This window comes from Sarcophilus harrisii, chromosome 6, assembly GCF_902635505.1.
Source record: "Sarcophilus harrisii chromosome 6, mSarHar1.11, whole genome shotgun sequence".
In the NCBI taxonomy this organism is placed as follows: Eukaryota; Metazoa; Chordata; class Mammalia; order Dasyuromorphia; family Dasyuridae; genus Sarcophilus; species Sarcophilus harrisii.
The window spans coordinates 243,767,174-243,897,759 of NC_045431.1; the positions used below are offsets into that span (position 1 = coordinate 243,767,174).

Sequence of the window (130,586 nt, forward strand, 5' to 3'; positions counted from 1 at the left end):
ACTCAGCGTTTGGGTGCGCACAGCAGGAGTGACGTCACAGCGCGAGCGGAATGACGTCACGTCGTGATCGGATACGGGAATTGGGGAGGAGGAAGCGGCCCCAGCCGAGTCGCGCAGCTTCTTCCTCGGCCGCGCGCGGGAGTGGCTCATCGAAAGGTCTCTCCCGGCTTTTCCGCCTCTAAGGGATTCACTCCCCGCGCTGGGGCAGAGGCGGAAAGCGTTGTCTAGGAAACCAGGGGAAATTCCGCTCCCTCCCAGCGGCGCGACCACGTGCCCTTAAAAAGCGAAGCGGCCTTCACGGCCTTGTCCCTCGGCGGCTCTCGTAGGCCGCCCCGCCCCGCCCCCAGCACCCACGTGACAAAAACACCGGCACTTCCGATTTCCTCAGCTTCCTCCCCGACCACCCTCGGCCCCCACCGGCGCCCCAGTTTGTCCGGAGCCACCGAGTCAGGGTGAGGGCGCGTGGCCCGCAGGCCAGGGCGGAGGCGGGAGAAGGCCCCAGGGGGCGCGCCCCGCTCGGAGCGGGCTCGCGCCCCGAGATGGGGGAGGGGAGGCGGCGCGCGTGCTCTGGCGGGCCCGTGGCCTGGGGCTTAGGGAGAGGGGGCGCGCGGGCCCCGCCTCCCCCACGGGCCCGGAGGCGCGTGCGGTTCAGCTGGGCGCTGGGCGGGGGGGGTGGGGCGCGCTCTGTCCCCGCCTCCTATCTTCCTGGATGCGCGCGCGGCCCCGAGGCCCTGGCGGCGAAGCGTAAAGGGGGAGGAGCCGGGGCGGCACGTGGGCGGCTCGCTCCTTGCTCCGCCCCCTTCCGGGAAAGGAGAGGAGGTGCGCGTGGCCGCCGCCCTGACCCCGCCCCCGCCCCCGCCTTCCTCCCCAGGTCCCGGTGGAGGCGGAGGCGGCGCCATGGCGGAGCGAACAGCTCTGGAGAGCCTCATCGAGATGGGCTTCCCGCGGGGGCGCGCGTAAGGAAACCCGTCCCCGCCCCCGGCTTTGCGGAACGTCCCCCGCTCTTTCCGCCCCTCCCCCAGCTTTGGGTCCCCAAGGAGAGTCCGCGCCCCTCCCCCTCCGTACAGACCCTGCCTTTGGGGTCCTGGGGGCGGACCGCCCGCCCCGGAGCCCGGACTCGCCCCCGAGCCCCTCCGCCCAGGCCTTCCGAGGCCCGTGTCCCAGGGGGAGGTGACCCCGGCGCCCTGTGCAAAACCGGGAGTCCCCCTGTGGCCCGTCATGCCCGTGTTATGTGCATTGACCCCGCCCCCGGTTTCTGTCCCCAGGGAGAAGGCTCTGGCTCTCACGGGGAACCAGGGCATCGAGGCTGCGATGGACTGGTGAGAGCGAGGGAGGCCGCGGCTGGGGGCTCGGGAGTCACGGGGTGACTGGGGGGCCTGGGGGCGGGAGGCGTCCTGGGAGAGAAGAGTTGTAGGGCAGGTGCAGGATTCCCGGCTCACTGGGTTGCCCCACTCATCTAGGTTGATGGAACATGAAGATGACCCGGATGTGGATGAGCCCCCAGCTTCCCCCCTGGGACACTCCTTGGGGCATGAACCCCCGTCCTATGGGGGAGGCAGCCCTGAAGGTCAGAGCCAAAGGAATAGGTGGAGGAGTGGCACCTTCCAATTAGGGAAGGGATGGGGACTGGGGAGGATTCCCCCGGGCCGCAGCCCTGGGGACATGACGGGGGTTACCTCTTCACAGGGTCTGGGTCAGCCCAGGTGGAGGAGAAGCCCCCTCTGAGTGAAGAGGAGAAGCGGGAGCAGACCAAGAGGTACCGGGCCCTGGGCCTTAACCTTCTCCCTGGGAGGGGGAGCCTTTCTCACTGACCCCCGACCGACCAGCTGCTTTGTGGCCCAAGCCCCTTCTGCTCCCTCTTGTCTGAAGCCCACCCGGGACGGCGTCCGAAATGTCTTCCGGTCTCTTCCAGAAGAAACAATGTGGTGCACACAGTAATTGCTTAATAAGCGTCAGAAATAGCCAAATACTTTTTTTCGTTTTTCTGAATTACCATCACGTTCTCTTTTCAAAGTGCTCCCCTTCAAGTGTCAGTTATTACCCTCTCCTTCCTCGTTGTTGAGGAATTCCCTGTCTCTGATCCAGGATGTTGGAGTTGGTAGCCCAGAAACAAAAGGAACGGGGAGAAAGAGAGCAGCGGGAGGCGGTGGAGCGCGAGAGGCAGCGTAGACGGCAGGGCCAGGAGCTGTCGGCCGCCCGGCAGCGGCTACAGGAAGATGAGATGCGCCGGGCAGCCGAGGAGCGGAGGAGGGAGAAGGCCGAAGAGACAGCAGCCAGGTCGGAGGCCCGAGGGAGCGGGCAGGGCAGGAGGAAAGGTTGGTGGCGGGGCTGTGTCACTCACCAGATTCTCCATCTCTTGCACTCCCTTCCAGACAGCGAGTCCGGGAGAAGATTGAGAGGGATAAAGTAGAGAGAGCCAAGAAGGTGGGTGTCAGTGGCAGGATCAAATTAGGAAATACAGGGTATGGTCAGTCACGAGACATCTCCATCGTAAAGGATGGTAAATGGTGTCTGGGGGGCATGAGAATAAGTGTGGGAGGGGGCCACGGGGTTTAGTGTGGCTCCCTAGCTAATTTCCCTTGACTCCTAGTTTGGTGGCACTGGATCACAGATGACCTCCCCTGCAACAGAGCCAGGCCCCGTTCCTTCTTCTCCCAGTCAGGAGCCTCCCACCAAGCGAGAGTATGACCAGTGCCGAATACAGGTATGGGGGTGTGATGGTCCCTTGGAGGCTGGGCTTTCCTCCAAATCAAGAGCCGTGTTGAGGTGCTGCTGCTCCCACTGTCTCACGTTCAGGGATCCCTCCCCTTGGCTATCTATATTCTTCCTTCCCATATGAAATTTTTATTTTCTCAGTGTGACTTTTAACAACTTATTGGTGAAATCAGCTGACTGATCCTTATCCTGTGTGAACACCAAACCCCTGTAATATAACTTCTGCTTGTGGTCCTGCGACTGCTTGTTTATGTTTTTAGCATCCTGGGCCCCCTGGGTTCAGTCTCTTACATCTTTCAAGATTTGTCTCTTGCTGTATTGTAAACTCCCAGGCAACAGGGAATGGGTCTTTTTAACACATGTACAGCAGCCGGCGCCACCAAAGAAAGGTGCTTCATAAAAATTTCTTGTCATGGTTATAATTAGTTCCCAGTAATAGCCTCATGTTCTCTTTTTTTCTATTTTTACTTAAGCAAGCGAAGGCAGCCCAGTGGCAGAGTGGAAAGGCATTCACTGGCTTTGCTGGGCAAGTCACTTCACTTCTGTTTGCCTCAGTTTTTTCACCTTAAAAGGGGGCTCATATAGAATCCCCTTCCTGGGTCCTGTGGATCAAATCAGACAGTTGTAAAGCACTTAATGATTGTTAGCAACATTATGAGGCAAGCCTTTACCCCACGTTTCCCCTGATACCGGACTCTCTCTGTCCTTCCAGGTTCGGCTGCCAGACGGCACCTCCCTGACACAGACATTCAAGGCCAGAGAGCAGCTGGCGGCAGTGAGACTCTACGTGGAGCTACATCGAGGGGAGGAACTAGGGGGTGGGCAGGACCCTGTACAGCTGCTCAGTGGCTTCCCCCGGCGGGCCTTTTCTGAAGCCGATATGGAGAGACCACTGCAGGAGCTGGGTATGGGGACTACAAGGTGGTGGGTGTGGAGACTGCCTGAAGTAGGGTTTGGGCTGTTAGGAAGCGGCTGAAACTGAGCTGAATCTCCTCTCTTCCTACAGGACTTGTGCCTTCTGCGGTCCTCATTGTAGCCAAGAAGTGTGCCAGCTGAAGGGCTCTCCAGCCTCCTTTCTTTTCCCCTCAAAACTCCCCCCACCTCTGACAGAGCACTGACATCCCTCCCTAATAAACACGTCCTGAGTCATGTGTGTCAGGCTCCTTCCTGAGGTTGGGGAGGGTGGAGGAGGGGGCTGAGGCCTCCCAAGAGTCTGGTGCTGTCCTTACTTGGCTGTTGAGAAGGGTCAAATGGCAGATCCCTGCAGGTTGGGCCTGGCCCTTGATCCCTGCCCTACAATGATGGTGGAAAAGCCACTGACGCCTTCATGTCCTTCCCCTGCAGCAGGAGAGGACCCTCCTCTACAACCCAAGGCGGGGCCCTCCATGGAGGTATCCTCCCCCCAGTACTGGGAGGGAAGTGCAGGTCCCATCACCTGAACATCCCCGGAGCCTTCTCTTTCCCCTCCAGCATGCAAATACAACGTGACCCCCAGGCTGAAGATGATGTTCTCCCGGCCCAAGCCACAAACACTAACGGGCCGGGACCAGAGCCTTGAGTGCCAGGCAGGGGCATCTTTGTCGCAGACTTGGAGGGTGCCCGAGGCGGGGATAAGGGGCTCGTTCGTTTTCAGACTGGTCAAAGTGGAGGGAAGCCGGAGGCTGTTGTGGGGAGGATAAAATGGCTATTACAATGAGCCCTGAGTCCCGTTTATTAAGCCAGAGTTTATAACGCACTGGGGAACGCGAGGAGGCAGCGGCCTCTTAGAGCCCCTCAGGTATCGGGGATGCGCGAGGCCCGCGACGTGGGGGTGGGGGGGATCCCGAGTTCCGAGGGGAGCCCGGGTAGGCGTCAGGCCGCCCGGCCGCCCTCCCGCCGGTTCCAGTCCTTCCTCCAGGCCACGTTCTCGTGCGTCTCGGTGGCCTCCCGCAGCGTGTCCAGCAACAGCATCTTGGTCTTGGTCGCCTCGTCCCACCGCTGCGGGTTCCCCTCCGGGATTTCCTGCGCAGGGCCCAGGAGGGAGCCAGGTCAGGGCCCGGGAGCCGGGTCGCCGCGGCCTCCCCCAACCCTCCCCGCCCCCCCTCCCGGCCAGCACCGAGGACGGATGGAAGCCCCCGGAGGGCAGGGCCGGCCGCTGGCTCGGGGCAGTCGGCGGGCACCTCTTCCATGCTCTCCGGGCGGCGGACCCACCTTAAGCAGCTCCCGCGTGCGCTGCTCCCCCGGCGTCACCAGCACGAAGAGGAAGACCCCTAAGCCCCCGCCCGCGCCCAGCACCGCCGCCACCTGCAGCGCCTTGAACAGCGACCCCATGTCCTCGACCGCCCACCGAAGAACGGAGCCCCGCCCCCTCCGCCGCCTAAAGAGGCCGCGCCATAGAGACGAGAAACGTAGTCCTCCGCGGGCGGGGACACCGGCCTAGAGAGGCCAACGCGGGGGAGCGAGGCCGGAAGTCGAGGACTTTAAAGGGGGCGGAGCGGGAGGAGGTGAAATGCACTAGAGAGTTTTTCTCTTCCTCCTCCGACTGCGCAGAGCGGGGCCAGGAGGGAGCAGGAAGAGCGCTCGTGGCTACGGCGCCCCCAGGCGGAGATCCCAGAGTCCTCCCCGATGGGGCTGGCCCGCGGAGCCGGCCGGGCACATGCGCTTGGCTTCGCTTGAAAAACCCGTCAGGTCGTGCAGGATCCGGCCTGTCATCCGCCCGTCCCCACGGGGACCGCTTGGGGCGCTGAGAAGCGGGATCACGTTTGTAAAGCGCCCGCAAACGCTCCGACTAGGCCCCGCCCGTGGCCCGCTCCCACTCCGGGAGGCGCTTCTCTCCCGCACGCCCCTCCCCTAGGCCGCCTCCTCTCTCAGAGCGCGGCGGCGGCGGTGCCGGGGCACGGGCCGGATGGGGGGCGGCGCCTTGCCCCCCAAAGCGCCGCATAAAGGCCGCCCCTCGCGGATGGGAAAGGGCCTAGGCGCTCAGGGTCACGCCCCGCGCTCTACGGCCAGCTTATTGGGCGCGACGTCGCCCAGCCTGTTCCAAGCGAGCGGTTTGGGCTCAAGGATCTTTTCCCCCGGAAAACATGATTCTAACCCCCCTGGGCGGGCACTGGGATCTGGGATCAGCCTGGGGACTGTCCTGTGACTCTCGGGTGCCCGCCTACAAAGTGCACGCACTGGATCGGTCCTGAAGGCCCTTCCTGCTCTATAAACTTGCCTGATACTTGGCCCCCAGCCGCCTGGGAAGTGGGATTGTAAGCATTAACACAGACACTGTATGTCAGGACACCGGTTCGCCAAGGCAGAGGGATTTGGCCAAATCCTCCCATCTAATCGCGTCTAGGACAGCTGTGTCTCATCCCTGCAAGGGTCTGGTGGATCCCGCCCCTCCACCCATGCCCAGCCCTGGGAGACAAGGGCCCGGGAGCCGGTCAGTCTTAGGGCAAAAGGCCTCGCGAGAAGGATCCTGAGCGACGTGTCCAAGGGGGAAGAGGGAAAAGGAGCTTTCAACTTTTTCTCTTCCCCTCCAAGGGCCAAACCTCGTCCACAATTTTCCCTCCCCCCTCTGGGACTCTTGTAATCCCCCTGCTGCTTGTCAGCCTCCTTTCCTCAGATGCGATTAAGGGGCCAGTTTCCAAAGGAGATTACAGGGGCAAAATCGGTCTCCCCTTCTGCGGGAGTCTGGCCATAAAGGGGCTGGGGACGGAGGGGGACACCGGCGCAGCGGGGAAGTCCGCGCTGCTCACCGCGTTACCATGGCCTTCCTGCCTAGAAGCAGTGAGGAGGAGGAGGAGGTTTCTTGGCCCAGCAACAGCCCAGGTTCTCCCTGGAAACCGGACTCTCCAAATCAGGTCAAGACCTTGTGGGACGACCAGGACGTTCAGGTACGTGCGCCAAGCCCGCTTCCCGCTTAAAGCAGAAACTCCTCCAAGTCCCTGCCTCGCCTTGTTGGTTCTAAGTCAGTTTGTGCGCTGCCTTAGGTTTCTTCTCAGAAGCCCCGTCCACCCTCCATCACCGTGGAAGCCACAGATCCAAATGAGGTGGAAAGTGGGGAGCTCAGGTGGCCTCCTGAGGATTTGCTGTTATCCGACAGTGAAGAGGAAGAGGAAGCCTTTTTCCAGGACCAAGATGAAGAGTCAGGTGAAGAAAGTCTTGGTCTGAGAGGCCTAGAGATGGAAAAGGGGGAAGAAAAGGAGATGGGCAGGAAGCCGTTGTTTAGGTGGGAGAGGGAAAGCAGAAGGATGATGAGGATGGATGGATTTCCTTTTAACTGATCCAGTGGCAGAGTAGAGCAAGACATGGATTCAAATCTTGCCCCAGAAACTTAAACCCCCATTCTTGGCTTAATGTGAGCCAGTTTCCCCAACTGTAAAATGAGATCAATTGAGTCAGAGTGTAAAGGGATTTTTGGGGAAATATCCTCGTGGTGGCAACATTATTCTCCCACCCTAGGCTGGGCTTGGTGCCCCCTAGATCCCAGATCCTCTCTAAGAACCCTCAATCCTGGGTCCGACTGGGAGCAGGAGGAAGAGGAAGAAACCTGGGAGGAGAGTGAAACTTCCTGGATTTCTGGTGAGTGAGATTAAGATTCTTCCCTTGTTTCCTGAATCCCCCCCCCCCCCCCCCCAGCCAGAAAAGAAAGGTTATCACTACACTTGACACACAAATAAAATGGGGAAGATTGCTTTTATTGAGCTGCCTGGACCAAGTAAGCAAAATAAGTGAGCCCCTTGAAGGGCCCCAGTTCCTGTATTTTCACCAATCTGCTGCCAGCTCCCCGCTCCAAGCAGGGCAAACGAACATCGGGGTCCTCATCGGAGAACTGTACCAGGGTGCCCTGGGGGGCGAGCACCCGCAGACACTCGGACAGCAGCTGCTCTGCCCCGGCTTGGCCACCCCTGGCCACAGCATCCCAGGTGCCCTTGTCCAGCACCAGCTGGAAGGACCCAGAAGGGCAGGCAGGTCCCAGGTCTCGGGCGTCAGCCTGCAGGAAATGCAGCCGGGAATCGGGGTGCCCGGGGCGCAGCCCGGGGCGGTCTCCGTGCCCTTCCAGCAGGCGCTTCATGCGCTGCACAGCCACTGCAGAAAAGTCCACCCCGAGCACGTTCAAGGGCAGGGGGCACTTGGTGTAGAGTCCGGGGCACAAATCCGAGGTTCCACAGCCCACGTCCAGCACCCTGAGGGGGGCCACTGCTGGCCCTCGGGGAGCCCCCTTCTGCAGCAGCGGCAAGAGAAGCCCCCGAACCTCTTCGTAGCCAAAAAACCAGTCGAAGTTAGGGGGCCTTCCGGGCAACGCCTGGGCGTGGAGCCGGTCCCAGAGCCCGGGATCCGACAGGCAGCTGCCGGCCAGGGAGCCTGCGCGGGGTTGGGACAGGGCAACGTTAGGGGCGTGCGCTGGGCACCCCCCCCGGCCGCCCACATTCCCGACCCCCAAAGCCCTACCGGCCCAGGAGCGCTTCGCCCTGGTCCCCTTGTGGAGGAGTCGGTGCAGGAGCGCCATGGGCCAGGTCTGCAGGGCCGAGTCTCGCGGGCGAGAGGCAGGCCCCGCTCCCCTTCCCCTCCCCCTGCGCCGAGAGAACGAGGAACAAAGGTCAGAGCCAGACTCTTCTCAGGGAATGGACTTTATTGAACCAGTTAAAAGGGGGGTGAGAGAAGGATCCAGTCGTTCCACGTCCAGGGGCGGCGGCGATCAAGGCCCTGAAACAGAAGCACAACAGATGAGCAATCAGAAAAGCGGGGGGAAACCGGCCCTTTCTCGGCCCTGCAAAGGACGCTGTCCCGGCGAGTGAGGATAGAACCGGCGGATGGGAGCCGCCGGCACCGAAGACATGACGCCGGGGGGACCGGGGTCCCCTTGCTCTGCCTCCGTACATAACGGGGGCCGGGACCGAGCACCCGGCCCCCGCCAAGAAATGGAGGCGGCAGCGCCTGCGAAAGCGAAAGCCCCAGGCCGACAGCCCCGGCAGCCCCGGCAGCCCCGGCAGCCCCGGCAGCCCCGGCAGCCCAGACAGCAGCCTCAGGGGAGGCTCTCCGGCCGCACTCACCGGCTCTCCGGCAGGAAAGGGACTGCGCCTGTGCCCGGCGCGCCTTTATAGGCAGGTGGCGCACCGCCCCTCGCCTCCGATTGGCCGCTCTCTGCCGGGGGCGGTGCCTCCCTTCCGAAGGGGCGGGGCGCGGCGCGCCGAGAGCGACACTAGGAACGTCGGAAGCCGCCGCGTCGCCGCCGCCGCTGCGACGCTGACCTCGGCGCCTGGACCATGGGGGCTCCCGGGGGGAAGATCAACCGGCCGCGGACGGTGACTGCTGGCGGCCCCGCCGAGGCCCCTTTCCCGGCCCCCTTCCCCGCCCTCTGCCCCTGCTGCCCACCCGGGGCCTCCACGCGGGTTCCTCCCGGGGGGGGGGGGGACGTAGCCGGGCGCGCGCCCCCCTAACTCTGCCGCCTGGTCCTGCCCCTGCCAGGAGCTGAAAAAGAAGCTGTTCAAGCGGCGCCGGCTGCTGAGACGGGAGCGGCGGCGGCGGCACCAGGTGGTCGGGGCGGTGCTGGACGAGGGGCTCATCACTCGCCATCACCTCAAGAAGCGCTCGTGAGTGCTCCCTGGGCTCCCCGGGCGGCCTCCCGTGACCCTCTCCCGGCAGAAGGGGGGCGGGGCCAAAGGCGCGGACAGGGCCGCGGGGGTGGGGGTGGGGGGTCGCCGCTGGGGTCTCCGGATGCTGCCGCCCCCCCCATTCCCCCCATTATCCCGCTTGGACTTGGCTGCACTTTCTACTAGAGAGCCCCATCCTTATCCTGCCCCCCATGCCCCCTCCCCCTTCCCGAAAGCTGGAAGTTCTGGGAGAATTCAAGCAGTAATCGGGAAGTAGCTCTTAGGCCTGCTGTGTGCCGGGTGCTGCGCCAAGGCCCGGAGCTCACTGCCCGGGAGGGGGCGCTTAATGTGTGTACTTCCGAGGGAATTCAAACCCGCGGCCCAGTGACTTCCCCTGGGGCACTCGGGAGCCGCCAGACTGGACCTCTGCCCCTCCCCTCTAGGTCGAGTGCCCGAGCCAACATCACCCTGTCTGGGAAGAAGCGGAGGAAGCTTTTGCAGCAGATCAGGCATGCCCAGAAGGAGAAGGCTGCCATGGAGGGTGAGGAGGATGGCGGGCTTGGGAAAGGGAAAAGGTCGGAGGGCAGAGGTTAAGTCAAGAGGGCATTCTGCTAATTAACTTTACTCCTCCCAGTGGAAGCTCCCCCGAAGCCAGGCAGGACCACTGAGGCGCAGCCTAGACGGCAGAAGAAAAGGAAAGCTGGAGCTATCCAGGATGTGGAGATGGAAGACCTGGAAGCTGGCAGCTGAGCCCCCACGATCTCAAAGAGGCCATTCCTTCCGTTAGGACAAGGAGGCAGAGCCCCCCACCCATAGGCAGCTGCTGCTCGTTCTTTTAAGTTTTGGAGGCAGTCAGGATTGTGTGATTTGCCCAGGGTCACACGGCTAGTAGGTATCTGAAGCTGGATTCAAACTCTGGGGCTAATACACGACCCATTTTGCCTCCCAGGTGCCCCCCTCCCCCCATAGGCTTCTAAAAGGACATGGCCCTGACCTTTCCCTCCCCTCCCCTCCTATGTCTCATTCAAGTCCCTTTGCTTTGAGAGGGGAGCTTCAGATACTGTTTGCTTTGCTTCCTGGGGAGGAAAGAAGGGAGGTCCGTGGCTCACTAGTGATAACAGTTTGTAATAAAGTTGTTTGAGTTCTGGTTGGAGCATTTGTGAGTCTCTGTGGAAGGATGAGGATAGAGTAAAAAGGCTGGGGAGCCAAGCCAGGGGCATGAGCTGAGTATTGATAATAAGCAGGGAGCCGGGAGATAATCCTGCCCCCAAGACTGAGGGTTCTATTTAATAATAACCTTTTATTTTCCAAATATATGCGAAGATAATTTTCAACATTCGCCTTTGCAAAATCTTGTGTTTCAAATTTTTCTCCCTCTCCTAGATAGCAAGTAACCCAATACATGTTAAATGTGCACTTCTTCTATAATTTCCACATTTATTGTGCTGCACAAGAAAAGTCGGATCAAAAGGAGAAAAAAAGAAAAAAATCAAGCAAACAACAAAAAAGGTGAAAATACTATGTTGTGATTCACATTCAGTCCCCATAGTCCTCTGTCTGGATGCCCACGACTTTCTCCATCACAAGTCTTATGGAATTGGTCTGAATCACCTCATTGTTGAATCCATCATAGCTGATCATCACATAGTTTTGTGTACAATGTTCTCTTGGTTCTCCTCACTTAGCATCAGTTCATATAAGTCTTTCCAGCAATCATCCTATTGATCATTTTTTTTAACCTTTAGGTAACAACATTTTTTGGTTCATATACACAGAATTTTTAGCATTTCTTACAAATGCACTTTGTGAAATGGTTAAAGGCCAAAGAGGCAAAATAGGTAGAATGGCTCATTTCACAGAATTAAAAGCCTGAAGCGATGCAATAGAGCCTTTACAGTAATGCAATTTTTTATTTTATTTTTAAAAGTTATTGATAATACTTGGTTTTTATCACTTTCATTTCCTTTTGTTTATTTTAACACACATCGCTTTGTTGGGAGAGAAAAATCGGAGCAAAGGAGAAAAGCCAAGGGATAGATTAAAAAACAAAAAAAGAATCATGTGTTGATTTACAATCTCCTTAGTTCTTTTGCTGGAGGCAGATGGCATTTTCTGTCCAAAGTCTATTGGCATTGCTTTGAACCACTGAGAAGAACCAAGTCTTTCTTAGTGGATCATCAAACATTCTTGCTGTTATTGTGTACAATATATTTTGGTTCTGTTTGTTTCACTCAGTATCTGTTCATGTAAATGATCATTTCTTGTAAAACAACAATATTCCATTACATTTATTATACTGTAACTTCAGCCATTCTCCAAGGGATGGGCATCTACTTACTTTGCAGTTCCTTGCCCCTACAAAAAGGGCTGCTGCAAACATTTTTGTCTAACATTGTGCTAACAGGGCCCTAAGTGCAAAAACGTGTCAGTCTGTCCTTTCCCTGTGTTTTTATCTGTAAACTCTCTCTGCTCCTCACTGCAGTAGCTCAATTCAAAGTAGTATGAGTAAAAAAAGTCAGGTAATCTGGAGTCAGGAAGACCCGAGTTAAAATTTTCCCTAATATTGGTAGTAACACGGGGCAAGTCATTTGCTCATCTTCCAATTAACCTGGATAATAACGGCATCGATCTCGTGAGGTTATTATAAGAATAAATTGAGATAATATTTATAGTGTGGTTCCTTAAACAGATGTATGAATGCTAAGCATTATTAAATGGAATGCTTTGGGAAGTAAAAAACAAAGTTCTATCACTCAGGACAAATCATTCTAACTCAGGATTACATAGTTATACCCAGCCTCACAGCCCCACTTCTAAACCTCATGAACCAAAAATATTTTTTTTTTGGGGGGGGGGGTGAGGCAGTTGGGGTTAAGTGACTTGTCCAGGGTCACATAGCTAGTAAATTGTCCAAGGTTGCATAGCTAGTTAAGTGTCTGAGGTCAAACAACTCTGGTCTTCCTGACTCCAGTGCCTGTGCTCTACCACTGCACCACCTCATGAACCATTGCTCTGCTTGCCTATCATTTGCCCCACATTTCACTAATGAAACTGATTGTATTTTATTTTTCCAATTATATGTAAAGATAATTTTTCAATGTTGATTTTTGCAAGATTTTGACTTCCAAAATTTTTCCTCCTCCCTCCCTTAACTTGCCACTCCCCAAAGCAGCAAGCAATCTGATGCCATTATACCATACAATGGGCCACAAGTAAAATCAAATGAGATGAATTTGCTGAGTAGTTAACACAAAGCAAGTGCTTAGTAGGTTCTTAATACGGACCCATTCTCTTATGTCACCCTCCCTATCCCATCCCATTCTGTTTTTACTTGTTCTGAGTGTGTAATCAGCCTCATCTCTTCAACTAAAAGGGGACTTTCTCAGCTTTATGTGGTCTTTGCTTCCAGATGCTTAATGAATGTTTTTGTTAAGTGATTGGATTTCTAAAAGCTCCAGGAGAGTAAAGAGCTAGGAGTTAATCCGGTATTTGTCACTCTGGACAATTGATCTAGAAGAAAGAAGCAGTGAAAAGGGGCAGTTTACCACTCAAGTCTTCAGCTCCTACCCTCAAGCCATTTAATATCTTCTGAGATAGGTGGTTTTTTCCACCCATTTTACAGATGAAGATGTTGAGGCCGAGAGATCAGGTGACTTTGTGTCTAAATGTCAAACTCGGTCTTGACCTTGTTCTCAGTCCTTTTCTTCCTTCCCTCCTTAAAAGTCGAATTGATTCATATTTTCCACTCTTTGTGGTACCTGCTCCTGAAGCTGCTGCTACATATTGAACAAGTTTTGTTTCATGTGAATTTGAAAAGCAATTGAGCCGATTTCTCTACTGGGTAAGTTGTCAAAAGCAAAACGTGTTAAAAGAACCGGAGGATCTTTGGGTGGATCTTGGAGGGCGGCGTGTGGATAGGAAGCGCATCAGTTTATGGAGGCGCGATGCTCGGGGAGATGATGGATTCGTTTTTGTGACCCCTCCCCTAAAACACACACGCACACATACATGCGCGTGCGCGCGCCCGCGCACTCTCTCTGTGTCTCTGTCTCTCACTCTGTCTCTGTCTCTCTGTGTGTGTCTCTCTTCTTGCCCCGCGCCCCACCCCCCACTTCAGAGCTGGGCGCTTGTCATCAGCCCATTTGACAAGACTTCCTATGCCAATGGAAGCCTCCTTTCCCGGGGTGCAGCGCTGTGGAACTAGGCCGGCTCTGTCAGGAAGCGGGGGTTGAGACGCCGGTAGAACTCGTCCACGATGGGAGCTCGGCGGCTCAGTCTCCCCGCGGGTGCAATGAAGGGGTTGGGCTTCCAGCTCGGACACTCACGGATCGGACCCGCCCCTCCTGGGCCCCGCCTCTTCCCCGCCCCTCGCTGGGACCCGGATGGGCGCGGAACGCTCTTTCAGCGGCTCCAGACGGCGCCGGACTTTGTTGCGTGCCACTCTCCCCGGCAGGTTCCGCCGCTCGCTGTCCTCCCAGCGCGCATGCGCCAGCCGCGCTCCGCCGCTCCCGCCCCCGCCGCCCCTCCAGCCGCTGCCGCTGCCGGCTCCGGGCCCGGGATGTCGGCTCTGTGTGATCCCTCCGGGCCTCCGGCCCCACCCGCACCCGCCGCCCACGGGCCCGCGTCCCCGCTCAGGTGCGTGGGCGCCGGCATCGCTCCACCCCGGGGTCAGCTCTCGGAAATCGTCCATCCCTCCCCATTGTACAGATGAGGAAACTGAGGCCAAGGGGCTGGGCGGAAGCCCGGGGGCGGCCCGTCCGGCCACCTCGTTTTATCGCCGGCGAAACCGAGGTCCCTGGAGGGAAGAGGAAGGGGAGGGCGGAGCCTAGGTCTGGGCCCCGGGGCACCTCCCCCGTACTCCTCCCCCAACTCCTCCTCCCACCCTTTCCCCAGCAGAGGCTCCCGCCTGGAAGGTGCCGCGGCCTCGGGATGGTCTGGGCGCAGGCTCCGAGGCCCGAGGGCCCAGCCGCGGGCGCTGTGCTGCCCCTTGGGTAAAGGGCGGTGGGGGAGGGCGGGCGGAGGCGGAGGGGGAGCGGCGCCTGGAGCCCCGCGGGGCGCCGAGTGGGGGGCGTGTCGGGGCCAGGCCGCCGGGAGAGGAGACGGTCCGGACTGGGGGGGGGCCGCGATCTGGAGGAAGGGGGGCGGTGGGGGGCCGCGAGAGGGGGTTCGTAGCCCGCCGGCCGGAGGCCCCGGCACAGGCGTGGTCAGCCAGGCTGAGGCCCCTGGGTGAGGCCTGCGCCCCCCCCTCCGGCCGGAGGAGAGGGGCTGCACCCTGAGAGCATGGGTGGGGGAGGAGCAGCAGCGCGGGGCCGCCCGGGGTCTGGAGGGGAGGGGTCCCTGAAAAAGAAGTTTCAGTGGCTGCGAGTCACAGAGACCGGGGCTGGGGAGGAGGCAGGGCCCCCATCTTGTGCCAGGCCTGGAGGACACCGAGGCAGGCTCCAGAGGGAGGGGCTGCGGAGGGAGCCTTCTTTCTACCTGCCGGCCTCCCCCCGGCGCTGCCAGAGGATTGGGGGCCTGCGCCAAGGCCTTCCTTCCCTTTCCTCATTTGTAAAGGGGACAAGGGGGTGTCCGGCGCTCAGCCTGACTGGTGTGTGGTGACGGGGCGGCCCCGTGGGCTTGGGCTCCTCACGTTTGTGGGCCTCGGCTCCCCCGCCCCACCAGGGCCCTGCTTAACGCCGTCTGCGGCCCCCGTTTGGTTCTGGGAGCCCCAGCTTAGGAGGACGAGCACATGATTGGGGGGAGGAGGCCACGTGTGGCTTGGTGCCAGGAGGGAGGATCGCCACCGCCCCCTCCAAGTAATCTTAAGAGCCAGGGGCGGGAGGGACGTCGGCTGGGTACAAGGAAGTGGCCAGGAGCCGGCCAGAAGCCGGGGGCCGCTGGGAGGGGGGGAGGGATCCTCAGGCCGGGGTGGGCTGGCCGTTTCTGGGAACGCTCTAGAGGGAGGCCTGGCTGCCGTTCAGCTGTGGGCGTCGTGCCCGCCGGGAGCCTCTCAGTTCTGCCTGATTGCCCTTTCTCTCCCTTCTTCCCAGTGCCCAGGAGCTGGCTCAGGAGATCAAGGCCTTCCTGACCGGCGTCGACCCCGTCCTGGGCCACCAGCTCTCGACGCGGGACCACGCGCGCTGCGGCCTCCTGCTGCTCCGCTCCCTGCCCCCTGCCCGGGCCGCCGTCCTAGACCACCTGAGAGGCGTCTTCGACGAGAGCGTGCGCACGCACCTGGCCACTCTGGACGACGTTGCCAGCACGGGCCCGCAGCACCTGCGCCCACCGCTCCCGTCCCACGTTCCTTCAGGGGGTCCCGGCCTGGAGGATGTCATCCAGGAGGTGCAGCAGGTGCTCTCGGAGTTCATCCGGGCCAATCCCAAGGCCTGGGCCCCGGTGGTCAGCGCCTGGTCCATTGACCTGATGGGACAGCTCAGCAGCAAGTACTCGGGGCGGCACCAGCGGGTGCCTCACGCCGCCGGCTCCCTGAACGAACTGCTGCAGCTGTGGATGGGCTGCCGCGCCACCCGCACCCTGATGGACATTTACGTGCAGTGCCTGTCGGCCCTCATCGGGAGCTGTCCCGACGCCTGCGTGGACGCCCTCTTGGACACGTCGGTCCAGCACTCGCCGCATTTTGACTGGGTCGTGGCCCACATCGGCTCCTCTTTCCCCGGCACCATCATCTCTCGGGTGCTGTCTTGTGGACTCAAGGATTTCTGTGTCCACGGTGGGGCTGGCGGGGGAGGCGGGGGAGCGGGCGGTCCCCCTCCGACCCCTTCGGCGGATGCCTTCCCCTCAACCCCAGCCATCCCTGGAGAAAAGCGCGTGCCCAAGATTGCTTCTGTCGTAGGGATCTTGGGGCATCTGGCCTCTCGCCACGGGGACAGCATCCGCCGCGAGCTCCTCCGGATGTTCCACGAGAGCTTGGCCGCAGGCTCTGGGGTGCGTGGAAGCGACCCCTCCCTTCAGGCTACGGTGCCCTTCTTGCTGCAGCTGGCGGTCATGTCGCCAGCCCTGCTGGGCACCGTCTCTGGGGAGCTGGTGGACTGCCTAAAGCCCCCGTCGGTCCTGAGCCAGCTTCAGCAGCACCTGCAGGTCTTTAGCCGAGAGGAGCTGGACAACATGCTGAGCCTCGCAGTCCACCTGGTCAGCCAGGCCTCCGGGGCTGGGGCCTACCGCCTCCTCCAGTTCTTGGTGGACACGGCCATGCCGGCTTCCGTCATCACGCCCCCCGGCCTGGCCGTGCCCGATGCTGTCCGTGAGGCCTGTGACCGGCTCATCCAGTTGCTGCTGCTGCACTTACAGAAGCTCGTGCACAATCGGGGAGGGTCCCCCGGGGACGGGCTGCTGGGTCCTCCTCCCCCACCCCGCCCAGTGCCCTTCCTCGATGCCCTGCGGAGCCACGTCGGAGAGCTGTGCGGGGAGACCTTGAGGCTGGAGCGGAAGCGCTTCCTTTGGCAGCACCAGCTCCTGGGCCTGCTGTCCGTCTATACCCGGCCCAGTTGCGGACCAGAAGCCTTGGGCCATCTCTTGAGCCGGGCCCGAACGCCGGAAGAGTTGAGCCTGGCCACGCAGCTTTTTGCCGGGCTGGTGGTCAGTCTCTCGGGCTTGCTGCCCTTGACCTTGTGCAGTTGTCTGGCGCGCGTCCACGCGGGGACGCTGCTCCCCCCCTTCACGGCCAGGCTTCTCCGCAACCTGACTCTGCTGGTGGGGTGGGAGCAGCAGGGTGGGGAGGGGCCCACCGCCCTGGGGGCCCGTGTCGGCGAGGCCGTCTCTGCCCAGCTTCCGGACCTGGCCCCCCTCCTGCTGCACCCGGAAGAGGAGGTCGCCGAAGCAGCTTCGTCCCTGCTGGCCATCTGCCCCTTCCCTCAGGGAGCCCTGCTCCCTGCCCAGCTCCTGAGCTTGGTGAGGGCCGGCGTGTCCCGATTCTTTGCCTCCCTGAGGCTCCACGGGCCCCCGGGCGTCTCCTCGGCTTCCCAGCTGCTCATACGGCTCTCCCAGGCCTCCTCGGCCGGCCTCAAAGCCGTCCTCCAGCTTCTGGTAGAGGGAGCTTTGCATCGCGGCAACGCCGAGCTGTTCGGGGGGGAAGGGGAAGGGGGAAACGAGAACGCGTCGGCCACGGCCTCCGGCTCGGCCTCCGCTTACCTGCTGGAGACCAACAGGCGGCACACGGCGGCCGTGCCGGGCCCCGGAGGCGTCTGGTCCGTGTTTCACGCCGGAGTGATCGGCCGCGGCCTGAAACCCCCGAGGTCGGCCCAGTCCCGGAGCGCCCAGGAAGTGATCTACAACACCCAGAGCCTGCTCCGCCTTCTGGTGCACTGCTGCGGCGTCTCGAGCGGGCCGGCGGCCGGCGACCGCTGGGCGGCCCCGGCGCTGAGCCCCGAGGCGGCCAAAGCCGTGGCCGTGACCTTGGTGGAGAGCGTGTGCCCGGACGCCGCCGGGGCGGAGCTGACCTGGCCCCCCGAGGACCACGCCAGAACCACGGTCGAGCGGGATCTGCGCATCGGCCGCCGGTTCCGGGAGCACCCGCTGCTCTTCGAGCTGCTGAAGCTGGTGGCGGCGGCGCCGCCGGCCCTGTGCTACTGCTCGGTGCTGCTGCGGGGGCTCCTGGCCGCCCTCCTGGGGCACTGGGAGGCCTCCCGCCACCTGGACACCTCGCAGTCCCCCTGGCAGCTGGAGGCCTCCTGTACTCTGGTGGCCGTCATGGCCGAGGGCAGCCTGCTGCCGCCCACGCTGGGCAACATGCACGAGGTCTTCGGGCAGCTGGCGCCCTTCGAGGTGCGGCTGCTGCTGCTCAGCGTCTGGGGCTTCCTCCGCGAGCACGGGCCGCTGCCCCAGAAGTTCGCTTTCCAGCCGGACAGGGGCCGCTTCGCCCGGGACTTCTCTCGGGAGGGCGGCGGCGCCGGGGGCCCCCACCTGGCCGTGCTGCACAGCGTCCTGCACAGGAACATTGACCGCCTCGGCCTCTTCTCGGGCCGCTTCCAGGCCTGGCCCCCCTCGGCCCCGGGCCCCCCGCAGAGGCCGGCCCCCTGAGCCGCCCCCGGCCTGGCCCTGGGGGGGAGGGCCCGCGGCCGGCGCGCCCCGCCCCCGCCTCCGAGCCTGCGCTCTCCCCTCCGCCGGTTCCCCCCCCCCCCCCCCCAAATAAAGGTTGCCCAGTTTGCAATGAGCCGGACTTGTGTGGCTGTCCTGCGGGGGTGGGGGGAGAGGGAGGGCGGGCGCTGGGCGGGCCGGGGCAGGAGAAACGGGCCAATGGTAGCGCGGCAGGCTGGGAACCCTCCTATCGAAGGTCGCTCGCTCCTCGTTCCCGCCTCCGGGCCCACGTCCATCAAGGTCTGTGCTTCTCTCATAGGCCGGCCTGGCTCCCTGCTCTCGGGTGGCCAATCGCCTTCCGGGATGGGAGGGCGCGCGGGGCCACGTGTTCCAGCGTGACTGGCGACGAGAGGAGGGGAGAGCCGGGGTCAAGGATCGAACCCGGCACAAGATGGCGGCGGCGGCGGCGCCTCGGAGGCGGTGAGGAGACGGGGGAAGAGCGCTGCCCGTCCCGGCGGCCTCTCCCCGGCACCTGGAGTGCCCCGCGGGCCCCCGGCCCCCCACTTAACTCTCCGGGGAATTGCTTCCCCCGCCGGGAAAGGCCGCGGGGGGGAGGGGACAGAGAGGAGAGAGGCGGGCCCGGGGCGGCCCGGGTGGGGGTGGGGCGGGGGCAGGGTTGGGGACCCCCCGAGCGGGGGAACCTCGGGGCCGGTCCCCGCGGGGCCCGTGCGGGCCTGGGACTGCCCCGCGCTTTCCCGGCCGGCCCGAGAGCAACGGCGGGAGCCGGCGGGCCCCTTCCCCTGGTTCTCCCCGCCTCCGAGGGCAGCTGCAGATGAGGAAACTGAGGCGCAGCTAGGTTCGGCGGCTTGCCAGGCCAGACCGAACCCAGGCTTTCTGCCCGCGGATTCCGCGGTTCTCCTCGGGGCCTCAGCTGCCCGATCTGTAGAATGGGCCGCAGGGAGCCGGAAAGTGAGGTGCGCGGAGCCAGGCTCTGGTGCTCGGGGGCCTGGGGATGCTGCCGGACCCCACTTGTGTGGCCCGGGAGCCTTTGTGCATCTGCTGCCGGTGTCCCAGGCCGTTGGGGGTCCGGGGTCCCCGCCTCGGGTCCGGGGTCCCCGCCTTGGGCCCGAGGCCCCTTTGTGCATCTGCTGCCGGTGTCCCAGGCCGTTGGGGGTCCGGGGTCCCCGCCTCGGGTCCGGGGTCCCTTTGTGCATCTGCTGCTGGTGTCCCAGGCCGTTGGGGGTCCGGGGTCCCCGCCTTGGGCCCGAGGCCCCTTTGTGCACCTGCTGCCGATGTCCCAGGCCGTTGGGGGTCCGGGGTCCCCGCCTTGGGCCCGAGGCCCCTTTGTGCACCTGCTGCCGGTGTCCCAGGCCGTTGGGGGTCCGGGGTCCCCGCCTAGGCCCGGGGCCCCTTTGTGCACCTGCTGCCGGTGCCAGCCCCTGGGGAGCTGGAGGGCGACCCGTGAGGCTGGATCTTTTCGCGCAGTTTCAGGGCAGAGGCGGTTGGCGTTTTGGGAGGTGGAACAGCCGGCTCTGAATCCAGCAGCCACAAGTGGGGGGACCAGGGACCGGGGCCCCCCAGGCTGCAGAGCCGCGGGTCTCCTGGGGCTCCTTCCCCCAGAGACTGGTGCGCGCTGAGCTGACACCGGAGCCCCTTGGGCTGCCCCTGCCGGGGGTGCTCGGGGAGCCCGTCCCCCAGGGCCGCACAACTCGCAGGGAGCTGAGGAAGGAGCGAGCGATGGGCGGCTGCCGTGGCCCCCTACGGAGCAGCCGGCTCCCGCCTGGGACCTGAGCGCCCTCCTTCCTTTCCCAGGGCCCGGGCAGACTTCGTCCTGGCTTGGCTGGGCCTCTGCCTCTCCACAGCCTGGGCCGTGGACAGAAGCAACTTCAAGACCTGCGACCAGAGTTCCTTCTGCAAGTATGAGTCTGGGGGCCGGGCGGAGAAATGCGGGCAAGGGCCTGGGGGCGGTTGGGTGGGTTCCGTCCCCTGGGGACCGGGGAGCTGGCGACGGGCGGATTCTCCCGGCACTGAGCCTGCCATTTCCACACAGGCGACAGCGCAGCGTTCAGCCCGGCTCCTCCCCCTACCGGGCCCTCCTGGACACTCTGGAACTGGGCCCCGACGCCCTCACCGTCCACCTTGTCAACGAAGTCACCAAGGTCCGCGGTGGTGGGGAGGGCTAGGGCAGGGGGAGGGGGGCCCCCATGCGCTGGGCCCTTGTCGGGGGATGGGTAGCCAGCAGAGACCCCGGAGGGAACGCAGGGCTGGGCTCACTTCTGTCCCGTGCAGGCGGTGTTGCTGTTGGAACTGCAAGGACTCCAGGGGAACATGACGCGGATTCGGATCGATGAACTGAAGCCCCTCCGGGCACGCTACCGGGTGCCCGATGTCTTGGTGGCCGATCCCCCCACGGCGCGGTAATTCTGCCCCCTGCCCTCCCCTGGGGCCTCCGGGGCCGCCCCTTCCCATTGGTCCTCTTTAATTCCTCTCTCCTTGGGCTGTTGTTAGGTTGTCCATCTCTGGCCGGGATGAGAACAGCGTGGAGCTGACTGTGGCTGAGGGGCCTTACAAGATCATCCTGACGGGAAGGCCCTTCCGGCTGGACCTGCTGGAGAACCGCAGCCTTGTGCTCAGTGTGAATGCTCGGGGACTCATGGTCTTTGAGCACCAGAGACTCCCCAGGAATTCGTGAGTAAAGGGATGGGAAGCTGCCAGGAAGGGCTTCGAGGAGGCCTCTCAGAGTCTGGGTCCCTAGACTTTCTGGGGAGGGGTGGAGGAGACAGGGAGGACCGGGAGGGGGTGGTCAGTGTGTGCTGGCCAGGAGACCGTGCCCCTGCCCTGGGGCGGGGGGCCCTTCCTGGGCCTCCCTCCTCGGCCGCCACTTCACCTTCTCTTGGAGCCGTCTTGTTTCCCAGATTTATTATCCCCCCCCCCTTTTTTTTAAATAAATTTTTGTTTGTTTGGTTTTTCCGTCTCTGGATGTTCGTCGACTGAAACTCACTTTTGTGTTTCTGTTTTTGTGTTGGTTTTGTGCCTCCTTCCCCTGCCCCTTTGCCCTCCCCTTCCTTTCCCCTCTCCTCCTGCCCCAGTTTCTCGGATAAAGTTAGTCTCACGTTCGGTAGCATTTGGGATAAGATCAAGAACCTTTTCTCTAGGTAAATCCACGGCCACTGGTACTGTATCTGTTCCTCACCCCCTGCTCCTCCGCCCCTGCCTTCTCTGCCCTGCAGCCCACATAGACACACTGGCACACACACTCACACTCACACTCACACTCCCCATCTCTGCCCCCTCAGCTAAAAGGCTGCTGTCCCAGGAGGACTGGGCAGCACGGGGAGCCTGCTCGCTCCGCCGTGGGGCTAGGAAGGTGGATGCCAGGAATCTCGTTCTCTCTGCTCCAGGCCAGGTGGAGCAGGAATTGGTCAGTCCTAGAGCGAGGCCTGGGGAGGGGGCTTGACTGGGCGGGGCATCCATGACAGCCAGACTCGCGCCAGATCCCCTGAGTTGCTCTGACTCCCTCCTTCCCGATGCTCTTCGGTGGCGTGTGTGGACATGTCAAAAGCATATGACTTGGTTCCCTTGATCATTGCCTTCCTCCCTCCCTCCCTCCTTCCTCCCTCCCTCCTTCCCTCATTTTCACCTCTCGGCACACTCCCAGCCCGGCCTTGGGAGGAGGATCTCTTCCCTGGGGATGCACTCCACGATTGGCTGGAGCTCAGGCTTTATCCTCGTCCCCATGCTCTCCCCACCCCCCAAGCAAAAAACATCCAAAGCAGAACCCTTCATCCCTTCTCCTTGGACTGGATCAGACCGCTCTCCTACCTTCCAGGGAGGGAACAAAGGAGCCGGCTGAGGGGGATGGAACCCCAGAAGAGGAGGCTGCGGGGAAAGCAGACAAGGTGAGGGAGAGAATGGAGGGAAAGAGAGGCCAGGGAGGAGGGCCAGCCTAGACTGAGGGGCCTGGCCAGTGTTGGGGCTGCTAGATTGGGGGCGCAATCCCCTTTCTTCCTCCTGCAGCCAGAGGAGAACAGTGAAAAGGATGACGATGAGCCAGGGGCCTGGGAGGAGATGTTCAAAACCCACTCAGACAGCAAACCTTTTGGTGAGGACACAGGGGGTTTTTTTGGGGGGGGGAGGGAGGCATTAAATGGGTGGGCTCCCCTCGACTCCTGACCCCCCTGCCTCCCACAGGCCCCACTTCAGTGGGTCTGGATTTTTCTTTGCCTGGGATGGAGCACGTGTATGGAATTCCAGAGCACGCGGATAGCCTGAGACTGAAGGTCACTGAGTAAGTCACGTCCAAGAAAGGGGAGCAGAGCAGGGCAGGCTGGGAGCAGGGTTACATGGCCAGAAGGTCTTCCCCAAGGGGCTTTGTCTCGGCTGGCTTCTCCCTGGGGAGATCAGCAGAGTGGCCCCCGGGGCCTTGCCTGCCAGCTTGCTCTGAGGCAGCCCTGACACCGAGGCCTTTGCAGGGGTGGGGAGCCGTACCGCCTGTACAACCTCGACGTGTTCCAGTACGAGCTGTATAACCCTATGGCCTTGTACGGCTCGGTGCCTGTGCTCTTGGCGCACAACGTCCACCGAGACCTGGGCATCTTCTGGCTCAATGCGGCCGAGACTTGGGTCGACATCTCTTCGAATACAGCAGGAAAGGTGAGGGGGAGACAAGGCCAGGGGGGGCCGTATGATCTGAAAGAGCTCTTGGAGTGAATACGGTCTGGGCCCATAAAATGGGGGACGACCCGTTTGGCTCCAAGGGGAGCAACCGAGTCCTGTGATTCCTGATGGGAAGAAGATGTCCATTGTTTGGTCCAGAGACCCTGAGGGGGGGCCATTCCCTTTGTGAGAATTGTTAGGAAGTCTCTAATTTCTGGTCCTCCTGAAACAGACCCTGTTTGGGAAGATGCTGGATTACCTGCAAGGTGGCGGGGAGACCCCTCAGACCGATGTGCGCTGGATGTCCGAGAGCGGGATCATCGATGTTTTCTTGCTCCTTGGGCCCACAGCCTCGGACGTCTTCCGCCAGTATACCAGTCTCACAGGTGGGCTCCTGCTGGGCTTTGGCACCCGTACCCAGCCCCTCAGCTTGTTCTTTGATGTCAGTTGTGTTTTGGTTTGGCATCTTTTGCTTTTTTGACACTTGCCACCCATGGGATCCCTGTCTTTCCTGACTATGAGCCGTCCCTTATGACAAGGAACAGTGACCGGACAGTTCAGCACTGGCCATTAGTCCCACTGGCTGGTCCTGTGTCCGGGGCAGCTCCAGAGCCTCGTTTCACATCTGTTCTTGGTCTGGTCCTGCCAAGAGGGAAGGAGGAAGGCGGGCCCCTCCCTGGCCAAGTGTCCGTGTCTTGAATCACTGAGCTGGGCCAATCTTGGGTTCTTGGCCCCAGCCACTCTATGGGTTTGGCCTGATTTGTGGCTCCCTGACCCGTCCCTGCTCCCACAGGGACCCAGGCTCTTCCTCCACTCTTCTCCCTCGGCTACCACCAGAGCCGCTGGAATTATCGAGATGAGGCTGACGTGATTGACGTCGACCAGGGTTTTGATAACCACGACCTTCCCTGTGATGTCATCTGGCTGGACATTGAACATGCTGATGGCAAACGCTACTTCACCTGGGACTCGAGCCGTTTTCCCCAGCCCCTTGCCATGCTAGGACACCTGGCTGGCAAAAGACGGAAGGTAAGAGAGCCGGCCAGCCACGAGGAGGGGTTCAGAGTGCCTGGACAGATGCTGACCGTTTAGTGTTCCCTTTTCCCAGCTGGTGGCCATTGTGGACCCCCACATCAAGGTGGATTCAGGATACCGGGTACATGAGGAATTACGGTCGCTGGGATTGTACGTCAAGACCCGAGATGGTTCTGACTACGAGGGATGGTGTTGGCCAGGTCAGGGGGGGAAGGCCCGGCCGGGACTGAGAGCTGACCGGAGGCAGAAGGATGTGGGTGTGGCACCGGCCATTGGCCCTTATGGATGACCTTTGATTTTGACTTCCCCCAGGCTCCGTTGGCTATCCCGACTTCACAAACGTCAAGATGAGAGACTGGTGGGCAAACATGTTCAACTTTGACAAATATGAGGTAGGACAAGGATGGGGAGCCCCTTCCCCCTGATCCTCCAGGCCCAAGCAGCGATTCCCTCCCTTTGCCTTAACCTGTATGGGTCGGGTTGAGCCCCTGGGCAAAGTTCCAAGCTCAGGCCTTCTCACGGCTGATTGAACATGCCGGCTTGGCGAGTCCGGCTCCCGAGCCAGTGGAGGGGGTGGGGGAGGGTGCTGTCGCTTTGCATCAGTAACATACGGGACTTGGCTTGCGGTCCTCTTGGGGTGTCTGCTGGCCGTTTGTATTGCTTTTTCTTCCCTTATTTCCTTCCATCAGACCTCGCTTGACCATGTTGGAAAGCGAAAGTGTCCTTCAGTGTTCCTGGTCCCCATCTCTACCGAGTGATGGCCAGGGCACGATCGTCAGCCGCCACGGGGCGCTCCGGAGTCTGTGCTCAGGGTGTACTTTCCTTTTTTAGAATGTTCTCTCTGCATCGGTCCGTAGCCGTGCAGCTTGCTTTCTCTGGGTCTCCGAGGGCTCTTGTTTCTTAGATGCGTCGTCCCTTCCTTCCCCGGCTTCCTCGAACTTTGGTTTTCCACCTTTTCTTTCTAGGGTTCAGCCTCAAACCTCTACGTCTGGAACGACATGAACGAGCCATCAGTATTCAACGGTCCGGAGGTCACCATGCTCAAGGATGCCCGACACCATGGGGGCTGGGAGCACCGGGATGTCCACAACATTTACGGCCTCTATGTGGTGAGGGCCCTGATGGTCTTGAGCCGTGGGGAGGGTTGGGCCAGGCCTGTGGGATCCCCACCCCTGACCCTAGCTTTCTCTGTGCCCCCCAGCACATGGCCACAGCCCAGGGACTCATCCAGCGCTCTGGAGGGGTGGAACGTCCCTTTGTGCTCTCTAGGGCCTTCTTTGCTGGCTCACAGCGTTTTGGTGAGATCTATGGGAGGTTGGGGGGTGGGCACTGGCAGGGGAAGGGGGGGTTGCTAAGACACACTGCAGAGGGAGCTGGGGGGCTTCCCTGCCAACAACCCTTCATGGTGTCCTCTCCCCTCTCCCAGGAGCTGTCTGGACAGGGGACAACACAGCAGAGTGGGATCATCTGAAAATCACCATCCCCATGTGCCTCAGCCTGGGGCTGGTGGGAATCTCTTTCTGTGGGGGTGAGCAGTGTGGACCTTGATGGAGGAGGAGCTCCAGGGAGGGTTACTGGCAGGGCATCACCCGGGGCTGGAGGGAGGGAGCACCTTTTGGCATCTTTCCCTCCATCTCCTCCTCTGCCTCCTAGCCGACGTGGGCGGCTTCTTCAAGAATCCTGATCCAGAACTGCTTCTGCGTTGGTACCAGATGGGCGCGTACCAGCCGTTCTACAGGGCCCACTCGCACATGGACACAGGCCGGCGAGAGCCTTGGCTGCTGCCCCCTGAGTATTTGGGGCCTGTCCGAGACGCCTTGCGCCAGCGCTATGCCCTGCTCCCCTTCTGGTACACCCTTTTCTATCGTGCTCACCGGGATGGGCATCCTGTCATGAGGTGAGAAGGGCAGTACCATGGGGGAAGGGGGATAGAATTGGGGCTGGCAGAATGACAGGGATGTAGGGGCAGCTCAATCCTTACTCATGGGGGGTGTTGGGGCAAGGGAGGCTGAGGAAAATGACAACAAAAGCAACAGACCCCACTCAAGACCTGAATCCCTCTCTCTCCTCTTCTTCCTTAGGCCCTTGTGGGTGCAGTATCCCAAGGATGTGACCACCTTTAGCCAAGATGATCAGTTCATGCTAGGTGAGAATGCCGGGAAGGGATTAACATCTGTGGGTCTGGAAGAACCAGCAGAAACGGAGATCCCGGCATGCAGGTAGGAAGCCGGGCCCTCCTGCTCTGGGGGTGACCGCACCCTGTTTCTGTTTCAGGAGACTCTCTGTTGGTTCATCCTGTGGCAGAGCCTGGGGCCCGGGGAGTCCAGGTGTACCTGCCTGGTCAAGGGGAGGTGAGCTCATGGAGGGCAGGGGGGTCTGGGACGGGACCAAAGAGAGAGAGAGAGGGAGAGAGAGAGTGTGAATGTGACTGTTTAGAGCTGGGGGGGTGTTGTGTAGACAGAATAAGGAAACTGCTCCCATCCCTGCTCTCCTCCTCAGGTGTGGTACGATGTGCAAAGCTACCAGAAGCATCACGGCCCCCAGACTTTATACCTCCCGGTCACTCTTAGCAGCGTGAGTGCTCCTTGGGAGGACAGAAGGTTGTGACCTCGTGGGGTGGGCCGGGGTGCGGAGTGAGCAGGGAGGCCTTGAGCCAGGTTGTTCTGTCCCCAGATCCCGGTGTTCCAGCGTGGGGGGACCATCATCCCTCGGTGGGAGCGGGTGCGGCGCTCCTCAGACTGCATGAAGGACGACCCAATCACTCTCTATGTGGCAATCAGCCCCCAGGTGAGACCCCCCCCATCCCAGTTCCCTCCCCAGACCCTGCAAGTCCAGCTGCCAGCGCTGGACTCTGACCTCTTCCACACAGGGCACGGCCGAAGGGGAGCTTTATTTGGATGACGGTCACACCTTCAACTATCAGACCCAGAACGAGTACCTGCTGAGGAAATTCACCTTCTCGGGAAACACTCTGACCTCCAGGTGAGCGCGCGGGGCTGCGCGGCCCCCCTCCCTCCCACGGCTTTCTTGCCATTCCTCTTACTGGGAGCCCCTCTTTGTGCCCCTTCAGCTCAGCTGACCCTCGAGGCCACCTGGAGACGCCCATCTGGATTGAGCGGGTGGTGATCCTGGGGGCCGGGAAGCCTGCCTCGGTGCTGCTGCGGTCCGAGGGTGAGTGGGCTGGAACCGGAGGGGGGGGGGGTGGGATTCGGAGGGAGGGCGGGGCCGGGAGGGGGGGTGTCCTGCCCACTCACGACCCGGTGTCGATGCCCGTAGGCCTGCCGGAAAGCGTGCTGACCTTCCAGCATAGTGCGGAGACCTCGGTGCTCACCCTGCGCAAGCCCGGCGTGCGTGTGTCTGCGGACTGGAGCATTCATTTGCGATAGCCCGAGGGTCGGCCCCGCCCGCGTGACCCAGAGTGACCCCTCCCTCCGCCCGGAGGTCACACCCCCTTTCGGAGCTCTGTTGGCGGCCCCCAGGATTTGCTGGCCATCGGCCGGGCAGGGGCTGGGACCCCCCCCCCCCCCCCCCTTCCCAGATCCCTTCCCCCCTCGGGGTGCGGGAAGCCCCGCACACACCCACCACGGCACCTCAGCCCCCCTCCTTCCCGAGACTTCCCATTTAAGCCTTGCTTTCAGGCTCTGGATCCCGTGAGCCACGGTCACTAGTCCCCACCGGGACCCCTCCCCTCCCCCTCCTTTCCTCAAGTGGAGGGAAGGAGTCTCTCGGAGACTCCCCCCAGCCTTTCCTATCCCACGGATACACTGGGACCACCCCCCACCTGGTGGGGGGGCCGCGTGGAGAAAGAAGGCTGTGGGGACCATTCATCTCTCCCGCCCGTGGGGGAGGCAGCCCCCCTCCCTTAGCAGAAAGCAGCCCGCGCGGGCCCCTCCCCCCGGGTTGCGCGCCCACGCAGGAGCCCGGGGCTCGTCCCATCCCATCACGCCCCGCGTATTTATTGTTGGCCGAGGGGGCAATGGATCATGTGTGCCCAGGGTTGGGGGCTCTGAGGCCTGAGGAACGGGGAAGGGGCATCTTGGACGTTTTTTACTTCCCCACGGCCCGAGCAGGGATAGGTTTTGATAAACGGAAAAACAATAAAAGAACCGAAACTCTTGGAAGACGCGTCGGTGAATAGGGGGCGGGAGGAGGGCCGGAAACGGCGCCCTGCGCACGCGCCCTGCGCTCCCCGTGGCTGGCCAGCAAGCTCTGCTCCCGGAGAACCGGGTGAGCCTCCCCCAGCGCTTAAATGTTTTGGGAAGCCTCCACGGTGTGGCGCTGGCCGGCTCCTCCGGCCTCTGGCCTGGCCTTCAGCCGGCTCTCGGCCTCGGGCGCTGCGCGGAAAATCATGTCGGGACTGGGCCCGTGTGACCGTCCCAGGCGCCTTCGAACCGCGTGGCTCCGCGCCGCGTCAGGTGCGTGGCCCGGGCGTGACGTCACTGATCCCGGAAGTGAGCGGCGCGGGAAATCTGAGGGGTGGGACCAAGAAGAGATTTGCCCCGGAAGTTGGGGATGGGACCAGGATAAGTGACCGGAAGCGAACCTTTGCCAACCTGCCCGGAAGGAAAGGGAGAAGGGGGAGGAGGCGGGAGCTTCTCAACCCGGACCCGTAGAGGGTTAGGCTGGGGTGGCCTCTGATTCCCCCTTTACCGCTCCGCCCCATCCCGGACCCTCCTGAACTCGCTGCACAACCTCGGCTCCGCCCTTCCTCTTGCTCCGCCCCCAAGCCTCCATCCCCCGCCTGGCATCCCTTGGCCCTGGGGTCTCCCCGACGCTGACCCCGCCCGGGTGACCCCCCAACGCCCGCTCCAGGAGCTGCCAGCCCGGCCCCGCCCCCGCTGGCCCATGGCCTCCCTCTCCGTTCGGGGGCGCGGGCAGCTCCGGCCTCTGGGCCCGCCTTAGCCCCGGCTCGGCGTCCGCAGGCCCCCGCGTCCAGCCATGAAGCTGAAGCTGAAGAACGTCTTCCTGGTCTATTTCCTGGTGTCCCTCTCCGGCCTCCTCTATGCGCTCCTGCAGCTGGGTGAGGCCCGGGGCGGGCGGGGGTCCTGGCGGGCGGCCCCGGGGCGGGCTGAGGGCCTCTGGGCGCCCCCCCCTGCTCTCAGGGGTCAGGGCGCTGCTCTTACCCCGCAGCCCCGGAGGGGGGAGCTGGCGCCCACCGAGGCACAGGGCGCCGCAGGGGGGGAGGGAAGGGCCGCCCCTTGGGACCCCCGCCCCACCTCCTCCTAGGGGGGCTTAGAGGGGGCTTTGGTCTGGAAGATGGAGGTCATTCCCTGCTGTGTCAAGCAGCAACGTTGCCAGCTTCTCTCCATCATCTTCTGCGCTCACTTCTGTGCCCGCTCCTCTCCTGTGCCCGCTCCTCTCCTGTGCCCGCTCCTCTCCTGTGCCCGCTCCTCTCCTGTGCCCGTTCCTCTCCTGTGCCCGCTCCTCTCCTGTGCCCTCTCCTGTGCCCGCTCCTCTCCTGTGCCCGCTCCTCTCCTGTGCCCGCTCCTCTCCTGTGCCCTCTCTCCTGTGCCCGTTCCTCTCCTGTGCCCGTTCCTCTCCTGTGCCCGCTCCTCTCCTGTGCCTGCTCTCCTCTGCCCGCTCCTCTCCTGTGCCTCCTCTCCTGTGCCCGCTCCTCTCCTGTGCCCTCTCTCCTGTGCCCGCTCCTCTCCTGTGCCCGCTCTTCTCCTGTGCCCGCTCCTCTCCTGTGCCCTCTCTCCTGTGCCCGCTCCTCTCCCTCCCGTTTCTCTCCGTGCCCACTCCTCTCCCCGTTTTCCGCTCTCCAGGCCAGCCCTGTGACTGCTCCCCCCACCTCCGGGCGGCAGCCGATCACCTTCGCAGGAAGGACCTGAAGATCTCCCAGTTGCAGGCCGAGCTTGGCCGGCCGCCACCTGCTCCTGCCCAGCCCCCCGAGCCCGAGGCTCTGCCCGTCATCTACGTGGTGACCCCGACCTATGCCAGGTGCGCAGCCTCTGGGCAGCCGGGTATCATACAACGCCAGCGGGGGATTGAGGATGAAGGATGGGTTGAGGCGGGGCCGGGGTCCTTGCTGGCTGCGGAGGCCCCCGAGGGGAGCCGAGGCTGGGCGGGGGCCATGAGGTCGCCGTAGAGCAGGCGGTTCCTGGGCCCCCACCAGCCCCTTGGTTTGGGGGGACACAGAGGGAACCGGGCCTCCTCCCTTATTCTGTCCGCTTGGTTCCTGCCGTGACCGGGAGGGAAAGGTCGGGGACTTGCCCGGGTCCCGGCAGGAGGGAGCGGCCGATCCTGGGTGTTCCAGAGCTGCCTGTTGGGGCCCGGGCCCGGGGCCTTTCTGCCTGTGACCCGGTCTCCCCCCCCAGGCTGGTGCAGAAGGCGGAGCTGGTCCGCCTGTCCCAGACGCTGTCCTTGGTGCCCCGGCTGCACTGGGTGCTGGTGGAGGATGCCGAGGGCCCCACGCCGCTGGTCTCGGGGCTCCTGGCCGCCTGCGGCCTCAGCTTCACTCACCTGGTGGCCCTGACCCCCAAGGGGCAGAGGCTGCGGGAAGGGGAGCCCGGCTGGGTCCGGCCCCGGGGCGTGGAGCAGAGGAACCGGGCCCTGGCTTGGCTGCGGGGGAAAGAGGCCGCGGTCGGCGGGGACAGGGAGCCGCCGCCTCCGGGGGCACGTGGCGTCGTCTACTTTGCTGATGACGACAACACCTACAGCCGGGAGCTCTTTGAGGAGGTGAGAGGGGAGTGGGGGGTCTAGGGGGTTGCAGGGGGGTCACCCGTGTCTGTCTTGGGAACTCTGACTCCTCCTTCTCCGTCTGTCCTGTCCCCAAGATGAGGGGAACCCGTGGCGTCTCCGTGTGGCCGGTCGGGCTGGTCGGTGGCCTGCGCTTCGAGGGCCCCCGGGTGCAGGGGGGGCAGGTGGTTGGCTTTCACACAGCCTGGGAGCCCGAGCGGCCCTTCCCTCTGGACATGGCCGGCTTTGCCATCTCGCTGCCCCTCCTCCTGTCCCGGCCTGGTGCCCAGTTTGACCCCACGGCCCCCCGCGGCCACCTGGAAAGCAGTCTTCTCAGCCATCTCATTGACCCCAAGGATCTGGAGCCCCGGGCTGCCAACTGCACGCGGGTAAAGGCTGCAACCCTGGGGTGGGAGGCAGGGAGGGCAGAGTCGGGGGCACTTTGTGAGGCACGAGCCTGCGCCCGCCCTGGGAGAACGCCCCATTCTGGCGAGGTCGTCCTTTAGGCGTCGTAGAGAACTGCCCATTAAAAGGAGGGCTTTAGGAGTATGGGGCGCCGATGTTGGGGGTCGGGGACCCCAGAGGGATCCGCCGTTTGGGACGGGAGCCACAGGCGGCGCAGGGTTTGCCCCCTCGTCCCCCCAGGGCCCTTCTCTGATTGGGGGCTGGTGCCGCCTGCAGGTGCTGGTCTGGCACACGAGGACGGAGAAGCCCAAAATGAAGCAGGAGGAGCAGCTGCAGCGGCAGGGCCGCGGCTCGGACCCCAGCGTTGAGGTGTGAGCCTGCGCCACCCCGTCTGTGGGACATAGCCGTGCTAGAGGACCTCGTTCCCTCACCTTCCAAGGACCGCGCAGGCTCCCAAGGTCATGACCCTCCAGATGCTGGGTCTGCCCCCTGGGCCTAGTGGATGCTGGGACCATTTCCAGGGCTGCTCCTCCCCCCGATTGCCATGTGGAGCTCGCCAGAGAGATCAAGTGGACAGTGGTGTCAAGCCAGGTCAGCCCTGGGCCGGGGGCCCCGGCTAGAAGCGCAGCCATGACTGCTGGATGAGGGGTGCTGTCCCTCGTGGGCATGGGCATGCATCGCAGGGGCCCGATCGCGGGGCTGCGGGATCCCTCCCCACAGTAAGCATGTTCCCCCAGTCCTACCTCCAGAATAAAGTACGTCAAGCCTCTGGCTCCTGCTCTTTACTCGGCGCCGTGCTGCCCACAGGGGAGCCCCTTTACCGCCCAGACCCCAGAACCCCTCCTGAGCCAGGAATAGACCCAAGCCGAGAAGCGGCCCCCTCCCCTTCCCCACACAAAGGAAGGAGTGTGGCCGGAGGCTGGCTTTATTGATTTTGTGCATGTGGAGAATTTTGCCATCTGCTGGGCAACGGGCACCTCCTTGTGGCCGCCCATGTGGGGCTGGCAGGATCCTGGATCTATCCTAGCTAACGTCTTCTGGCTGTGGCCCCTAATCTAGTTCCCTTCCTTCCCTCCTGGGGCACTGCTGATGCCCCTTCTTCGCAGCCTTCTGCGGTGCTGCCCTCCTTGGGGCTGGGGGTGGGATCAGGCTTCTGCAGCAGCCTCCTGGGCCGGGGCCTCCTCGTCCGGGGCCGCCTCGGCCGGGGCCTCCTCGGGCCCGGGCCTCTGGGCGCACAGACCCTGCTGGGAAATGCTCTTTAGCATCTCTTTGAGCCCCCCGGGGAACAGGTAGCCCTGTGCCTCTCCTTCCCCGTCGATGGCCCCCCCCAGGCCCTCCAAAGCCGTCTGCAGGTACCGGAGTCCCAGGAGCAGCAGCATCTGCGAGGGCAAAGGAAGAAAGTTTGGGAAGAGGCTCTCTGAGGGTTGGGGCTTCTGACCTCCGCCCCTCAGTGGCGGAGCCTCCCAGGGACAGGTTACCTGCAGGCAGAAGGTCACGCCCAGCAGGGTGCCCAGGGTGCCGGCCAGCGCCCGCAGGTGCCCCAGCAGCACCCCGTGGCAGCCCCGTTCCCAGAGGTTGAGGCCGAGCTGTCGAGGGTCAGCCAGGGGTCGGGCCTGCGCCTTGGAGAGCTGCCTCTGCAGGCAGGGCCAAGGGGAAGGGGTTCAGCGGAAAGGCCCCCGCGAAAGAGGCCCCAGCCCTGGGGCCCAAAAGGAAAGGGGGTTTTCCGGGGGGCCCCCTTGGGGGGCTCCTTAGCGGGGCCCGGGGAGGGGGGGGCCGGGGGGACCCGGGGGGTTTGGGGGGGCCCCTTCCCGGAGGGGGGGAAGGGGGGGGGGCCCCCCGGGAAGCCTGGCTCCAATCACCCGGGGGGGTTTTAAACGGGGGATCCACTGCGGGAACCCCTGGGGGGGGCCCAGGGCCCCTGGTGAGGGCCGCCAGCGGCCGAGAAAGGGCACCTTTTCCTGGGGCCAAGGCCCTTTAAACCCCCTGAGCGACCAGGCCCCGGCGCCGGGGCCCCCCGCCGCCAAGGCCAGGGGCCCCCCCCCGGCCCCCCCGGGTGTCCCAGCCCCCGCCCCTTTCCGCGGGCCAAGGCGCCCGGGGCCCCCCGGCCCCGGCCGGGGCCCCCCCCCCCGGGCCGGGGGGGGGAGCCAAAGGGGGCCGGGGGCCAAAGCCGGGGGCCCGGGGGGCCCAGGAGGGGGGCCCGCCCCGGGCCAGGGGAAGGGGGCCCCCCGGGGGGCGGGGCCGAGGCCGGGAAGGGGCAACGGGCCCCCATTGGCCCCAGGAGTGCCCAGGGCCCGCCAGGGGACCCCAGGTGGGGCCGGGGGCCTGCCCGGCCGGGGAAGCAACCTACCCCACCCTCCCACCAAGCCCAAGATTTCCCCCGGCCCCCCCCCGCCCCAGGCGACCAGCCTGGCTCGCCCCCTGCCCCTCCCTCCCGGGAAACGAAGCCTGGGCCCCCCCCCCCCCCCCCGCCCCCCACCCCCCTTTCCCGGCCCCCGGACCCCCCCCCCTTGGAAGCCATCCGGGGGGGGCCCCCCGGCCCCCCCCCCCCCCTGGGACACCCGGGGTACCCCCCAAGGGTCACGGGCCCGTGCCCCCTTTCCCCCCCCCGGTGGGATGGCCGGGGGCAGGAGGGGGGGCCCGGCCCCCGGCCGCCCCTCCCCCCCCCCCCCCCCCCCTGAGTGGGCCCCGGCGGGGGGGTTTGGCGGCCGGCCCCGGGCCCCGCCCCCCCCCCCCCCCCCCCCGCCCTGGGGGCTCCCCGCGCCCTCCCGGGCGGGGCCTGGCCCCGGGCCCCCCGCCCCCGGGGGGGCCCCCCGCCCCCGGGGCAGGTGGGGCCCCCCCGAGGGGGGGCAGGCGGGGCCGGGGCGGGCGGCGGGCGCCCCGCCCCCCCGCCGAGGGAGGGGCGGCCCGGGCCGGGGCCCGGCGCCCGGGGCCGCAGGCCCGGGCCAGGGGGGAAGGGCCCCCTGGCCGCCCGGCCGGGGCCGGGGGCCGGGCGGGGCCCCCCCCGGGCACCGGCCGCCGGGCCCCCCTTTTCCCCCCCCGGCCGGGGCCCCCCCCCTTCCGCAGGGGCCCCTGCCGCCCCTCCGGGCCCGCCGGGACCCCCCCCCCGGAGGGCCCCCCCCCCCCCCGGCCCCGGCCCCCCCCGGGGGGGGGGGCCCGGCCCCCCCCGGGGCCCCGGCCCCGCCCCCCCGGGGGCCCCGGCCCCCGGGCGGGGGGGAGGGGGGGGCCCGTCCCCCGGGCCCCCCTGCCCCCCCGCAGGGGAACCCCCCGGCCCCGGGGAGGGGGGGGCTCCCCGGCCCCCCCCCCAACCTGGCTCCCCCCCCCGGGAGGGGGCGCCTCCGCCTCCCCCCGGGGCCTCCCCGGGCCCGCCCTAGCCCCCCCCCCGGGTCGGCCCCCCGCCCCCCCCCCCTTTCCCCAACCCCGGGGCCCCCCCCCCCCCCGGCCCCCCCGGCCCCCCCGCCCCCCCGGGCCCCCGGGGCGCCCCAAACCCCCCCCCTGCCAGGGGGGCCCCGCCAAGCCCGGCCTCCCTGGGGCCACGGTCTGGGGGCCCGCCCCTGGGTCCCCAGGGGGGGCTTTTCCCCACCAGCCTGGGGCCCGGGCATGGGGCAAAGGGGGGGGGCCCCGGGGCTCCCCACCCCGGGCCCCCCCCCGGGCCAGCCCGGGCCCGGGGTCCAAAGGGGGGAAAGCGGGAAACCGGGATGGGGGGCCCCTGGCCCGGTCCCTTCTGTTCCCTCATTTCCTCTTGGAATGGGGGTTATCCAGACTAAACGGTCCTGTTGGTGTGCTTCAAAACCCCGCCACCGCCCAGGGATCCCACCCAGCTCTCCCCTTCCTTCCGGGCTCCCCGGGACATTACCCTGGTTTTCCCCCTCTCCCGCCGAGGGTGAAGGATCCCGCCCCCAGCCCGGGGCCCCCCCCGAGGGCAATTATAACCGGGAGGGCTGGGGCAGCAGGGGCAGGGCAGGTGAAGGGCTGCCCGCCCGGGGCCTGGGTGCCCGGGCGACGCTCGTTAGCTTGGGACAACCCGGGGTCGGGTGGTTTGGGCGAGGGGCCCCAGCAACGTTCCTTCCCCGTTTGTCCTTCTCCCCACTGAGTCCCTCCGGGGCAGGCCCAGGGACGCCTCCCACTCCCCGCAGAGGGCCTGGAAGATGTTCTTAGGCCGCCCCTCACCAAACCCATCCCTCGGCCCTCCCGGGGAGCGCCCAGCCCCCCCGAACCCTTCAGCCTCGACTGGGTGTATCCTCCTGGGGCCCCTTTACCCCCCGGCTCCCCCAGGAGTTCTCCTCAGGACGTCCCAGGATCCCCATCCCCCTCCTCAGTGCCCCCTCGCTCTGTTCACCCTTGACTTCTGACCCCTGTCCCTCCCAGAGAAGCTTCACAGTTCCATTCTGGAGGGCTTTATTAAGCCTTTGCCCCTTCACCTGTCCTCCAGGAGCCTTCAGTTGGGGGGAGGGAGGGCCAGGGGTGTGAAGTTCTATAAGAATATTCAGGGAAGGAGAAGTTCAAAGAAAACGGTCCAAGGCTGGAAAAGGGGGCTGTTCCAGGCAGAGATGGGGAAGGCCCTCAAACAGCCAGAGGTCAAAGGTGACAGGGCAAGCACATGGTGTCAAAGGTGCCCAGAGAGGCCAAAGTGCTGGAGAGACCCACTGAAGGCTCCTGCCCGGAGCCGGGCAAAGGGGCGCCTTAAGCTGCCTTTGGCAGCAGCCTCCACAAGAGATCTGAGAGGGGAAAGGGGAAGCCATGAGAAAGTGGGGGCTCTGGGGGTCCCCCCGGCACCGAGGAGGCCCAGAAGCAGGCCGATGGTGCGGAGGGGGAGTGGAGGGAGTGGGCAGGCTGGTTGGTGCAGGACCGGGGGCTGCCAGGGTTCCAGATTTCTGAGGGTCTCTTTTCCTTGACCTTCCTCCTCACCCCCAGTTACGGGTACAGGGGCCGAGACTCGCGCTCCAACCTGTTTGTGCTTCGATCAGGGGAAGTCGTTTACTTCATCGCCTGCGTGGTGGTGCTGTATCGCCCGGGAGGGGGCCCGGGGGGCTCCGGGGGTGGCGGCCAGAGGCACTACTTGGGCCACACAGACTGCGTCCGCTGGTGAGGACCGCGTGGGGGAGCTGGGCAAGAGGCTGGGGAGGAGGAGGAGCAGTTCGAGAGCTGGCTCCATCAGCAAGGGATGGCCGAAGCCGTGTCCAGGAAGGTGGTGGGCCTCCTGGGTTTGGAGGCAGAGGGCTCATCGCCCATCACTCTGGGCTGACCGGGGGCTCGTCTCCCGTCACTCTGGGCTGATCAGGGGCTCGTCGCCCGTCACTCTGGGCTGACCGGGGGCTTGTCGCCCGTCACTCTGGGCTGACCGAGCCGATCCTCTCGGGGTTCTTGTTGGACCGCATGCTGGGCCGGCTGCTCCAAATGCTGGGGTGGGGTGCTCCAAATGCTGCCATGTCCCCTTCTCCACCTTTCAGTCTTGCCGTCCATCCCGACGGGGTCCGTGTAGCTTCTGGGCAGACGGCCGGGGTCGACAAGGATGGGAAGGTACCGTCATCATCATGGGGGGGGGAGGGCTGCCCACCAACCCCCGTTTTGTGACTCTCCTTGGCTTGGGCCTTCTCTTTCCCCTCAGCCACTTCAGCCAGTAGTTCACATCTGGGATTCAGAGAAGCTCCATAAGCTCCAGGAGATCGGACTCGGGGTATTTGAGAGAGGAGTGGGGGCCCTCGCCTTCTCGGTCTCGGTGAGCCGGCCCCTCCCTGCCTTTGAAACAGTCACGGTCCTCGTGGGGACTTTGTGGCCTCCGCTCCTAGAGAAAGCTAGGCAGTCCCTAGCCCTTTGTGCCTTAGCCCAGTGCCTGCCCCCTTCTTCCCAGCCCCTGTGATGGGGCATGTCTTACCCCTTCCTGGGCTGTCCATGACCCTGACCCCTCTGAGACCCAGGCCCCCTCTGAGTCCCGGCGTGCCCTCCTCCCCAGGATCAGGGCAGCTTCCTGTGTGTGGTGGACGACTCCAATGAACACATGTTGTCCGTGTGGGACTGGAACCGAGGTGCCAAGCTGGTGGAGATCAAGGTGAGGGTCCTGGGGGAGGGGACAGGAAGGAAGCTCCCAGGGCTTCGGGTTGGTCAAGGTCACGGCAAAGTCCTCCAGTGGTCTGGGCACAGAAGCCGGGGCCGGAAGGGTTCGGGGCTGATGGAATTTCGGGGCGCCCTCCCCCTTTCGGGGAGAATTGGCAGTGGGAAATGCAGCCGGGCTCCCACCCCGCCACTGCCTCTTCCTCCTACTGCTCTGACTGAGCAAGGCCCTTCTTTCTGGACCTCAGTTTCTCCTGAAAAACATGGTCCCTTTCCTTTAGGGCTTTCCAAAGGCCTTTAAGGCTTCCTTAAATGGTCTCCAAGGTCCCTTTCAGCTCTGTGTCCCTGTGGCTCCAGGACTCCTGAATATAGGTTCCTTCAGAAGGGGCAGGGCTGGGGAGGGGCTGCTCTGGCTCAGAGCATTGGGGGCTAGCCCGTCGTCTAGCCGCCGGGTCTCCTTCCCTCCAGAGCACCAACGACTCCGTCCTGGCCGTCGGCTTCAATCCCCGAGACAGCAGTTGTATCGTCACCAGCGGGAAGTCCCACGTCCACTTCTGGAACTGGTCTCCTGGAGGAGGAGCTCAGGGCAATGGGGGTCTCACACGGAAACAGGGTGTCTTTGGGGTGAGGTCTGAAGGGGCTCGATGGGGGGAATGTCGGGGTACGGATGAAAAGTGGGGATTGGCCCCCCAGCCTTCCCCTCATACAGATCCTAGATTTGGTCCCTGACCTCTGACGCCCAGCTTTTTTGCGACCTCCTCGCTTCTGACTTGCAAAAGTGCCAACTTATCCCTTGACTGCTCTGATGATCTCATGGCTCGCCTTTAACCTTTGCCCTCTGCCCCCTCCCAGAAATACAAGAAGCCCAAATTTGTCCCCTGCTTTGTCTTCCTTCCGGATGGAGACATCCTCACTGGGGACTCAGAAGGGACCATCCTCACCTGGGGGCGGAGCCCGCCTGACTCCAGGACCCCAGGCAGGGGTGGGGCTAAAGGTACATGATTTCCCCCAACCCCCCAAGGCTGATCAGGATCGACTACCCCGTGAAATTAGAGCCCAGGCAGAGGGTAGGGCAGGGAACTGAGAGGAAGAAGCACCTTCTTAGAAGGAAGTGCCCACAGCCCTGGAGGTGGCCGGAACCGGTCTTAGTAAAGTGGCTTTCCCGTCTGGACCTCAAGTTCCTCATCCGTGGAATGAGGGGCTGGACTAGATCAGGGATTCTTACCCTGCGTGGTTCTAGCAGGTCCATAAACCAGGCGGGGAAAGTGTCATCTTGCAACGTCCACTAAATGCTAAGAGAAATTTAGCGTTTCCTTCGAGTATTAATGCAGGCAACAACCCACTGTGATACCAGGTCTCACTGGGTGCAAACAAGGTGAAGATCCTTGGATCTGACGGTTTGCTAAGGCCCTTCCAGTCTGACATTCTGGGTTCTAAGGCCCTTCCAGCTCCGACATCCTGGGTTCTAAGGCCCCTTCCAGCTCCGACATCCTGGGTTCTAAGGCCCTTCCAGCTCCGACATCCTGGGTTCTAAGGCCCTTCCATCTGACTTAGGTTCTAAGGCCCTTCCAGTCTGACATTTGGGTTCTAAGGCCCTTCCAGCTCCAACATTCTAAGTTCTAAGGCCCCTTTCAGCTCCAACATCCTGGGTTCTAAGGCCTCTCCAAGCACTGAGCTGCCATATTGTAAGATCCTTGCCAGTGCTGATGTTCTAGGCTTTAGAGGATTCCTCATCCCTGACTCGGCCATCAGCCCCTTTCCCCCTGGCCCCCTTGCAGGGTCCCACCCTCGGTCCCACCCACACTGACCCTGCTTCCCCCACACAGAGACCTTCGGGATCATAGCCCAGACCCGAGCCCACGAGGGCTCCATCTTCGCTTTGTGTCTGCTGAGGGACGGGACGGTGCTGAGTGGGGGTGGGCGGGATCGCCGGCTGGTTCAGTGGGGGCCAGGGCTCACGGCCCTCCAGGAGGCCGAGGTGAGTGAGGCTGGGGATGGGAGGGGCCGAAGGGAAGGAGGGAACCTGGAGAGGTGGGGCCGGGGGCCTGTATCCGGCTGACACGTGGCTGGCCCCCTCCAGATCCCAGAACAGTTTGGAGCCGTCCGCGCCATCGCCGAAGGGCTCGGCTCGGAGCTGCTGGTGGGCACCACGAAGAACGCGCTGCTCAGGGGAGACCTGACTCAGGGCTTTTCCCCCGTGATCCAGGTTAGGTTTGGGCCGGAGGGGGGGCAGGGCGGCCGGGAGAGCCGGCAGCAGCATCCAGCCCCGTGTCCCATAGGGTCACACCGACGAGCTCTGGGGTCTCTGCACTCACCCCTCCCTGAACCGCTTCCTCACCTGTGGCCATGACCGGCAGCTCTGTCTGTGGGATGGGGAATCCCACGCCTTGGCCTGGAGCCTTGATCTCAAGGTACTCTCGCCACGAACCTCAGCTCGGTCTCCGAGACCCCTCCTCTCCCCTCCCCCATCTCTGGGGGCCCAGCCCGGCGGACCCCTCCTTCCCTTCCAGAGGCCCCCAGGGGAGCGGGTCGGGAGCCCGTCCCAGGTGGGATGAGCTGTGGGTTCCCCGCGTGAGAAAAGTATCTCCTTGAATCCCAACCCCAGCCTTCCATGTCTGACCCCCCAGGAGACGGGTCTCTGTGCTGATTTCCACCCCAGTGGGAAGGTCGTGGCTGTGGGACTAAACACTGGGAGGTGAGAGCGGGGGGGCCCAGGATCCAGGCCCGGGAGGGGGAGGAGAGAGGGAAGGCCCAACTGGGGTTGGTGACCGGCCTCGCCCCCTCCCCTGACCCCAGGTGGCTGGTCCTGGACACAGAGACTCGAGAGATCGTATCCGATGTCACGGACGGTAATGAGCAGCTCTCAGTTGTCAGGTATAGTCCAGGTGAGAGCCTCTCCCCCCCTGCCCCACCCAGAGGCCTCTCTCTCTCTCTGACCTACCTCCCCATCCCCCCTCCCTCTGACGTTACCTTTCAGCTATTCGGCCCCTGGTCTCCTGTCCCCAAAGGTGAGCCCGGGAGCGGGGGCGCTTTTGCTCTGGCTGCTCCCTCTCCCCCGCTCTCAGCCCGGCCCGGCCCACAGTAAGCTCGTAGGAAACAAGTGTCCCTTGACTGACTGCCTGCTTCCTTCAGATGGGATGTACCTGGCCATCGGCTCCCACGACAACATGATCTATATCTACAGCGTCTCCAGCGACGGGGCCAAGTGCAACCGCTTTGGCCGATGTGTGGTGAGGGGGCCGAGCTGGGGAGGAGGCTCAGCCGGGGAGGGGGCCGAGCCTGGAGGGGGCCCAGTGGGGGAGGGCGTGGGGGCTTACGGATTTTGGGGGAATGGCCCAGGGCTGGCTGGGGAGCTGAGGACTCCCGTTTTGACCCGCCCCCCGCTCTTTCCCCCAGGGGCACTCCAGCTTCATCACCCATCTCGACTGGTCCAAGGACGGGAGCTTCATCATGTCCAATTCTGGGGACTACGAGATCCTCTACTGTGAGGAGGGGTTCACAGGGGTGGGTCACAGAAAAGAAAGAGCTGCCGGGACGCCCTGTGCTCCCGGACCATGGCTCAGAGCTAGGGTGGGGGAGGGGACTTAGGGGCAGGGGAGCCAGCTCTGGGGGACCCTCAGCAAGTCACCTCCGCTCCACCCTCTGCCCCGGCTCTGACGTCCCAAGGGCGAAGCTCCTCCGGGCGCCGGCATCCTGGCTTTTAGGGTCCCTCCCACTGCTGAGATTCTAGGCCCCAAGGCCCCTTCCTGCTGTGCCATTTGGCATTTTTATTTTCTAAAGCTCTTTCTGGCTTCAAATCCTACAATCTCACAACCTCAATCCATGGAAAACGTGCTAGACAAACACCCTGATGGAAAAAGGGGCACCGGGCAAGGGGCGACTCAAAAAATACAGACCGGCCAGGGACTGGGGGGGCCCAAGTCCTCCGGCTTCTTTTCTTTCTGCCGAACCCCCATGGAAAGGGATCGACCTAAGTTGGACTTGCTTCCTTCCCTTCCTCCCAGGGGACGTGGCAGGGGGCTGCAAGCTGCTGAGAAATCGCTATGAGAGCCGGGACAGGGAGTGGGCCACCTATACCTGTGTCCTGGGGTTCCACGTGTATGGTGAGCCCCAGGCCCGGGAAGAGAGCTGGGGGGAGGGCTGCCCGTGGGGGAGGGGGAGGGGAGGGCTGCCCCGGGGGGGGGGGGGGGGGGGGGCACGGCCAGAGGCAGGGGCCCAGAGTGCCCGAGGTGTGGGTCTGGGAATGCCCGGGACGATGGGAATGCTGGGCCCGTGGGTGGCCCGGAATGTGGAGGAAACGGGAATGAGGAGGGCTCGCCTGGGTAGGCGTGTGGCCGGACGGCTCGGACGGGACGGACATCAACTCCCTGTGCCGCTCCCACAACGAGCGGGTGGTGGCCGTGGCCGATGACTTCTGCAAGGTGCACCTGTTTCTGTACCCCTGCGCCCGGGCCAAGGTGAGGGGCCCGCGGGCGGGGGGAGGGGAGGGGGCGGGCCCGCGGGCGGGGGGAGGGGAGGGGGCGGGCCCGAGGCAGTCGGAGCAAAGAACGTTTGTTCCTCCCAGCGAGCGGTTTAGAGGCGGGCAGAGGGAGGTTGGGCCCCGCCCCTCCCTGACTCAGTTGCCTTGCGGGTTAAATGCCGGTTTCCACGCTCCCGGCCTGGGTCTCCGGGCAGTTGCCCCCCAGGGGTTCCCATTCTGAGGGGGCTTCCCTGCCCCTCCCGCAGGCTCCCAGCCGAAAGTACGGAGGCCACGGCAGCCACGTCACCAGTGTCCGCTTCACGCACGACGACTCTCACCTCATCTCGCTGGGAGGGAAGGACGCGAGCATTTTCCAGTGGCGCATGCTGGGGGGCGGGGGCACGCCCTCCCGCACCCCTTCGCTGTCCCCCGCCTCCTCGCTGGATGTCTGACCCCCCCACCCCCACCCCCGGCCCGGGACTGGATGGGGGAGGGGGTGTAGGGGACGCTTCTGGCCCCACCTCCGTCGCCCCCTCCCCCTCCCAGGACCAGGAGCCTTCTCCTCCAACTTCGTTACATTCCGTGCCTTCTCCGGGCCGGGCAGGGGCGTTGGGACCCCCCCAACACTGTACAGAACCGCAGGCTGAGCCGAGCAGCCCCGCCCCCCTCCCGGACCCCGCCGCAGAGCGGGGGCAATAAAACCCATGCAAAGTCTCTCGGAGCCGGCTCCGTCCTTCCGCCAGTGGGGGAGGGGCAGGGCACGGCGCGGCCCCGGGGGGGGGAACCTTCTCCCGGGGATTTCGGGCCCTCCCGAGGCCGGGGGGGGAGCGGGTGGAAGGTGCCGGGCCCAGGCTGGACCTGGGGGAAGAGGAGAGCCGGCCCATGCAAATGAAAAGCAAAGGGCATGCAAATAGCGGCCCGAGGTGCTTCCCGGGGCCACGTGCGCTGCCGAGAGCACCGGCGAGGAAGGGGTTAAGGCCCGGGCCCCGCCTCTCCCCTGCCTCCTGGCCCCGCCCCCTCGGCCGGGGAGGCGGAAATGCCCGAGCGCCAGAGGCCCCAGGCCGGAAAAAGCCGAAGCGCCTCCGGAAGTGGCCGAAGCGCGGGCGCCCGTCCTTCGGGCGCAGCCGGAAGGGTTCCGGAAGGGCTCGGCGCTGAGGCAGGGCTGTCGGGAGAACTGAACTGGCGGGACCTGGACGGGCCAGGTGGGGAAGAGCCGGGCTGGCGTGGCCTCGGCGCGTCCTGGTGGGAGGCGGCGGCGGCGGCGGCGGCGGAGGCGGCGGCGCGGGATGAGCCGGGGCTGAGGAGGCGGCGGGGCCGGGGCCGGGGCCGGGGCGCCGAACAGGGCCGAGCAGCGCCGGGGCCTCCCTGCGGCCGAGCCGGGTGCCCACGGGCCCCGTCGAGCGGCCATGGCGGCCAACATGTACCGGGTGGGGGTACCGGCGCCGCGGTCCCGCCGGAACGGAACGGGCTCGACCGGGCCAGGGGAATGGGAGATGGGGGGACTCGGGACCGGGGGTTTGGACGAGGGACGTGCGCGTATGGGGAGCCTTGTCGGGGGTCCCGGTAGGAGAGGGCGCATGCGCGCCCCCCACCCCCCGTTGGGTCTCAGGGGTCCCAAGCGGGAACGGGGCAGGGCGGTGAGACCTCGAGGGATGAACTTGACCGCTAGAGCCGCCGCCGGGGGCCCGGGGTGAAGGCCCCCTTCCCTCCACGCGCTCGGGACTCGGGATGTCGGGCAGCGACTGAGTAACTCTCGGCGCTCGCACGCTTTGCCCGGACGGGTGTAGCCCCTTCAGGGCTGGACAAGGTCCCAACGGCTCCCCCTCCGCGGTGCCGGGGATGCCCCCGGGCCCCGCTCGCCCCAGATCCCCTTTGGAGGTAGCGCCCCAGGCGGAGCTCGTGCTGATCTTCCGGGGCGATAGTGCTGCCCGCGGGGAGCGGGGCCCGGCGGAGTTTCTTTGGGGTGGGGGTGGGGAGCAGAGCCGAGAGTTTACCCGCGAAGGGAACTCGGGGCCCCTTTCCTGCGGCGCAGCCCAAGAACTTTCTCCTGGCCCAGGTCTCTTTCTGTTTGCGTCGGGCTCGCTTTGAAGTCCGTATTTCCGGCTCCAATTCGTGCCCCCTCCCTATCCACCTCCTTTCCCGCCGGGGCTCGGGCCGCCCAGCCCCTGCCCCCAAAGCGCCAACCCAGGCGCGGCCTCCGTGGGAAGGGAAAGCAGGGATGGGGGGTTGTCCTCCGGGAAGATGGAGAGTGGGGCTGGCCTGGGCTCCTCCGCGCTTGAGAGGCAGCTTCAGGTGCCCCTGGACCCCCACCGGTGCCCCCTCATTTCTGGTTAGTGCTCCCTTGTTTTTGCAAAGATCCTTCTGGCCTTTGGGCCGAGAGTAGGCATTAGCTGCTTTTCTCTTTGTATCTTCAGTCCTCGGGACACAGGGAGTGCTGATTGGTTGATTGAATCACAGGGAGGGATGCAAGGGCACACTCTTGGCTGCTGCTTTTTCTTGGGGCTAGAGTTCAGTTCCAAGTTTTTCCTTCATCATTCCGGCTTCTTCCCCTCCTTTTCAAGGGATTTTTAACCCCCCCTCCCCCCTTTCCTTTTTTCATCTTGCATCCCCTCTCCCTCCTTCAATTCCCTTGAGCTTAAGGAGCTTCCTCCGACTCAGGGCTTTGGCTCTTCCCACTGCAGATTACGTCTATTTTGAGAACTCTTCGAGCAATCCTTACCTGGTGAGAAGGATTGAGGAGCTCAATAAGGTAAGAGAGAATAAGTGGGATAAGTGGGGGGGGGGGGGGTTAAGGATGTCAGTGGGCCTAGGAGACCTCGAGCTGAACATTAGTCTAGGAACACGCGGGCTTCTTTGTGTGCTTGGCATGGCCTCGAAGGACAGAAATCAGGGAAAGGTGGATTTCAGCCCAATGTGAGAACCAGCTTTCTAATAAGCAGCTCGGGTTCCTAGAGCTGTCCAGGAGTAACAAGGGCCGACTCAGGAAATAACCACTTCTCCCTACTGGAGCCTCCAGCTGATCCCTTTTAGACACTATTGGCTTCTGGTGGCTGGAAGGGAGGACCTTGGGCTTCTTCCCCTCATGTTGCTCTCTCAGGCATCCTGTAGTGTCCTTGCTGGGTTTATTTTGACCCTGGCCTAGTGTTGAAGTCCTTGGGTGAGAGGGGACTTGGGAGACCCCTCCTCGTGCTCTTGGATTCCTAATTTCTTGAGGTTATTCTAATGAGCACCTAGAAAATATGTTCCCTGTTGCTGGCCCTTCTTCCTTAGACGGTTCTGCTTCCCTCTAATACATTTCCACCACTTTGCCTTTTCTTTCTAGACTGCAAATGGGAATGTGGAGGCGAAGGTCGTCTGCCTTTTCCGAAGACGGGATATCTCTAGCAGCCTCAATAGCTTGGCTGACAGCAATGCCAGTAAGTCTCTTCTCCCCCTCCCTTCATGTTCTTGGGCCTTGGCCAGTCTCTGGGTGTTTCCTTTGGTTTTGTGACCAAGGTGGGGAGGGGGAGATGTATTTTGGGAGGGGTTGGGTTTTTGTCTTCCTGTGTCAGAAAAGTAGCTCAGAGGAGGAATGTGATAAGAGCCAAGATGAGGTGGGGAAGACAATAGATGGGAGCTATGAGAGGTTGTGGGTGGAGTGCAAACAATGAACCTAGTCATGAAGAAATAGGGACTTGAGGATGAATTTTGGATGGAGTAGGAGTTATGGACAGAATGTTTTGGGGAAGTGAAGAGGAAAGGAAGGATTAAAACCCACAATGTGTCCTGCTTGGGAAGAAGGGGAGGTGGTTTGTTTAAATACTGAAGCATTTGGCTGTTCAAGTCTTAAGAGTAGTTTTGGCAAGAGGAAGAACGTTGGAATTTCCTTTCTCTTTCCCTTTTTCATCTTCTGTTTGTTCTCCCTCTGTCGTTTTCTCCATCCCTTGCATCCCTTTTTTCCTCCCTCCGCTTTCCAGTAACTATTCATCTCTAGCATTCTTTCCCCTTTTCCTTTTTGATCTCTTTGCCCTCCCTCCATTGATGTTTCTATTTTCAACCTCTTAGACTAAGGTTCCAGCACTAAAGGGTTAATGGGGAACAAGGCTCTCCAAGTTTCATAGCCCCTTGGGGTTTGCTGCCCCATCTGGCAGGGGCTGACCTTGGCTTTGTCCAATCAGAAGGGGTTTGGGGGGTGTGGTCCCCCTGCCTTAGCCATGGTTTCCGGAGCAGGGAGGCAAGGGGAGGAGTCGGCTGCGAGCTCCTCCCGCACCCCCCTTTTCCCTGGTAGTTGGAACAATGGCCAATGGGCCTGGGCTTGTTGCTATCCTACCCCTTTCTCCTTTGCTTGGCGCCCATCCTTGTTAACCCTTTACAACTGGGCTTCTTGGCCAGCCTAAGGCCTTGGGTGGGGGAGGGATAGTGAGATGTTGGGGTGGAAGCTTTTCCCTGAAAGGCAATGGCTGCGAGCCAGACAAAGAGCAAGCGAGTCTTGTGGCCATGCTGGTGTGGGCATCGAGAGTCTGCCTGGAATCTGGACCAGGGCAGCTCGGTATCACTTCTCTGGCTTTTTATTCCTGTTGGCAACTGAGGTGGAACAGAGCTTGCTTCTGTCTTAGCATCAGTTCTAGGCTTTGGGAGGAGCTTCTGAAGTTACCTTAGGGAGGAGATCCGGGAGACTTACAAAAGGGTTGTGGAAGCTCTTCCCGAACAGCTTGGAACCCGAGCATTGGGGCTGAAGCCGCCTTGGGGCAAGCGTGTAACAGAGGGAAAGTAGGAGGGAGGCAGGCAGGAACGGGAGACAGACATAAGGGAAGGGCCCCCCCTTGCCTTCCCCCTCCCCAGCTGCCCTTGATTCTCTTTCCTTTCCCAGGGGAATTTGAGGAGGAATCCAAGCAGCCCGGAGTCTCGGAGCAGCAGAGGCACCAGCTGAAGCACCGAGAGCTTTTCCTTTCTAGACAGTTTGAATCGTTGCCAGCCACCCACATACGGTAGGGGACAGGGCATGGGGATTTCTTGAGGTTTCTTTCCCGTTCCTACTCCTTCACTTTAGGTGGGAAAAGGCGAGGGCAGGGAGCCTCATGGAGGATAAAATGCAGGGATTGTGGACCTCTTTCCCTTCTTGCAGTGGGAAATGCAGTGTGACGCTACTGAACGAAACGGACATCCTGAGCCAGTACCTGGAGAAGGAGGTGACCAAGAGGGCTGTGTGGGCAGAAGGGAGGGGTCTGGGGAGAACTAGTGCGGGATGGCCAGGTGTGGAGGGGACGACAGGTGGCCACTGGGATGGGGCTTCCTGGGTGACATCAAAGCCCCTGCCGCCCTGTACAAGTTTTAATAGGGAAGAGAGCACACACGTGGATGATTAGGTTCAGAGCCAATTTATATTTGCAGTGATTGGAGGCTCTGGAGATACTTGATTTAGGAACTGTTACTTGGGCTGAGTCTTAAGGAAATCTGGGATTCTGAGAAATGAGAGAGTGCCCGGCTGGGGCAGTGCCAGTGCCGAGGGTGCAGAGATCCTGAGATACATGTGAAGGAACAGAGAGGCAGCAGATTGGGCCAGGCTAGGCAATGCAGGATGGGGAAGGGAGAGAGTAAGGTTGGAAAGGCAGGTTTAGGGGCTCAAGCGCCAGACAGTTCCCTAAAGTTGTTGGGAAACCAGTTAAATTTGGGCAACATGGAAGAGTTGGGGATGTTTTTCCTTAAGGAAATAAGCTTGATGGCTCTGTGGAGGCTGGGTTGGAGAGGCAGAGAGGTTAACGAGGAGGCTAGTGCAGTGGTTGAGGGAAGGGTGCTGACGGCCTGAGCCAGCCTGTGGCTGGGAGAAGAGGGGGGGGCGAGGAGATGCTGAGATGTGGCAATGGCTATGAGGAGTGAGGGGGCGGCAGTTGGGGAGCTCGAAGACTCCAGGAGTGGCTGATTGGGAATGAGACCACAGTCAGCGGTGGGGGGATCAGCTGGGCAGGGGAGGGGAAGGCTCACTTTAGCCACTTCCTACCATCCTCTGCTCCAGGACTGCTTCTTCTATTCCTTGGTGTTTGACCCCGTGCAAAAAACGCTTCTGGCCGACCAGGGCGAGATCCGGGTGGGCTGCAAGTACCAAGCGGAGATCCCTGAGCGGCTGGCCGAAGGTGAGACCTGGCGGTTGAGGCCGGAGAGAGCAGAGAGGGCCAGTCCGTGGGGAGGGGGAGGAAAAGCCAGAGAGCTTGGAATGGCTGAATGTGGGCAAGGGGGCACTGCCCAACAAGGATGGGGAGGCCAGCGTGCCCCCTCCCTCTTTCTCTTGTGTTGACAGCTTTCTTCTTGTTTCCAGGCGAGTCTGATAATCGAAATCAGCAGAAGATGGAAATGAAAGTCTGGGATCCGGACAACCCCTTGACCGACCGGCAGATTGACCAGTTCCTCGTCGTGGCCCGGTGAGGGCTGGGTGGGTGACTGGGCGAGGTGGGGGGAGGCGGGCCCCGGAGGCCCAGCCCTTTCTCAGTCCCGGTTGGCGTCCTGGAGGCTGGGCTGTTTCCCTCCTTCTCTTCCCCTTTCCTTGGAGCCTCCTCCTGTCCCAGTGACCCGCTGTTCCACCCCTAGTGCCGTGGGCACCTTCGCCAGGGCCCTGGACTGCAGCAGCTCCATCCGGCAGCCAAGTCTGCACATGAGTGCAGCAGCTGCCTCCCGAGACATCACCCTGGTGAGTGGCTGCTGGCTGGGCTGGCGTGGGCAGGGAGAGGCCGGGGCCCGGGCTGCGCCCCAGAGGCCTGACGCGATGTTGCCCCCATTGCAGTTCCACGCCATGGACACTCTCCAGCGCAATGGCTACGACCTGGCCAAAGCTATGTCCACGCTGGTGCCCCAGGGCGGCCCCGTGCTGTGTCGGGACGAGATGGAGGAGTGGTCAGCCTCAGAGGCCATGCTCTTCGAGGAGGCGCTGGAGAAATACGGCAAGGATTTCAATGATATCCGTCAGGACTTTGTGAGTAGTGAGGCTGAGACGGGCTAGGTTAGGCCACAGCCGCCGCCGCCGCAGCAGCGAGGGGCTCGGGGTTCTCGGGCGAGGGCGCCAGCTCACTCTGCATCACCTCCCCAGCTCCCCTGGAAGTCTCTCGCCAGTATCGTCCAGTTCTATTACATGTGGAAAACCACCGACCGCTACATCCAGCAGGTGAAGAACTGGGCTGGGGAGCCTGGGAGGGGAGCCCTGAGCCACTGGCGGGGGCAGGGGACCTCAAGCCCAGGACCATCCCCACATTGGTGTCTCCCTTCTCACGCCCACAGAAAAGGTTAAAAGCAGCCGAAGCTGACAGTAAACTGAAACAGGTCTACATCCCTACCTAGTAAGTGGCAGCGAGTGGGCACCAGGGGAACGGGCACCTTTCTTTCCTTGTCTGTGATCTGGAGCGGACCGGAACCGCCTTGGGCTGGGAGGGGTGAAAAGCTGCCCACTCCCAGTGGCGGGAAGCCGTCTATGCCTCCATTCTCCCATTCTCTATGCCCCCAGCACTAAGCCGAACCCAAACCAGATCATCTCCGTGGGGTCCAAGCCTGGCATGAACGGTGCCGGATTCCAGAAGGGGCTGACCTGCGAGAGCTGCCACAGTGAGTGTGGGGGCCGGCGGGGGCTGGGCTGCCTCTGAGCCATGGGGAGCTGGGCTCGTCCCTTCCGAGCACCCCCTCCCCCCCAGCTGACCCATTTGTGTTCTCCAGCCACCCAGTCGGCCCAGTGGTATGCATGGGGCCCCCCCAACATGCAGTGCCGCCTCTGTGCCTCTTGCTGGATCTACTGGAAGAAGTATGGGGGGCTGAAGACGCCGACGCAGCTGGAGGGGGCGGCACGGGGTACTACCGTAAGGAGCCCGGGTTTGGGGCTTTGTGGAGTGGGCCAAGAAGACAAGAGCTCGAGCAAGCTGCCGGCCCGTGCTGACGCCCGGCAGCTTTGGGCCTATTCCCCTGGGTCGGCGGACGTGGCAGGTGGGGGTGGGCCTGGCCCAGAAGGCCGGGGCGGCAGAGCTCACCGTTGACGCTGTTTCCTCCTTCTGCCAGGAGCCGCACTCTCGGGGCCACTTGTCTCGCCCCGAGGCCCAGAGCCTTTCACCTTACACAACCAGCGCCAACCGGGCCAAGCTGCTGGCCAAGAACAGGCAGACGTTTCTGCTGCAGACGACCAAGCTGACCCGTCTCGCCCGGCGCATGTGCAGGGATCTGCTGCAGCCGAGGAGGGCTGCCCGCCGACCCTACGCCCCCATCAACGCCAACGCCATCAAGGCCGAATGTGAGCCTGGGGGCGGTGCCCTAAGGTGGCCGGGCCCTGCCGGGCTGAGGCGGGCGGTCACCCACACCGGGAAACTTTGTGTCGTAGGCTCCATCCGGCTCCCCAAGGCAGCCAAGACGCCTCTCAAGATTCACCCCCTGGTGCGACTGCCCCTGGCCACCATTGTCAAAGACCTCGGTATGTATGGGGCGGTGGGACAGTAAGGCAAGGCAGGGCAGGGACCGGTGAGGGCCCCGGGGCTTCAGGAAGGCCTCCCTCTCTCTCTCTCCTGCAGCGGCCCAGGCTCCTCTGAAACCAAAAACGCCACGAGGCACAAAGACACCGATCAATAGGAACCAAATGACCCAGAACCGGAGCTTGGGGGGCATCGTGGTGAAACGTGCCTATGAGAGTGTGAGTGGGGGGGACCCAGGCTCAGGCTGCCCTCAGATGGGGCAGGCGGGGGGGGGGGGGGGGTGGCTTTCTGGAATCTCTTCTTTCTCCTTAATCCACTGGGCCTCTGAGGACTTGGAAGCAGTAGCTGTCACACTCATGCAGGGGTCGGCATCTAGAGAGCAAAAGTTGGCAAAACACTCGACCAATACGAAATCATTTGATCCTTACAATAGCTCTGGAAGTTGCCCCCGCCCAGGGCCAAAAGGGAAACTGAGGCAGACAGTTCAAGAACTTGCCCAGGGTCACACAGCACGTGTCAAAAGGCTGGATTTGAGAACTAATGTCTCCTTGACTTCAGGCCCCATGTTCTTAGCCCTGTACCTCCTGGCTTCCAGCCCTTGTAAGGCAGTGCTCCCTGACCGACCCTTGGCTCGCTCAGGAGTTGGGAGGCCGAGGACTCAAGTGCCGGGTGTCGAGTCTGGCTGAGGCGCCCGGCTGAGCTCTGGAAAACTCCCCTTCCCCTTTTCTAGGTGGTTCCATTTTCAGCCAATGGGAGGCCCCTCACCTCAGGGATTCGATCAAGCACACAGCCAGCAGCCAAGCGGCAGAAGCTGAACCCCGCAGATGCCCCCAACCCGGTGGTGTTTGTGGCCACAAAAGATACCAGGTAGCGGGCAGTTGGGCGGCGTGGGGTGGCCCATGGGGAGGGGACGGCACCTGCAGTCTCTGAGCCCTCTGCCCTCCTCTTCCCCACCAGGGCATTACGGAAGGCCTTGACTCACCTGGAAATGCGGCGGGCCGCACGCAGGCCCAACTTGCCCTTGAAGGTGAAGCCGCCACTGCCTCCGGTCCGGGCCCCGATTCCTCCCCCTTTACCCCCACACCCTGCCAGCACCAATGAGCCTATTGTCCTGGAGGATTAAGCGTCCTTGGGGGAAGGGAGCAGATGGGAGGGTGGCCCCCGGCCCCCCTGACGTGCCAGGGCCGGGGGCATCCGCCTCCCCCGGGAGGGGATCGCAGTGCTCGCCCCAGCTTCAGACACCAAGTCTGCCTCTTCCTTGACCTTCTCCGGGTCCTGGGGAAATCCACGGTATAGCCAGTTTGGGGGGATGCAGAGGACTCGGTCCTGGGGCAGGTTTTTTGGGGGGAGGGTTTTTTAAAACTTTTTTAATTTTTCCTCTCCTTGTTGGGGAGTGTGGGAGGGGAGAGGAGGGTGCCAGCTGGTCCCTGCAGGGGCGGGGCGGGCACTGCCATGTCTCCAGTCTTGTTTCTCTTCCAATTCCGGGTTTGCGGCCCGCGGGTGGGCTTGGAGGTGGGCTCGGGCCCTCCCACGCCCCTGCCCTTCCCCCACGCCCCGCCTTTTGTACACCAACTCAGAAATAAAAGACCCTTTGTCCGTTTTTTAACCTTGGAATCTGTAATCCGTTCTTAGAGCGACAGAAATAAAAAGCTGTTTTTCTTCAGCCCCTCCCGCCTCTGCTGCTCTCTGAGGGGGGGCTGGAGGGGTAGTGGGGAATGAGGGGGGGGTGCACGGGGCTTCTCCCCACGACAGGTGTCCTGCTCACGGCCCTGGCACATCACGCGGCCCCGGACTGCCGATGGAGATCGCCGTCGCAGATGGACCAGTGGGGTGGGGAGGGGGCGGCCGAGAAGGCCCAGTCTGAGGCCCCACGCCCCCACGCCCCCACGCCCCGGGCCAGGTCTGGCCCAGGAGCAAGAGGGATGGAAGGCTCTGCTCTCCCTGCAGCTGCCTTGGGCCCAGGCAGCCCACGTGGGCCCATTTTTCTGATGAACAATTGAGGGCAGCTGCAGCCGGGCCTTCTGGACGCCCTCACGTGATGCCCTGAGCGCGCCGGAGCGGCCCGGGTTACGGGCAGGCGCCCACCTCGGGGTCGGGGTCCCGCGTGGGCGCGCTGCCTCCCCAGCAGGGTTAGGATCCCGCCCGCTGAGGAGAAATAAGGGAGGCCCGAGAGCCGGTCACGGACCCGGGGGAACCCGCTCCACCGCCAAGTGCCCGAGACGAGGGGCAGGGGGCACTCTGGGACCCCTCTGCCTCCCCTCGGGCTCGGGGCGGGACTGGGGCCCGGAGGCGGGGCATCCGCCGGAAGCTGCCCGACAGGCGCGGCGCCCCACGGGGGACTCGGAGGCAGGGGGTGGCCCTCCCCTCACGTGGGGTCCGCCCGACGACCGCCCGGGTCGCCTATGAGGGGGTGGGGGGGATGGGGGGAGCGGAGCTGGGAGCCCCGGGCAGTTCGAGACCCCGACCGCTCAGCCGTTGCTCTTGAATATTCATATTCGGCGTGGGCCAATCAACGACAGGCGCCACTCAGAACTAGCCAATCCCGTGGCTGCATGCAGATGACCCGGGAGGGTGGGGCTGGAGACCCCGCGTGCACTGCTTCTGTCGGGGATGCCGCCGAACGAGCCTCCCGCTCCCCGAGAGTGGCGGAAGTGCCTTCTTATTTCGCGGTGCCCGGCGACCCATTTCCGGTGGTGGCGGAAGTCGCGTCCAGTCCCGTTTTGAAGCGGGAGCCATGGCGGCGACTGAGCCGGATGTGGAGGCTTTACCGCGCGGGGGCTTCAGATGCTGCCTCTGCCACGTGAACACGGCTAATCGTAAGGGGGCGGAGTGGCGGGCCTGGGACGGAGCCCGGGCTGGGCGGAATGGGCCCCCCGCCCGCGGCCTCCCGGGCCCTCTGATTGCCCCCGCCCGAGGCCGGGAGACCCAGGGCTCGGGAGTCGGCTCTGAGACGGGCTCCGGGCCCCGCCCCCTCGCGAGGTCGGGCCGAGGCGGAGCCCGGCGGGGGTTCGGGGGCTGGGCGGGCCCCGAGCCTGCCTTTGCAGGGGGAAGGGCTCCTTCCGAGCCAGCGGCCCCCAAGTGCGGGGTGGGAGCCCGCTCAGCTCGGAGGCGCACCGAGGCTGGGGAGGGAAGCCGTGGGGCCCCAGGGGGTCACTCAGTTGGCATCGAGGTCAGCCAGCCCTTCCCCCAAGGGACCACATCCAAGCCAGCTCCGGTTCTGGCCCCTGGCTCTGTCCCGGGGACTTCACCGACCCCCTGCCGGCTGAGGCGGGCCCGGCCAAGCCCCCAAACGCCGACCTGGGCCAGCTCTGTGCCCGGCCCCTTGAAGAAGGGAGCCTGAGCCCGGGAGGGCCCACATCCGCCTCCGCCATCCCGATGCGGCGGGATGCGGCTTCTCAGTGGGGGAGGGCAGCCGGAGAAAACGGCGGGGGTCTTAAAACTTGAGCACGGGACCTCTTGTCCTGTCCCTCCCCTGCCCATGGCCGCCCCCCCCTCCCCCCAGGCAGCTCCGCTCCTGTTTTATGCCCCTGGAGTTTGCCCAAAGAAGCCACAGCCCCCGCAGGCTCCCCCAGCCCCCGCAGCCCCCCCAGCCCCCGCAGCCCCCGCAGGCGCAGGCCCCGCAGGCCCCGCAGCCCCCCCAGCCCCCGCAGGCCCAGCAGGCCCCCGCAGCCCCCCCAGCCCCCGCAGGCCCCGCAGCCCCCGCAGGCCCAGCAGGCCCCCGCAGCCCCCCCAGCCCCCGCAGGCCCCGCAGCCCCCCCAGCCCCCGCAGGCCCCCCAGCCCCCGCAGCCCCCGCAGGCCCCCCAGCCCCCGCAGCCCCCGCAGGCGCAGGCCCCAGCTTCGCGTAATCGCGAATGGGTCCCAGACCCCGGGACGGGGCTGGCGGATTCCTGCCCGCCCGAGCTCTCCCACTGAGCTGGCCCGTCCTGAGCTCTCGTCGCCAAACCTCTGGGCAGCCTCGTCTTTTCTCCGGCCATGGCCGGGCCTCCTTGTCAGAGCCTCTCTGCGGCTCTGCTCGTGCCCCCTCCTGTTCCCCCCTCCACCGCCCCCAGCCTGCGGATGGCGTCACTGTCCCGAGCTGACATTGCTCCTCGCTTTCACTCACATCTCACCCTCATTCCCGCTCTATGTAGCTTGGCTTTTGTTTCCCCCCAATTATAGGTGAAACCTTTTTCTGTTCTACATGTTCATTCAATTTTCTGTGTACGTTGGGAGAGAAAAATCAGGGCAAAGGGGAAAAACCACCAGAGAGAAAAAGGGAAGAAAAGCGACCACAGCCTGTGTTGATTTACGTTCCATCGCCGTGGTTCTCTGGAGGTAGATGGTAGTTTCCCTCCAAAGTCTCTTGGGATTGCCCGGGATCACTGAACCGAGGGAAGAACCGAGCCGTTCATAGTTGATCGTTCCACGTTCTTGCTGTCGCTGTGTACGGTGGATTCCCGGGCCTGCTTCTTTCAGCACCAGTTTGTGTAAATCTCTCCGGGCCTTTCTAAAATGGGCCTGCTCTTCATTTTTATAGAACAGTGATATTCCGTCACCTTCCTGTACCTCAGCTTATTCAGCCACTCCCCACTTGGTGGCCATCGACTCTCTGCCACCACAAAAAGGGCCGCCACAAACACTCTTGCGCATGTGGGTCTTTTCCCTTTTCCATGATCTCTTTGGGATACAGACGAAGGGTGGGCGCTGTTTAATAATCCTTTGGCCATAGTTCCAAATCGCTCTCCAGAATGGCTGGATGTGTTCACAGTTCCACCGACAATTATCAGTGTCCCAGTTTTCCCACATCCCCTCCAACATTAAGTATTATCTTTTCCTGTCATTTTTTTTTTTTAATAACTTTTTATTGACAGAACCCATGCCTGGGTAATTTTTTTTACAACATTATCCCTTGCACTCACTTCTGTTCCAACTTTTCCCTTCCCTCCCTCTGCCCCCTACCCTAGATGGCAGGCGGTCTTATATGTGTTAAACATGTTAATGTGTATTCTAGATACAATGTATGTGCACAGAACCGAACAGTTCTCTTGTTGCAAAGGGAGAATTGGATTCAGAAGGTAAAAATAACCTGTTTTTCTGTCATCTTCACTAATCTGATGTGTGAAGTGGTGCTTCAGAATTAATTAAGATTTATTTATTGAGATAATTTGCATTTCTCTAATCAGTGATTTGGAACATTTTTTCACATGACTAGAAATGGCTTTAGTTTCTTCATCTAAAAATTGTCTGTTCATATTCTTTCTGAGGCCACCAGTCTACAAACTTGCTCTCCCAGGGGTCCCTGATGGCCTCTGCTCTCCCTTGAAAACCTGTCTGAGTGCAGTTTAACACAGATACCTTCGGTCTGTCTAGAACCTGGTCTTGAACATTTTGGTGGCGATTGCTTTTCTGGGCCCCACTCGCAGTCACTGCTGAGCTGGGGCTGGGTGTGAATCTTGCAGCTCCTCCCCTTCCCCTGAGGGGGGACATCTTGAGGCTATGTCCCTTTCTCTCTAAATGCTCTCTTTGGGACGTTCTGTTTCCATCATTTCATCTCTGCAGATTGTTCCAGATTCTGGCCCTTGAGCACTAGTCCTTCCTTCCTCATCTGACTTCCTGCAGGACCCTTACCCTGGATCTCTCCTATTTAGTCTCAGCACATTCAGGGCAGAGCCCATGATTCTCTTGGCCCAACCGGCCTCATCTCCCAGTCTCCCTCTTTCTGTTGGTGGAAAGCCGCCGTTTTCCTTCCTCCAGGCTCTCGCCGCCCAGTCCAGTCATGAATATTCTGGGCCCCTTCTCTTCCTCCTCACCCATCCTGGTCTCCCTGCCCCCATCTCTCCTCTTCCTCCTTCCTCCATCATGCCCCCAGGACTGCCAGAATTGTGCCTACTCTGTTTGGCGGGAGACAACCTGCTTTCAAATGTGTCCCTCTCACTTCCTCCCTATGTGAGCCTCTGCAAGTCACTTAGGTTCTCTGGACCTCAGTTTCCTCAACTGTAAAAGGACTGGGGGGCAGAGGTGGGGGAGTTCCAGGTCCCTTTGAGATTTCCCCAGCTAAAATGTTCCTTGAAGCACTTTGGCTCTCTTCCCTATGCAGATTGAAACTCATCTGCATGATGGGAACAACCTGTGTTTAATGAGTGTACCTTGCAGGGCCCAGCCTGGATGCCCACCTGGTGGGCAAGAAGCATCGCCGCCTTGAAGAGCTTCGAGCTACCCGCCGGGCCCAGGGCCTCCGGAGTGTGTTTGTTAGCGGCTTTCCCCGCGGCCTGGATCCGGCCCAGCTCTCTGAATACTTCCAGGCCTTTGGGCCCGTGGCCAGCATCGTCATGGACAAGGACAAGGTAGGGAAGTGACCCGGCAAAAGCCTCAGGACTTCCAAGTTTAGGGACGGTGGCTGATGGGGAAGGGAGTAAGATCCAGGGAAAGAGAGACTCCGGGGGCAGGATGGGTGAGCCTGAGGCAGCTGAGCCTGGACTAGAAAAGGTGCTGAGGACCGTTCTCTGCTGTGGCCCAACAGGGTGTGTTTGCTATTGTTGAAATGGGGGACACTGGGGCCCGGGACGCCGTCTTGTCCCAGCCCCAGCACACTCTCGGTGGCCATCGGCTACGTGTCCGGCCTCGGCAGCAGAAGGAATTCCAGACTCCAGCCCCCAAACCCCCCAGGGGGGCACCCCCGGATGACCAGCAGCTGATGCAGGGGCTGGCAGAGGCTCCGGACGTGGAGGCCCAGATGGTGACGCTGGTGGGCCTCCGGGAGCTTTCCGAGGCCGAGCGGCAGCTGCGCAGCCTTGTGGTGACGCTGATGCAGGAAGTCTTCACGGAGTTCTTCCCCGGTAAGGCTTGCCCAGCCCTCGGACCACCCCGTCTCTGGAGCTGCTCCCCAGTGCCTCCATTGTGAGCGCCTGTCCTGCCCCTTCAGTTGTACAGTCGGCGTCTCTCTGAGCGTCCCCTGATCTCGCTGCTCTGCTCACCACCCAGGCTGTGTCGTCCGTCCCTTTGGCTCCTCCACAAACGGCTTTGACGTTCATGGCTGTGACCTTGACCTCTTCCTGGATCTGGGGGATTTGGAGGGGCCCCAGGTGAGGCTTCCGAGAGCCAGGTACCGTGGGTGGGGAGGAGGCTGAGCGGCCCAAGGGTTGTGTCGGCCGTGGGGTGGGAGCCCGGCTCTCACTTTACAGAAAGGATAAGTAGGTTCTAAGGCGGGCAGCTTGTCTTTTGGAGGTGAGGGAGGCGATGTTCCTGCTTGCTGGGGCCGAGCAGCTCGGTCTGTAGCACGCAGGCTTGGGGGGGATGGGGGGAGGTGGTCGGCCCAACCTGACTCTCCCCCACAGCGGGACCCCAAGGCCCCGGCCTCTCCGGCGTTGGACTCGGCCCTTGCTTCTCCACTGGATCCTCAAGCCTTGGCTTCCACCCCAGCTTCCCCTGTAGATTCTCCAGGCCCAGCTTCTCCCCAGGACTCTGAAACTCCCGCCTCCTCCTTAGCCCCGCCGACCCCTGACTCGGCTCTGGCCTCGGAGGCCCTGGCCTCTCCCCAGTCCTTGCCCCCCATGTCCCCTGTCCAGGAGGAGGCGGGAGAAAGGGACTTGGGGAAGACCTGGGAACCTGGTGGATCCCTGAAGGGGGAGGAGAGGGAGGGAGAGGCCATGCTGGAACTCGTGGGCTCCGTCCTCCGAGGCTGCGTCCCCGGCGTGCACAGCGTCTGGACCGTGCCCTCGGCTCGACGCCCCGTGGTCAAATTCTGCCACCGGCCCTCTGGTCTTCACGGTGACATCTCCCTCAGTAACAGGTGCGTCGGGGGCCTCGCTGAGAGCGTGTCCCTCGGGGAGCAGGAGCTTGTGGACCCTCGTCGGGCCCTCATTTTCCCGGCCCCTTCTGCCCTTCCTGTCACTGCTCTGGGCCTTCTGGACCTGTCCCGTGCCATCTTGCTGCCCAGGGCCTCACTTGTAGCCTTCGCGCTCCTTTGTGGGGTCAGTTTGGCATCGACTGAGTTGCAGGCAGGGTCCTGGATCCTGGATCCCAGGGGCACAGCTGCAAACCAAGCTGCCTTGGTCCCAGGGAGGAAAACGGGGATGGGGCAGTTATCCGGGGGCTGGGAAGCCTGTAAGCCAGCAGAGGCCCAGAAGCGTATGGATCGGAGGCCCAGGCTCCCCCGCTGAATCTCCATGTTCTCTCTATCTCAGGCTGGCATTGTCCAACTCGCGGTTCCTGAATCTCTGCTGTGCCCTGGACAGGCGGGTGCGGCCCCTGGTCTATACCCTGCGATGCTGGGCTCAGGGCCGAGGGCTGACGGGTAAGGAAGGTTGTGGAAGCGAGCGGTTCCTTGCTCTGTGGCGGGCTAGAAGCAGGGACTGGCAAAGCCATAGGCTGCGGGCTTCAGGCTGGGCCATGACTGGGAGGGCCCTCGGAGGCTCTCCGTGGCTCCTGCTAAGTCTTGGTTTTCTGCCCAGGGAGCGGCCCCCTTCTGAACAATTATGCGTTGACTCTCTTGGTGATCTACTTCCTTCAAACCCGGGACCCTCCTGTGCTTCCTTCCCTCACAAGGCTCACCCAGATGGCAGGTATGACCTCCCTGGCCAGAGCTTCGGGTGCCCGCGCCCTGCCCATATCACCATCTGCCCAGCGGACAGACCTTCGTCCTGTCTAGTGATTGTGACTTCTCTGGGGAGATCTGTCTCCTAGTCCCTTTCCCATCTTTCCTACCTTTGCTAGAGCTGCCCTTTCTCTCCCGTGTCCCCAGGTGAGGAGGAACGGGTTGAGGTGGATGGCTGGGACTGCACCTTCCCCCGGGAGGCCTCCCACCTGGAGCCCAGCGCCAACACCGAGTCCCTGCGTAAGTGCCCAGAGACAGCCCGAGCGATTGGTTGGGGCTGGGCCGGGTGGGAGCCCAGGGGCCGGGAGGGCCGGGCAGTCCATCTCTCCAACTTGTCCTCTGGGAAGGCCTTGGTGGACAGCCCACCTTCATGTGACTTCCATCTGGCCTCCTCACAGCCTCCCTTCTGGCCCAGTTCTTCTCCTGTGTCTCCAGCTGGGAGCTCCGAGGCTCACTACTGTCTCTGAGGGAAGGCCTGCCGCTGCCCGTAGCTGACGGCCTGCCCCCCGGTCTCTGGGGGGGCCTGCGCCTCGGCCCTCTGAACCTACAGGACCCTTTTGACCTGAGTCACAACGTGGCAGCCAACGTGACGGGCCGGGTAGCCGGCCGCCTCCAGAACTGTTGTCGGGAATCAGCTAATTACTGCCGAAGCCTCCAGTTCCAGCGCCGCTCTCCCCGGGGCCGGGACTGGGGTCTTCTTCCTCTCCTGCAGCCCCGCTCTGCCAGCTCCCTGCTGTCCATTACTCCCATCCCCCTGCCCCCAGCCCCCTTCTCCCAGCTCTGTGCTGCCATCAGCCAGGTGTTAGAGGAAACCCTGGGCTGCCAGATCGAGCCGAACGGCAAGAGGCAGAGCCCAGGAGACGGCGATGGGGACGCGCGTCTCCGGGGGACGCTGAGGAAAAGGCCACGATTGGAGAGGGAGAAAGGACAGACATCTGAGGGGCGCCAAGGAGAGGCCGGGACGGAAGAGCCGGCCCTGGAGGCTGGGGGGGAGGAGGAGCTGGCACTGGCAGCTGGGGGAGAGAAGGAGCTGGCACTTGAGGCTGGAGGGGAGGAGGGCCAGCCTGGGTCATCGGGGGAGCAGCTGCACAGACTTGGGCAGCCTTTGGTGGAAAGGGAAGTAAAGCCCCTGGAAAACCCGGGGACTGAAGAGGTAGTAGGAGCAGTCCAGGGGGAGGAGACGGGGTCAGAGGCGGCACAGACCTGGCTCTGTACGCTCTGCCACCGGGTATGGCTCGGGCGGCGCAGGGTCCGGAGGCAGTTGCAGCAGCAAGCCAAAGGGGAAATGAGCTGGCTGCAGGCAGAGGCTCGGGTGACCCAGGAGCTGATAGCACAGGAAAGCAGGAAGCAGCGCCCAGAGCCAGAGCCGCCGCGGCCCCTCCTCACCTTCGCCGCGGCCACCAGCCCCTCCGGCCCCTTTCTCACGCTCACCCAGCTCCAGGATCCTCAGGGTCTGTTCCCTGACCTCCATCATTTCTTACATGGCTTTCTACCTCGAACTGTCAGGGCCGTCCTCGGGTGTGAGAAGGGCGACTGAAGAGACGAGGGGGCAATAAAGCGCTTTTGTATGAGCTTCGTGTCCGGTCATTCTTTGGGGCTCTGCCCTGGGGGGAGGCCGAGAAATGCCAAACCTGAGCAAGCCACCAGCTTTGGGGCTGAGCCAGGAATTTGTAGTTGGGGGGTTTCATGGGGGGGATGTGACCTTGGGGGGAAAATGGCATCTTTACTTTCACTTACTTGCAAGGTTTCCTCCATAATCCTACCCTCTATATCCACTTTAAAAGGTTCTACAGATAAAGCTAACAGCCACTCTCAGTTGTCAGTGCAAATAATTAAAAATACTTAAAATTTAAAATATTGGGCTGGGACTAGGTGGGATTCAGAAGGTGGGAATATCAGGAAAACAACCAGTATTATTAGAACTATTTTATAGAGCTCAAAAAATTTAGAACAAAAGGTCAAGAATATCAAGAAGAAACACGGGGAGACGATGTGAAGGCGGCCTCGCCGCACCAGATTTCCAGTTGTATTACAAGCCGGTGACGAAGGAATCTGCTACTGGCTAAGAGAAATAGAGTGGGGGAGGATTGGGGGAATAGGACACCGGAGTGACTAGTAATCTGGTCTTGGATAAATCTAAAGGTTTGGCCTTTTGAGACGAGCTCAATATTTGACAAAAACTGCTGGGAAAACTGGAAAAGAGTTGGCAAAAACTAGGCATAGGCCAACATCTCATGATGTAAACCAAGACAAGGTCAGAATCGATAAATGATGTAGACATAAAGGGTAATAAAAATAAATTACGGCAATATGGAAAAATGTATTTGTCAGATGTATGGAGGAAGGACTTTGACTAAACCAGAAAAAGGATCTTGGGACTTAAGATGGATCATTTTGATTACATGAAACTAAAGAGATTTTGCACAGACAAAATTAAGAGATTAGCCAAAAGTCAAAAGAAAAAAACCACTGGGTGGTGGGGGGTAAAGAATTTACAGCAAGTTTCTCTGATAAAAGCCTCAGTTTCTCAAATAGAGAAGGGGGTTTTGCCAAGTGTATACATAAAAGAGGCATTCCCTACTTGATAAATGGTCAAAAGATAAGAACAGGTAATTTTTAAAAGAAAGAAAAGCTTTCAATAGTCAAGTTACTAATTAGAAAAATGCAAATTAAAACAATTCTGAGATACTACTACCTCTCGCTTATCCGATTGACAGATGTGATTAAAAAAAGAAAATAAGCTGGAGGTGATATGGAAGAGTAGGGACATTAATACTATGTTGCTAGAGTTGTGGTCCAGAGTTTCTGGAGAACGACTTCTATAAAACTGCATATCCTTGGACTTAACTATGGTACCTGGAGGTCCATATCCCAGAGATCATAGAAAAGGGAATGGAACTTATTTGTATAAAAATGTTTATAGTGGCTCTTTTCTGTGATATTCTTCTCTAAAATGTAATATTCTCGTGTTGGGGTTTCCTTGGGGTCTCTGGAGGCAGCCTTCGTTTCAGTTCAGTGATCACCCCAAATGCAGCCACGTATTAAAGACTTTCTTGTCTCTTTCCAAGTCTTGTCTCCTTTCCTGGGCCCGGTTAGCTTTCTTAGGGGCCTCTCTCTCTCCTCAGGTCCCAGAGTTTGAGCTCCTGCCGCCAGTCCTTTGTGTTCTCTGCCTCTGCCGACTTCTCGGGGTCCTCCTGAATGTGTCTTGCTTTCTGTGGGAGAGGCGGGAGGACCGCTATGGTCTCTGTCTTCCAGCTCTCATTCTGGCCGAGTCTGTTTGCACTTACATGGTCTCTTATCAAAGGTGTGAATCTAGTACTTAGTTAAGTATTAAGTACATGTATTGAACTAGAGAACTGTTAAGCGGATACCTATTGTCTATCAATCCCACTGACTTAGCCCCTTGTTTCAAGTTCTGGCCCATGATAGTGGGAGAGATCTGGAAACTGAGAGGATGCTCATCCATCAGTTGTGCCATATAAGTGTCACATCGACACTGAGGGGGATGGATCCAGAAAAGCCTGGTAAGACTTTGCATCAACTGATGCAAAGTGAAACTAACAGAACCTGCAGTAAGAACAACCCGGAGCATTGATCACCATTGACTTAACTCTTCCCAGCAACACCATGTTCCAAGACACGTCAGAAGGATCCTGACGAGACTCCGTCTCTAGAGAAAGGACTGATAAATGCTGATCACAGGCGCGCTGACTTTTATAAATTTCAGGTTTTTTTCTTAAACATTCATTTTATTTTGGACACTTTTTTTATGAATCACGTTGGGAGAGAAAAATCAGAACCAAACGGAAAAACCATGAGGAAAAAAAAAAAGTGAATATAGCATCTATTGGTTTACATTCAGTCTCTGGATGCAGACGGTGTTTTCTCTCCAAAGTTTATCGGGATTGCTTTGGCTCACTGAACCGCTCAGAAGGACCAAGTCTGCTATAGTTCTTGCTGTTACCGGGTCTCTCTCAGCCTCAGTTCGGGTAAATCTTTCCAGGCCTTTCTAAAATCAGCTCGTTCATTTCTTAAATAGAATAGTAACATTCCAGTACCTCCACATACCCCATTTTCTCCAGCCGTTCCCTAATTGAGGGGCAGCTCCTCATTTTCCAATTCTCTCCCCAAAGGGCCGCTGCAAACATTTTTGTCCATACGGGCCCTTCCCCCCCTTTACGATTTCCTTGGGACACAGAGCCGGAAATGGCTCCAGCCGCTGGCCAAAGGGGATGCTGTTTGACAGCCCTTGGGCACAGTCGCAGACGGCTCTGCAGAGTGATTGGCCCTTTCTCAGCTCCACCAACGATGCACCAGCCTCCCAGTTTTCCCGCCCCCCCCCCCCCCCCAGCACCTTTGCTGGGCACGTTAGCCAGTCTGAGAGGTGTGAAGCCGTGTCTCGGAGGGGTTTCACTTGCCTTCCTCTGAGCAAGAGAGAATCAGAGCACGAATCACGCACGGCTTTAATGCTTCCCCTGGGACTCTGGCTGGTCGTCTCCCTCAGGAGCTCCATCAGTTCTTCGCCCATTGGAGAGATCACGCCTTTTATCAGACAGAGACCCTGGCTGCCATCCCCTCCCCCCCCACGTGCTTTCACGTGTCTTTTTGACCGGGCCCGGGTATGTGCGCCCTCTGGCGCCCCCTAGCGAGCACCTAGTGCCAAGTCCCCGCGCTGCGCCTCAGTTTCCCCTTCTGTAAAATGTGTGAGTAGCGGCGAGCGGGAGGCCAGGAGCCTCCTCTTGCCACGTGGCCGGTTCCTGCTCTAGTCCGGCCTCAGCCTCCCCGGCTGCGACCTGAGGTGACGGCTTCACCCTCTCTAAGAGGGAGCGCTCTCGCGGGGACGCGCTGCGAGACGGACGGGAGCGCGCCTGGGCCGCTCCTAGGCCCAAGCTCCCTTTCCGCGGGGCGGGGCGGGGCCGGAGGAGGAGACTCCGAGGCGACCCGAAGCCAACCGACCGTCCTCGCGGCGGCCCTCGGCGACGCCCTGTGCGCAGGCGCGCGCTGCTTCACGACTTCGGCGGGTGGGGGGAGGGCTCGCCCTCCTGTCGCGCGACTTCGTTCTACTTCTTCCTCGCTTTCCGGCCACTCTCCCCGCCCACCCGTCCCTCCCCTTCCCCTCCCCTCCCCTCCCCTTCCCTTCCCCTTCCCTTCCCCTCCCCTTCCCCTCCCCTCCCCTTCCTATTCCCCTCCCCTCCCCGCCCCCCGGCCGGTCTCGCTTTGCGGCAGCGCCGACGTCCCCACCCCCTTTCTCTGCGGAATCACCATGGCGGCCGGGGTGAGTTCGGCGGCCTCGGGCCCGGGGGGTGGGCGCATCCGCCGCCATCCTCTCTTCCCCCCGCCGCCGCCCGCTTCTTGGGGGGGCCCGCAGCGTGGGGGGGCCCGGCCCGCGTCGGAGCGGCTTTTGGGGGCCCCCCCCGCGGCTTCGGGGGGGAACTGAGGCCGTGCCGGGGCCGCCGCCGCCCGGAGCCGGGGACCAGGGCCTCCCCTGAGGGCTTGGAGGCCCCCGCTCCTGCCGCCCCCCGCCCCTGCCGCCCCCCCGGCCTTCTTGCGGCCCCGGCCCCGGGGACGGCGTGACCCGGGCGGCCCGGGCCGGAGAGGGCAGAAGCCGGAGGGGGGAGGGGGCCGCCACGGGGCGCCGGGCCGGGGCCTCAGGGGCCTTGCGGGCCTCCGGGACAAGCGGGGGCGCTCAGGTGCCGGCCCCGCCCCCGGGCCCCGGGGAGAGGAGGCATCGCCGGCGGGGGGGGGGGGGGGGGGGGGGGGGGGGGGGGGGGGGGGGGGGCGGGGGTCGGAGCTGGGTCCGGGCGGGATGCGGGGACGCCCAGTTCTCTCCCTCGTGGGCCCGGGGAGGCTCAGGGCTGCCTCTGGGCAGCCGGGGGGCGGGGGCCGGTTGGGAAGCCGGGCCTGGGGACCGCGACCACGAGGGCGGCCGGCCCTGGCTCCCCTTGTGCTGCTCCGCGGGGGGCGGGGCCGAAGGCCTGGGCCAGACGTTTCCCAGCAGAGGAAACGGCTCCGGGGCTGACCGGGCTCCCCCCTCACAACGTCCGGCCTCTCCGCAGACCCTGTACACGTACCCCGAAAACTGGCGGGCCTTCAAGGCCCTCATTGCTGCGCAGTACAGCGGGGCCCAGATCCGCGTGCTGTCCGCACCTCCCCACTTCCACTTCGGTCAGACCAACCGCACCCCCGAATTCCTCCGGAAATTCCCCGCTGGCAAGGTGAGTGGGGGCCGTCCTGCAGCGCCTTCTCCTTGGAGTTGGGGGCGGGGCGGGGTCTCGGTGTGCCGGACCCCAGCGCTGGCGGGGCCGCCTGGCCCCCGGGCCCTCGTGCCGCTCCCCTCCAAGGCAGGGCCCCCTCTCTGTTTCGCCCCCAGGTTCCGGCGTTTGAGGGTGATGATGGGTTCTGTGTGTTTGAAAGCAACGCCATCGCGCACTATGGTAACTAAGGGGCCCGGGCCGGGGCCGGGGGCTGGGACCTGGGGGCCGGGGGCGGGGGGCTGGGACCTGGGGGCCGGGGAGGCTCCGTGGCCTTGCCTCTAGGAGTGACCGCCCTGTCCTCCCTCGCGCAGTGAGCAATGAAGACCTTCGAGGTTCTACCCCAGAGGCAGCTGCCCAGGTGATCCAGTGGGTGAGCTTTGCCGACAGTGACATTGTTCCTCCGGCCAGTACCTGGGTGTTCCCCACCCTTGGCATCATGCACTACAACAAGCAGGTGAGCCCGGGAGCGGGAGCCGGTCCACAGCCGGCCACGGGCGGCTCGAGGGCTGACCGCGGCCTGGGATCCGGTGCGCCGCCTGCCTCTCGCCCCCGGGCGGGTCTCGGGGGCCTCTAGCAGGAGCACGCTGCCCCCCGCTTGGTCTCGCTCTCGGGCAGCCGCTGGCCGTTACTCTGGTCCACTCGTGCCGGCTGCCTGGGACCCCTTGTCATGTGTGCTGTGTTGCCCACGGGACCATGTGTTGGTGGCCTCCGCCGGGGAGCAGGAGCTCCTTGGGGGCGGTGGGCGCTGCAGCTCGTTCCCTTTCCACAGAGGACCCCGAGGGCCAAGCAGGGGCCTCTGAGGCTTTTCTTGGGCCACTTTTAGCCAGAGATCCCCTAGCCCTGGCCTGGGGGAGGGGAGTTTTGACCTCTGACCTTGGTCAGGCTATCACTCTTCTCTGGCCTCAGTTTTTTGTTCTGCAAAAGGAGGGTTGGGCCAGATGACCTTGGAGGCTGCTTCCAGCTGCAGTTTCTAAATCGGTAGAGTCGGCCTTGGAAAGAGGCTCCAGCGGGCGCCGAGCGGGGCCAAGATGGGCGCCGGGTAATGGGAGAACCTGGCTGTCAGCTGACCCCTTTGGGCCGGGTGCTAGGGCTGCAGCTGGCCTCTCCCTCCCCGGGACCTCCTGCCTGGCCCCAGAGGCAGCCCGACCCCCGGGCAGAAACGCCCCCTCGCAGTGCGCTGTGGCAGAGACAGCCCAGAGGGAGCCAACGGCTCCGAGGCTGGACTGGAAAGGTTGGGGACGCTGAGGTCTCCGTGCTCCTTTTGTCCATCAGGCCACGGAGAACGCGAAAGATGAGGTGAGGCGAGTGCTGGGGCTCCTGGACGCCCACCTGAAGACTAGGACTTTCCTGGTGGGGGAGCGAGTGACTCTGGCTGACATCACGGTTGTGTGCACCCTATTGTGGCTGTATAAGCAGGTGAGCGCGCCCGGCCCTGACCTCGGGGGCTCACGGGGATGCTTCCCTGGCGAGGGAGAGGGAGCCGGTGCCTGCTGGCATCCCGCCCCCAGGTAGCCCCTGACTCTTGGGGTGACGTGGGTTAGCGCAGCAAAGCCCGGGGCACTGCTGTCGGGGGAGGGGGAATTCCTTGCCTGGGGAGGGCCCTTCCAACGCTGACCCCCCTCCCGCATGTGTCCCACCAGGTCCTGGAGCCGTCGTTCCGGCAGGCCTTTCCCAACACCAACCGCTGGTTCCTCACCTGCATTCACCAGCCCCAGTTCCGGGCGATCTTGGGAGAGGTGAAGCTCTGTGAGAAAATGGCCCAGTTCGATGGTGAGTGGCGGGGCTGAGATGGAGGACCAGTGTGTGTGGGGGGGAGGGGGGTATCAGAGTTAGCGATGCTTCTCAGCTTTTCACCCCCTTCCTCCTCAGAGCAGGTTGCCTCATGTTAAAGAAATCGGGAGGAAAAAAATTAGCGGGATGGGGAAGGGGCCGCTGTAGGCAGCGTTCTGGGTCCGTGGCCCCCCCACCTGGGCAAGAGGCAGACACGGGCATCTTCCGTGTCCTCGGGGCCCGGCACCTCGCTCAGTGTGGATTTGATTTCTTGCCATCTTCCCTCCTGCCTCTCTCCGTGGTCACTTCCTGATGGTCGCTTCCTCTTGCTTTTATGGGCCATAGCCGTTCCCCAGCCAGACAGCGGGCCTCAACTTTCCTGGCACTGGTGTATTTGGGGGGGGGCTCTTTCTAGAGCGTTGTCCCTCAGCCCTGGACGTGGCTGGTAGCGGGCTCTGGGTCACGTGTGACCTCGCGGCATCCCTCGGCTCACAGCTCAGCCCAGGGTGCAGCTTGGTGGGGGCCTTCCTAGCCGATCGATGAACCTTGGGGGTGTCGGCGAGTGCTCATCAGTCTGCTTGTGTGTCCTTGTCACTCTTGACCACTCCGGGTCAGGCTCCACCGGCAGGATTTCCGTGACTCGGCTTGAATTGGAGCCTCTCCCCACTTGCTGCTTGTTCTTCCTACAAAACCTCCTCACTTGCATGTGTCCACGAACCTCTTCGGCTGCTTCTCTCCTCGGGTTTGGGGGTCTGCACTTTGATTTCAGGCTTCCCGATGGACCTCCCTACGGCGCGCGCTTTGCGCCAGACTGTGGCATTGAGCATCTTCCTTGTCTGTTCTGTCCCGCCGACCTGCTTGGTGGCTGGAGCCATTCCTCAAAGGCCAAGAAGGCGCCGGGCCAGGCTGCCTGGGTGGGGGTCGGGCGCAGCCAATCCTGCCACACGTGGGGCTTTAGGGGTCCTATTTCTCCCTTTCTCTAGCTAAAAAGTTTGCTGAGAGTCAGCCTAAGAAGGAGGCCCCCCGTAAAGAGAAGGGACAACGAGAGGAGAAGCAGAAGGCCCAGGCGGAGCGGAAGGAAGAGAAGAAGCCGCCCGCCACCCCCGGCCCTGAGGAGGAGATGGATGAGTGTGAGCAGGCGCTGGCTGCGGAGCCCAAGGCCAAGGATCCCTTCGCCCACCTGCCCAAGAGGTAAGACATTCCCCGGGGAGGCCATGGGTAGGGGACTCTCCTCTTGCCAGTCAGCCAACTAAGCATTTAAGTGCTTGCTGTGGGTCAGTCGGGCCTTTTCCTCAAGGAGCTCAGTTTTGGTGGGGGAGTGACATGGTCAGTCATGGGGCACACAGGGGAGACTGACCCAGCAGATGGACGGGGCTCTCCTGGGGGACCGCCTCAGTGGCCGCAGAGGGACAGAGAAAGGCTGAGCCTTGACGGAAGAAGGCAGTCGGAGAGACAGAGCCGTCCAGGGGGAGGGCGAGACTGCCAGCAGGGCTGGAGGAGAGATTAAGGATACTGGGAAGGTAGAAAGGGCCCCAGTTTAAGTTGATCCTGCCAGTGCTAGGGAACCATGGGAGCTTATTGAGAGAGCACTGACCTATCTTGGCATCCTGTGGGGGATGGATTGGCAAAGGGAGAGGCAAGTAGACATTTGATTTCAGTGATCCGATTGGGAGGGGGAGGGCCTGAGGATAAGCCTAGGCCTGGAGCAGGAAGCGGGGGGACCCGTGGGGGAACGTGGTGGTCTTGCATCTCTGCTGTCCAGCCGCGAAGGCAGTTGGGAGGTGGGAGTGAGGGAGGTTGGGGCTGAAGTAGAGCAGAAAGTCATGGCCAGAGAGGTAAATTGGTCAAGTCCCTCAGAGGAAGAACAGTCTCGAGGACAGGATTGAGTTCCCCGTGAGTGCTTCTGGTCCAGAGGCTCAGAAAGTTCGGGCCATCCTTTGGCGCGCTGCGTCGGCTGCCGTTGTCGCACGTGAAAACCCGTTATCGCTTCTGTCCCATGTGGCTGGGAGCCTCTCACCTGGAGGTCAGGTGCAGTGAGGGGGAAGAGCCTTGGGAGCGATTCGGCCATCTAGCAGCGGATGGATCCCGGTGCTCCCCAGAGCCCGTGGCCCTCGCCGGGTACGCGAACTTTGCTCTTCACTCCCAAGATGCTTCTCTAGAGCTGGTTGTGCCCCCAAACCCCGGGGCCATTCTTTGGAGAAAGTGGGGGCCCAAGTTGGGGCCCGGTGGACAGTCCCCTGATCGCCTCCTGTTCAGTAAGCTTCAGTGTCTCCCGCTTGGCACGCTGGTCCTGCTCTGAGCTTGTGCATATGGTGAACGTGCCTTTGGCCTTCGTTCCCAGCCTCGGGACCCAGCTTCGGCTTTGGGAGGCAGGTCTCGTGTGTTCCGGGTCTGCCAGGGGTGGGCCAGGGCAACTTAACCCGGTGTCCTGGGCTCCTCAGGATGGGATCCTTAAGTAGTTGCAGGAAATAGCCACAATTAAGGCATGATCCGTCCACATGTGCACGTGACCTTGTGGCCAGCCAAGGACTTCGTGGGCAAGGTGGTCTCAGGTTTTCCACTTTAAATCGGGATCTTTCAGGCCCCCCAACTAACCTCGCTCTGACAGTGGGATTAATTCGCTTTTGCTCTGAAGTGTCCTTGCCCTCTATCCCTGCAGGAGCGAGTGGTGGGCCCCAAAGCCATCCATCTCCCTCCCTGGAGCCTCCCCTTGCAGTCAGACACTAGGGCTAGTTCCTTTTCTTTTTTAAAATAAGTTTTGATTCTCTTTTACGTCTCCATTTCCCCCAGTAGCTTTTTCTTCTCCCTCTCAGTCTCCTGACTTTTTCCAAAAAAGAAAGGAAAAATCTAGAGCAAAGGATGAGTGCCTTGAATGTCAGAAAGTGTGTGTGGCGGGAACGTGGGGGATTGTGGATCCCCGGTCACTTGTGCTCTCGGGGTGGGGGCTGGTTGTGGTTAGCTTGTGTGAGTGGGGGTACTTTCCTGGCTCTGCTCCAGGGTGTGCGAGGAGCCTCCCCTTGCGCCCCGTGTTTGGCCACCCCGCAGGTGAGGGACCCCGGCTCTGCAGTTCTTGGCTATCCCAAGAAGGGCCAGCAGCACCATTTCACTCCTAAACTGACCTGTCGTGGGAGGAGAGCTTGTTGGCCAGCTACCATCAGATGCCCCTGCCGGGCTGCAGTTCTGGGCTCTGAAGTGTATGTGGTGGCCGGCCTGGGTGCTGAGCTTGCTGGGAGGTTGGCTGGGCCCTTCTGGGGCCTCACCTCCAAGTTTCCCCATTTGTCAAAAGGGATAACGGTGGGGTTCTGTCTCCTTTTGTGAGCTTTGGTGTGGTTTTGGTGAAAATGCCCAGGGTCTTTCTGGTGGCTTCCTCAGGTGATCACACCCCGGGAGCCGTCAAGGGCCAGTGGCTTTTGAGAGTTCTCTAGAGAGGACCTCCTTTAGCCTGGAGACAGTAGGGAGCCTCAGGAGGTTCTAGAGGAGAGACCACCAGCCTCAGACACCGAGCAGAGGCAGCAGTGGGGAGGAAGAACTGGATGGGCCCCCAGCCCAGCATCCTCCCTGCGCTCCCTGGCACCCAGAAAAAAAGGACCCCGGGAAGGTTCATTTTGTGGCTGTTCTCACTAGTGGAGAGCGCCCTGGGGCTGCGGAGGGAGCTCTCTTGGAGACGGGTACCTGTGTAGGTAGCTCCTTGGGAAGGTAGGAGATGGGGCTTGGGGGTCTGCTGGAGCTCAGGGCTCCCCGGAAGGCCAAGGGAAGCCACCTTGAGCCTGGTTCCTTCTGTGACCTCAGGTCCAACACCAGGGGGCAGCAGGGACACTTTGTCGGGTCTGGAGCAGACACCAGGGGGCAGCAGGGACTCCTTTTGGGGGCCTCTGGGCCTGCTGGGGCCAATCCCAGCTGGGAGGGTGAGGGTCCCCCTAGGGTGTCCCACCCCACGTGGTGCCCAGGCCCACAAGCGCGTGCTCTTGGAGCCAGAAATACTCTGGCCCCGCGGGGCCCTTTGCCCCCCGGCTGGGCGCCATGCTGACCCTGCCGCCGCTCCGCTCCTGCAGCACCTTCATATTGGATGAGTTTAAGCGGAAGTACTCCAACGAGGACACCGCCACGGTGGCCCTGCCCTACTTCTGGGAGCACTTTGACCGCGACGGCTGGTCCCTGTGGTACGCCGAGTACCGCTTCCCCCAGGAGCTCAGCCAGACCTTCATGAGCTGCAACCTCATCACCGGTACGGAGCGGGGCCGAGGGCCGGGCGGGAGGGAGGGGCTCAGACCGCCTGCAGACTGACCCTTCTCTGCCACTCTCTCCCCAGGGATGTTCCAGCGCCTGGACAAGCTGAGGAAGAACGCCTTTGCTAGCGTCATCCTTTTTGGCACCAACAATAGCAGCTCCATTTCTGGAGTCTGGGTCTTCCGGGGCCAGGAGCTGGCCTTCCCGGTGAGCTCGGCATGATGGAAGGGAAGGGAAGCCCTTGGCGGGGGGCCCCAGGCCTCCCCTGACCTCCTCACTCACCGCTTGGCTTTTCTTTACAGCTCAGTCCAGACTGGCAGGTGGATTATGAGTCCTACACGTGGCGTAAACTGGACCCTGGCAGTGAGGAGGCCCAGACGATGGTCCGAGAGTACTTCTCCTGGGAGGGGGCCTTCCAGCACGTGGGCAAACCCTTCAATCAGGGCAAGATCTTCAAGTGAACCTCCTCCCCTGCTACCACCTAGCTGCCTGCTTCCTCCTCTGCAGGAGGTGCCCATCATCATTAAACAAAAGTGAACACAAAGCCCCCAGTGTCCTGCCTCATTTAGGGAACCAGTGCTCCCCCCAGTGTTAGACTGCTGTGCGCGTCTTGCCTTCCCTTCCTCCCTTTCTATCCTTCTCTCTGGCCATTTCACTCTCTGTCCCTTTCTCTCTTATCTCTGTCTCTTGTCTCTGTGCCTTTTGTCCATCTGTCCCTCTGTGTTTCTGTCTCTTGTCTCTTTCCCTTTTGGTCCCTGTGTCTGTTGCCATACCTTTCTGTCCATCTGTCCCTCGGTATCTGTTTTGTCTCTATCTTTCCCTTTTGGTCCCTCTGTCTCTTTTCTCTGGGCCTTTCTGTCCATCTGTCTCTCATTTCTTTCCCTTTTAGTCCCTCTGTCTCGTCTCTGTGTCTTTCTGTCCCTCTGTGTCTCATCTCTTTCCCTTTTGGTCATCTGTCTTGTCTCTGTGCGTTTCTGTCCATCTGTCCCTCTCTGTTTTGTCGGTCTCTCGTCTCTCCCTTCTGGTCTCTCTGTCCCTCTTGTCTCTGTATTTTTGGTCCATCTGTCTCAGTGTCTGTCCTGTCTCTTGTTTCTTGTTTCTCCCTTTTGGTCTTTCTCTCTCGTCTCCATCCATGCCTTTCTGTCTCTCTGTCTCTCATTTCTTTCCCTTTTGGTCCCTCTGTCTCTCGTCTGTGCCTTTCTGTCCGTCTGTCCTCGTCTCTGTGTCTCTCCCTCCATCCCTTCCTAGGATGGTGTTTTCACAAGCTGTGTGCTGGCTGTGGGGGGTGTGCGGACCCGGGGCTTCTCTTGGGTTTGCTAGAGCACCATGGGGTCACGTCTGCACACAGAGGGGTTCTCTGCAGCTGGTGTGTTGGGGTGAAAGGAGTCGGCCCGGTTCCGGTTCCACGGCTGACCTCGGTTTGCTTCTCTGTACCCTGGGAGCTTGCTGGGATGCTTCAAGAGCCCCTTCCAGCTCTCGATAGATGGGGCACGCCTGCTCCTGTTCCCTGGCACGGATGTGTTTTCTGGAGGCTGCATCCTGGGCCGTGAGAGTCTGTGGCTCTGTCTCTTCCTGACCTCACACTGAGCCCCCCCCAGTGCTTCTCTTTGGCCGCGTACCCCAACCCCCAGTTCTGTCTGAGCCAATCGGAGGGCCTCCAAGCCCGGGCCTGGGGCATCCTGCCCTGGCCTGACGCCATTCTGGCACGGGGGATTGGTGAGCAAAGGCCTGGGTGGTTCCTTGGAGATGGGCGCCCGCTTCTGACCTTACTGGTTGGGGCTGTGCCATTTGTGCCAGCCCAGATGTGTGTGTGGCCTCCCGGCTTCCTGCTGAGGTGCTGTGCCCCCAGCGGCTGAGGGGCCGGATCACCAGCCTGCCAGGGTGTGCCCCAGCCCCAGAGATGGATGGAGCGGGCACCTCCCTGAACCTGTCTGGCTCCCCCTGCAGCCTGCATGTTTCCCACCCCTCCTCCTCACTTTGCCTGGGCTTGCCCCTTTGATAAAGGAGAATTCGAGTTCCATTTTCTTCCCCCAAAAGGGCCTAAGGGTTCAGCTGCAGGGTCTCCCCTAAATGAGATCGCAGTCCTTGGCAGGCTTTGGGCCTGGGCCTGGGCCTGTCCCAGGTGCTGACGGGCAGGTCCCGTGCTCACCTCCAACCCCAGATTCCTTGATTTAATGGAGGGGGGGGACCTCTCAGGAAAGTTCCCTGACTTCTCCCTGAGTTGGCTGACACGGGGTATCCTCCCCTCAGCTCCCCCAGCAGTGGCCGGCCCAGGCCTGACTTTGTACCCCCAAGGGATGGGACACCTAGTCTGAGGGGGCTGGGTTTGTGGCAGAACCGGAACTCGGCTCCCCGCAGAGAGGTCTGAAACTTGGGCTGTGATCTGGGCTGTGGGGTGGGCTTGGGATAAAACCTGTCACCTTGGCAATGTTTTAGGATCCTTAGTGCCCGATAGTGTCAAGGATTCCCGTTTCCATGGCAATTCAATCAAGCTTTTATTAAGCCCCAGCTGTGTTCTGAGTGCTGGGGGGAAGGGGAGGAACCGGCCCCAAATGGATCCTGTCCTGTAAGAGATTGTAATGAGCCAGCTGATGGTGGAGGACACAGGTGCCACATAAATGCTGCCTCCGTGGGAGGCATGTAGGTGCCACATAAATGCTGCTTGTTAAAAGGAGCCGGTGCTGTGCTACTGGGGAGCTTTAGCTTTCCTGCAAACCGCGGCAGGCCCAGGCCCCGGTGCGGGAGCGGGAAGGAGCGGTGGAAGCTCCGGCGGGGCAGGGCCTTTCAGCTAAAGCCTTTATTAAGCTCTCACTGCATGCCCGGGGCATCGCGCCTGCGGGCTGCCACCCTCGGCCGCGGTCGGAGGCGGGGGGCTGCGGGTGGGGGTGGGGGCCGAGCCGGGCCTCCCAGGGAGGGCACAGGAAGCGTGACTCACCCCGACATCCTGCAGCCCCGGCGGTTTAGGGGAGGGGGGGGACGCGGCCCGGAGTGGGAGGCTGGGTGGTTCCCCGGCCAGATGTGGGGGGAGGGGCGCACATCTGGAGTTGGTTCCCTCGTCCCCGCCCTGCCTCCGGGCGGCCTGAGTCACCGCGCCCCGGCCCCTCCCCCACCTTCCCCGGCCCCAGCGAGGGGCGCTTCCCGGAGCCTCCGGCAGGGGCGGCCTGGAGCCGCAGCAGTGCTGGGCCGAGGGGGGAGGGGATGGCTAAGGGAGGGGGCGCGGGGGGCGCGGGAGGCGCGGGGGACGTGGGGGTCTCGGGGGGCGTGGGGGGCGCGGGAGGCGCGGGGTGCGCGCGGGTCTCGGGGGACGCGGGGGTCTCGGGGGGCGCGGGAGGCGCAGGAGCCGCGGGGGGACCGCGGGAGGCGCGGGGGCCGCGCGGGTCTCGGGGGGCGCGGGGGTCTCGGGAGGCGCGGGGGCCGTGGGGGCCGCTGCTACATCGTTGGTGGAGCTGAGGTGGCCCGTCCCTTCTGGAAAGCACGTTGGGATTGTGCGAGGAGCCCGAGGGACCCCGCCCTGTGCCCGTGACGCCCCTGCCCGGGCTCGAAGCCGCCGGAGCCCCCTGGGAAAGAAGGCAGAGGCTCGGGGGCGGGGCGGCTCGGGCCTGGCCGGGGAAGGACGGAGGGCGCGGGGGCTCCACAGTGACGCCGGAGCCGGGAGCGGCCGAGGCCTGGCAGACGGGTCCGTGTTCGGTGGGTTCGTACCGTGGGATGGTCCTTGGGTGTCGCCCGGCCATCCACTAAGATGCCTCAGTTTCCTCCTCTGTGAAATGGGAAGAACAGTCAGTTGTCTGGTCTGTAAAACGGGGGCAGGAAAGCGCTCGGGCCGCGGTTTGTAAGGCTGGCTGGCCACAGATCGGACCCGGAGCTTTGCCCAGCGCGCTAGGGAAGGGCCCGCGCCCTCGGACCCAGCGGGGCCGCTGCTGGGTCCGGGTCCCAGCCCGGGTCCCCATCCCCGCGTGCGGCGGCTCTTGGGGGGCAAAGAACTGGAAAATGGGTAGGTGCCCCACACTGGGGGCGCCGGAGCCGGGGCACAGAGGTCGGGGAACCCTGCTGTTCTGTCACCAACGACGGGCAGGCTGGCTTAGACAGGCCCGGAGAGATTTAGATGGACTGACACCGAGAGAAAACGCCGCCTGCGTCCGGGAGAAGAGCCGGGGAGACTGGATATAAATACGCACATGGTGAATTCACTCCTTTTCCCCGCTTTTCCCTCTCCTGTGGCTTCCCCTTCTGTTCTGTGTTTTGCCTCTCACCGTGATTCGGAAAGAAATGTGCGCTGAAAATAAAAAAGGGACCAATGGAGATAATGTGCAGATAGAAATCGAGATAATGTGTAGAAAGTACAACCTTGGAAGCCCCGAAGAGAGAGGGACGACTGTTCTTTGAAAATTTGAGGGACATTTGTGGGGAAAATCTATCCCAGCTCAAAGGCTTGGGCCTGGAAAGGCCCTTCGAAGTGACCCTCTCCCCTGTCTGCCCGTTACAGGTTAGGAAACCGAGTCAGTAACTTTGCTAAGACGTCCAGTCAGTCAGCAAGCCCTACTGTGCGCCAGGAGAGCTCAGACAGGTGACAAGACTTGGATGCGAACCCAGACCTGTTACAGACAGACCAGCTGGGGACAGGGGCTTGGCTCCAGGCAGGAGACTCGCAGGCCCGGCATCATTTCCGGATCCCTTGGAGAGTCCTCTGAGAGGGAGATGGAAAAAAGGCCGATCGATGGTGGGGAGGGGACAAACAAAACCAGGGCCTCTTTCTCAGCTCCGTGTTCCAGAGAGAAACAAGAGACGCCTCCCAGTCCTCTTGGATGCCTTATTCTCCCCTCCAAGGGGAGCGCGAGACCAGAGCCGAGCCCTGAGAGGGGCCGGGCAAGCTTTTACATGGGGCCGTGTGGGTATCTCCCGGCTTCTTCTCCTAGAGAAGGTCTTCCTTCTAAAACAATAGTAGGCGCTTAATAAATGCTGATCCATCAGGAGCAGCCGCCAGTCCCTTCCATCCCTTTCTGTCCTCACCTGTGACCTCCACAACCTTCCAGGATCTTTCCCTTTGCTTTTCTCAGGCTCCCGCAGGAGTGTGAGCAGTGACGTGTGTGTGTGGGGGGGGGAGATGGCCTCCGGGTTCCTCCTTGTCCCCGGCAGCCCAGGGCACTGAATTATTTTGCTCCCAGCCAAAGGGAGGAAACTCCTACAGCGAAACCCGCAAACCCGGCCGGGAACCGTTCGTGTAGCCACACGTAGGATCTCGCCCGGCCTCCGAGTCTGTTTAACCTGCTCTGGTCTCCAAGTCTGGCAGGAGGTGAAAGTGAGAGGAAGCTCATGCCCAGGGTTTTGCAGGTGCTCACACACACACACACACACACACACACACACACAGTGTCACAGTCACACACACACTCTGACATATACATTTACACACACACATACACAGTGTCACAAACACACACACAGTCACACACACTCACACGGTCACACACAGTCACACACACTCACACGGTCACACACACAGTCACACACACACAGTCACACACATACACAGTCACACACACACACTCTGACATATACATTTACACACACAGACACATACACAGTGTCACAAACACACACACACAGTCACACACACTCACATGGTCACACACACAGTCACACACACTCACACGGTCACACACACAGTCACACACACACAGTCACATACACACACAGTCACACACATACACAGTCACACACACACACTCTGACATATACATTTACACACACAGACATACACACACAGTCACACACACACAGTCACACACATACTCACACAGTCACACACACACAGTCACACACCTACTCACACAGTCACACACACACTGACATATACATTTACACACACAGACATACACATATACAGTCACACATACACAATCACACACACATACACACACATTCACACACTCACACACACACATGCACAGATCGCACGCACTGTGTGCACTTCTTGAGCTCTCCCCCCCTCACTCTCCATAGCCCCCTCGCACCAAGGCTTGTTGCCCTTGCCAGCATCAGTAGTCCCCCACCTCCCTTCCCGAGAAGGGGGCCGCCTTCGCCCCTTGGTTCTCTGAGGGCCACACAGGTTATTGGCTCAGTCCGGTTTTTGGTTTTTAATAATCTGGTCGCTATGGCCACCGCTATGGCCACCGTGTAGATTTTCTTGCTTCTGCTTTTGTCTGCATCATTTCCTACGTCTTCCCAAGATTGCCCCACACTCCTCATTTCTTACGCTGCAATAATGTTCCATTGCCTGCATGATCCTTCGACAGCTCTCCAATCAGTGGACTCCCTTGGGTGCGCCTCAGTAGCTTCACCTGTGAAATGGGCATATGGACAGAACCTGGCCCTCAGGGGAGTTGTAAGAGTCCCAGGAGAGGGTCTTGCACCCCATGTAAGTGCTAGTGTTTGTTATTGTTCTTATGCTGCTTTAAGAAGCTGTGAGCACACGGCAGAGCGGGCAGGGCTTTTCCAGGACATGCCAAGCCCCCTCCCCATGCTGGACAGAAAAAGGCTGGACTTAAAAGATGGTGTGAGTAGATACCCAGGTGATTTGATCAGACAAATTCCTCCCCTCCTTGAGCCTCAGTTTCCCTATTGATAGGTAAAGTGAGGAGGTTGGATCAGGACCTCTGGGATCCATTTCCTTTCTCTCTCAGTGACTGACCTCAGTCCCTTCCAGTTCTAGAGTTTGTGAGAAACTGGCCTCCAACCCAGCCTCAATTTTCTCTTCTGTAAAATGGGAGTGTGGGTAGCTTCTGAAGTCCCCTTTAGCCTGAGGTTGATCCTCTGAAAATTTCCAGATCTGCCCCTAGAGAATGAAACAGGTGCAGGGGACAAACCTGCAGGGACCCCCAACTCAAGTTAGAAATCCTTCCACCTCATACCCTGCCTGTGAAAAAGGGGCCTTGAGCCAGCCGGGTCACAGGGTCTTGAAAGCCCTCTTTGTTCTCCTGCACGGGACGATGGCTTCCAGGAGGGGTTATTTCGGGAGGCCAGGGCCGGGGTTCTCAGTTTGGGGGCCTTCATTTTGAGCAAATGCAACAATCCTCCTCCCTTGTTCCCCTCGGTTGGAGCCAGACAGCTGCTGTTCCTGAACTGAGGCAAGGCCCACCGTGCCAGCTGCCCACATGCCCCAGATGGGCCACTTCCTGTGGGGGGGGGGGTGAGTGGAGAAAGGCCCAGGGTGTCCAAAGGAGGGTTTTCTGGTCCCACTGTGTGGGGAAAAGAGCAGGGTGTGTATGAGTGTATATGTGTGTATGTATGTGTATGTATGTGTGTATGTGAGTGTGTATGTATATGTACATATATATGCGTATGTATGTGTGTGTGTGTATGTATATGTGCGTGTGGGGGGCATATGAGACTTCCCTGGCTTCAAGAGTGCGTTGGGCACAGAGTGGGCAAATCCTCCTCCCTTTTTGGGGGAGCACTTTCCCTTCCCCCATCTTTGGGGGCATAGATGCCAAGAGCAGCTTAGCAGAAGCCACCAATCAGGAGCATTTGCAGGGACTTTTTTAGGGCCAGCAACAAACACAAAATGTCCCCCCTTCCAGCCTGTGTACTAGAAGGCCGTTCAGACTAAACACCGAGGATCCCGGGATCAGGGCGCCGTCGTGTCCCGATACTGCAACAGACATTTTGCTTCTTGTACTTGCAGACACAACCTTGAAATCTTCCACCTAGTGGGGTTTCTGAATGGGAGTCCATCTGGATGGGGATGCTCTGTAATTTTGCAAATCTGCCATCTTCCAATAAACACACTGAATTTAAAACTATATTCCTGAATTCAAAAGCTAGCTCAGACACTAGCCGTGGTTCCATGGGCAAGTCACTTGCCTCAGTTTCCTCACCTGGAAATTGAATGGAGAAGGAAATGGCAAACCCCTCCAGTATCTCTGCCAAGAAAGCCCCAAATGGGTTCACAAAGAGCCAGACATGACTAAAATATAACAACTCTATGTATCTGTAGAGGGCACGATAATACCGGGAGACATGGGCACTCTGATCCATGCAGTGACCAATGGTGATGTCAGGAGACTGACGTGACACCGGTTTCCTTTCTTTTAGTAGAGAAGGTGGTCAACCACAGGGGCAGGAAGGTGTGTACGTTGTTAGAAATCACTCGAACAGGTAATAAATGCAAGGGACTGTGTGAGCACTGAACCAATATCCTGGCTCGTCACAAGGGAGGGTTGTGAGAGGGTAAGGGTCAATGAGAAAGACAATCAGGTAAGAAAAACCCCAGTAAAACCTTTATTTAAGATAAAGCCCAAGGTTTGGTAGAGGAGGAGGACTTGGTTTTTATTGCAGTCTCTACTGTGCACTAATTAGCTCGGGCCAGTCGTTTCAAGTCTCTGGGCCCTTTTCTAGTCCGTAAAACAGATATTGAAGATTTCTTCTGGATATAAATCAACGCACTCACGCCTACTGCTTTCTAGTCCCTTCCCTGCTCTCTTTCCTCTGAAGCTGAAATCTTGGAACTTGGGAGAAGTGGGGGGAGGAGGGGAAACTGTGCCACCTGTTTTAGCCCATCTGCCCCGCTCAGCTGGCAGGACTCTTAGAGTGCAGTCGGTAACTACGGGGTGTCCCAGGGACATGGTGCCCACGGGACCTCGTAGAGGCAAGCTGAGAACCAAGGCAGAAGTCTGGCACTCCCTCTGTTCCTGGGTTACCCATGTGGAGTCGGGGATGGGGGAGGCAGGGACGGGACGCAATGCCTTTATTGCCCCCTGCCCGCCCCCGGTCTCCTGGGCTTTTCCAGGGCCCTGGCCATTCCCACAACCTCCTTGTCCTTCCAGTTGCGATTTTCCTAGGCATCTCCTAGGTTTCCAAATGGGGCCGCCCCGGCAGGCTCGCTTGGAGCCGGGGATGGGTTGCCAGTCTGGGAGGGGGGGCTATTTCTGGTCTTGTTCCCCCTTTGTTGGAATGTGCCTCCAGCCCCCCCCCTCCACTTTGGGAGCAAGACCAGCTGTCATGTGAGGCGCTCTCCTGCTGCCTCAGCCCTTTTGCAATCATGGGTCTGGTGTGCCAGCCGGGGGTGGGGTGGGGTGTACAGAACTGGCCAGGGCCACCAAGGGGTTGACCAGGGAACCTGCTTGGGGCTTTTGGAAGAGGCAGGTTAGGCCCGGGGAGGACCAGGGGCTGTGACCGTGGCTGGGGTCCGGGGGATGGTGGTCAAGGCTCGGGATGGGGAAAGGAAGCAACGATGCCCCAGCCAGAGCCAGGAAAGTGGGAGACTGAGCCCGTCGGGGGAAGGGGGGGAGGGGAAGGAGAAGAGCCGGGTCTAGCGGGCCGGCGATTGGGCAGGGACCCGGAGAGAGGCTGTGCCTCCCCTGACTCACAAGCTGCAGGGGGTACTTTCCTGCCAGGGCTCCTGCCTTAAGCCATGTGGGTCCTGAGTCACTGACACAGACGCCTGTGGCCACTGCAGAGCCCGGCCCCACCCTGCCCTCGTGGTGATTTCCTCTTCTGCTCAGGCATCAGGACCAGCAGAGGGAACCTTCCATCCCTCCCGTCCCCTGGCAGTCGCTCCATCCTTCTGATAGAGGTTCACGAGCCAGAGCTGGAGGGTCCCCGGACCACCAAGCGGTCTCGGCAGAGTGCCCTGGCGTTGGGTTGGAAGCCCATCTCTGCAGTGTTCTCCCCGAGTCTGGGCAAGCCACTTTTCATTTTTCTGGGCCTCAGTTTCCCTGTCTGTAAAATGAGAAAACTGGGCTAGTCCTCTGAAGCTAGGAAATGAGGCATTTTACACATGAGGAAACTGAGGCACCATGGGATGAAAGGCTAGGCCCTCTCCTTATCCTGATCCTACTTCTGCCGTGGGTCACTGCTCTACCCAGCCCCGGAGAGAGGGAACTCTTAGCAGGAAGGAGCTGGGAGGGGGAGGCCGGCCCCCAAGCCCCTGCAGTGAGGGCGAGCACTGCAGGGAGCGGGGCAGGGGTGCAATCCGAGTCCTGGGGCGGGCATAGGGCATGGGTGGGGCAAGGGAGGGCCTTGGATGACATGAACCTCAGCTATGTGGTGACTCAGACCCTGGGCAGCCTAGCCCTGCCCTCCTCAACCGGATCTCCCCAGCCTGGGTTGGAGGAGAGAGAAGGGCCGGGGAGGGAATCCCGGGGCCCCTCCCCCCACTCCCCTTCTCCCCCTTTCTCTCTGCTCCGACATCCCGGTTCTCCTTCCTTTAGGAAACAGAAAGGGGAGGCCAGGGAAGGCAGCGAGAGCAGAGAGGCCGGGGAGAGGAATCTGCTTCCCCTTTGGTGCCCCTCCCAGCCAGGGAGCAGGAGGGGGGGGAAAGGGGGAGAGAGGGAGGGAGCTGGCTCAGGGTGTTGGCTCCTCAATTCATTCCTGTCCCTCCTCCCCTCCTCTCACTGTTTACAACCCAGCCCGCCCAGCTCCAGCCGTCTGCAGCGCCTCTCTCCTTCCCTCCCTGTTTTCCTTCTTTCCTCCTCTCTCCTTCCTTCTGGTCAGTCTTTCCTTCTTTTGGAATGATCCTCTCCATCTGGATACCCCAGCCCCCCCTCCCCCCCACCTAAACCACTATGGTATCTCCCTCTCCCACCTCAAGAAAGGACTCGTCCTCCCAAGAACAGACTGATTGTTCCCAATCCCCCCCTTCCCCCCAGCTTCTCTGCTCCCATGGAGCTTAGCATCAGAACCATAGACTGAGAACTTAGTTTATGGAGGAGGAAACTGAGGCATCTTCTATCTCCCAATGGGGTTACTTTGCATTCTGGTTGGATTTCAGGGCTCTTCGGGGGCTGAGTAATTTAGGGTTACACAATTTCCTTGACATTAAATGTGGGGTTTTGGGGTTTCCTTGGGGCTTGAGGTTAGGGGATGGGGTTTGGCTCAGCTGGTAGGAAGTGGGGTAGTTGGGCTTCAGAAACTGGGCTGAGGGGTCTGGGGTTGGGGTTTGAGCTAGAGTTTTATGGGCTCCTAACACTTGCCGTGGGAATACCGTGGGGGACAGTCGCGCCAAGGAGGGAACCTCAAAAAATGAGGCTCACCTGTTTGCAGGTGAAGGCAATGAGGAGGCCAAGGCTTGCGGCGGCCTCCCCGAGGCAGGCAAGCACGGGACAGGATCTGCAGCAGCTCTGCTACTTATTACCCATAGAGTCTTGCTTTTCTGCGCCCCATCTTCTTTCCTACGGGCTGAGGGGACCTGCAGCTGCCCCTTGAAGGCTCTGGTCCCGGGTGCCATCCGTTCCCCATGCGGTAAGGGGGGACGGAGGCTCGGGTACCTCCAGAGCGAGCTAGGCCCAAGCACACCTGGGACAGGGGCAGAGATGGGCCGGTAGGAATTGGCTTTGATCCACCCACTGGCCGAGTAGGCCCCGCCCCCCGAGAAGCCGGGAGTTAGAGTGGGGGCGGGGTGGGAGGCGGCCTGGCGGCCTCTCCTTCAGCTGACCATTGCTTTTCCGAGTACTTACAGCTCCTGGGAGCTGAGGGAAAAGGGGAGTGCGGGGCTGAGGTGGAGAGTGGGGAAGGGGAATCCCCTGGCAAGGAGCCTGCCCGCAATTTTCCCCTCCCGTGGTTGCCATAGAGACTGTAAAACATAACATGAGGCAAACAGTGGAGGTTGCCTGGCAACCAGGGGGAATAGGGTTCAGCAAACATACACTTACGCACCCAGTGAGGGAACCCCCAGAAGGAGGAGCCTGCCTGAGGAAGTGGGGGTATCCCAGGAATGACGTGGCCCAAAATTGAGTTTTCCAAGCAACCCAGAGGAGCCGTGTATGGGGGTGGGGGAAAATCCCTCAGGGAAGAACCCCTAAAGAACCTCAAACAGCAGATCCCCTGTATTTGTAGCATCACAAAATTTAGGGCTGGAAGGGAATGGCCAAACTTGTTCCCGGGTACCCTCAGTTTAGAGAGGAGGAAACTGGGGGCCACACAGCGGAGGGGATTTGTCCAAGGTCACATGAGCAATAATTAGTAAAGCTGGACTCGATTTAGATTGTGGGACCTGGGTTCTAAGGCTAACCTGTACTTGACTGATTTGGGTAGATCCCCCCAGTCCTTCTCCTGCTCCTTTTCTTGGTTTGTAAATAAAGGAGATTGGAGTAGTGGCTTCTAAGGCCATGCTTCCCGCTCTACATCTATGATTCTATCATCCTAAATCAATCCAGGGGCTTTGGAAGCCTCACACTCCCCTAGTTCTCTTGGACTTTCTCAGGATGCCAGGCACTGAGTTAGCTAGGTGGCCCATCTTTGAGGGGCTGGTCCAGCTGGGCCTGGAACCTCTGACTTTGAGAACTGGAAGGAAAAACATCACTCATTCAATTTAATTCACGCTTAAGAATCCCACTACATAATATAAACTGGATGCCAAGTGGTCCTGCAGACTCCACTTGAGCTCAGACGAGGAGGAGCCCACTACTGCCCAGGCAGCCCCTTCCACTTCCTTTTTTTCCCTAGTAAATGTATTTATTTTTAATATACATTATTTTATAGGAGGGAAAAATCGGAGTAAAAGGGAAAAATCATGGGAGAGATTAAAAAAAATAAAAGAAAAAAAGAAGTGAACCTAGCACGTGTTGATTTCCATTCAGTCTCCTTGGTTCTTTCTCTGGGGGCAGATGGCGTTTTCTGTCTAAAGTCTGTCCAATTGCCTTGGATCAGTGGACACTGAGACAAGAGCCAAGCCTTTCATAGTTGATCATCGCACGTTCTTGCTATTATTGTGTAGTCTGTATTCCCGGTTCTGCTTGTTTCGCTCAGTATCAGTTCATGTAAATCTTTCCAGGCCTTTCTATCCATTCCATTTCCAGAAGGTTCTCATGGTTAGAAACCTTCAAACATAGCTCTCACATCCCACCATCTTTTCTTCCTTGGGCTAGACATCCCCAGTTCCTTTAATTCTCTTCACATGATCTTGACTCAAGGCTATTCCCCATCTTGGTCTTGGCCAATCTCCAGCGGAATCTCTGTGATACCCCAGACCTGACAGGGGATACCCTTCAGGTGTGGTCCAGCCAGATTGGAGGACATGACAAAGGACTGGAACCTCCCTATTCCTGAACCCTCTTTATTATATCACACTCATTCCTTTTGTTTGAAATATACTTTTATTTGTCTTCTCAATATATCATTTCAATTCATCTCCATATTCTTCCCCCCTCCCAGGGTCCTCGTCCCTTATAACGATGATTAAAAAAAAAAAGAGGGGGAAAAATCAGCAAAACTGATGAATATATTGAAAAAAAAAAAAGCTGACAATAGATTTACAGCTCTCCACCCATGGCACCCTCCCCTAGCTCTGCCAACGTGTGGTGGAAGCCTTTTTGGGGCTGCCAAGCTTGTCCTTGGTCATTTTGAAACATTCCTCTTTGATTTTTTTGTGGTTGCTGTACTTTCCATCCACCTCATCGTAGTCATCCCACTCTGGTGCTCTTCAGAGTCTTGACATCACATGAGCTTTTGGCGGTTGGCACAGCACCTACAGCTGGGCTCATCTTGAGATGGTGGAGACAACCCCCACCTCTTTTTCAGACCAGCTTCCAAAGTCAAGTTCCTGTTGACAAAAATGATTTTTCTGTTCTTCTGGAGCCGTGGGTCTCAGAGGGACTTTGAGGAGGCTGGGAAGGTTGGAAGGTCTAGAAGAGAGGAAGGACCTGGAGGGTGGGGCAGCCTTCCAGAAGCTGCACCTGTTAGCCACAGACTGGAAGTAGGCGGGGATGGGAGCAGGGTTAATCATGATTATAACTTTAGATTTCGTGGAACAGACCCCTACTCTCTCTATAACTCTGTGATCTTTGTGAGGCCGTTCTTGAATGACCGACATCCGTAGCTGGGCCTGCCGGAGCTTGGCTTCCATCGTCATGGCTTTTGGGAGCTCAGGATCCCCTCCACTTCCCCAAGATGCATCAGAGAACATTGGTGGAGGAATGCTTATAATTATAATAATTGAGGTGAGCTTTCATCATGCCTTCAGACATAAAAAAATTTCCTTCAACTCTGCAAATTAAGTAGTGCAAGTATTATCAGCCCCATTTTTTTGGATGGGGAAACTGAGTCCCGGGGATGTTAAGTGTTTTGGCCTAAAGTCACGCAGTTAGCCAAGACACATTCAGATTCTGAATCTCCTTAAAAGTGAACATCCACACCTGCCCATCTGAAAGCTCTTAAAAATAAAGTCAGTTAAGTCAGTCAGCAACATTTATTAAGTTCCTACTATGTGCCAGCCACTGTGCTAGGCAGTGGAGCTACAAAGAGTGACCAAAGGCAGTCCCTGATCCCAAGGACTTCAACGTCTGGTGGGAGTCGGACCCTCTGAAAGACAACAGATAGGCTGCTGAACGGGATGTCCCACCAGCTTCGCCCTTAGAGAACCTGCTTTATCTGCCTCTGAAGCTTAAGCCCGGGATACTTGGGACATCACCCCGCCTCTGGTCTCGGTCTCTAGGAAATGAGACAGTTGGGTTAGATCCCTGAGGTCCTGTCCATTTCTATGTGCTCAGGTATGTGTGTGTGTGTTTTTGTGCACACGTGTACATGCACACACGTGTATCTTTACAGACATGTACAATGTGTGTACATGTACACATACACAACAAGTACATGTACACAGACGTTTGTGTAAATGTAGATTGTGTTCTATGTGCATGCACACATGTACATATATGTATGCTCACACACGTGTATTTCATTCACACACAAACATATGTGTATATCTCTATGTACACATGTGTTTTGTGACACACACACACGTGTGTGTGTGTGTGTGTGTGTGTGTTTAGGGACTAGGACTGGGGTAGATTTCCAACCCTCTGGAACATCACTCAGTAGGTTCCTTCTCTCTAGCCGAGTCCTCCTCCATTCATTCTTAGCTGCTGGAGGAGGGGGGAAGCAGCCCTGATTTGCAGCCAAGCAACGGAGATGGAGAAGTTCTGAGCTGAACGTTTGGGGGCCATTTCTCACCACCTCTTCCTTGGGGAGCCCTCCCATAATGACAAGACCAGAAGGTCCTTCTCTTCCTCCCCCCCCCGAACTCTGCCCACCTCAAGAAAAAGCAAGATCCTTAAAAAGCCCCCAATTCTTAGGCTGGGGTGCGCCAGCTGCTTCGGGAAGGCTGTTCTCCTGCAGGCCGAAGGATCCCCAGCTTAATCCTGAGTCCCACTGGAGGTGACGCTAGAGACCGGCTATCCAGTCTTGCCCCATCCTGGCACAGGGGAGGAAAAGGAGGTGAGCCAGATGCAGGAAGTCACTTGCCCAAGGCCACACAGAGCTGGGGTCTCTCTGCAGGCCTCTGCTCCTGTCTCTCTATGGTTCCATCCATCCCCCATGGGCCGCAGTTTTCTCATTTGGGAGAGAAGGGGTTGGATGAGAGGGAAACTCTGAAGACCTTGCCTGCCCCATCTTTACTCCCCCCCAGCCCACCATCCCACCATCCTGGCTCGTTATACCCTTTAGTCTTGGTTTTTTCACCTCCCACCCTGGGGAGAAATCAGAAAGCAGAATAGGAACCCCAAGACGTTGTCTGACTCCTAACGTTGGTGCTCACTTCCCTTCTCTCCCCACCACTGTAAAAGGACTCTGGGGAATCCCAGTCAAGTTGAAAAGAAGCCCCGAATTTCCTGACTTCTACGGTCCCTTCCAGCTCTCAAGCCTCAGACCCCATGAGCTTGCCTGCTTCGGTTACATAGGGAATGACCCCTGCTCCGTTCTAAAAGCTGGCCTCTCTTGGCCAGGCCCCAGGGTGGCCAGAATAAACAGAGGCAGAGATAAGCAGGGTCTGGACTGGCCTCTCCCCACAGAGGGCTGCGGGGAGCGTGACACTGGTCGCTCTCCGCCTTCTCCTTCCCTTGTGCTCAGCCCGCTCCCCCCCGGTGGCCCCCGCTACCCCCAGTTTCCCTGTTTACCCAGGGCCAGCTCTCTTTACTCAGCAGAGGCCTTCCTGACGTTTGGTGCATCAATCAGCCCAGCTGAGGTGTCCTGGGAAAGCTGTGGGATTCAGGGCATTCCTAGCCTACTTGCTTTCTCCAAATTCCCTGGTGGATTTGGGACCCGATTTATCCTTCTCCTCTATCTTCCTTCCTGTCACCCCACTTATTCCCTTCCAAAAGGTTATTTGCTCTACCGAGAAGCCTTGCTTCGAATAGGATTTGAAGGTGGGAGGAACTTTGGAGGCTGGAACAGAGGAGGAAACTGAGGCAGCGACTGGACAGTGGGAGCGCCTCGGCCTAGACGGCGACAGAGCTTGGATTGGGTGCGGCTCCCCTGGCCCCCACTGTCACGGGCCGTCAACGGGGCCTGTTTGCTGTTCCTCTCCACCCGGATCTCCCGGCCTTCGTGCTTGGAATGCTTGCTTCCTTATCTCGACCTTGTGGAATCCCTGGTTTCCCTCAAGATTCAGTTTAAGTGTTAACTTCTTCTCCAAGCCTTTTATCTCTCCCTTGGCTGCGGGGGTCTCCGCCCTCCCCCCGGCATCCCACATATGTATTTTGTGTGGAATTGGCCGGCCATGGTGTATGTATACCTGTTATCTTCTGTGGTGGAATCCCAGCCTCTTCCCAATAGAGACCGGCTGCTTTTCTGTTTTCTTTGGTCTGTGTTCTCGGTACCTGGCACACAGTAGATGCTTAATAAATGCGTGTGGATCCATTAGCGATGAATATTTTCCGACCCTTACCTGATCCAGAACTCCCTCTACCACTCCCCTGACAAATGGTCTCCCAGCCTTTGTTGCAAGATCATCAGCGACGGAGCCCATCACCCCCTGGGGCCAAAGGTTCACTGGCAGAGCTCTACATGTTAGGGAGTTTTCCTTCCATCCAGTCCAAACCAGCCTCTGCCCCACACAACCTCTATACACTCTAGCAAGGTTCAAGGAATAAAGAAATGAATAAGGCAAAATATGGGCTTGAATCCCACTTCAGACGCCTAATGGTCTGCTCAACCCTGAGTAAATCATCGAATTTCTTTGGGTCACAGTTTCCTCCTCTGTAAAATGGGGATCATCTTAGTGCCCCCTCCTAGGATTTTTTTTAATTTTCTAGTTATCTTTTTTTTTTAATTATAACTTTTTATTGACAGAACCCATGTCTGGGTAATTTTTTTTACAACATTATCCCTTGCACTCACTTCTGTTCCGACTTTCCCCCTCCCTCTCTTCCCTAGGATTTTTTAATGGATGGAATGAGGATGTTCCTTCCATTTGAAAATCCCATTTGTAGGATTTGTTCCACCTTTAAATCCTTTATTATTTTGTAAAGGAAAAAAAAGTCCTTTTGTGAAGTTAGTAACCAGCATTGGGTTCCAACTGGTCTCCCAGGAGGCCTCCCTGGAAACGGATAGAGAAGGCATCAAGTGCTTTGCAAACCGGATAGAAATAAAGAAATGTGACTTATCATTTTTGGTTCCTAATTCTGCTTCCGAGATAGAGCAGAGCTTAGCTCCTGGATGAAAACCTATGAAAGACTGGCAGACAATGAGTTGGATCTCCCCAAGTCAGCTGCTCTCAGGCCTCCCCGTCCCAGTCCTCGTGGGGGCCTCTGCCATCTGGGTCGCCCTGCTCTGGACTCGGTCCAACTGATCAATGTTCTTCCTAAAATGTGCCGCTGGGAACTGAACATGGTGCTCCTCCGATGGGGGCTCCGCAGGGTACATTCCTTTCCATTGGGCTCAGCAGGGACTTACTGAGGCTCTCCCATGGGCCATGTTCTGCAGGAAATAGAAAAAAAAAAAAGGGCTGGGCCCTGCTCTCTAGGAGTGGAGCTTATCTTTTGGGTAAATCTAAATTTTCAGGCAACTTCCTTAAAGTACGATACACCTGCAAAGCAGAAACTCAGGGGGAGGAGAGCAGTTTTACAAGAATAGCTAACGTGGACACAGAGCTTTCTTTGTTGCAGCCTCAGCTAAGAGCTTTACAATCAGTGTCTCCTTGGGATCTCACAACAACCCTTCAAGATGAGTGCTGTTATTACTCCCATTTTACAGATGAGTGAACTGAGGCAGAGATTCAAGTGACTTTTCCAAGATCACTCTGCTAGTAAGACTCTGAAGTCACATTTGACCCTGGCCCTAGATCCTTCCATATTCAGGTGGAGTCCCGGATCTGTCCATTTGTTGTCCACTGTGGCCACGCTGGTTATCCTGCCTGCAGCCTGGGCATAGAGACACACATGTAGGTGTGTGTGTGTGACAGTGTGTTCCCTTTCCTGTCTGTCCTTCCCCTCACCCGCCTCCCCCCTCCCCCCTCCCCTGTCCTAAATGTGTGCCGGTAACTGGACCTGGGACACAACCGCTGCGGCTAGCGGCATGGTTGGCTGCTGGGTATTTTTAGCTTGTAAACATGTTTGTCATTTCAGGGGCTTGAGCCTGCCCTGAGCCCTAACCCGCTCCTGGCCATTTGGGAGGCCCGGGACGGCGCCTCTGGGGACCTCCCAACATTCGGGAGGTTCGCTCCCTCGGGGCCCAAAGGCCGGCACCGTACCCCACCCTGCCCGAGGAGGAGCCCGCTTCTGGTGGGAGATGCGGAAGACAAAGGATGAATGGGGGAGAGGGCAGGGGACGGGCTGCAGGGAGGCTGCTGCTGCTGCTGCTGCAGGGAACTCGGCAACGCCATCATTAAATGTTTCATAAAACTCCCAAGTCGCTCTCAGGGGTTGTGGGAAATGGTTGTAAACTTGAAGCTTCTGCGTCCTCCGGGGGAGGAGGACCCTGGGAAGGAGGATGGAGAGGGACGAGGGAGGATGGGTCCTGCCCAGGGACAGACACTCTCCAAGGGGAAATGGAGTCTGCAGGGCCACTTGAAGCCCTGGCCTTAGCAGGGGTATTTGAAGGGGTACAGGGGATTTGACAGATGGGGGGGTCCCTTTCCTCTGGGGGGGGGAGGGATATCCCAGGGTCTTTTATTGGAGGAGAGGTCAGGGAAATCCTCGAGACACTGAGGCAGTCTTGGAGCCAGGAAAGGGGTGGGAGATTTCTCCCTCCCCCCCAGTGGTGGAAGATTTCTGCCCCACCCAGAGGTGGGAGATTTCTGCTCCCCCTCTCAGGGGTGTGAGATTTCTGCCCCCCCCCAGTGGGGGCCCCTCGAGGCTTCTATCTGGCCTTCTATGCCCGGTGCCTGCAAGGGGTGTGTGGGAGGGTTGGAGACCTGGACACACTCCTTGACCTGTCACTTAGTAGTAGGGATTGAGCTCTGCAGAACTGAATGGAAGGGTGCTGGGCCCAGGTGGGGCCAGGGCTGGTGGGCATTGGACACAGGACTGGATTTCCGCTTCTGTCGTGAAAAAGGGGGAAACCTTGTGGGGTCAAGAAAACCTCTGGGACTCAGTTTCCTGATCTATAAAATGGGGCTGGCCTGGCCGGCCTCTCAGGTGCCCAAATGGCTCCAAATCTGTGTGCTTTGGTGACCCTTGGCCTCTGACTCACCGTCGGACTTCTCAAGCGCTGCGGAACTTTTGCAGGACTCAGTTTCCTCTTCTGTGAGAAGGGCTTCTTGCTACGATTTCAGAGTGGATTATTGGGAGGCACATTAGGAATTTCTTGGAAACGAAGGCCCGCACAGGACAAATTCGAGGGGTTCGTACAGGGAGGGAGCCTGGGCAAGGGAGGGGGAGAGGAGGGGGTCCGTGCCAGGCGGCGCTGGGGGTCCCCAAAGAGCCGCCAGCTTTTCTCAGGGCCCGTGTTGGCTTTTCCCTCGGGAGCGCCCGCAGGGCCAGGTTTGGTGGGTTCCCCCCGGGGAAGGGGGGGTTTTGGTCCCTTCCCCGTGGGAACCCCTCCCGGGGGCCCCGTCCCCATTTTCCCCTTTAGGCCCCAGTCGGGGGGCCCCGGGGGGCCCCCGTTTCGTCCCCCGGGGGTAAGGGGAGAGGCCGGCCGGACAGAGGTCGGGGCCAAAAGGAGTTTTGGCGGGGACCCCACGGCCTGGGACCCCCGCCGGGAGTTTTTTGGGTTTGGGGGCGGCAGCCCCGGTTTGTTGGGTTTGTGCCGGGGTGGCCGTGACCTGGGGTGAGTTGGTAGGGGGCAGAGGGGATGGGGAGCCCAGGGGGGGGTTTTGCGGGGAGCCCGGGGTGGGGAGGATTGGGGTGGTGGAGGGGCCGTGGGGTGGGGTTTGAGGTATTGGGGGCTTTAACCCTGGCTGTGGTTGTGGGGTTAATTTGGGGGTGGGGCCCGAGAAGGGGGTTTTTTTGGGAGTAGGTTGGGGAGCTGTTTTAGTTATTTTGGGTTGGGGCTTTAGGTTTTCCCTTTTTTCCCGTTTTGCCCAAGGGGGGGTTTGGTTGGGGTTTGTTGGGCCCTTTGCCCGGCCCCTCCCTTTGTTGTTTGGGGGCCCGGGGCTTTTTTGTTTGTTTGGGTTTTGGCCCCGTTTTGGGGGTTTAGGAGAAAAGTTTGAGGGAGGTTTTGGCCTTTGGCCCCCCGGGTCCGTTTTGGTCCCTATCCCCAACTTGGTGGTTGAAGTGGGGGCAACCCGCATCTGCCCTTTCCCTTTCCTCTCCCTCCCGGAGCCGCCGCCCCACCCTGTTTCACCCTTTGGTCCCCGGGCCAAAGTCCCATTTCCCGCGATTCCTTTCCAGCGGGGCGGGTTTGAAGGTCCCGGTGTGTGTGGGGGGGGAGAAGGGGGGGGAGAGGATATTGGGGAGATTGTTGGCGGGGGCGGAAAGGGGGGCGTTTGGGGTGCAAGTCCCCGGGAGCGGCTGACGCGGTCCCCCTCCCTCCGCTCCCCCCAATACCCGTTGGGGCGGTGATCGCCCCCCCCAAACGCCCTGGCCCCCCGCCAGCAGCCTGAGGAATGCGGTGGTTGGAGCCAATGACTAATTCAAACCAGAAATTCGGGGAGGAGAGGAGAGGAGAGGGGGCAAAACGGGGAGGGGGGGGGGGGTGGGGCAAGAGGGAGACAGGGGAGGGGAGGAGAAGCCCCTCCGGGCGCCTCCGTGCCGCCCAACTTTGGGGAGGCAGGAGGGGAGCAGGGAGGGGAGGTTGGTGGCGTCCCCTGGAAGGCAACCCGTGTTATGTAAGGATTCCCCACGCGGGGAGGGCGCTGAGAGGGCCGGGCGGGAGCCCCGGCGGGGCACAGAGCCCAGGGCATGGCGGGCAGGAAGGCAGCGCGAGGAGGCGGGAGAGAGCGGGGCGCGGGGCTGCGCGAGGGCCGTGGGTGAGGTGTCTGTGGAGGGGATGGGGGGGGGGCAAAGTTGGCTGGGCCCCAGCGAGCGCTGAGGTCGGGCTGGAGGAGCTCCGAGGCTCCCGGCCGGGCGCACGGGGCGGTGGGTGTGTCCGGGTCCCGGAGGATGTCCGAGGCAGGGGCAGGTTCTGCGGGCTGGGTCCCTGGGGATGCTTGTGTGTGCGTGTGCGCGCGTGTGCGCGTGTGTGTGCCTCCGCGCTGATCCCTTGGGTGCCCGGGGGCTGGGGATGTGACTGCGAAGACTCCCCCCTTTCCCTCAGAGAAGAGATTAGCCCCCAAACCCTTCCACGTCCTGATTGGTCCATTCCCTCGCTTTGCTTGCTTCCTGCACTCCCCCCATACCTCAAATGTCCATGAGGGAGATCCCTGAGGCTGGGACTGGGTGTGGCCCTCACTTCCCCTCGGGCAGGAGGGGGAAGCTTCCTTCCCGTTCTCCTCTGCCCCAATGGGGTGGGGTTGAGGAATACAGCACCAAGTCCCGGCCTGAAATTAAGTGCAGATGCTGCCGGAGAAGGAGCTTGGGATTCCACCAGAGAGACTCTTTCTTCTACTTAGGATTTTCTGACATTGGCCCCCTGGGGCGCCTCTTTGGGCCTCAGTTTACCCATCTGTAAAATCAGCTTCAGGCTCCTCTCCTCTTTTAAATCCTCAGATATTCCTCCCATTTCAGCACCATCTTCTCCCTCGGATCCCTTCGGCTGCCTGTGGAACTAGGGGGAGCCTTGAAGAGTGGAGAGAGGGACCCCCCCCCCCATGCTCAGCCATCATGCCCCTGGGGAGAGACTGCTAGTAGGGAGTTCAGTTCCTTATACTTGTATCCTCCGGGCTGGGCCCTTCATGGATACTTGTTGCTGAATTGATTGACCGGAAATTTAGGAAATGGAAGCTCGGGGAAATTGAGGAGGGATGGCTGGGGATTGTGGGCCCTAGAATCCTAGTTCTGGGAAGGACTCTCTGAAGCCATTTAGCTGAAGCCGAACCATTTTAGAGATGAGAAAACTGAGTCCCAGAGGTTACCCAGTGTGGATGGGTGGAATAAAAGAGGAAGGGAGGGGAACTGGGACGGCGACCATTGACCAGGTGGAGGGACTGGGGCTCTGGCTGGGGGAGGACGCAGAACTTGGGAATGTCCGTGGGATGGTGCAAGGAGCAGGAATCTCAGGACCGTAACCCACAGGAAAGTCAGCCTAACTCCGAGCCTCGTCTTACACTTGGGAAATGGGCTCGGTGATATTTCTGTCGCTTCCCTCCTGGGAGTAATGAAGCGTTTTGTGTGCTTGAAGTGTCCTTCTACTTTGTGATCACGTCATGATCAGGAGCAGGTCTCCTCCTCCTCCTCCTCCTCCTTCCTCCCCCTCAGTTTCCCTCTGTTTCTGGGAGGCTGTGGTGGATGGAGGTCACGGCTGGCAGGAGGATGAGCGGGGTGAGAAGATAAGGGCCCACCTCCCTGTGAAGTTGGGAAGGCCTGACGCGGTCTTGGGCCCTTCCCATAGAGCTGAATGTTCGGAGGAGTTTGGGGGTGCATGGGACGATTGCGGGCGCGGGGGCGGGAGAGAAGCCGGCAGTGGGGCCCTGGGGCGTTGAGAACCGAGCCCAGGGGTGGCCTTGGTGGGGAGCGGAGGGTTTGTCAGCAGCAGGGCAGGGGATGCGGGTGCCCGGCGGTAACAGATGGGTCCCCACGGCCCAGCTCTGAAATGGCCAAAGTTGGCAGAGGGAGGGCCCCACCCTGAGCCGGAGGAGCTGGTTGGGGTGGTTGGAGTGCGGCTGTGGGGGCGGAGGGGGTGCGGGTGCTGGGCGTGGCTCTCACCCTCCCCGGCCATGGGAGCCGCCTCAGGGACCCAGAGAAGCCCCAGTGGGACTCAGATGGGATCTCCTGGGCTGATTCATTCAAACCTTGTGGCGTCCTCCCTCCCCTTGGCTTCCCCTTCCTCTCGCTGGGAGAATGCTGGTTATGTGAACCCTGGCCTGGACACGGGAGGTGGCAGGTGGGGGCAGGAAGCCGGGGCGGGGACCAGCGGCCGGGGCAAAAGCGGCTCTGAGCCTCCCCCCCCAGCTCCTTCTTTACGGGGGAGGGGGGCATGTGGGTATCATGTTTGTTGTGCAGCTTTCGACTGCTGTGCATGAGGCTGCAGCCAGAGGCTGGGCGTGCCTCCTTGCGGGAGGCTGAGGACGTGCTCAGCCAGCCACGGGGTGGGCGAGCGGCAGGGACTGTGAGGGATGGGGGACGGCGGGGAACCCATCGGACTCGGGAACCACGGGATAGCGGGCTGGCCTCGGCCCGTCGGAAGGATGTACGTCACCGAACGTGGGGACGGCAGGGAGCCTAGAACACAGAACGTGGAATGGCAGGCTCAGGATAGGGAATGTAGGGAAACATGCTCTTCCCTTCTTTTTTTGCCGAGGTGGGGGACAACAGGTGCCCAATATTACACATGCTCTTAGATGTGGGTAGGTGTTGGTTGGTTTTGGCGAATCATTCCGCTCCCTCCTCCCCCTTTATTCTTTTTTTATTATTATTTTTATTCTTTTTTATTTTTTAAATAACTTTTTATTGACAGACCCCTTTATTCTCATAAGGAATGGCTCCCTAGGGGAGGGAGGGGGAGTTCCAGATTTATAAATCAAGGTGATTAAAAAGTTGAACAAAATTAAAAACCAAAAGTGTGTATGTCTCCTATCACAGCCGGGAGAGAACAGAATGTAGAACGAATGTCAGTGGCTTAGAACGCAAGAAGTGCGAGGAAGCTTCTGCTCTAGAACATGAACCGTCGGAGCCTTAGAACATGGAATGTCAGAGCTGGGAGGGAGCTTAGAAAGAGCAATGAATGTCAGTCTTAGAACACAGGAAGTAAGAAGGAACTTCTGAAGAACATCAGTGATTTAGAACATGGTTTATCAGAGCTGCAGCTTAGAATGTAGAACATAGAACATGGGATGTAGGAGATGGGAGGGAACTTGCAGATGGATGATTCTAGTGCTCCCGGTTTACAGAAGGGAGACTTGCTGGCCTCCCATTGGGTGCTCAGCTGTCAGTCTACCCAAGAGGGAGGGGCTGGGCCCAGCCAAATGGCTACTTTGTATCTGTGAGTCTGTGTCCGGCTGTTACTCAGTATCTGGTTCTGTGTAACTGTTGCTCCCTGTGTAGTGTGTTACCATGTAGCAGGGGATGAGTCACCCGTCCTGGGTGGGAAGCAAGTGTGTGTGTCCTTGCACTTTGTGCTGGTCAGCCACGGGCTGCCCGTGTGGCCCCTCCAGGGGAGGTGAGCCTAGAAGGAGGCCCGTGTGCCAAGGCGTGCTGTGCACAGGGGCCGGTGGGGCGGGCGTCCTGCCGGGTCCCCAGGGGCTGGAGAGGAGGATCTAGGGAAGGGGAAGTGCGCCAGCTGATCCTCATGGAGGAGCTTGGGGGAGGCGCTGTGTCCTGGCCTAGAAGTCTAAGGGGCCTCTCTCTGGTCAGGGCCCTTCCAGCTGGGCCCCGGGAAGTTTGGGGCCGCCGCTGGGCCAGCACTTGGCACAGAAGGCCCGGACTTGGGGCAAGTGCAGGGTCTTGGGGAACCCGACAGAAAGTTCAGTTTTAGAGCGTCCTTGTCACTGAGGAGCCGCAGGTCCTGAAGGCAACGGTGCTCTAAAAATGCCATGTTGGAGAATTTCCGCTGGCAAAGGTTCAGTAGTGAAGCTGTGAAAGGGGTGAGACTCCTGTCCCAGAGAGGCAGCAAGGGGAATGTCTGCTCTCCTGCTGCCAGGGCCTTCTCACAGGGAGCCACGGGGGAAGTGAGAGGCTAGGGAGCAGAGCAGCGGGAGGGGGGGGAGGGAGGTGGAGCCCGCTAGCTGGTCGGGGTGACCGCCGGGGAGGCAGGTGTGGAGCGAGCTGCCTGGGAAGGCCTGTGGGGAGGAAAGGGAAGGGGGAAAACCCAGCAAGGCTGGGAGGGTGGAAAACTTCCTCCCCAGTGCGAGCTGTGGGCAGGTCCGGTTGTTTCAGTCCCCTAGGGCAGGGAAGGAGGGGAACCAGAATGGTGGCTCTCAGCAGCAAGGGAAAAGCTGGTAGACGCGTAGCCAGGCCGTGGGTGACCAAGCTGGCAGGGACACGAGGGGAGGGGGAGACGCTTTAGCCAAGAGTGGGAACCAGGCCGAGGGGGACCAAGCTGGCACACGAGGGAAGGGGGAGACGCTTGGCCAAGAAGGGGAACCAGGCTTTCATCCCAAGCCTTTGAGCAGAAAGTAACTGCTGAATCAGTACCCCCAGGCCTAGTGAGTGGCACAGAGCAGGTTACAGTCATTTCTGGCACTGAGATTTGCTACACAAGCTGGGGGCTACTTGGCAGAAGGTGGCCATTAAAACAGTCATTAAGAATGGGCATAGATGTCGGGGAGGAAGGTGCCCTATGGGAGGAATGGATGCCCATGGGAAAATGCATGTGCTTTATGCCCACGTGAAGGTATGGAGTCTTTATGAGTGTGGAAACAGGAAGACTTTGTGGACAGTTCATAAATGCCAGTCTGGGCACTTAGCAGCCGTATGACTTGCCTTGGCCCCTTCCCTTCTCTAGGTTGAGGTTCCTCAGCTGTACAAGTGATCTCGGAAGGCCCCTTCTCATTTAAATCTGCCATCTTAGCCTCCGAGTGGGATCTCCTAAAGCCCTGGCAGTTCCCTGCCCTCCACCTTCCTGTCGCAGTGGTGGTGAGGGCCTTTTCTTGGATCAGACCCCTGGTTTTCCTCCCCCACTGCGAGCATTGGCTCTCCTTCTTGGCGGCTCACCAGGACACCGACCTCCTTTGGCTTGGAGGCTTGTCAGATCCTCCTACCATTGTAAACTGGAAAAACACAGCCAGGCATCTCCATGTGGATGATGCTTTCTCCAAAGGGAAAGTTGTCATACCTGTAGAATGCCTGCCAGCAATCGGTCTTTCAATCACCAAGTATTCAATCAACAAGCTCCTCCCTCGTGGCAGATCTGCCAGATACTGGGAATCCAAAGGCAAAATTGTCAGTCTCTGCCTGGGGAAGCTCTCGTTCTGTCTGAAGGAGTCCAGGGTATGAATCCCCTTGTAGGGTCATATGACCTCAAAAGTGTTCTTATCTCCTTAGCCCGGGATTAAGCATCCTTTCTCTCCTTGGGGATTGTTTCTCTAAGGACTTGGCGCAAAGGTGAATGCTCTGTGGCCTTCACCTCATCCCATGGCCATCACATCTGGTACTGGGCTGGACCTTAGATTGAAAATCAAGCTGGAAGGAACCTTAAATGACATCTGGCTCTAATATACTATTTTACTGGTGGGGAAACTGAGGCACACAGTTAAGTGACTTGCCCAGGGTCACACAGCTAGTAGGTGTCTGAGGTCAGATTTGAACTTGGGAAGTTGAGTGAGCCTGATTCCAGGTAAGGTGCTATAGGCACTGTGGTACCCCCTAGCTGTTGATACTATTTTACAGATTTGGAAACTGAATCCCAGCAAGGTGGCCCCGCAGTCCTGTGGCTGCCCGTGGCTGCCTTCCACAAGTGGTGGGTGGTCGAGCTGCAATTTGAATCGGGCCCTTGTGGAAAATGTGCTAACTGGATCCCACCAGCTGGGCAGGGGGCCGACTCCCCCACAGTGGGAATTCCTCAGATCCCTGGCTTTGGGCATTTTCCTGTACTTGCCTGCTGGGGTCCAGGGGGAACCTGGAGGCTGACTGTGAAACTTAAGCCTTGGGCATGATCTCAGAAAAAGAGGATTCAAATCCTGACTCTCCCTACACTAGCCGTGTGGCCCTGGGCTGTTGGCAAACCTCTCTTGGGCTGAGGTTTTCTATCAAAATGAAAACAACTCGCACTGTTTATTTTCTGGTGTCATCAGGCAGAAAGCGCTGCGTAGACGGCACATCGATATGTAAGGGATGATGATAATGATAACGTAATAATTATGATCATCTTTGATGTTAGGTTGAGGTCAGGGGTCTGGTTTGTTGCTTCAAGTTCCTAAAGGCCTGAGTGGATATTTTTATTTTTTAAATTATTTTTTAGCTTTTATTTATTTTTTCTGGTTATACATGTATATTAACTCTATTAATTTATTTAATAACTTTTTATTGCCAGAACCCATGCCAGGGTAATATATTAACTTTAAAATACACATTTCTTTATAAATCATGTTGAGGGAAAAATCAGAACAAAAGGGGGGAAAAACCACAGGAAAGAAAAAAAAAAAAAACCAACCCCAGAAAAAAGCAGTGAACATGGTGTACGGATATTTTTTTAAAGTCCTGCATCTTGTTCTCTGAACTGACATTTGAGGTCAGCCCAGGAATGTTGGGGACACCTTCCAGCCTTTCCTTGGGGGGGCGGGTTCCATAGTTCTAGCTTGGCTTCGGGTCTGAAAGATTTCCAACCCATCAGCACCTGGATTGTGGAGACAGTGGGCCAGATTTTCCGGGACTTGCCATTTCTTTCTGCCCTGCGCCACCCCCACCAGCTGGACCAGACAGGGCTGTTCTTCCTGGCTGGGAGGGTGGGCTGACATTTGCCCGAATTTGTAAGGGCCAGGACCTGTGCCGCCTTCTCTCTGGTACTTCGTGGATCGTCCTACGCCTTTTTCCTTCTGAGACCCGTCCAGTCTTCCAGGGTTCTTGTGTACATCTCAATTCTCATTTTTCTATGTGCTGCCATCTTAGTGGGATTGCTTCTTCTCTTTCTTTCCCTCTTTCTCTTCCTCCCTCTCTGGCTTTATCTCTCCATCTCTATTCCCTTCTTTTCCTTTTTGTCAGCTCTGTCTCTGTGTTGGATATTTTGTCACACACACACACACACACACACACACACGCACACACACTGTTCTCTTTTCAAATGTCTATTTGTGTGTGTGATTCTTTCTCCTTTTTCTCCCTCTGATTTTGTGTCTCCTGAGTGTGTGTGTGAATAAACATTTGTTAGAACCACGGACCAGGAGCTGGGGATATAAAGGCGGGTAAAGTCCCAGCTCTTGGGAAATCACAGTCTAATGGATGAGATGAACCGTAAACAATTGTGTCCAAACAAACTCCGGCCAGGATTCGTTGGAGATAATCAGTGGGGGGCAGGTGCTAGAATTAAGGGGAGCCAGGAAAAGCTGGATTTTAGCTGCACCTTGAAAGAGAGGGGGGAGGCGCCAGTGGTCTGAGGGGTGGTCTGAGCCTTCCGGGCTAGGGGGTGGCTAGGGAGAATGCCCAGAGCTTCCGGGACAGCCAGAAGGCTGGACCAAAAAGTGCATGGGGTAAAGAAGAGGGGTTGGAGCTGTAAGAAGACTGGGAGGGGCAGGTGAGAAAGAGCTCTGACTGGCTCTGGGGGTGGGCATGTACCCTGCACTGCTGAGTGTTGGAAAGAAGGCTACATTTGGGCCTGGGAGGACTCTGGATTTAAGCTCTGGCTCTGGCCCAGACAAGCTGTGCAGAGGCCAATCTCTGCCCTCCCTGAACCACAGTCTTCGTTCAACGAGACTTTTGACTCCCTTCCTCACGGGGCTTGTCAGGGGCTCTGTGACACTGGACTGTGGGAGCTGGGAGGGACCCAAGGCGCCAGGTGTCGACAGGGAGGGACAGGGCAGCCCAGCAAGGTGAGAGGTCTCCAATCTGCATGGGGCCGGCACCTGGGGGCTCAGCCGGGATCGTTCCCAAGCCGTTCTCTCTACCACATTGGCCAGGCCACAGGCTTTGCCCCCGGCCACAATACCGGCCAGGCTGGGCTGACTGCCCCCTGGGCCTGGCACCTCCTCATTAGCTGTCAGGGCCCTCCCCCTCTGCCTTCAGTTTCCTCATCTCTAACAGGACCAGGTAGATTCGCTGGCGTGGGGGCCGTGTGTTTATACATCCGGGGGTGGGCATGAGGGTTTTTAGCATGCATTTCTCTGGCACTGGCTCTTTCCCTTTTCTGCGTCCCTCCGTGGGTGCCAGCTGTCTCCCCTGTCCCTCTCCCTCTGGGCCAAGGGTTCTGCTCCCTTCTAGTGCTCTGTCCTGTGGCCATCTTTGTGGGATTTCCTCCTCTTTCTTTCCCTTTCTCTTCCTCCCTCTCTATCCCTTCTTTCCTTTTTCTCAACTCTGTTTCTGTCTCTCTGATCTCCCCAATGTCAAACCAGTTTGTTCACACACACACACACACACACACACACACACACACACACACGCATAGAGATACAGACACAGAATGTTCTCTTCCCCTTCTGCACATATCAGACATCAGCCCACAGGAGAACAAAGCGATAGCGGCCCCATTCCTCCCCCCCTCCCCCAAGAGATACAAAGACTTCCACAGAGAGGGGAGAGAGCTTTACCCGAAGGGAAATTGGGACATCCTTGGGAGATCCATGCAAAGAGAAACACAGAAGTGAGGAATGGCTGCCCAGAGGGGAAAAGCAAGAGGGAGAGACAGAAAAGAAAGGAGAGACACAAGGGAAAGAGGGGAGTCAGAGAGAGAGAGAGAGACAGAGACAGAGAAATACAGACAGAGAAACAGAGACAGAGAGAGACAGACACACAGAGAGAAAAAGAGAAAGCTACAGAGATACAGAGACATAGACAGAGATAGAGAAAAGAGAGACAAGAAGAGAGACTGAGACAGAGATTGGGAGTGTTTTGGGACAAGGCCCCTCCCTCATGGGCTGCATGTGAAATCCTCTGGGCCCCTCTCCTTCCTGGGCATGGGGTGGGTGAGGGGCACAGAGGTCCTTCTCCTGCCTTGCCCCCACATGTGCGCCTGGGAATTCCCTCCCTGGGTGTGTCCCTGTGGGGTGTGTGGTTCCCCTTGGGCCTGGTCTCTTTCTCAAGGTGTGATCCAGATGTTCCATCTGCTCACTCCACCCCCTGCTGGGACCATGGCTCTGGCTGTAGTTTGGGTCTTGGGGCTCCCTCATCAGCTCCCCGCTCCCCACTGAGCTCTAGGGACTTTGCTTGGGTCAGTGGGGGGGGGGAGAGCCCCGCCTTTGGAGATCTCTATTTTCTAACCTCTCTCTCCAGCAAATCCCTTCTGCTCCTTTCCCTTCGGCATTCATTCGTTCGTTCGTTCATTCATTCATTCATCAAACATTTATTACGCGCTTCTTCCTATGTGCCAGCCCTGCTTGAGGTGCCAGGGATACCTGGATCAAAATAACAACAGTCCCTGATCCCTGGAAGCTCATGTGTGAGCTGGGGAGGAGGCGCAGGGAACACCATGTTCACAGATGAGAAATCCAAACTGAGTGGGGGCGGGGGGGGGGGGGAGCCATTATTGGGTTGTCGGGAAAGGGCTTGTGGGGGAGGTGGCGCAGGGCCCGTAGGCTAGAGCCTGGCCCCTGTGTGCAGCTCTGGGCCTGGCCCCCTGTGTGGGGTGATGTCCCCCTGCCTGGGGCCATGTTCCCCCGTATGGGGCGATGTTCTCTTGCATGAGGCCGATGTTCCCCTGTGTGGGGCCATGTCCCCCTGGCTCGGCACCTTGAGCCATAGTTGTCACCCTGGGTTTTTAGCAGTCCCTGGGCCTGGCTGTGAGGCTCTCCTGAGGCTCTTTTTTCTTTTTTTGGAAGGGAACAAGTGCCCCCCGAGTGCCAGGCAGCGTGCCAGTGTTTTGTTTTCACAATAGCAGCTTTTTATTTTTGCAAATACACGCAAAGAGAACTTTCAGCGTCCCCCCTTGCAGAACCTGGAGCTCCACATTGGCCCCCCCCCCGCCCCTCCCCCTCTCCTGGACAGCTTCAGCCTGTGGTGCTCGGTTCTTATTAGTGGCCACTTCTGCAGGCCTGGGTCCCGTCAGGCTCCGAGGGCCTTCACTCCTCGCCTTCCTTCCCCGCCAGCTAACATGGCGCCTCCCTCCCCTAGTCCCGGGCCTCTGCCCATTTTTTCTTGCCCCTTTCTAAATTCTGTCTTCAATTTCCTACCTCAGGGCTTTTCTGTGGGGTCCCCCTGCCACCCCACGTCCCAGCCCCTCCCTTTGGGAAGGGGAGCCTTGGCTGGGGCGGGGCTTAGAGAAACTGGGGGCGGGGTGGGGCCCAAGCAGGGGGTGGGGAAGAAACTCTGGAATGGGAGCAGATGTTGAAATTGGCCCCCGGTGGAGGGGGTGGGAGGGTCCTTCCAGAGGCCGGGGGCTCTAAGCTCAGAGCCGAGATTAGAATTCGGACCCTCTGGGCCGCTGAGCCGGGCCCGTTGCCATCCCCCTCCTCCGCCAACCCCCTCCCAGAAGGTCCTCAGTGTGCCCGTCTGCCCCCGGCCCAGCTCTGCCCCATTGGGCGGAGGGACGCAGGACTGTTGGCAGCCATGACGGGGGAGCTCTGCCAGAGCAACCCGTAGCCTCCAGCACAACGATGCTGGCCTCCGAGCTTCTGGGGCGGGTCTGGGACCCAATTCTCTCCCGAGGGAGGCTAAGTGGGGGGGAGGGGAGCCGCTTCTGGTTGGTTCTGGCCAGAGCAGCGATGGCGGTGACCCACCCTAACTCCCCCACGGACCTTAGCCCCCCCCCCCCAAGGCCCCCGTGATTACATTTCAGGTGTGACCCTTGCTTGTCTAGAACTGGGATGGCTGCTGTGACTCATGGGGGAAGGAGGGAAGAGGGTGGGGCGGAGATGTGGGTGAATGAGAACACTTTCTCCCTCTGTCTCTCTCTCTCTCTCTCTCTCTCTCCCTCTCCCTCCCTCCCTCCCTCCCTCCCTCCCCTTTTTTCTCTCTCCCTGCTTCTCCCTCCTCCTCCCTTTCTAATCCCTTCTCCCCTCCCCCTCATTGACTAACTCAGCATTGTGTTGAGATCCTGTATGGAGAAAAGGGTCTGAGAGAGTGGATCTGCGCTGGGCAGCAGCCCCCAGTCCCAGGTCAGGTTCTAGCTCTGTGGGAGCCGCTCAGGTGTGGGCCCCCCTTTCAATTCAGCCGTCAACTTTCAGCCAACCTGGTATTTGGGTCTTCCTTCCTTCCTTCCTTCGTTCCTCCCTCCCTCCCTCCCTCTCTCTTTTCTCTCTTCCTTTCTTCTTGCCCACCAAGACAGTGGCTGGAGCTTTCCTAATGTATCTGGGCAGGTTCCCCCGGTCCCCTGGTGGGAACAGTCAGCTCGCCTTCTACCTGTTGATCACCTGGGCTGCCCGGACCACTGTTCCCCCCCCCCTTTCCTGTGAGGAGATGGGCCTCCATGACTTCTCAGGCCTTCAATCATGATCAGCTGTGATGGGGCTTGTGGGCTTACCGGAGCGCTGCCCGTTGGACAAAGGCCCTACAGTGGCTCTGTGGTGGAGGCTGGCCAGGGGAGGAAGTTTGGCAGAGTCGAAGTGACTTTCCTAGAGTCACAACAGCTAAGTCACAGGACTTTCTGAGGTGTCTAAGAGCCCACAATTTGAATCCAGATCCTCTTAGCTCCAAATTAGCTTTTTCTTTTAAATGTGCATTTTTTTACATCATCAGCATTTCCTATTATAACTACCCCCTTCCCAGAAAACTATTTCCTGTCAAAAAGAAATAAAAAAGATTAAAATCAATAACACACTGAACAATTCTCACCTTATACGCAGTCTCCCACGTCCATGATCTCTCACCTTTTTAGAGTCAGAAAATGTCGGCTGACGATGCTCCTTCCACACATGCTGCTATAGCTGCCATCTGCCAGGTGCTCCGATGAGATAGATTGGAGATGTAAGGGGGAAAGACAGTAGTTTTTTCCTTTTAAAAACATGATTTTATGCTGTTATTTACAATGATGGCGCTTCAGCTTGCCTCAATACCTATCTGTCTCTTGATTAATGGTGTAGAGGAAATACATCCTGGCTCTGCTATTTAATTGCACCTGTGTGCTTCTTTGCAAAGTGAGGGAGCCAGGCTAGCTGGTCCTGACAGCTCCAAAGCCAGGGTCTGGTTTTTGAGTCCATCACTTTCATGCTACAGATGGGGAAGCTGAGGCACGTGACTTTCAGAAAGTCACAGAACGACAAGGTGATAAATCTGGGACTTGAACTGAAGGTTTCTGACATCCCCTTGGGGCTCTGGATCTTGCCCATGTGTCACTGAGGCATTCCTTCAACTCGAAGTTTATCTCGCCTCCGGTTTGATGGAGGCTTTGTCCGTCATCTCAGTAGGGATGGGGGACTGGAGGCATTGGCTCATTGCCCAAGGCAGGGAGGCTGCTGGGATCTGCCTCAGTCCCCCTGAGTCAGCCGTTGCTGCTTGCAAAACCCGTCTCTGTCTGTGCCCCCTGAGGAGTTCAGGCCAACTCTGGGTCGTTCTTAGTCCCAAGAGCACTGGTTAGACGGGGACCCTTCTGGGTCCTTGGTGGTCGGTGCTCCTAGTGCTCAAAGCAGCCTCAATTTCAAGCTGGAAGGTCACTGAGTCCAACTTCCTCATTCGGCAGAAGAGAAAACTGAGCCCTGGGATTAAGGGATATAAGGGGAGGGCTAGAAAGGATCTTAGAGGAGGGAGCCAAGGTGGAGGCCGGTTAAATGATGTGCCCAGTGGCACCAGCCCATCAGCAAGTGTTGGCAGGAGAATCCCACCCTAAGTCTCATTGACCCTGAGCCCGGTGTTTTAGCCAGTCCAACCTAGATTGAACCTCTGGGTTGTCATTTTTGGAAATAATATTTTATTTCCCCCCTAATTACAGGCAAAGAGTTTTCATTTTTGTATGAAATGTTGAATTCCATATTTTCTCTCTCCTATCCCCCTTCCCAACATGACAGGCAGTGGGATATGGGTTAGATATGGACGATCACGTTAAATGTTTCCCCGTTAGTCACATTGGGAAAGAAGAAACAGAACAAAAGGGAAAAGCCATGAAAAACAAGAAACAAAAGCAAATTTGAAAACCGCATGCTCTGCTCTGTGTTCAGCCTCCATAGTTCTTTCTGTGGATATGGATGGCAATATCCTCGTGAATCTTTTGGAAGTGTCTGGGTGGGACTTCCGAATGGCGAGCCAGATCCGGAGGAGAGGAGGGCCGAGCCAATATTGTCTTCAGTTCAATAAGACTCTCCTGTAGTGTTGATAGGATCTGTCCCTGAACAGCCTTGAACTGAGAGGTGATCCCGGCTCTGTACTGGTTTGGGGAGGGCAGGAGCCGTGTAGCTCTTTGGGCCGGGCTGGCCAAGCCTGATATTTCTGGTTCCCGAGTCCTAGAATCAAATATAACGAGCTCTCTTCAGTACTTAAAAAAAGCCTGGCCCTGGCCCACTTTGCTAGCATTATTATTATTATACATGACCCTTCTCCACCACTATGATCTTGTTACCTGGCCTTCTCTCTGTCCCTCACACAAGACACTCCATCTCCCATTCCCAGGCCCGATGCCATCTTTGGCCTTTCCCAGAATGCTCTCCCTTCCCACCGACCCTTAGAATTCTTGATTCCTTCAGTTTTCTGCTCAAGTACCACCTTTCATCTGAGGGCTTTCCTGATTGCCCCAATGGCTGATGCCTTCTCTCCAAATTACCTTATCTTAATGACATATGTGTTCATTTATATTTATATACATATACACAAATATTTATATCAACTATGTGTTATACTATCCATAATATATGAATATACTTTCTATACCATGCTATATGTTATATATAATTATAGGATATATTTGTATACATTATAGTTACATATGTACATGCTCGTCTCCCTTCTTTCCTCTCGAAATAGAAACTCTTTGAAGACATTTTTGTTTTCCTATCCCTGGTTTCTCGCACACTTTCTGGCACGTGGCAGGTGCCTAATAAAAGCTTTATGATTGGCTGATTGACTGAAGACATCTTGTTGAAGAAGATTCCAGAAAATAATAATTTCCATTTCTATGGCATTATACAGTTTGGGGGGGGGGGAAGCAAAAGAAAACAAAGAAAGCCTTTGCTTGCAACTACCCTGTAGTATAGGCATTATACCTATTTCACAGATAGGGAAACTGAGCTCTGAGAGGGCAGGTGACAGCTAATAAATGTCTGAGAGAAGGCATGGTTTAAACCTAGATCTCTTGACTTTAAGTCCAACTCTTTCTCCCGCCACAAATGCTAACCTCGTTGTCAATTTTCCTTACAGGCTAAGGAGGTGGGAAGGAGATTCCCGAAGAGTGAGAGGAAGAAGAGAAAGAGGAAAAGCAGAAGGAGGGGCGGGTTCCTGGCAAGGCTTTCGCTCCCAAATAAGTTTCTGTAAAAGGTTGGTAAGCTAGATGGTTGGGGAAAAAACTGGAGAGGGCTGGTGGTACACGCTGACTTGGCATTATGGAGTGTGAGGTCTTGGATAGAAAGAGAAGCTTGTTGTCCTAGAGGCACACAGGTTACATGTGTACTTTACAGGTCCTTATGGGCCTCAGTTTCCTCATCTGTAAAATGTACTTTACAGGTCCTTATGGGCCTCAGTTTCCTCATCTGTAAAATGATTGGGTTGGACTAGATGGTCTCTGAAGTTCCAGAGGGATAGGGCTGGCCAAGAGTCCTGCAATTCCATTGCTTTAGGGAACTCCAAGAGAGGCATTTCTTTCTACCAATTCAGATCAAGACCTTTTCAATTTTTGGTCCTATTACATTTAGAAGGCAAATGATTTGTCCAGGGTCAAACAACCAGTATGTATCAGAGGGTCAGAATCTGAACCCAGACCTTTCTAGACTTTGAGGTCAGATATATCTACTGTATCATACTTCTTCCTTCAAGGAATCATCCAGTCCTAAATTTTGAGATTCTAATATCATATGAGAATTGTCACATCTCCTGGTGTCGATGGAGAGTTCCTGAATCAGAAGAACAGAAGCTCCCTGAGGGTGGGAATCGGTTTATTTTTGTCTTTGTATTCCCAGCACCTCACATGGTGCCTTGCACACAGTAGGTGCTTAATAAATGCTTATTGAAGTGAACTTGAACTCTTAGCCAGGAAAGCCCTTTAATCTTTGTTGTAATCACCCTGTGCCAACCTCATTGACGTTGCAGATGGAGAAGGAAGAAGAGCCCACAAGGGAGCTGCTCTTGCCCAACTGGCAGGGCAGCGGTTCCCATGGCCTAACCATTGAGCAGACAGATGATGGTGTCTTTGTGCAGCAAGTCATGCAGAATTCCCCTGCGGCACGCACTGGCGTGGTCAAGGAGGGTAAGGGATGGCTGCTCCTGGGAAGGGGGATGGAGCAGGATGAGATGGGGGGGTAGGTGGGTAAGTAGAGAAAGGGAGAGGAGATCTCTAAGTGGGGAATTGCCCCCACCCCCAGCCCCAGCATTCTTGGCCACATTTCTCGTACCTTCTGCTTCAGGGGACCAGATTGTGGGGGCCACCATCTACTTTGACAATCTGCAATCGGGTGAGGTGACACAGCTTCTGAATACCATGGGGCACCACACAGTGGGCCTGAAGCTGCACCGCAAGGGAGACCGCTCCCCGGAGCCCGGTCAGACCTGGTCCCACGACAGCGCCTTCGGACGGTGTTCTGAGGTAGTGCTGGTGAGTATGTGTCCACGCCCTCCCCTCTGAGCTCCCTGGGTGCCAAGGCCCTGCTCCTCTGTCCCCTTCATCTCTCTCTCCTTGTTCTCTTGGACTTCTCCTCTTCTTGACCCTGCCATTCTCATGGAATCACTTATCTGGCCTGTCCTAATCTCAAAGGGTGCCCCCTGAAGCCACAACTCTTATATCCTTTAATCAAATAACAAGTTGACCAATCAACAGACTTTTTAAAAAATCTCCACTATTTTATTTTTTCTAATTAAAAAAAAAAACATTTTAAAGTCCTATCTCCTTCTCCCTTTCCATTCCCACCCTTCCTAAGAGGGTAAGAAATCCGATTTAGGTTATTCATGAATAGTTATATAAGACATTTCCTTATTTTGTACAAGAAGTCTTTAAAAAAAGTTGCTCAAGAAAGTGGGAAAATGGCATGTTTCAGTCTGGATTCAATGGCTACTCGGCGTCAATAGTCCCGTGGGATTGTCTCGGATCACCGTATTGCGGAGAAGAGCTAAGTCATTCACAATTCTTCATCGGACAGTATTGCTGTTGCTGTGTACAGTGTTCTCCTGGTTCTGTTCGCTTCGCTTTGTATCGGTTCACATAAGTCTTTCCAGGTTTTCTGGTCATTTTTAGAGCAAATATTCCATCATGGTCATATGCCCCAACTTGTTTAGTCATTCCCCAATTGAGGGGCATCCCTTTGATTTTCAGTTATTAGCCACCACAAAAAGAGCTGCTCTCCACATTTTTAATGGACTTTTAAAATTTCTTTTTTTAAAATAGCTTTTTATTTTCAGAATACATGCATGGCTTGTGTTTAACATTTACCCTTGTGTTCCAAAATTTTCTCCCTCCCTCCTTCCCACCCCCTTCCCTAGACAGCAAAGAATATTTATAGACATATCCAAAACTCATAGACTTCAGGAGCGACTCATAACCTTGCTGGCTTAAAACCTTGTGCTCCTGTTGATCAGTCGTTAAGGAAGGCCAGCCATTTAGCTGCAGGGTCCAGATTGGCCCTGGGAGTAACTCCCGTGGTCGTCTGCTGTTCCACAGACAGTCTGTCATTCGGGAAGCTGTGGTTTCCTCCATGTGGAGCCCAGCCCCCAGCACATTTTGGGAGATGAGCTTCAAGGGTTACTCAGATCAAGAAGTTCCCTGTGGCCCAGATGGTTGAGCTCACCTGGGTTAATCAGTTGGTCAGTTAGCAAGCATTAATTCACTTTTCCGGGCACATGGATTTTTTCTTTCTTTGTAAGAAAGGCCTCCCTCCAAATCAAAACCCAAACCCCAATGCTTCCCAAATTCCCTGAACAACAACAACAAAACCCTGACATCATAGGACGCGTATTTGAGGCCTTTCCGGCATGGACTTGCTGGAGCTTGGGCCTGTGGGGCACAACCTTTGGGAAACCAGGGCTGTCTCCCAGTCAGACTGAGGCAGTTGGGCTCGGGTAGTTCCCATTCAGAGAGCTAGGAAACGAGCAGCCAACCAGTCCCTCAACAATGTATGGGTCCTTTTGCACTGGCTTTGTGAACAAAAAATTTAGCTATAAAATGAAAAAACCTGCCTTGTCCCCTAGTCCTAACTAAACAAATTTCTCATGGCACTTGGCTGCCATTTTCCTCCAGTTCTCATTTAGTTCCCTCAAATGTCTCAGATCCTGTCAGTATTTGGTCCCTTGACTAGAATTTCCTCTTTTTTTCTTTTTTTGCCAATTGGTGGTGGGTATTGGTCAGATTGCATAAGATATGAGTTTTCTTTTCTCTCAGACACCATCTTTTCCCAACCATCTCTTTTCCTTTGTTTATTTGTTTGTTTGTTTGTTTTTACCAATTTGCTCCCACTCCACAGTAGGGTCTCCCCTGGGCTCCCGGTTTTCTCCATCAGTATGCCCCAGCCTCTGCTCTGTCCCGCGGGGATCTCCCCGTGGGGCTCTGTGGGGCTCCATGGGGTGCCCGCTTCTGGAAGTCAGAAAACCAGATTTTAGCTGACCTCCGGCTGGGACGGTGGTGGACTCAGTCAGGCTCAGCTGCAATCTTTGCTGTGGTGTCTCTTTCTGCAGAGCGGGGATGATGAGGAATACCAGCGGATCTACACCACAAAGATCAAGCCACGGCTGAAGTCGGAGGACGGGCTGGAAGGGGTCGAGCTTGGGGAGACCCAGAGCCGCACCATCACGGTGACCAGAAAGGTCACGGCCTACACGGTGGACGTGACGGGCCGAGAGGGGGCCAGGGAGATCGACATCAACAGCCCCGAATTCAAGATCAAGATTCCAAAGCACGAGCTGACGGAGCTCTCCAAGGTGGACGTGGAAACCGTCCACGGGAAGACGGTCATTCGATTGCCACAAAGCCCCGGGGCCACCGTTCAGACCACAGGCTATAGTGTTGACTTTAAGGCAACTGGACCGGAGCTCCAAGGGCCGGGAGCGGCTGGGGCCGGCCACTCCAAGGTGCAGGTCACCGCGCCGGGGATCCAAGTGGAAGGCCTGGCGGCCGGCGGTGTCGGTAAGGGCCTGAAGGTAGAAGGAAAGCCGGAAGTCTCTGTTCATACCAAAGGCTCTGCTTCTGTTGACTTGGGAAGCAAAGGAGGAGCCGGGGCTGGCTCTGGGATCCGGGTTCCCGGAATCGATGCTTCGGCTTCGCTGGGAGGCGGGACTGTCGACCTCCAGCGCCCATCCATTGATAACATCACCATTCCCATCATGAAGCTACCCAAATTTGGCTTCTCGGGAGCGGGGCCTGAGGTCCAGGGCCCAGAGGTCGGCCTGGGTGTTTGCTCCCCAGGCGTCTCTGTGGGGCCCGGGGGCGCCGGCTCGGGCGTGGCAGTGAGCGGGAGTATCCAGGGGCCGAAGCTGGAAGTCACGGCTCCGTCCGTCCATGTTGAGGGAGTCGAAGGAAAGCTGAAGGGTCCCACGATCACAACCCCGACTTTGGGGGGTGACTTCGGTCCCAAAGGCGCCACACTTCCAGGGGCTGGAGGTTTGGACGTCTCGGTATCCAAGGGGCAGGTCGGTGTCAAAGGCCCTGCTGTGGAACTTGGAGCTCCGGAAATCGACCTTCATGGCGTGAGTGGAAAACTGAAAATGCCCCAGATGAAAGTCCCCAAGTTTTCTGTGTCTGGTTCCAAAGGGGAAGGAGTGGCTGTGGATGTAAAACTGCCCGAGGGAGAAGTGAACCTGCCCACTGTCACTGGCAACGTCAGCCTGCCGGAGGTGGCCGTCGGTGGGCCAGAAGGCAAAATCAAAGACCTTAAAGTCAAGAGCCCAGAGATGATCATTCAGAAACCTAAAATCTCCATGCAGGATGTAGACCTAAGCCTTGGGTCCCCCAAATTGAAAGGGGATATAAAGGTTTCAGGTCCAGGAATACAAGGGGACGTAAAAGGTCCTCAGATAGTCATGAAAGAACCCACAGTGGACATCAAGGCACCCGGCCTGGAGGGATCCCTGACCGGGCCCAAGGTTGGCATCCCATCTGGGAAAACGGGGGCCTGCAAAATCAGTATGACTGACGTTGATTTGAACGTAGCTGCCCCCAAGATAAAGGGTCAGGTGGACCTCCCAAAGATCGAAGGGCAAGTCAAAGGCCCTGAGATGGACATCAAAGGCCCCAAAGTGGAGGTTGCTGCTCCGGATGTGGACGTCCACGGACCCGAGTGGCACCTGAAGATGCCCAAGATGAAGATGCCCAAGTTTAGCGTGCCGGGGATCAAGGGGGAAGGGCCAGAGGTCAAGGGAGACATCAGCGTTTCAGGGCCCAGTATTGACATTGCAGCCCCACAGGTCAACCTCGAAGGCCCAGAGGGAAAACTGAAAGGGCCTGGCATCAAAGCGCCGGAGGTGAATATCAAAACCCCGAAGATCTCCATGCCCGATGTCGATCTCAACCTGAAAGGCACAAAGGTGAAGGGAGAATATGATGTCACGGTTCCAAAGCTGGAAGGGGACCTGAAGGGTCCCAAGGTGGACGTCAGCGCCCCAGATGTGGAGCTTCACGGTCCCGAGTGGAACCTCAAGATGCCCAAGATGAAGATGCCCAAGTTCAGCATGCCGGGGTTCAAGGGCGAGGGCCCGGAGGTGGACGTGAGCCTGCCCAAAGCAGACATCGATGTTTCCGGGCCCAAAGTGGACATTGAAGGTCCAGATGTGAACGTGGAGGTCCCCGAAGGGAAAGTCAAGGGTCCCAAGTTTAAGATGCCTGAGATGAACATCAAGACCCCAAAGATTTCCATGCCAGACTTCCATTTGAAGGGCCCCAAGGTGAAGGGAGAATATGATGTGACCCCTCCCAAAGTAGAAGGTGAAGTCAAAGTCCCAGATGTGGAGCTAAAAGGGGCCAAAATGGACATCAGTGCCCCAGATGTGGAGCTCCATGGGCCCGAGTGGAACCTCAAGATGCCCAAGGTGAAGATGCCCAAGTTCAGCATGCCGGGGTTCAAAGGGGAGGGTCCAGGGGTCGATGTGAGCCTGCCCAAAGCCGAGGTTGATGTTTCTGGGCCCAAGGTGGACAATGATGTTCCAGATGTGAATATTGAAGGGCCAGAAGGGAAAGTCAAAGGTCCTAAATTTAAGATGCCGGAGATGAACATCAAGGCCCCCAAGATTTCTATGCCAGATATGGATTTGCATTTGAAAGGACCCAAAGTGAAGGGGGAATATGATGTTTCAGTTCCCAAACTGGAAGGGGACCTGAAAGGCCCCAAAGTGGACATCAGCGCCCCAGACGTGGACGTCCATGGGCCCGAGTGGAACCTCAAGATGCCCAAGGTGAAGATGCCCAAGTTCAGCATGCCGGGGTTCAAGGGAGAGGGTCCAGACGTGGACGTGAGCCTGCCCAAAGCAGATGTTGACATTTCTGGGCCCAAGGTGGGCATTGATGTTCCAGATGTGGACATTGAAGGGCCAGATGCCAAACTGAAGGGCCCCAAGTTCAAGATGCCCGACATGCACTTCAAGGCCCCCAAGATCTCCATGCCAGATGTTGACCTGCATTTGAAAGGCCCCAAATTGAAGGGGGATGTGGATGTGTCTGTGCCCAAGATCGAAGGTGATGTGAAGGTTCCTGATGTGGACATCAAAGGCCCCAAAGTGGACGTCAGCGCCCCAGATGTGGACGTCCATGGGCCCGAGTGGAACCTGAAGATGCCCAAGATGAAAATGCCCAAGTTCAGCATGCCGGGGTTCAAGGGAGAAGGTCCAGATGTGGATGTGAGCCTGCCCAAAGCAGATGTTGACATTTCAGGGCCCAAGGTGGACATTGATGTTCCAGATGTGAACATAGAAGGCCCAGAAGGGAAACTGAAGGGCCCCAAGTTCAAAATGCCCGACATGCACTTCAAGGCCCCCAAGATATCCATGCCAGATGTTGACCTGCATTTGAGAGGTCCCAAAGTGAAGGGAGACATGGATGTTGATGTGTCTGTGCCCAAGTTAGAAGGTGACGTGAAGGTTCCTGATGTGGACATTAAGGGGCCCAAGTTGGACGTCAGTGCCCCAGATGTGGACGTCCATGGGCCCGAGTGGAACTTGAAGATGCCCAAGATGAAGATGCCCAAGTTCAGCATGCCAGGGTTCAAGGGGGAAGGTCCAGATGTGGACGTGAGCCTGCCCAAAGCAGACGTCGACATCTCAGGCCCCAAGGTGAACATTGATGTTCCAGATGTGAACATAGAAGGCCCAGAAGGGAAACTGAAGGGCCCCAAGTTCAAAATGCCCGACATGCACTTCAAGGCCCCCAAGATCTCCATGCCAGATGTTGACCTGCATTTGAGAGGTCCCAAAGTGAAGGGAGACATGGATGTCGATGTGTCTGTGCCCAAGTTAGAAGGTGACGTGAAGGTTCCTGATGTGGACATTAAGGGGCCCAAGTTGGACGTCAGTGCCCCAGATGTGGACGTCCATGGGCCCGAGTGGAACCTGAAGATGCCCAAGATGAAGATGCCCAAGTTCAGCATGCCAGGGTTCAAGGGGGAAGGTCCAGATGTGGACGTGAGCCTGCCCAAAGCAGACGTCGACATCTCAGGCCCCAAGGTGAACATTGATGTTCCAGATGTGGACATTGAGGGCCCAGAAGGGAAGCTGAAGGGCCCCAAGTTCAAGATGCCCGACATGCACTTCAAGGCCCCGAAGATCTCTATGCCAGATGTTGACCTGAATCTCAAAGGCCCCAAACTCAAAGGGGATGTGGATGTGTCTGTGCCCAAGATTGAAGGTGATGTGAAAGTTCCTGATGTGGACATCAAAGGCCCCAAAGTAGACGTCAGTGCCCCAGATGTGGATGTCCACGGGCCGGAGTGGAACCTCAAGATGCCCAAGATGAAAATGCCCAAGTTCAGCATGCCGGGGTTCAAGGGCGAGGGCCCAGAAGTGGACGTGAGCCTGCCTAAAGCAGATGTTGACATTTCAGGGCCCAAGGTGGACATTAAAGCACCAGATGTGAACATTAAGAAGTGGACGTGAGCCTGCCTAAAGCAGATGTTGACATTTCAGGGCCCAAGGTGGACATTGATGTTCCAGATGTGAATATTGAAGGCCCAGACGGGAAACTGAAGGGCCCCAAGTTCAAAATGCCTGACATGCATTTCAAGGCCCCCAAGATATCCATGCCAGATGTTGACCTGCATTTGAGAGGTCCCAAAGTGAAGGGAGACATGGATGTTGATGTGTCTGTGCCCAAGTTAGAAGGTGACGTGAAGGTTCCTGATGTGAACATCAAGGGCCCCAAAGTGGACGTCAGCGCCCCAGATGTGGACGTCCACGGGCCCGAGTGGAACCTCAAGATGCCCAAGGTGAAGATGCCCAAGTTCAGCATGCCGGGGTTCAAGGGCGAGGGCCCGGAAGTGGACGTGAGCCTGCCCAAAGCAGACGTTGACATTTCAGGACCTAAGGTGGACATTAAAGCACCAGATGTGAACATTGAAGGGCCAGATGCAAAATTCAAAAGTCCCAAATTCAAGCTGCCCGAGATGAACATAAAGCCCCAGAAGATCTCCATGCCAGATGTCGGCTTGCATTTGAAAGGTCCCAAGGTGAAGGGAGACTATGATGTCACAGTTCCAAAGATACAAGGTGACTTGGAGGTGCCAGATGTGGAATTAAAAGGCCCCAAAGTGGACGTCAGTGCCCCAGATGTGGACGTCCATGGGCCAGACTGGCATTTGAAGATGCCCAAGGTGAAGATGCCCAAGTTCAGCATGCCGGGGTTCAAGGGAGAAGGCCCGGAGGTGGACGTGAACCTGCCCAAAGGAGACATCAATATCTCAGGCCCCAAGGTGGACATCGAGGCTCCTGATGTGAATCTAGAGGGCCCTGAGGGGAAGATCAAAGGCCCCAAGTTCAAGATGCCCAGCATGAACATCCAGACGCATAAAATCTCCATGCCTGATGTTGGACTCAATTTGAAATCCCCTAAATTAAAGGGTGACCTGGATGTTTCTCTCCCCAAAGTAGAAGGAGACCTGACAGGACCTAAAGTGGACTTAAAAGCTCCCAAGGTGGATGTGGACATTGGGGATGTTGATCTCGAAGGCCCAGAAGGAAAGATCAAAGGCCCCAAGTTCAAGATGCCCGACATGCACTTCAAGGCCCCCAAGATCTCCATGCCAGATGTGGACTTGCATTTGAAAGGCCCCAAACTGAAGGGGGATGTGGATGTGTCTGTGCCCAAGATCGAAGGTGATGTGAAGGTTCCTGATGTGGATATTAAGGGGCCCAAGTTGGACATCGAGGCCCCAGATGTGGACGTCCATGGGCCCGAGTGGAACCTCAAGATGCCCAAGATGAAGATGCCCAAGTTCAGCATGCCGGGGTTCAAGGGGGAGGGTCCGGATGTGGACGTGAGCCTGCCCAAAGCAGATATTGACATTTCTGGGCCCAAGGTGGACATTGAGGCTCCAGATGTGGACATCGAGGGGCCAGAAGGGAAACTGAAGGGCCCCAAGTTCAAGATGCCCAAACTGAACATCAAAGCTCCGAAAATATCCATGCCTGATGTGGACCTGAATTTAAAAGCCCCCAAATTGAAGGGGGAGATGGATGTGTCTGCTCCCAACCTGGAAGGAGATTTGAAAGGTCCTCAAGTTAATATCAGAGGTCCCAATGTGGACATCGAGGGACCTGATGTCGACCTGGAGTGCCCGGATGCCAAACTGAAGGGCCCCAAGTTTAAGATGCCCGACATGCACTTCAAGGCCCCCAAGATCTCCATGCCCGATGTGGACTTGCATTTGAAAGGCCCCAAATTGAAGGGGGATGTCGATGTGTCTGTGCCCAAGTTGGAGGGAGATCTCAAGGGTCCCAAGGTGGATGTCGAGGTGCCCGATGTGGACTTGGAGTGCCCGGATGCCAAATTGAAGGGCCCCAAGTTCAAGATGCCCGACATGCACTTCAAGGCCCCCAAGATCTCCATGCCAGATGTTGACCTGCATTTGAGAGGTCCCAAAGTGAAGGGAGATATGGACGTGGATGTGTCTGTGCCCAAGATAGAAGGTGATGTGAAGGTTCCTGATGTGGACATTAAGGGGCCCAAGTTGGACGTCAGCGCCCCAGATGTGGACGTCCACGGGCCCGAGTGGAACTTGAAGATGCCCAAGATGAAGATGCCCAAGTTCAGCATGCCGGGGTTCAAGGGAGAGGGTCCAGAAGTGGACATGAGCCTGCCCAAAGCAGATGTTGACATTTCTGGGCCCAAGGTGGACATTAAAGCACCAGATGTGAACATTGAAGGGCCAGAAGGGAAGCTGAAAGGCCCCAAGTTCAAAATGCCCGACATGCACTTCAAGGCCCCCAAGATCTCCATGCCCGATGTGGACTTGCATTTGAAAGGCCCCAAATTGAAGGGGGATGTCGATGTGTCTGTGCCCAAGTTGGAGGGAGATCTCAAGGGCCCCAAGGTGGATGTCGAGGGGCCTGATGTGGACTTGGAGTGCCCGGATGCCAAACTGAAGGGCCCCAAGTTCAAGATGCCTGACATGCACTTCAAGGCCCCCAAGATCTCCATGCCAGATGTTGACCTGCATTTGAGAGGTCCCAAAGTGAAGGGAGACATGGATGTCGATGTGTCTGTGCCCAAGTTAGAAGGTGACGTGAAGGTTCCTGATGTGGACATTAAGGGGCCCAAGTTGGACGTCAGCGCCCCAGATGTGGACGTCCACGGGCCCGAGTGGAACTTGAAGATGCCCAAGATGAAGATGCCCAAGTTCAGCATGCCGGGGTTCAAGGGAGAGGGTCCAGACATGGACGTGAGCCTGCCCAAAGCAGACGTTGACATTTCTGGGCCCAAGGTGGACATTGATGTTCCAGATGTGGACTTAGAGTGCCCAGATGCCAAACTGAAGGGCCCCAAGTTCAAGATGCCCGACATGCACTTCAAGGCCCCTAAGATCTCCATGCCCGATGTGGACTTGCATTTGAAAGGCCCCAAATTGAAGGGGGATGTCGATGTGTCTGTGCCCAAATTGGAGGGAGATCTCAAGGGCCCCAAGGTGGATGTCGAGGTACCCGATGTGGACTTGGAGTGCCCGGATGCCAAACTGAAGGGCCCCAAGTTCAAGATGCCCGACATGCACTTCAAGGCCCCCAAGATCTCCATGCCAGATGTGGATTTCAACTTGAAGGGCCCTAAGATCAAAGGAGATGTGGATGTCTCTGCTCCCAAAATAGAAGGCCCAGAATTGGATGTTAAAGGGCCCAAATTGGATGTTGATATGCCAGATGTGAATATCGAAGGACCTGAAGGCAAGTGGAAAAGTCCAAAATTTAAGATGCCCGACATGCACTTCAAGGCCCCCAAGATCTCCATGCCAGATGTGGACTTGCATTTGAAAGGTCCCAAAATGAAGGGAGATATGGATGTGGATGTGTCTGTGCCCAAGATAGAAGGTGAAGTGAAGGTTCCAGATGTTGACCTCAAGGGCCCCAAAGTGGACGTCAGCGTCCCAGATGTGGACGTCCATGGGCCCGAGTGGAATCTAAAGATGCCCAAGATGAAGATGCCCAAGTTCAGCATGCCAGGGTTCAAGGGGGAGGGCCCGGAGGTGGATGTGAGCCTGCCCAAAGCAGACGTCGACATCTCAGGCCCCAAGGTGGACATTGATGTTCCAGATGTAAACCTAGAGGGCCCCGAGGGGAAGATCAAAGGCCCCAAGTTCAAAATGCCCGAGATGAACATCAAGGCCCCCAAGATCTCCATGCCTGATTTTGACTTGCATCTGAAAGGCCCCAAAGTGAAGGGAGATGTGGATGTGTCTGTTCCTAAAATAGAAGGTGAAGTGAAAGTTCCAGATGTGGACATCAAAGGCCCCAAGGTGGACGTCAGTGCCCCAGATGTGGATGTCCACGGACCAGACTGGCATTTGAAAATGCCCAAGATGAAGATGCCCAAGTTCAGCATGCCGGGGTTCAAGGGGGAGGGTCCCGATGTGGACGTGAGCCTGCCCAAAGCAGACATCGACATCTCAGGCCCCAAGGTGGACATTGATGTTCCAGATGTGGACATTGAAGGGCCAGAAGGGAAAGTGAAGGGCCCCAAGTTCAAGATGCCCGACATGCACTTCAAGGCTCCAAAGGTTTCCATGCCAGACATTGATTTACACTTGAAAGCTCCTAAGTTAAAGGGAGATGTTGATGTGTCTCTTCCAAAGGTGGAAGGAAATTTGAAAGGACCAGAGTTTGATATCAAAGGCCCTAAATTGGATGTAGAAGCTCCAGATGTTGATATCCATGGGCCAGAAGGGAAACTGAAGATGCCTAAATTAAAGATGCCCAAGTTCAGCATGCCAGGGTTCAAGGGGGAGGGCCCAGAGGTGGACGTGAACCTGCCCAAAGCAGACATCGACATCTCAGGCCCCAAGGTGGACATCGATGTTCCAGATGTGAGCCTTGAGGGCCCTGATGGGAAGATCAAGGGTCCCAAGTTTAAAATGCCCGAAATGCACATCAAAGCTCCAAAGATTTCTATGCCCGACGTGGACCTGAACCTGAAGGGGCCAAAGCTGAAGGGAGATGTGGATGTGTCCCTTCCCAAGGTGGAAGGAGATCTGAAAGGCCCCGAGCTCGACATCAAGGGTCCCAAAGTGGACGTCAGTGTCCCAGATGTGGATGTCCATGGGCCAGACTGGCATTTGAAGATGCCCAAGGTGAAGATGCCCAAGTTCAGCATGCCGGGGTTCAAGGGAGAGGGCCCGGAGGTGGACGTGAACCTGCCCAAAGCAGACATCGACATCTCAGGCCCCAAGGTGGACATCGAGGCTCCTGATGTGAATATCGAAGGGCCAGAAGGGAAGTGGAAAAGTCCCAAGTTTAAGATGCCTGACCTACCTTTTAAAACTCCAAAGATCTCAATGCCAGAAATTGACCTGAATCTGAAGGGTCCCAAAGTAAAAGGAGACATGGACGTTTCAGTCCCTAAGTTGGAAGGGGACATCAAAGGCCCTGAACTTGACATCAAGGGTCCCAAAGTGGATGTCAGCGCCCCAGATGTGGATGTCCATGGGCCAGATTGGAACCTGAAGATGCCCAAGATGAAGATGCCCAAGTTCAGCATGCCAGGGTTCAAGGGCGAGGGCCCGGAGGTGGACGTGAGCCTGCCCAAAGCAGACATCGACATCTCAGGCCCCAAGGTGGACATTGAGGCCCCTGACCTAAGTATCGAAGGTCCCGAAGGGAAACTGAAGGGCCCCAAATTCAAGATGCCCGAGATGAACATCAAGGCCCCCAAGATCTCCATGCCCGATTTTGACTTGCATCTGAAAGGCCCCAAAGTGAAGGGAGACGTGGATGTGTCCCTTCCCAAGGTGGAAGGGGACCTGAAAGGCCCCGAGCTCGACATCAAGGGCCCCAAAGTGGACGTCAGTGCCCCAGATGTGGATGTCCACGGGCCAGACTGGAACCTGAAAATGCCCAAGGTGAAGATGCCCAAGTTCAGCATGCCAGGGTTCAAGGGAGAGGGCCCAGAGGTAGACGTGAACCTGCCCAAAGCAGACATTGACATCTCAGGCCCCAAGGTGGACATCGAGGCCCCTGACCTAAGTATCGAAGGTCCCGAAGGGAAACTGAAGGGCTCCAAATTCAAGATGCCCGAGATGAACATCAAGGCCCCCAAGATCTCCATGCCCGATTTTGACTTGCATCTGAAAGGTCCCAAGGTGAAGGGAGACGTGGATGTGTCTGTGCCCAAGATAGAAGGTGAAGTGAAAGTTCCAGATGTGGACATCAAAGGGCCCAAAGTGGACATTGAAGCTCCAGATGTGGACGTCCATGGCCCAGAGTGGAATCTAAAGATGCCCAAGATGAAGATGCCCAAGTTCAGCATGCCAGGGTTCAAGGGGGAGGGCCCGGAGGTGGACGTGAGCCTGCCCAAAGCAGACGTCGACATCTCAGGCCCCAAATTGGACATTGAGGCCCCTGACATTAACATTGAGGGTCCAGATGCAAAAGTGAAAGGCCCCAAATTTAAAATGCCCGAGATGAATATTAAGGCTCCGAAGATCTCAATGCCAGACTTGGATCTCAATCTCAAGGGTCCAAAAATAAAAGGCGATGTCGATGTGACCCTTCCAAAAGTAGAGGGTGACTTGAAAGGGCCATCTCTTGACCTCAAAGGCCCCAAGCTGGACATCGATGCCCCAGATATTGACATCCATGGCAAAAGCCCCAAACTCAAAATGCCCGACATGCATGTCAACATGCCCAAGATTTCCATGCCAGAGATCGATCTGAATTTGAAAGGCTCCAAAATCAAGGGAGATGTTGATGTTTCTGCCCCCAAATTAGAAGGTGACATCAAAGGCCCCAAGGTGGACATAAAGGGCCCAGAGCTTGACATCGCAGCCCCTAAAGTCAACATTGAGGGCAAGACTAAGAAATCCCGTTTCAAGCTTCCCAAGTTTCACTTCTCAGGCCCCAAAGTGCAAACCCCAGAGGTGGATGCCAAACTCAAAAAGCCCGAGGTCGACATTACGGGCCCCAAGGTGGATATCAATGCCCCCGATGTGGAGGTGCAGGGCAAAGCAAAAGGCCCGAAGTTCAAAATGCCCTTCCTGAGCATTTCCTCGCCCAAGGTCTCTATGCCTGATGTAGAATTAAACCTGAAAAGCCCCAAAGTGAAGGGAGACCTGGATGTAGCAGGCCCAACCTTGGAAGGCGATCTGAAAGGTCCTAAAATAGATCTCAAGGCACCAGACGTTCATCTTGAAGCACCTGATGTGGACGTCCACGGGCCAGACTTTAATGTGAAGGTGCCCAAGATGAAGATGCCCAAGTTCAGCATGCCAGGGTTCAAGGGAGAGGGCCCGGAGGTTGACGTGAGCCTGCCCAAAGCAGACATCGACATCTCAGGCCCCAAGGTGGACATCGAGGTTCCTGATGTGAATATTGAAGGGCCAGAAGGGAAGATCAAAGGCCCCAAGTTCAAGATGCCCGAGATGAACATCAAGGCCCCCAAGATCTCCATGCCCGACTTTGACTTACATCTGAAAGGCCCCAAAGTGAAGGGAGACGTGGATGTTTCCCTGCCCAAAGTGGAAGGTGACCTAAAGGGCCCTGAGATAGATATCAAAGGCCCCAAAGTGGACGTCGATGTTCCAGATGTGGACATTGAGGGCCCAGAAGGGAAACTGAAGGGCCCCAAGTTCAAGATGCCCGACATGCACATCAAGGCCCCCAAGATCTCCATGCCCGATTTTGATCTGAACCTGAAGGGGCCAAAGTTGAAGGGAGACGTGGATGTGTCCCTTCCCAAGGTGGAAGGGGACCTGAAAGGCCCCAAGCTCGACATCAAGGGCCCCAAAGTGGACATCAGTGCCCCAGATGTGGACGTCCACGGGCCAGACTGGAACCTGAAGATGCCCAAGGTGAAGATGCCCAAGTTCAGCATGCCGGGGTTCAAGGGTGAGGGCCCAGAGATGGACATGAACCTGCCCAAAGCAGACATTGACATCTCAGGCCCCAAGGTGGACATCGAGGCCCCTGACCTAAGTATCGAAGGTCCTGAAGGGAAACTGAAGGGCCCCAAATTCAAGATGCCCGAGATGAACATCAAGGCCCCCAAGATCTCCATGCCCGATTTTGACTTGCATCTGAAAGGCCCCAAAGTGAAGGGAGACATGGATGTGTCTGTGCCCAAGATAGAAGGTGAAGTGAAAGTTCCAGATGTGGACATCAAAGGCCCCAAAGTGGACATTGAGGCTCCAGATGTGGACGTCCATGGCCCAGACTGGAACCTGAAAATGCCCAAGATGAAGCTCCCCAAGTTCAGCATGCCGGGGTTCAAGGGCGAGGGCCCAGAGGTGGACGTGAGCCTGCCCAAAGCAGACATCGATATCTCTGGACCTAAAGTGGACATTGAGGCCCCTAACTTGGAAATTGAAGGTCCAGATGGGAAAATAAAAGGGCCCAAGTTTAAAATGCCTGACATGCACATCAAGGCCCCCAAGATCTCTATGCCTGACATTGACTTGAACCTGAAGGGCCCCAAGATGAAGGGAGACATTGATGTGTCTCTTCCCAAAGTGGAAGGTGATCTGAAAGGGCCTCAAGTGGATATCAAAGGCCCCAAATTGGACATAGATACACCTGACCTTGACATTCACGGCCCAGAAGGAAAGCTGAAGGGCCCCAAATTCAAAATGCCTGACCTGCATCTCAAGGCCCCCAAAATCTCTATGCCTGATGTGGACCTGAACCTGAAGGGCCCCAAGCTCCAGGGGGATGTGGATGTGTCCCTTCCCAAGGTAGAGGGGGATCTGAAAGGCCCTGATCTTGACATCAAGGGCCCCAAAGTGGACGTCAGCGCCCCAGATGTGGACGTCCATGGGCCAGACTGGAACCTGAAAATGCCCAAGATAAAGATGCCCAAGTTCAGCATGCCGGGATTCAAGGGAGAGGGCCCGGAGGTTGACGTGAGCCTGCCCAAAGCAGACATCGACATCTCAGGCCCCAAGGTGGACATCGAGGCTCCTGATGTGAATATTGAAGGGCCAGAAGGGAAGATCAAAGGCCCCAAGTTCAAGATGCCTGAGATGAACATCAAGGCCCCCAAGATCTCCATGCCCGACTTTGACTTACATCTGAAAGGCCCCAAAGTGAAAGGAGATGTGGATGTTTCCCTGCCCAAAGTGGAAGGTGACCTAAAGGGCCCTGAGGTAGATATCAAAGGCCCCAAAGTGGACATCGATGCCCCAGACGTGGACATCCATGGGCCAGATTGGAACCTGAAAATGCCCAAAGTGAAGATGCCCAAGTTCAACATGCCAGGGTTCAAGGGGGAAGGTCCCGATGTGGACGTGAACCTGCCCAAAGCAGACGTCGACATCTCAGGCCCCAAGGTGGACATTGATGTTCCAGATGTGGACATTGAGGGTCCAGAAGGGAAACTGAAGGGCCCCAAGTTCAAGATGCCCGACATGCACATCAAGGCCCCCAAGATCTCCATGCCCAATATTGATCTGAACCTGAAGGGGCCAAAACTGAAGGGAGATGTGGATGTGTCCCTTCCCAAGGTGGAAGGGGACCTGAAAGGCCCCGAGCTTGACATCAAGGGCCCCAAAGTGGACATTGATGTTCCAGATGTGAATATTGAAGGCCCAGAAGGAAAACTGAAGGGCCCCAAGTTCAAGATGCCCGACATGCATATCAAGGCCCCCAAGATCTCCATGCCTGACTTTGACTTGAACCTGAAAGGCCCTAAGCTGAAGGGAGATGTGGATGTTTCTCTTCCCAAGATGGAGGGAGATCTCAAGGGGCCTCAAGTGGATCTCAAAGGTCCTGAGCTGGGCTTTGAGGGTCCTGAAGGGAAACTGAAAGGTCCTAAATTCCACATGCCTGATGTACATTTCAAGACCCCCCAGATTTCCATGAATGAAATTGACTTGAACCTGAAGGGCCCCAAGATGAAGGGAGACATTGATGTGTCTCTTCCCAAAGTGGAAGGTGATCTGAAAGGGCCTCAAGTGGATATCAAAGGCCCCAAATTGGACATAGATACACCTGACCTTGACATTCACGGCCCAGAAGGAAAGCTGAAGGGCCCCAAATTCAAAATGCCTGACCTGCATCTCAAGGCCCCCAAAATCTCTATGCCTGATGTGGACCTGAACCTGAAGGGCCCCAAGCTCCAGGGGGATGTGGATGTGTCCCTTCCCAAGGTAGAGGGGGATCTGAAAGGCCCTGATCTTGACATCAAGGGCCCCAAAGTGGACGTCAGCGCCCCAGATGTGGACGTCCACGGGCCAGACTGGAACCTGAAAATGCCCAAAGTGAAGATGCCCAAGTTCAGCATGCCAGGGTTCAAGGGAGAGGGCCCGGAGGTTGACGTGAGCCTGCCCAAAGCAGACATCGACATCTCAGGCCCCAAGGTGGACATCGAGGCTCCTGATGTGAATATTGAAGGGCCAGAAGGGAAGATCAAAGGCCCCAAGTTCAAGATGCCTGAGATGAACATCAAGGCCCCCAAGATCTCCATGCCCGACTTTGACTTACATCTGAAAGGCCCCAAAGTGAAGGGAGACGTGGATGTTTCCCTGCCCAAAGTGGAAGGTGACCTAAAGGGCCCTGAGATAGATATCAAAGGCCCCAAAGTGGACGTCGATGTTCCAGATGTGGACATTGAGGGCCCAGAAGGGAAACTGAAGGGCCCCAAGTTCAAGATGCCCGACATGCACATCAAGGCCCCCAAGATCTCCATGCCCGATTTTGATCTGAACCTGAAGGGGCCAAAGCTGAAGGGAGACGTGGATGTGTCCCTTCCCAAGGTGGAAGGGGACCTGAAAGGCCCCGAGCTCGACATCAAGGGCCCCAAAGTGGACGTCAGTGCCCCAGATGTGGACGTCCACGGGCCAGACTGGAACCTGAAGATGCCCAAGGTGAAGATGCCCAAGTTCAGCATGCCGGGGTTCAAGGGTGAGGGCCCGGAGGTGGACGTGAGCCTGCCCAAAGCAGACATCGACATTTCAGACCCCAAGGTGGACATTGAGGCCCCTGACCTAAGTATCGAAGGTCCCGAAGGGAAACTGAAGGGCCCCAAATTCAAGATGCCCGAGATGAACATCAAGGCCCCCAAGATCTCCATGCCTGATATTGACTTGAATTTGAAAGGGCCCAAAGTGAAGGGAGATTTTGATGTGTCCATCCCTAAAGTTGAAGGTAATCTGAAGGGTCCCGAAGTTGGCTTCCAGGGTCCCAGTTTGGATCTCCATGGCCCAGATGCCAAATTAAGTGGTCCAAACTTGAAAATGCCATCACTAGACATTTCTGGGCCCAAAGTATCTGCTCCCGATGTCGACTTACATCTCAAGTCCCCCAAGTTTGGCGTTTCTGGTCCCAAGATAGAAGGTGGCGAATTCGACCTGAAGGGCCCCAAGGTGGATTTGCAAGCACCCAGTTTGGATATTGAGGGCCCAGATCTGAACGTTGAGGGGCCGGATGTGAAAATCCCAAAATTTAAGAAACCTAAATTTGGCTTTGGGGCTAAAAGCCCAAAGGCTGACATCAAATCCCCTTCATTAGACGTCAGCGTTCCAGAAGCAGAGCTGAATGTCGAAACTCCAGATGTCAACGTTAGTGGGAAGGGCAAGAAAATGAAGTTTAAAATGCCCAAGATCCATATGAGTGGCCCTAAGATCAAGGCCAAAAAACAGGGAATTGATCTGAACGCCCCCGAGGGTGAAATCGATGCCAGTCTCAAAACTCCAGACTTGGATGTCAATGTGGCAGCCCCAGATGCTTCTCTGAAAGTGGACGTGAAATCTCCCAAAACCAAGAAGCCGATGTTTGGAAAAATGTACTTCCCTGACGTGGAATTTGATATCAAATCTCCCAAATTCAAAGCAGAGGCCCCCCTTCCCAGCCCCAAACTGGAAGGGGAAATCCAAACACCTGGCTTGGAAATTTCATCTCCAGGAATCAAAGCTGGGCTCAAGGGGCCCGGGCTGGAGGTCGGGTCCGTTGGCCTCAGCGGGAGCCTCCCCAGTGGCACCGTGGAAGGGCCTGACGTCCATCTGAAGGCGCCCAAGTTCAAAGGCCCAGGCGGGAGTGTCGATTTCTCGGGGCCAAAGCTCGAGGGAGACCTGAAACTGCCCGGTGTTCAAGGCAACCTGGACGCCTCTGACATCAACATCGAAGTCCCCGGTGCTAAAATCAAAGCCCCCTCCTTTGGCATCTCATCTCCTCAAGTGTCTGTCCCTGATGTAAACGTCAACTTGAAAGGACCAAAGATAAAGGGTGATGTCCCCAAAGTGGATCTGGAAGGACCGGACATCGATCTGAAGGGTCCAGATGCAAAAATCCAGTTCCCCAAGTTCTCCTTGCCCAAGATCGGAGTCCCCGGAGTGAAGGTGGAGGGCGGAGGAGCCGATTTTCACGGCCAGCTTCCCTCTCTCGAGGGAGGAGTGAGTGCCCCTAACCTCAAGCTCGAGGGGCCAGATGTGACTCTGAAGGGGGGCCTGCCGTCCGTGAACCTCTCTGGGCCGGACCTTGACTTAAATTTGAAAGGACCAAAGCTGAAGGGCGATCTGGATGTTTCCGGAGGTGTCGCGGGTCCCAAGCTAAGTGTGGACACCCCGGGCCTTGACCTCAAAGGAGCTGGCGGGAAACTTTCGGCAGAGGGAGGAGTGAAAGTCCCTGGCATCAACCTCAATTTAGACGCCCCCAAAATGCACGTCGGCGTGCCGGATGTGAGTCTGAAGGGAGATTTGGATGTGGCCGGTGACATCAAGGGCCCCAGAGTGTCGGTGGAGGCCCCGGCTGTCGGTTTGGAGGCACCCGGAGGGGCCATCAAGCTCCCCCAGATGAAGCTGCCCCATTTTGGCATCTCCTCCCCGGGGGCTCATTTGGACCTTAATGCCACAGGGCCGGAGCTTAAGGGCTCTGGGCCGGATGTGCACCTCAGAGGTGTGGACCTGAAAGGGCCCCAGATCTCGTCCGAGGTGGATTTTAACTTGGAAGGACCAAAAATAAAAGGGGGCTTTGGGGCCAGCGGGGACATCAAGGGTCCTGCCGTGGCAGGGAGTCTTGGCGGCGTCAACATCAGAGGCTTGGAAGGGGGTATCCAGTTGCCCAGGTGTGAAGGCGAGCTGCCGGATGTGAACGTCAAACTCCCGACGGGGAAGCTCTCGGGTCCGGGCGTCGGCCTCCACGGAGCGGCTCCCGACGTGAGCCTCCAGGGTCCCGCGTTCAAGCTCTCATCGCCCGAGATCTCGGCAGCAGACTTGGGGGGCATCGGCTTGAAGGGACCGAAGATCCAAGGCGGGGTGGATGTCTCCGGGGGTGTCCGGGCTCCGGATTTCAGCGTCGGGGGCGGGCACGTGAACATCAAAGGCATGGGTGGAGAGTGGAAAGGACCCCAGGTCTCTTCTGCTCTCGAGCTGGCTGGGGGGATCCATGTTTCAGGACCAAAGGTAGAAGGAGGCATTAAGGAAGGCCAGGGGGGGCTGCAGGGCGTTCACTTGGAAGGTGGCTCTGGAAGGGTAACATTCCCCAAGATGAAGATCCCCAAGTTTACCTCCTCAGAACGGGAGCTGGTGGGCAGAGAAGTCGGGGTGGATGTGAACTTCCCTCGAGTGGAAGGCAGTGTCCAGGCCGGAGCTGGGGAAGGGGAGTGGGATGAGGCAGACATTAAACTCAAAAAGTCCAAAATCAAGATGCCCAAATTTACCTTTTCCAAAGCCAAAGGCAAGGGGAGTGCCACGAGTTCCCCCGAGGTCTCCATCTCCGGCTCCAAGGGAGACCTCAAGAGCTCTAAGGCCAGCCTGGGCTCCCTGGACGGGGAGGCCGAGGCAGAGGCATCTTCCCCCAAAGGCAAATTCTCCTTTTTTAAGAGCAAAAAGCCCCGCCACCGGTCGAGCTCCTTCAGTGATGAGAGAGAGCATTCTGCCCCGGTCACTCCTACGGGCACGCTCGAATTTGGAAGTGGGGAAGTGTCCATCGAGGGTGGGAAGGTCAAAGGAAAGCATGGCAAACTCAAGTTTGGCACCTTTGGTGGGCTGGGGTCAAAGAGTAAAGGTCACTATGAGGTCACCGGGAGCGATGAGGAGACAGGAAAGCTCCAGGGAAGCGGGGTGTCCCTGGCCTCCAAGAAGTCCAGGCTGTCTTCGTCATCGAGCAATGACAGCGGGTCGAAGGTGGGCACCCAGCTGCCGGAGATGGAGCTGACGGTTTCTAAAAAGTGAGAAGGGAAGCCCTTTGTATGTGTTCACGTGTATATATATATATAAATATATATTGACGGTAGATAGGCTTCTGTGTGTTTGTATATAAACTTCCAAACATTGATTCGAGGTCAAAATCAGCAATAAAAATGGAGGTCGGGCCGACCCGGGGCCGATCCGGGGCCGATCCGGGGCCGATCCGGGTTCGGGGCGGAGAGTCGGGGCTGCGCTGGTAACAACCGCAGTAGCTGGATTGCTGTCGTCGGGGTCTTTTCCAGGCCGGCCTTTCTGCCAAATAAGCCTTCTTTGCCTTCCTAAGTTCAGTTTGCTCATTAAATGCTGAGAGCATCTGTTTACTAAGCAAGCCTTGTGTTTATTATTTTCATTTTTACAGAATCTTTTCAGTGTTGGGGTCGTAGAAATCTGACGTCCATTCGATGCCTTTTTTTTTGGGGGGGGGATAGGCTTTTATTTGCAAGGGATGGGAGGGGGTGGGAGAGGGTGGGGCAAGACTTCTATTTTGGCCTCCAAGGATGGCTGATATTCCAAAATTGTCCTGTCTATCAGACATACACCAGGATGGCAGAGAGAAGTTTTTCCCAGGAAAATTGGTTCTGTTTTGGTTTTTTGGGTGGGGAGGTGGCGATGGTGCCTTTTAGCACGTCCGTTCTCCCCCCGGCTGGTAGTTGTGACCAGTTTTGGGCGCTCCTGGTGAGAGGGGGCTAGACTGCTTCTCAGCTGTTAGTGACTGACCCACTTGTCTGGGGTTTACATACTTTGTACTATATGAGTTGTTTTTACCAGCGACTGCCACTTTTCCGATATTTGTCATGGATGCTTTTTAACCAATGTTACCTGATTAAGAATCCAGCACTTTAATGCCAAATTAATTTCGAATGTAAGAAAATTCATGCTGTAAAATGCAAATAAAGCCGCTAACAAGTAATCTGGATGCCCTGTGTCTCTGGATTCCATCCCGAGGGGGAGGGAGGGGGAGCAGCAGAAACACCCGAGGTGAGAACAGCCCAGCTCCTGGCCCCCAGCTTGGCTCTCCTGGTAGCCTGGCCCGGCCCTATTTGTGCTCAAAGCCCCCGGTTTCCAAGCAGATTAGCCACTGGTCATGGAGCTTGGGAATCCGTGAGCCCCTTGTGTTCTAGACTCTCACAGATGTGGCCACATGGGCGGATTGAGATCAAGGTGTCTACGGGTCCCAGGGGAGGGGAGGTGGGGACCACTCCCTCCAGTTCCCAGCACTTGGGCAAGTCTCCGCTTTCAGGGACAGCCGAGAGAAGGCTTCAGAAAATGAAGGTGGCTCTTCTTGGAGCTGGAAGGGTCTTTGAAAGTCGTTCAGACCCTACTTTTTCCCAAGCCACTTGTCCAAAGTCTCATGTGGGTACAGTCTAGATTGCGGAAGGTCTCACGTTCCAATCTGGGCAACTGAGTTGGTGTTGGTCAGGACCATGGACCAATCAGAGGGAGAGTTTGGGGTGTTTCCAAAAAGGGGGCATCCATGGAGGCCCTCAATATCAGAACTGGGGGGGGGTTGGCAACTGGCACGAAATGTGCCCCTGGATTATCTTTTTGTAACTGGTTGAGGGAGGGATGGACCGAGGGGAGCCCACAGGTTGTCCCCGAGACATCTCCAGCTCCGCTAGGGAGACTTGCAGTGGCCAGGGGAGTGTGTCCAAGTGTGTCGGAGGTGGGAAGGACCTTAGAACACGGAATATTAGACCTGGGAGGGACCTTCCAGACTGATCAGTGCCCTATGTGGAAGCCGAGAGGACGTGGAGGGCTGTTCTGGGCCTGGTGACCCTTTGTACTTGTGGTCAGGAGATGAGAACATGAAGCAGTTCTAGATGGGTGAGGGTGGATGGATGCAGCTAAAAGCCAGCAGGAGGAACAGGAAGAAGGACAGGCCGCCCTGGCCAAGTGGCTTTGGGATTCCCAGATTCCTCCAAGCAGGAGTGGCTCTGAAGCTTATCCCACCCTGGTCATTGATAGATGCTTTCATTCAAAGCCAAAACTCAGTGTTCTGACTGTCCCTGCTGGGGAACATCTCCTATAACACCAGCGTGTTTTAAATCTGACTCCAGAGATCATCTGTTCTAGTTCTCCCATTTTAAAGATGGGTACACTGAGGTCCAGAAAGGCATCCTGGGAGGATCATTTAGGACTGAAAGGGACTTTACAAGCCAGCCTGAAGATGAAACCGAGGCTCAGAAGGAAGTACTTGGCCCAAAACCACACAGCTAGGAAACCACAGAGCCGGGATTGGATCCCAGGGCCTCCACTTTATTCACTCGATCCTTCCATCCTTCCATCCAGCCCATATAGATATATATTTGTCCTTCTCTGATGCTAACACTAGGAGCAGGGACAATGACGACGATCATTACTTCCATTTCTATCATGTTTTATACTCTTTGGGTTTGAGAATTTCCTTCTATAAACTCAGTGACCGTCAATAAACATAAACATCTTAAAAATGAGCTCCTTCCCAAGCCTCAGACTCCAGCCTCGCTGCAACTTGTTTGTAAAGCATGCACATTGACTTTATTAAAAAACAATTCAAAGTATTTTATCGTTGATACTTTAAAAAAAAATGAGTGTCATTTCCCAAGATGCATCCCACTTCCTCCTCCCCCTGTGTCCTCAAAAGTTCCTCAAGAAAGAAGAGGGAAGGTGGCCCAGGGTAGAACCTTGGAGAGCACCTACAGGGAGGGGACATGATGGGCATGAGGAGGCCCGAAGAGCCACAAGGAGTGGACATGGGCTGGAGGAGGTCCAAAAGGGCAGGGTCAGGAACACTGAGAGAGAAAGGTGCGTGGGGGAGGATGGAGGAAGGGACTGGGGGCACCTGGGAGAGCGCCAGCTTTGGCTGAGGGAGCCGGAGGACACCGGGCTATGGGGAGGAAAGGGAGTGAAGGCACCCGGGGGCTTCCCTCTTCTGCATCATCCCATACATTCTCCCCACATCCTTCGGAATTCCCCTCACTGCTTCTCACAGAACAGCCATGGTCTAGTCACGGACCGGGAGGCCCGAGGCCATTTTGTTTCACTTACCCGAGGGATGCCCTGTTTGTGCCACGGGCACATGTTCCCTCATACATATCCACACCCACACACGCTC

The 130,586-nt window shown here is 58.5% G+C and overlaps 15 protein-coding genes, 1 long non-coding RNA gene and 1 other non-coding gene across 28 annotated transcripts; 11 read left to right on the forward strand and 6 right to left on the reverse strand.

Annotated features, from left to right (window-relative positions):
• The first annotated feature begins 348 nt into the window (after positions 1-348).
• On the forward strand, positions 349-3,868 carry UBXN1 (UBX domain protein 1). Of its 2 annotated transcripts, XM_003774045.4 has the most exons (10): positions 349-452; positions 872-956; positions 1,266-1,319; positions 1,461-1,567; positions 1,687-1,756; positions 2,086-2,277; positions 2,373-2,424; positions 2,591-2,704; positions 3,428-3,620; positions 3,722-3,868. In XM_003774045.4, the coding sequence occupies exons 2-10, from the start codon at positions 898-900 to the stop codon at positions 3,769-3,771; spliced, it is 891 nt and encodes a 296-aa protein (XP_003774093.1). In that variant the 5' UTR covers positions 349-452; positions 872-897; the 3' UTR covers positions 3,772-3,868. The 2 variants fall into 2 exon arrangements, with proteins under 2 accessions (XP_003774093.1, XP_031797183.1); XM_031941323.1 differs by lacking the exon at positions 349-452 and having other exon boundaries at positions 787-956.
• Positions 3,869-4,408: 540 nt separating this feature from the next.
• Positions 4,409-5,198, reverse strand: LOC100916591 (ubiquinol-cytochrome-c reductase complex assembly factor 3). Its single transcript, XM_003774057.4, has 2 exons — positions 4,906-5,198; positions 4,409-4,716 (listed from the first exon to the last, which is right to left on the reverse strand). Exons 1-2 carry the CDS (start codon positions 5,023-5,025, stop codon positions 4,567-4,569), a joined length of 270 nt encoding a protein of 89 aa, XP_003774105.1. The 5' UTR covers positions 5,026-5,198; the 3' UTR covers positions 4,409-4,566.
• Positions 5,187-7,294, forward strand: LBHD1 (LBH domain containing 1). Of its 2 annotated transcripts, XM_023506482.2 has the most exons (3): positions 5,187-6,578; positions 6,675-6,834; positions 7,147-7,294. In XM_023506482.2, the coding sequence occupies exons 1-3, from the start codon at positions 6,450-6,452 to the stop codon at positions 7,272-7,274; spliced, it is 417 nt and encodes a 138-aa protein (XP_023362250.1). In that variant the 5' UTR covers positions 5,187-6,449; the 3' UTR covers positions 7,275-7,294. The 2 variants fall into 2 exon arrangements, with proteins under 2 accessions (XP_023362250.1, XP_023362249.1); XM_023506481.2 differs by having other exon boundaries at positions 6,675-7,236.
• Positions 7,295-7,361: 67 nt separating this feature from the next.
• CSKMT (citrate synthase lysine methyltransferase) lies at positions 7,362-8,874 on the reverse strand. Of its 2 annotated transcripts, none has more exons than XM_031941325.1 (2): positions 8,739-8,874; positions 7,362-8,391 (listed from the first exon to the last, which is right to left on the reverse strand). In XM_031941325.1, the coding sequence occupies exon 2, from the start codon at positions 8,192-8,194 to the stop codon at positions 7,382-7,384; it is 813 nt and encodes a 270-aa protein (XP_031797185.1). In that variant the 5' UTR covers positions 8,195-8,391; positions 8,739-8,874; the 3' UTR covers positions 7,362-7,381. The 2 variants fall into 2 exon arrangements, with proteins under 2 accessions (XP_031797185.1, XP_031797186.1); XM_031941326.1 differs by lacking the exon at positions 8,739-8,874 and having other exon boundaries at positions 7,362-8,049; positions 8,137-8,462.
• LOC111721487 lies at positions 8,466-8,613 on the reverse strand. The gene has a single exon (XR_002770654.2). It is a non-coding gene; the product is annotated as a small nucleolar RNA SNORA57 (small nucleolar RNA).
• C6H11orf98 (chromosome 6 C11orf98 homolog) lies at positions 8,870-10,431 on the forward strand. Its single transcript, XM_031941327.1, has 4 exons — positions 8,870-8,990; positions 9,154-9,278; positions 9,722-9,819; positions 9,913-10,431. Exons 1-4 carry the CDS (start codon positions 8,952-8,954, stop codon positions 10,026-10,028), a joined length of 378 nt encoding a protein of 125 aa, XP_031797187.1. The 5' UTR covers positions 8,870-8,951; the 3' UTR covers positions 10,029-10,431.
• A 1,789-nt stretch (positions 10,432-12,220) lies between these two features.
• Positions 12,221-18,427, forward strand: INTS5 (integrator complex subunit 5). Of its 2 annotated transcripts, none has more exons than XM_031941556.1 (2): positions 12,221-13,913; positions 15,308-18,427. In XM_031941556.1, exons 1-2 carry the CDS (start codon positions 13,534-13,536, stop codon positions 18,291-18,293), a joined length of 3,366 nt encoding a protein of 1,121 aa, XP_031797416.1. In that variant the 5' UTR covers positions 12,221-13,533; the 3' UTR covers positions 18,294-18,427. The 2 variants fall into 2 exon arrangements, with proteins under 2 accessions (XP_031797416.1, XP_031797417.1); XM_031941557.1 differs by lacking the exon at positions 12,221-13,913 and adding an exon at positions 14,102-14,269.
• Positions 18,428-18,725: 298 nt separating this feature from the next.
• Positions 18,726-28,102, forward strand: GANAB (glucosidase II alpha subunit). 3 transcript variants are annotated; one of them, XM_031943466.1, is made up of 25 exons: positions 18,726-18,770; positions 20,103-20,207; positions 20,341-20,449; positions 20,580-20,707; positions 20,799-20,978; positions 21,380-21,445; positions 22,120-22,189; positions 22,308-22,392; positions 22,482-22,578; positions 22,763-22,943; positions 23,179-23,332; positions 23,740-23,975; positions 24,055-24,181; positions 24,294-24,373; positions 24,947-25,090; positions 25,183-25,279; positions 25,408-25,509; positions 25,635-25,878; positions 26,063-26,127; positions 26,256-26,332; positions 26,481-26,555; positions 26,655-26,768; positions 26,851-26,963; positions 27,052-27,152; positions 27,258-27,367. In XM_031943466.1, the coding sequence occupies exons 1-25, from the start codon at positions 18,742-18,744 to the stop codon at positions 27,365-27,367; spliced, it is 2,889 nt and encodes a 962-aa protein (XP_031799326.1). In that variant the 5' UTR covers positions 18,726-18,741. The 3 variants fall into 3 exon arrangements, with proteins under 3 accessions (XP_031799326.1, XP_031799328.1, XP_031799327.1); XM_031943468.1 differs by lacking the exon at positions 21,380-21,445 and having other exon boundaries at positions 18,727-18,770; XM_031943467.1 differs by lacking the exon at positions 18,726-18,770 and having other exon boundaries at positions 27,258-28,102.
• Positions 28,103-28,478: 376 nt separating this feature from the next.
• Positions 28,479-31,835, forward strand: B3GAT3 (beta-1,3-glucuronyltransferase 3). The gene is made up of 5 exons (XM_003774043.4): positions 28,479-29,001; positions 29,747-29,921; positions 30,299-30,659; positions 30,758-31,048; positions 31,341-31,835. Exons 1-5 carry the CDS (start codon positions 28,920-28,922, stop codon positions 31,437-31,439), a joined length of 1,008 nt encoding a protein of 335 aa, XP_003774091.1. The 5' UTR covers positions 28,479-28,919; the 3' UTR covers positions 31,440-31,835.
• Positions 31,836-31,898: 63 nt separating this feature from the next.
• On the reverse strand, positions 31,899-32,725 carry ROM1 (retinal outer segment membrane protein 1; the record flags this gene model as incomplete). Its single annotated transcript, XM_031943651.1, has 2 exons — positions 31,899-32,443; positions 32,543-32,725. Coding segments are annotated over 2 exons (417 nt in total), but the record flags the coding sequence as incomplete, so codon positions are not given.
• Positions 32,726-34,759: 2,034 nt separating this feature from the next.
• On the forward strand, positions 34,760-42,286 carry EML3 (EMAP like 3). The gene is made up of 18 exons (XM_031943652.1): positions 34,760-34,778; positions 35,198-35,297; positions 35,976-36,146; positions 36,512-36,581; positions 36,670-36,780; positions 37,015-37,110; positions 37,581-37,736; positions 37,965-38,106; positions 38,939-39,090; positions 39,193-39,318; positions 39,392-39,523; positions 39,740-39,807; positions 39,909-39,997; positions 40,245-40,342; positions 40,509-40,596; positions 41,117-41,215; positions 41,439-41,569; positions 41,838-42,286. Exons 1-18 carry the CDS (start codon positions 34,760-34,762, stop codon positions 42,021-42,023), a joined length of 2,034 nt encoding a protein of 677 aa, XP_031799512.1. The 3' UTR covers positions 42,024-42,286.
• A 1,463-nt stretch (positions 42,287-43,749) lies between these two features.
• On the forward strand, positions 43,750-51,651 carry MTA2 (metastasis associated 1 family member 2). Its single transcript, XM_031943974.1, has 18 exons — positions 43,750-43,900; positions 44,253-44,320; positions 44,894-44,987; positions 46,421-46,538; positions 46,676-46,739; positions 47,564-47,681; positions 47,864-47,966; positions 48,133-48,232; positions 48,326-48,514; positions 48,629-48,703; positions 48,817-48,875; positions 49,040-49,137; positions 49,246-49,385; positions 49,582-49,810; positions 49,898-49,987; positions 50,085-50,203; positions 50,716-50,852; positions 50,943-51,651. The coding sequence occupies exons 1-18, from the start codon at positions 43,813-43,815 to the stop codon at positions 51,106-51,108; spliced, it is 2,055 nt and encodes a 684-aa protein (XP_031799834.1). The 5' UTR covers positions 43,750-43,812; the 3' UTR covers positions 51,109-51,651.
• Positions 51,652-52,383: 732 nt separating this feature from the next.
• Positions 52,384-60,488, forward strand: TUT1 (terminal uridylyl transferase 1, U6 snRNA-specific). Its single transcript, XM_031943973.1, has 9 exons — positions 52,384-52,801; positions 56,119-56,309; positions 56,486-56,801; positions 56,947-57,047; positions 57,300-57,754; positions 58,149-58,258; positions 58,416-58,526; positions 58,706-58,798; positions 58,957-60,488. The coding sequence occupies exons 1-9, from the start codon at positions 52,720-52,722 to the stop codon at positions 60,093-60,095; spliced, it is 2,598 nt and encodes an 865-aa protein (XP_031799833.1). The 5' UTR covers positions 52,384-52,719; the 3' UTR covers positions 60,096-60,488.
• Positions 60,489-63,552: 3,064 nt separating this feature from the next.
• Positions 63,553-71,354, forward strand: EEF1G (eukaryotic translation elongation factor 1 gamma). The gene is made up of 10 exons (XM_031943387.1): positions 63,553-63,833; positions 64,615-64,773; positions 64,929-64,992; positions 65,124-65,266; positions 66,085-66,228; positions 66,453-66,582; positions 67,566-67,773; positions 70,635-70,807; positions 70,892-71,016; positions 71,112-71,354. The coding sequence occupies exons 1-10, from the start codon at positions 63,822-63,824 to the stop codon at positions 71,268-71,270; spliced, it is 1,317 nt and encodes a 438-aa protein (XP_031799247.1). The 5' UTR covers positions 63,553-63,821; the 3' UTR covers positions 71,271-71,354.
• Positions 71,355-73,769: 2,415 nt separating this feature from the next.
• Positions 73,770-74,540, reverse strand: LOC116420096 (proline-rich protein 2-like). Its single transcript, XM_031943653.1, has one exon. It carries the CDS (start codon positions 74,538-74,540, stop codon positions 73,770-73,772), a length of 771 nt encoding a protein of 256 aa, XP_031799513.1.
• Positions 74,541-83,548: 9,008 nt separating this feature from the next.
• On the reverse strand, positions 83,549-87,835 carry LOC105750965. The gene is made up of 3 exons (XR_001121320.3): positions 87,311-87,835; positions 85,833-85,993; positions 83,549-85,233 (listed from the first exon to the last, which is right to left on the reverse strand). It is a non-coding gene; the product is annotated as an uncharacterized LOC105750965 (long non-coding RNA).
• An 18,053-nt stretch (positions 87,836-105,888) lies between these two features.
• AHNAK (AHNAK nucleoprotein) lies at positions 105,889-128,408 on the forward strand. Of its 6 annotated transcripts, none has more exons than XM_031943382.1 (7): positions 105,890-106,034; positions 106,803-106,959; positions 107,117-107,304; positions 109,374-113,729; positions 113,813-118,561; positions 120,671-122,716; positions 122,939-128,408. In XM_031943382.1, exons 2-7 carry the CDS (start codon positions 106,803-106,805, stop codon positions 127,475-127,477), a joined length of 16,035 nt encoding a protein of 5,344 aa, XP_031799242.1. In that variant the 5' UTR covers positions 105,890-106,034; the 3' UTR covers positions 127,478-128,408. The 6 variants fall into 6 exon arrangements, with proteins under 6 accessions (XP_031799246.1, XP_031799244.1, XP_031799245.1 ...); XM_031943383.1 differs by having other exon boundaries at positions 113,813-114,877; positions 115,685-118,561; positions 120,671-128,408; XM_031943386.1 differs by having other exon boundaries at positions 105,889-106,034; positions 113,813-119,992; positions 120,191-128,408.
• Positions 128,409-130,586: the final 2,178 nt, after the last annotated feature.

Bases quoted from the DNA above. Each gene is read 5' to 3' on its own strand.
- LOC100916591 (XM_003774057.4), bottom strand. From the start codon at position 5,025: ATGGGGTCGCTGTTCAAGGCGCTGCAGGTGGCGGCGGTGCTGGGCGCG. The intron at 4,717-4,905 runs GTGGGTCCGCCG...GGCCCTGCGCAG, and splicing joins GCACGCGGGAGCTGCTTAAG to GAAATCCCGGAGGGGAACCC.
- TUT1 (XM_031943973.1), top strand. From the start codon at position 52,720: ATGGCGGCGACTGAGCCGGATGTGGAGGCTTTACCGCGCGGGGGCTTC. The intron at 57,048-57,299 runs GTGAGGCTTCCG...TCTCCCCCACAG, and splicing joins GGGATTTGGAGGGGCCCCAG to CGGGACCCCAAGGCCCCGGC. The intron at 58,799-58,956 runs GTAAGTGCCCAG...GCCTCCTCACAG, and splicing joins CGCCAACACCGAGTCCCTGC to CCTCCCTTCTGGCCCAGTTC.
- LOC116420096 (XM_031943653.1), bottom strand. From the start codon at position 74,540: ATGGCCGGGCGACACCCAAGGACCATCCCACGGTACGAACCCACCGAA.
- AHNAK (XM_031943386.1), top strand. From the start codon at position 106,803: ATGGAGAAGGAAGAAGAGCCCACAAGGGAGCTGCTCTTGCCCAACTGG. The intron at 107,305-109,373 runs GTGAGTATGTGT...CTCTTTCTGCAG, and splicing joins GGTGTTCTGAGGTAGTGCTG to AGCGGGGATGATGAGGAATA. The intron at 113,730-113,812 runs GTGGACATTAAA...TCAGGGCCCAAG, and splicing joins TTGACATTTCAGGGCCCAAG to GTGGACATTGATGTTCCAGA.
- B3GAT3 (XM_003774043.4), top strand. From the start codon at position 28,920: ATGAAGCTGAAGCTGAAGAACGTCTTCCTGGTCTATTTCCTGGTGTCC. The intron at 29,002-29,746 runs GTGAGGCCCGGG...TCCGCTCTCCAG, and splicing joins CTATGCGCTCCTGCAGCTGG to GCCAGCCCTGTGACTGCTCC. The intron at 31,049-31,340 runs GTAAAGGCTGCA...TGCCGCCTGCAG, and splicing joins GGGCTGCCAACTGCACGCGG to GTGCTGGTCTGGCACACGAG.
- EEF1G (XM_031943387.1), top strand. The intron at 66,583-67,565 runs GTGAGTGGCGGG...CCCTTTCTCTAG, and splicing joins GAAAATGGCCCAGTTCGATG to CTAAAAAGTTTGCTGAGAGT. The intron at 67,774-70,634 runs GTAAGACATTCC...CCGCTCCTGCAG, and splicing joins TTCGCCCACCTGCCCAAGAG to CACCTTCATATTGGATGAGT.
- MTA2 (XM_031943974.1), top strand. From the start codon at position 43,813: ATGGAGAGTGGGGCTGGCCTGGGCTCCTCCGCGCTTGAGAGGCAGCTT. The intron at 43,901-44,252 runs GTTAGTGCTCCC...TTCCCACTGCAG, and splicing joins CCGGTGCCCCCTCATTTCTG to ATTACGTCTATTTTGAGAAC. The intron at 49,811-49,897 runs GTGAGCCTGGGG...TTTGTGTCGTAG, and splicing joins CAACGCCATCAAGGCCGAAT to GCTCCATCCGGCTCCCCAAG.
- EML3 (XM_031943652.1), top strand. The intron at 39,319-39,391 runs GTTAGGTTTGGG...CGTGTCCCATAG, and splicing joins GCTTTTCCCCCGTGATCCAG to GGTCACACCGACGAGCTCTG. The intron at 40,597-41,116 runs GTGAGGAGGGGT...CCTTCCTCCCAG, and splicing joins GGACTACGAGATCCTCTACT to GGGACGTGGCAGGGGGCTGC.
- C6H11orf98 (XM_031941327.1), top strand. From the start codon at position 8,952: ATGGGGGCTCCCGGGGGGAAGATCAACCGGCCGCGGACG. The intron at 8,991-9,153 runs GTGACTGCTGGC...TGCCCCTGCCAG, and splicing joins AGATCAACCGGCCGCGGACG to GAGCTGAAAAAGAAGCTGTT. The intron at 9,820-9,912 runs GTGAGGAGGATG...TACTCCTCCCAG, and splicing joins GGAGAAGGCTGCCATGGAGG to TGGAAGCTCCCCCGAAGCCA.
- INTS5 (XM_031941556.1), top strand. From the start codon at position 13,534: ATGGGAGCTCGGCGGCTCAGTCTCCCCGCGGGTGCAATGAAGGGGTTG. The intron at 13,914-15,307 runs GTGCGTGGGCGC...CCTTCTTCCCAG, and splicing joins GGGCCCGCGTCCCCGCTCAG to TGCCCAGGAGCTGGCTCAGG.
- CSKMT (XM_031941325.1), bottom strand. From the start codon at position 8,194: ATGGCGCTCCTGCACCGACTCCTCCACAAGGGGACCAGGGCGAAGCGC.
- GANAB (XM_031943466.1), top strand. From the start codon at position 18,742: ATGGCGGCGGCGGCGGCGCCTCGGAGGCG. The intron at 20,979-21,379 runs GTGAGTAAAGGG...CTCCTGCCCCAG, and splicing joins CAGAGACTCCCCAGGAATTC to TTTCTCGGATAAAGTTAGTC. The intron at 22,579-22,762 runs GTAAGTCACGTC...AGGCCTTTGCAG, and splicing joins CTGAGACTGAAGGTCACTGA to GGGTGGGGAGCCGTACCGCC.
- UBXN1 (XM_003774045.4), top strand. From the start codon at position 898: ATGGCGGAGCGAACAGCTCTGGAGAGCCTCATCGAGATGGGCTTCCCG. The intron at 2,425-2,590 runs GTGGGTGTCAGT...CTTGACTCCTAG, and splicing joins AAGTAGAGAGAGCCAAGAAG to TTTGGTGGCACTGGATCACA. The intron at 3,621-3,721 runs GTATGGGGACTA...CTCTTCCTACAG, and splicing joins GAGACCACTGCAGGAGCTGG to GACTTGTGCCTTCTGCGGTC.
- LBHD1 (XM_023506481.2), top strand. From the start codon at position 6,450: ATGGCCTTCCTGCCTAGAAGCAGTGAGGAGGAGGAGGAGGTTTCTTGG. The intron at 6,579-6,674 runs GTACGTGCGCCA...GCGCTGCCTTAG, and splicing joins GGGACGACCAGGACGTTCAG to GTTTCTTCTCAGAAGCCCCG.